General features: G+C 39.7%; 16 protein-coding genes and 1 pseudogene across 20 annotated transcripts in view; 9 read left to right on the top strand and 8 right to left on the bottom strand.

Annotated features, from left to right (window-relative positions):
• The first annotated feature begins 1,482 nt into the window (after positions 1-1,482).
• LOC121783756 (abscisic acid receptor PYL2-like) lies at positions 1,483-2,601 on the top strand. The gene has a single exon (XM_042181933.1). It carries the CDS (start codon positions 1,711-1,713, stop codon positions 2,275-2,277), a length of 567 nt encoding a protein of 188 aa, XP_042037867.1. The 5' UTR covers positions 1,483-1,710; the 3' UTR covers positions 2,278-2,601.
• A 20,510-nt stretch (positions 2,602-23,111) lies between these two features.
• Positions 23,112-26,195, top strand: LOC121783268 (homeobox protein ATH1-like). Its single transcript, XM_042181297.1, has 5 exons — positions 23,112-23,762; positions 24,316-25,107; positions 25,173-25,528; positions 25,607-25,667; positions 25,753-26,195. The coding sequence occupies exons 2-5, from the start codon at positions 24,457-24,459 to the stop codon at positions 25,915-25,917; spliced, it is 1,233 nt and encodes a 410-aa protein (XP_042037231.1). The 5' UTR covers positions 23,112-23,762; positions 24,316-24,456; the 3' UTR covers positions 25,918-26,195.
• Positions 26,196-26,381: 186 nt separating this feature from the next.
• On the bottom strand, positions 26,382-29,894 carry LOC121785347 (protein NDL2-like). Its single transcript, XM_042183729.1, has 11 exons — positions 29,720-29,894; positions 28,772-28,871; positions 28,258-28,355; positions 28,047-28,135; positions 27,898-27,958; positions 27,729-27,815; positions 27,531-27,608; positions 27,378-27,434; positions 27,234-27,289; positions 27,017-27,152; positions 26,382-26,914 (listed from the first exon to the last, which is right to left on the bottom strand). Exons 1-11 carry the CDS (start codon positions 29,777-29,779, stop codon positions 26,693-26,695), a joined length of 1,044 nt encoding a protein of 347 aa, XP_042039663.1. The 5' UTR covers positions 29,780-29,894; the 3' UTR covers positions 26,382-26,692.
• A 9,723-nt stretch (positions 29,895-39,617) lies between these two features.
• On the bottom strand, positions 39,618-42,404 carry LOC121783891. Of its 2 annotated transcripts, XR_006046666.1 has the most exons (5): positions 41,687-42,404; positions 41,127-41,179; positions 40,797-40,960; positions 40,527-40,668; positions 39,618-40,263 (listed from the first exon to the last, which is right to left on the bottom strand). XR_006046666.1 is itself a non-coding variant. In XM_042182074.1 (2 exons), exons 1-2 carry the CDS (start codon positions 40,393-40,395, stop codon positions 39,842-39,844), a joined length of 438 nt encoding a protein of 145 aa, XP_042038008.1. In that variant the 5' UTR covers positions 40,396-40,502; the 3' UTR covers positions 39,618-39,841. The 2 variants fall into 2 exon arrangements, 1 of the variants encoding a protein (XP_042038008.1); XM_042182074.1 differs by lacking the exons at positions 40,527-40,668; positions 40,797-40,960; positions 41,127-41,179; positions 41,687-42,404 and adding an exon at positions 40,380-40,502.
• A 4,550-nt stretch (positions 42,405-46,954) lies between these two features.
• LOC121784686 (far upstream element-binding protein 2-like) lies at positions 46,955-51,037 on the top strand. Its single transcript, XM_042182884.1, has 6 exons — positions 46,955-47,337; positions 47,724-48,010; positions 48,213-48,305; positions 48,380-48,451; positions 48,573-48,689; positions 49,873-51,037. The coding sequence occupies exons 1-6, from the start codon at positions 47,049-47,051 to the stop codon at positions 50,824-50,826; spliced, it is 1,812 nt and encodes a 603-aa protein (XP_042038818.1). The 5' UTR covers positions 46,955-47,048; the 3' UTR covers positions 50,827-51,037.
• Positions 51,038-51,247: 210 nt separating this feature from the next.
• On the bottom strand, positions 51,248-54,672 carry LOC121785367 (ferrochelatase-2, chloroplastic-like). Its single transcript, XM_042183766.1, has 9 exons — positions 54,363-54,672; positions 53,644-53,953; positions 53,423-53,566; positions 53,215-53,316; positions 52,998-53,101; positions 52,778-52,904; positions 52,521-52,673; positions 52,269-52,369; positions 51,248-51,956 (listed from the first exon to the last, which is right to left on the bottom strand). The coding sequence occupies exons 1-9, from the start codon at positions 54,425-54,427 to the stop codon at positions 51,638-51,640; spliced, it is 1,425 nt and encodes a 474-aa protein (XP_042039700.1). The 5' UTR covers positions 54,428-54,672; the 3' UTR covers positions 51,248-51,637.
• A 791-nt stretch (positions 54,673-55,463) lies between these two features.
• LOC121784025 (cation/H(+) antiporter 28-like) lies at positions 55,464-58,241 on the top strand. The gene is made up of 4 exons (XM_042182207.1): positions 55,464-55,589; positions 55,701-56,696; positions 56,861-57,451; positions 57,612-58,241. The coding sequence occupies exons 1-4, from the start codon at positions 55,464-55,466 to the stop codon at positions 58,221-58,223; spliced, it is 2,325 nt and encodes a 774-aa protein (XP_042038141.1). The 3' UTR covers positions 58,224-58,241.
• A 418-nt stretch (positions 58,242-58,659) lies between these two features.
• LOC121784750 (serine hydroxymethyltransferase 3, chloroplastic-like) lies at positions 58,660-62,355 on the bottom strand. The gene is made up of 11 exons (XM_042182972.1): positions 62,189-62,355; positions 61,316-61,574; positions 60,925-61,120; positions 60,658-60,832; positions 60,335-60,565; positions 60,110-60,232; positions 59,857-59,961; positions 59,661-59,747; positions 59,462-59,569; positions 59,214-59,286; positions 58,660-59,109 (listed from the first exon to the last, which is right to left on the bottom strand). The coding sequence occupies exons 2-11, from the start codon at positions 61,530-61,532 to the stop codon at positions 58,835-58,837; spliced, it is 1,590 nt and encodes a 529-aa protein (XP_042038906.1). The 5' UTR covers positions 61,533-61,574; positions 62,189-62,355; the 3' UTR covers positions 58,660-58,834.
• Positions 62,356-63,085: 730 nt separating this feature from the next.
• On the bottom strand, positions 63,086-65,781 carry LOC121784751 (PITH domain-containing protein 1-like). Of its 2 annotated transcripts, XM_042182974.1 has the most exons (9): positions 65,622-65,781; positions 65,277-65,358; positions 64,881-64,931; positions 64,499-64,576; positions 64,261-64,318; positions 64,137-64,186; positions 63,888-64,002; positions 63,755-63,816; positions 63,086-63,464 (listed from the first exon to the last, which is right to left on the bottom strand). In XM_042182974.1, exons 4-9 carry the CDS (start codon positions 64,504-64,506, stop codon positions 63,422-63,424), a joined length of 336 nt encoding a protein of 111 aa, XP_042038908.1. In that variant the 5' UTR covers positions 64,507-64,576; positions 64,881-64,931; positions 65,277-65,358; positions 65,622-65,781; the 3' UTR covers positions 63,086-63,421. The 2 variants fall into 2 exon arrangements, with proteins under 2 accessions (XP_042038908.1, XP_042038907.1); XM_042182973.1 differs by having other exon boundaries at positions 64,881-65,358.
• A 13,125-nt stretch (positions 65,782-78,906) lies between these two features.
• On the top strand, positions 78,907-79,830 carry LOC121784752. Its single transcript, XM_042182975.1, has 2 exons — positions 78,907-79,208; positions 79,406-79,830. Exons 1-2 carry the CDS (start codon positions 78,924-78,926, stop codon positions 79,760-79,762), a joined length of 642 nt encoding a protein of 213 aa, XP_042038909.1. The 5' UTR covers positions 78,907-78,923; the 3' UTR covers positions 79,763-79,830.
• Positions 79,831-82,646: 2,816 nt separating this feature from the next.
• LOC121783628 (probable protein phosphatase 2C 72) lies at positions 82,647-84,885 on the top strand. Its single transcript, XM_042181762.1, has 5 exons — positions 82,647-82,861; positions 83,487-83,750; positions 83,938-84,052; positions 84,170-84,393; positions 84,497-84,885. Exons 1-5 carry the CDS (start codon positions 82,688-82,690, stop codon positions 84,674-84,676), a joined length of 957 nt encoding a protein of 318 aa, XP_042037696.1. The 5' UTR covers positions 82,647-82,687; the 3' UTR covers positions 84,677-84,885.
• A 166-nt stretch (positions 84,886-85,051) lies between these two features.
• Positions 85,052-88,656, bottom strand: LOC121783757. 3 transcript variants are annotated; one of them, XM_042181934.1, is made up of 6 exons: positions 88,519-88,585; positions 87,723-87,783; positions 87,342-87,617; positions 87,079-87,184; positions 85,771-85,914; positions 85,052-85,583 (listed from the first exon to the last, which is right to left on the bottom strand). In XM_042181934.1, the coding sequence occupies exons 2-6, from the start codon at positions 87,758-87,760 to the stop codon at positions 85,308-85,310; spliced, it is 840 nt and encodes a 279-aa protein (XP_042037868.1). In that variant the 5' UTR covers positions 87,761-87,783; positions 88,519-88,585; the 3' UTR covers positions 85,052-85,307. The 3 variants fall into 3 exon arrangements, with proteins under 3 accessions (XP_042037868.1, XP_042037870.1, XP_042037869.1); XM_042181936.1 differs by having other exon boundaries at positions 87,763-87,783; positions 88,519-88,571; XM_042181935.1 differs by lacking the exon at positions 87,723-87,783 and having other exon boundaries at positions 88,519-88,656.
• Positions 88,657-90,775: 2,119 nt separating this feature from the next.
• LOC121785249 lies at positions 90,776-94,883 on the top strand (annotated as a pseudogene).
• A 1,553-nt stretch (positions 94,884-96,436) lies between these two features.
• LOC121785350 lies at positions 96,437-101,143 on the top strand. The gene is made up of 7 exons (XM_042183733.1): positions 96,437-96,590; positions 96,877-97,086; positions 97,170-97,266; positions 97,916-98,275; positions 99,227-99,602; positions 100,767-100,844; positions 100,924-101,143. Exons 4-7 carry the CDS (start codon positions 97,935-97,937, stop codon positions 100,972-100,974), a joined length of 846 nt encoding a protein of 281 aa, XP_042039667.1. The 5' UTR covers positions 96,437-96,590; positions 96,877-97,086; positions 97,170-97,266; positions 97,916-97,934; the 3' UTR covers positions 100,975-101,143.
• A 4,411-nt stretch (positions 101,144-105,554) lies between these two features.
• LOC121784761 (glycosyltransferase BC10-like) lies at positions 105,555-108,548 on the bottom strand. Its single transcript, XM_042182987.1, has 2 exons — positions 107,164-108,548; positions 105,555-106,297 (listed from the first exon to the last, which is right to left on the bottom strand). Exons 1-2 carry the CDS (start codon positions 107,665-107,667, stop codon positions 105,656-105,658), a joined length of 1,146 nt encoding a protein of 381 aa, XP_042038921.1. The 5' UTR covers positions 107,668-108,548; the 3' UTR covers positions 105,555-105,655.
• Positions 108,549-110,712: 2,164 nt separating this feature from the next.
• LOC121784762 (CXXC motif containing zinc binding protein-like) lies at positions 110,713-113,006 on the bottom strand. The gene is made up of 4 exons (XM_042182988.1): positions 112,760-113,006; positions 112,132-112,239; positions 111,637-111,804; positions 110,713-111,011 (listed from the first exon to the last, which is right to left on the bottom strand). The coding sequence occupies exons 1-4, from the start codon at positions 112,859-112,861 to the stop codon at positions 110,889-110,891; spliced, it is 501 nt and encodes a 166-aa protein (XP_042038922.1). The 5' UTR covers positions 112,862-113,006; the 3' UTR covers positions 110,713-110,888.
• A 4,963-nt stretch (positions 113,007-117,969) lies between these two features.
• Positions 117,970-119,052, top strand: part of LOC121784427 (protein EARLY FLOWERING 3-like) — a 4,489-nt gene continuing 3,406 nt past the window's right edge. The window contains exons 1-2 of the mRNA XM_042182565.1: positions 117,970-118,161; positions 118,406-118,736. Coding sequence (XP_042038499.1) covers positions 118,524-118,736 — 213 coding nt within the window. The 5' untranslated portion in view covers positions 117,970-118,161; positions 118,406-118,523. The remainder of the gene's footprint in view (positions 118,162-118,405; positions 118,737-119,052) is intronic.

The raw sequence follows: 119,052 nt of genomic DNA, 5'->3' as shown, positions 1-119,052 counted from the left end.
TTAGATGTCGTTTTTTATAGTGTGTTAGCATCTTCTTATCTGCTGTGAAATAATTTGAAATTCGCATAGCAATTGCAAAACAGAATCGCAAATTTACATAATGCTTGCAAAGTTATAGTAGTAACTCAGAATTGGAACTATGTTTTTTGCATTTTTAGCGTCATCATTGTTTGCTAGAATTGCATCAACTACTTTAGTCACGGTTGCAGTTGCAGTTGGCAACGGAGGAGCAGATCTTGCTGCAATGAGCTTGAGTTCAAATCTCACTGCTGTCGTGTAGATGCTTCCATCTCTCAGGCACAAGTATGAGGCCTTGGGAGATGGGCTTCTGGCAGTCAGTGGGTTAAGGTCTCCCCTTAACGGGCAACTGCGTACCCTGATTGAACCCCTCACATGATGTCGAGCCAGAGTGTGGGGGCTGCCAAGGCGACGAAACCGCCTTTTGCTGCAATAAATGTCTATAATACTCCACTCCTTTATTATAGGAGTACTAATCTATCTAACTTATTTGCTCAAATTCTTTTGTTTTATGGAAGAGATTGCCCTTAAGTGAAGTCTAGACAAGTTGCTTGTCTTTTTGAAGTAAAAATTTATCTGAGCATGTATATCAAATTAGTCGTTGTAATTATGAAAAATATTCTCTTTCTTTGTTTTTTTTTCTATTTATATAGTTATAATTTATATTATATTAATATGTCCGGACTACTAAATTTTTACACATTCTGTTTTGCAAAAATTAAGATAGCCACATACACACGCCTGAAGACAATAATTGATATAATCTCTTGGATTGGTGATATTATAATTGATGAATATAGGTAACATACTCTAAGTTGTGCTGACAGTACATACAATAGGATTGTGTATATGGAGTATAAAATAATAGTATGAATTGTAGAGTTGACATAGATCATGTATGTGTGTATCTAAATAAGTGTAAACATATATCAATGCTTTCCAGTTATAGTCAAGAAATACAAGATGCACCCACTGTATTTTCTACATTTAATATATAGATATTCCTTTCTTGGAAAATTGATAACTGACAAAATATTTTTTTTTCACAAACCCCAAGGGCAAATCTGTCTTTACATTTTATGTTTCCCCTCTTCAACAATCAAAACCCTAAACACACTCCAAATCCCAATTTCCCTTTCCTAAATTGCCGGAAGTTTTTTTGTTAATCCTACAACTTTAAAATCAGTCGAAAACATTAAAATTTTAATTTATTCACATTTATCCCATGACAAAAATTTTTGAAGAAATTATACCCTGAAAACATCAAGACTAGCCAGTGAATTAAACGATGTCATCTATTCATATCAAAATATTTTAGTTATAAAAAATAAACAATATACTATTACACATAGCTGAACACATTTCATCGTCGCAAAATAATTGAGAATAAATCTGGCCAATATGCGAAGGTTACTTAATGTTTATCCAAAGTCAAACCAGAATTTCAAGATTTTCTAATGCCTATTTTCATCATTTTTCTTTCAATAAAAACATCCCAAATTGGATGGAAATCCCTAATTTCAATAAATTTAAATCAATATCCCCGCATTTTCCACCTCATCACACTTCCTTTCTCTTTTTTTATCACTCTCAAATCAAGATTTCGTCAACCCCAATTCTCTCTCTCTCAATTTCAATTTCAATTTCCATTTCAATCTCAATCCCTCTCACTTTCTCTTTCTAGCTCCATCCATGGACGACAATGGCGCGATTCCGAAGGGTATGACCACGGACGAATACGCGCAGCTGGAAAACGTGATCCGCACCTACCACACGTTCGACGCATTGCCTAACACATGCACGTCGCTGATCACGCAGCGGATCGACGCGCCGGCGGAGGCGGTGTGGCCGCTCGTCCGCCAATTCGACAATCCCCAGCGTTACAAGCACTTCATCAAGAGCTGCCGCCTCACCGGCGACGGCGGCGTCGGCAGCATCCGCGAGGTCACCGTCGTCTCCGGCCTCCCCGCCTCCACCTCCACCGAGCGCCTCGAGATCCTCGACGACGACCGCCACATCATCAGCTTCCGCGTCGTCGGAGGTGAGCACCGCCTCAACAACTACCGATCCGTCACCTCCGTCAACGAATTCAATCGCGACGGCAAAACCTACACGATCGTAATCGAATCGTACATCGTCGACATACCGGAGGGGAATACCGGCGAGGACACGAAGATGTTCACCGATACGGTGGTGAAACTCAATCTGCAGAAGCTAGGCGTGGTGGCGATCGCGTCGATGCACGGCGGCGGCGACTGAATCCGATTCAATTTGTGGTAAGGAATAATGGTGGTGGTTGGATTGGATGCGCATTTGTTTTTTTTAAAAAATATTTAAGGTGTTATATTTAATTAAATGTAATATTTGAATATTTAATTTGGGGGTATTTGATTAATTAGTGGCTAGAATTGAAAAACGAAATGGTTTTTCTTGGTTTGTCTCATGCAAGTTGGAAGGAATTATTTTAAAATTTTCTATAGTTGCTTGAATAGTTGGAGTGGATTTGTTTGTTGCGTTAGTTTTTTTTCCCCTTTCCAATTGTTGACATTTTAAATTCAATAAATGATTGGCTCATCATCTAAATTGGACATACTTGGATTTTACTATTTATATGCTCTCTTAGTTAGAGAGATAGAAATATTAATTGGCAATTAGATAATGCTCAATGCCATCTTCAATTAATAGTTTACACACATTCTATTCTTAGTGTGTGTGCGCACACACGTTTCCACATTTTATGTGTTCAAACTTTGCAACGTTATGTTATGCTTCAAAGTCGAGCTTTTCTTGTTTCAATTTTCATTTGGGTATTTTTCTTTATTTATTTTTAACTTGTATTTTGTGAATCTTGAAATGATCAATTAGGGAAGGGGGAGATTTGGTGGCTCCATTTTTGGGCATTAATTAGATGAACATATTATACACTATATCTAACTAAATAATGCTGTCTGCGTTGGCTTTATTTTTCATATCTATAGCAATCGTACGAGAAACCCATGAATTAAAGAAAAAGATTCATAAATTATCTTGACACATATATAAATGTCACGTAGATATATATGTCCAAATTCTTAAATCCCCTTATCATTATAAGTGGTGTTTGTATTCCTTTATTCATGAATTCATTACCTTCCAAAGATAAGTGTGACCAAGAACCACATTTTGTGTGTGTGTGTGTGTGAGAGAGAGAGAGAGGGTTTTGTAAATTGTAATGGCAAGTAGGTGAGCAAGTTGCATAAAAGCAATTATGGTTGTGGATGCAAAAAATATGTCAACCCAATAATTCAATGGAATGGACAACTTTTGTATCTTGAGAAACTTGTGAAATTTTTTCTACCTTTGGAGACATGTGATATAACACCTGTAATATATGTACCATTATCTTGGATGGTATTGAATATAACATCTTTAGGGCATCAGCAGTGGGGCGCCCTAAGGGTTGCCGTAAAGCCCGCCCTATGCACCGTCATGTCAGCATATGCTCCTACCCTTCCACCTGCAGTGGGGCGCCCTAAGGCGCGCCCTATAGATTTTGCTATTGTTTTGTTAATTAATTTAAATGTTTTCAAATATATAAATGCAAACTAATTAAAAAACACAATGATTAAATGAAAAACAACAAATACTACATTGATTAAAAAAAAGTTACACGGGTTAGAAATAAAAAAAAGTTCTACTCTACAAAATTCCCAACTTCCGTCGTAGCTCATCGATCAACCCCTGGAGGTATTCGGCTCTGACCGGATCTGTACACTTCATGAGGGCGTTGTGCTTGTCCAACAACGTCCGCGCCATCGAGGCCGTTGCCAACTCCGAGTAGGCAAGTGCCGCTGGGGTAGGGGTCGGGGTCGGGGTCAGGGTCGGGATCGGCGATGGGGAGGCGGCTTGCGAGGAGGATGTCGCCTTCGCCTTCCCCTTGTTCTTCGCAGCCTTGACGCCTATGGGACGCCGGGAGGACATCGGTGTGCCGAAACTCTCTTCCTCCGTGTACGTCCGGTTGAGGTCCACCGGACGAGTTCCGCTTTCGCTGCTCATGTAACCACTAGTGTCGGTGGTCTTCGTCCTCTTCGTCGCACCGGTGTGCAGAATCCCGCCTTTGAACTTCTGCTTGTCCCTCAAGAGCGCCCAGATGCTGAAATGCTTGAAGTCGTCGTACAGGGACTGGTACGACTGTACGACAACAACGCTCTATCACGCACATCGCTCAAGCTCTCGCCGCTTCCCTGCTACCTCGAGCACTTCTCGTACTCCGCTGAGAACAAGTTGACTTGCTTCTTCACCTGATCTCAGTGCTTGCGGAGCTGCTCCCTATGGCGCTTATACGCGGTCGGCAGCTTCACCTCATTGTAGCACTCGGCGATGCGCTCCTAGTACGCGAGCTGCTTTTGGTTGTTCGCGAATATCGGATCCTCCGATATATCCACCCAACACCTCGCCAAGACGAGGGTTTTATCCTATTGGTAGTTCGTACGTCCAGGGGCGTACTCTTCATTCGTTGTCGGAGGTGGCAACTTGTACGCCCTGTACTTGGTCCGCTTCTTTCTGGCAGGGGCGGCGACCGAGGCGGCGGCGGCGCGACGGGAAGGGCCAGCAGGGCGAGTTGGAGACGACACCATGTCGGAGAGGCCGTATGAATCTGTACTGAAGTCGGGATCGTACTGGGTGTTGGCGTCGAACGATCGATATTCGCCAGGTTGTGTACCCGGCCACCGTGCGCATCTCCAAACATCGGGCTACTGGGACTTGAGTATCTACCGGAATCCATTTTATAGCGTAAGTTGAGAGTGAAAAACTGAATCGAAAGGTTACAAATGAAATGTGGGGTAGGGGTATTTATATAAATACAATTTTTGAATTTAAAAAATAAAAAATGCGTTGCATCGTCCGCGCCATCGTCCGCGTCGCCCACAGTGGGCGGCCGATGGCGCGGATAATGCCCTATCGTCCGCGGACTAAGCTTAGGGCGAGGACGAAGCATCGTCCATCGTCCGCGCACCCACAGTGGAGGACAATAGCGCGCCCGTGGCATCGGGCGGCCTATCGTTCGCCCCATTGTGGATGCCCTTAGGGTGTGTTTTTTAGGGTGGAATGTTTGGGAAAAGAAAATTAAACTAGGCTATTCTCATGTTTTGTAAGTTGGACAACTGGAGAGCCAGACCCGAAAAAAAAAAGGCTGCCCGTACAGCCCGGGTGAACAATGCAGTTTTTTTACTGTTGGACGTAGTTAAGAAGTCGACGAAAATTTATGGGTTAATTTACTGTTGGGCAAGGGTTTCCCCCTAGTTTCATTCTCTCCTCCTCCTCCAATTCATTTCTCCCCCTCGCCTCTGTAATCTCCTGCTCTCTACGCCATGGCAGCCGTCGTTCACACCATGACTGCCGCCATCCGCGACCCTGTGGTAGTAAGCCCCTCTCGAGTTCTCGTCTCCCTCGTCGTCGTCAACACTATGGCCGCCCTCGTTTGCGACATGGCGGTAGTGGCGGCGACCCGCTAATTTGTTGTCGTGATGATTCTCGGAGTGAGATCCGAGCCGGCGTGCTCCGTGGCCGCTGTTGTTTTCCTTTTTTTGTGTGATTATGGATGGAGAATCATTTTAGATGTTCAATTATTCCATCTGGATTCTCGTTTGCGTAAAATTTGAGCCTGCAAATCGATTCTAGGTTCCTTGGTTTTGATCTTAAAACTCGATTTTCTCTCATTTATGAATGAATCTATTGATTATGGAATTTTTGACGAATTTTGGATCTGGATTTTGCCAAACTCGTCTACTGCAATTTCTTCAACTAAAAAAAGATGCATAGAAGAGAAGGGTAATAATGTCACTTTAGCTCCTACTTAAACAATAATCCAAAAAGCTATATTTTTTACAAAACAAAATGCTAAAATTCTTATTCATACACAATCCTACTTCCAGCCCGAAAATTTTATCCCAAATGACTTTTCATGTTATATCCCATCCACGCTACAAAACTGGCCCCTAATGGAGTATAGTAATATAAATATATATAGTGATGTTAAGAGGATATAATTAATATTGAAATTGAGAGTAGATAAATCTGCCGGATTCAATGATTCCTAATAAATGAGGTGAATTATGTATCACCGGCCACTGATGATGGTCAAAATTATTTGATGAAAGATTAATGAAAATATGTGGTCAAAGATGATTTAGGGCAAATACCAATTGAATCATATAAGATCCACTATCTTAAAGTTGTATTCTATTTTCCCTTATAATATTTGCTTTGCTGTTCATTCTTAGGAACTTCTTACTGATTTATTTAATTACTATTATTATAGTTACATTAATAATAATGAGTTTTTTGTTAAAATTTTCAAAGGACATACAACCAATTCTGTGTTATAATTAAAGCTGATATATATATTCATAGTACTGATAAGCCCATTAAATCAAGTCCGGCCCATTGAAAGTCTTTGTAATGAGATCATACAATAAGGTGTATATATGTCACTTGTAGTTGGAAGAGGGATATTTTTAATAAAAGGAAATTTTCAATTTGTTAATGTGTTTGTGTAATTTGGTATCTGAGGACCTGATGATTTGCATATACTCCTACAGAGGCCAGAACCATATAAAAAAATGTTTCAATTAATTTATTTGGAAAATAATTTTCAAAGATGTTTGGTGAATTGGGCATTAATAATTGGAACATGGCATTTATATTTTCCTGTGTGATGGGGTACGGACTAAACAAGCCCAACAGCAGTGACGGCCCATCAGCCCAAAGCCCAAGGAAGAGTATGAGTTCGGCATTACCAAAGAGTTCGGCCTCAGCCTACAGCTCGGTAAAAGCCAACCAATCAAGCTCTGCTCTCAAGTCGGCACCAAGCTCTCAGATCGGCAACCAAAGCAGTTCGGTCTCAGTAAGAGTTCGGCCTCAGCCTACAGCTCGGCAAAAGCCAACCAATCAAGCTCTGCTCTTAGGTCGGCATCAAGCTCTACTCTCAGATCGGCAACCAAAGCAGTTCGGTCTCAGTTTTCGACCGAACAAGGAGTTAGTGGACCCATGCAGGATTTCCACAACTTCCAACACACCCACTACCACGTGGCGTCAACTCAGGCCACGATCTTAGGCCATGACCTACACGACCTCCACGACCTAGAGTGATGATGTAAGCCACGATCTTAGTTCAATGTATAAATAGAACTTAGATCTGGTAGAAAGGGGTTGGAAGTTCTCTAGAGAAAAATACCATATAGCAAGTCTGTGTTGTAAGCTGTAATTCCAGATCAAGCAATACAAACCTGCCCCCATTTCTCCCCGTGGACGTAGATTTACCTCAGTAAATCGAACCACGTAAAATTCTCTGTGTCGTGATCTGTATTTTCCTGCATTTACTAACATCAACAATTCGCGGAATCATCACTGGCGCCGTCTGTGGGAAATCGAAGAACAAAATTTGTGATAAAGCGAATTTTTGATCCATTTTTTCCACCCAAAAAATGCATACCAGATCGCAGAGTACCCGTATTCCTGCCCGTGAGAACCAGGAGGAAGCCAATCCATCCCATAGGTCCGGAAAACAGCCTAGGGATAAATCCACCACCAGTTCTCATGGCGAAGGAACAGGCCGCCCCAAAAATCGTCCCACTGAGTCTTCCCAGCAGCCTGATTTGAATGAGGCTGTCAAGCTGTTCTTGGCTGAGAAGCAGGATGAGTTCTTAGCCTTCCTGCAAAAGAGCCAAGAGCCGAAGACGAAAACAGTAGATTCTCCTTCCCCATCCAGACATGAAAGTCACTACCGCAGTAGTGCCGTGTCTTCCAGGAAGAAGAATCCTCAACCCCGACACATTCCTGTTCCTCCTCGGTACCGGAATCACAGGAGATCTCCATCTCCTCCATACCGAAGAGATGTCGGGTTCGCCATGTACGGAGCATTGAAGACTCCGTTCTCGGACGATATCACCCGAACTCCCCTTCCACAGAACTACCGAACTCCGTCGATAACCTATGACGGACTCGTGGATCCTCATGACTTCCTGGGACGCTATCAGTATAATATGGCGAACCAAGGTCTCAATGAGGTCCATATGTGCAAGCTGTTCCCCGAGCTGCTCATCGGGAACGCCAGAAGGTGGTTCGACAACCTTCCTCAAGGCAGCATTAGATCCTACCGAGATCTGATGGATGCTTTCCACAGGAGATTCTTTCAGAAAGCGGAAGCCCGGAATACTTCGGCTCAGCTGCTTTCTATACGTCAAGGTCGCGACGAAAAGATCAGCGACTTCCTGACGAGATTCCATAAGGAATGCCTACAAGTAGATAATCTCAATGATCTACTTGTCATTTCGGCATTCCAAAATGGAATCCTGCCCGGAGCTCTCTACAGAAAGCTCGTGGAATGCAGTCCGCAAACAGCTCAAGAGATGTGGGACATTGCGGACCAGTTCTCCCGAGCCGATGAGGCAGACCGTCGAAAACGGTCTTTAGACAGCTCATCTAGAGGAGACGAAAAGAAGCCCGATCATAGCGATCAGAGGCTTCCTCGCCGAACACCTTCCCCACCAAAGGAGGGATAGCGGTCATACGAGGTGATCGAAAAAGAGCAAGTGTGTTCGCAGATTGCGCTTAAAAGTGCCGAGCAATCAGTTCGGCACCATCAAGCATAGCAATCACAGCAGCCGGAGTCAGAAGCAGGCGAAATGACCGAAGTCACACCGGAGCCGAACTCAATGGTGTACGGCATTGAAGCCGTGATTCCGGTTTAGATCGGCATACCCAGTCCCCGAACTCAATTTCTCCTCAGAAATGAATGGTGACGGACTGAGAGCCGAACTAGATCTTGCCGAAGAAAGAAGAGAATTGGCCTGCATAAAAGCAGCCAAGTACAAGGAGCAAGTAGCCCGGTATTACAACCAAAGGGTGAAGAAGCTGCAATTTCAAGTGGGAGATCTCGTCTTGAGAAACAACGAAGTAAGCCGAGCAGTAAAGCTGGGTGAGCTCGAACCCACAGGGGAAGGTCCATATCGGGTGTCAGAAGTCCTCGGCAAAGGGTCTTACAAATTGACTCACGTGTCAGGAGCACAAGTACCCCGAACATGGTACGTTTCCAACCTCAAAAAGTTTCATTTGTAAGAGACAGTCCGGTCAGTCAGTCTTATGTGTTTTCTTTGTTTTTTACTTGTTCTTGTCTCTACGTGCGTTGTGTCTGTCTATGTGAGTGTCGTCTCTTACAAATATAACTGAGGTATCTCGTTCTTCAAAGGCTGATCCCCTTTTTAGAACATACAAGCCAACGATTGTGCGTCAAAGCTTCTAAAGAGGATACAAGACCACAATTCAGCTTAAACAAGCAGTTCGTCTGAAACGAGCTGCAACAAGCCCACGATTGTGTGTCAAAGCTTCTAAAGAGGATACAAGACCACAATTCTGCTTAAGAATCAAGCACTTCGTCTGAAACGAACTGCAACAAAAGTCCGATTCTCGCGATAAAACTTGCCTGAATTAGGACAAGGGAAAGTCCAATCCACGCGATAAAACTCGCCGAATTAGGACGACCAAGTTCGGTCAAAGCAGTTTACCTCATAAGACCGAGGACGACCATGTCTAGTCAAAGAGGTTTACTGCATAAGACCACTTCGGTTAACTGGGAAAGTCCGATCCACGCGATAAAACTCGCCGAATTAGGACAAGGGAAAGTTCGATCCCGGCAACAAAAATCGCCAAATTAGAACACAGACCAAAGACGAGTCCGGTCAAAAGATGTTTATTTCATCAGACCAAAGACGAGTCCGGTCAAAAGATGTTTATTTCATCAGACCAAAGACGAGTCCGGTCAAAGATGTTTGTTTCATCAGACCAAAGACGAGTCCGGTCAAAGATGTTCATTTCATCAGACCAAAGACGAGTCCGGTCAAAGATGTTTATTTCATCAGACCAAAGACGAGTCCGGTCAAAGATGTTTGTTTCATCAGACCAAAGACGAGTCCGGTCAAAGATGTTCATTTCATCAGACCAAAGACGAGTCCGGTCAAAGATGTTTATTTCATCAGACCAAAGACGAGTCCGGTCAAAGATGTTTATTTCATCAGACCAAAGACAAGTCCGGTCAAAGAAGTTCACTTCATAAGACCGAGGACAAGTATGATGAAATTTTTTCGCGAAGCTGTAAATACAGTGTTAAAAGCGAAAACAAAATTTCATTTTTCAAATCTTGTTCGGCACACAACTCCGCTACCCTACGAGATGGCGTTACGCTATTACAAAGGACTATTCTACTGTCCAGGGTTGCTAAAGTTGAGCCATCTATTCACAAAATCCTCGTGAAGCTGAGTTCGGGCGTTCCAGGCAGCCGCAGAATAAGCAGGTCGACGAGATGCTCTAATCGGCCTGCCACCTCTTCTCTGAGCCCGGGAAGCCCTAGCACCTCGGCGGCGAAGAGTCTCTTCACGAAGCATTTGCCGATCTTGCTCACTCATAACCACAGCTCCTCTGCGAACTTCAGTCCGTCCTCGACTTGACGTCTCCGGTTGTCCCTGAGTTCGTTGCTGACTTGGAGTAGGGTTTTGAGCAAGTGAATCAGAGGTTTGAGCTGGAGTACTAGCATCTGTTGGCGGGAAATGCCGGAGGAATCTCTCAATTGAGGGACGCCGGGCAAGAACAATGTCGTACCGAGAAGCCCAGCGCCGCAATGATTTCACGACTTGTTGGCAAGCCGAGCTCTCCAGCGCATTGTTCCTCCGGAGTACATTATACTCCTCCCACAGTTCGTCAACTCGTTCCTGAACTGATATGGTCATTCCCCCGCGCACACGGATGTAATCCTCGTACGCAGTCCTCTCAGCAATGGTCGTATTCAGCTCGGCCTCCAGATCATTCTTATCGGACTCTAAGTCCTTATTATCGGCCTCCAGCTTCACTAAACGAGCCAGAAGCTCGTCATTCTTCGACTGATCGGCTATAGCTCTTTTCTCAGCTTCGTCTAAAGCCGAAGAGTACAGCCGTTTCCAGTGAAGTATCTCCAGCTCCTTGAGAGTTAAGAATACAAAGCAGCTACGTCAGTTCGGCATTTCAGCTTACCGAGCAGGTAGTAAACCACAACAGGAGTAAGAGAGTACAAAAGGCTAAACGAAGACACAAGAGCAGAAAGAAGAATTTTTTCATTCATAAGAAAAAAATTTTTCTATACAAGGAGGGCTTCAAGGCCATTTTACATAAAGGAAGAAACTAAACTAAGAGAAGGGAGACGAAATCATACTTCGCTAGCTTCGTCTCCGCCTTCTCGGTGAGGTTCAGCTTCCTTCTCCTTATCTGCTTCAGCTTCAGCCTCTGCCTCCTTGCTCTCCCCAGCCTGCTCGGCGCCACCGTAGCCGATCTGCTGCGCCTCCTGATCGGCTTCCTTCTCCGGATGCCCGGCCCGCTCGTCTTCGGCCTCCCGCTCCAGCGGCTCGGCCTCACCCTCTCCGTTGTAAGTCGAAGCGGGTGAAACGGGTCCCACGGAGGCAAAGATAGCCTCCAGGTTCTCGTCCCGATCAGCTCGACAACTCCGGACTCGGTCTGCAGAAAGCAGGACCGAGGATGAAGCGAGCTCCTCAAGGAGCGGCAGATTCTGAAGCCGAGCTGCTATCTCTCGGCTGTACAGAGGCAGCACGACGTCGGCCCCCTGCTCGCCCTTATCGGCAATTAGCCTTACCAGACTACCGACAAAGGCCGAGAACTGGCTGCTCAAAAAGAGTTTCCCCGTGTAAACACGGAGACCCTCTCCTTGGGCAACCACGGCGGCAGCATCACTCCGTTTCGTCTGCTCTCGCTGGATGACGAGCTGGTTTTTGGCAAACTGAGCTTCATCCTGGGCCGAAATCCTAGCAGCTCTGGCTTTCTCAAAGTTTGCCTCAGCCTGCTCGGCCCGGTGACAAGCAGCCGCCAATTTCCTCTGCATCTCAGCATAGTCGTTGGACGCTTTGGAGAGTTCGACTGCGACGAGCTTGGAGAGCATATCGTTCCTCTGAAAATGGATAAGGAAAAAAGTCAACAGAGGGCACCAAAAATACAGGACAGAAGCCAAGCCAAAGAATCAAGAAGACAATTCACCTCGGCGAAGTCCGTGGGCCATAAAAATGGCTCACAGATATGCTCCGAAGGAGGCGCCAAGACCACGTCTTTCTCTGGCGCTCTCGGGGGCTTCTGGGCCTTCCCCTTCCTACTTGCCGAAGTCGACTCCGGCTTCTTTGGACCCGAAGAGGTCTTTTGCCTCTTCGGATTCTTCTCGGCATCAGGCGCCGAGCTGGTAGCCTTCTCTCTCTCCGGCTCCTGGGACTCCGAAGATTTTCGGGTAGCCTTGTTCAGCATGAACACTGCCAAAAAGCAAGAAAACAAGGTTAGTTTTCTTCGTTAAAGCAGTAGAGCATAAGGATAAAGAGAATTCCTCACCCTCGGCCTCTTCGTCCGAAGACGAGATATTGAACACGAGGTCGCCCTTGACGAGCTCAGTTTCCGAATACTGTTTCCTAATCATAGGAATCTTATTGAGCTCGCCCTCGAGCTCGGCCAACGGTTCTAACCGAGGATGGGGAATCACGGACTTCGGCCTTCTCCAAGGAAAGCCCGGAGCCGAAGTCCTATTATAAAAAAAGAAACGGTTTTGCCATTTCGGCCACTTGGTTTTGCAGAAGGCCCTAAAAGGCTGTAAAGGGATCAAGTAAAACCAAGATCCTTTCCTTTTAAACTGGAAAAAATTAAGGATTGCCCTCAGAGACAGATCCTTATCTAGCCTACGCAGTTCGGCAGCAAAAGCCGATAAGTGCCTCCAAGAGTTCGGAGTCACCTGACCTAAAGGGAGTTGAAAAAAATCAAGAAGCTCTACAAAAGGTGGGGGAAGAGGGAAACGAAGCCCGCATTCTAAGCAGGCTTCGTAAACGGTGGCATAACCCTCCGGCGGGTCGTTAGCCCTATGATCATCGTCGGGAACCACCGCTTTCCCCCCAGGAAAAGAGTATTTTTCGTGAAGGGATATCACAGTATCCTTACTCAAGATACTGTGAAAATACTCTACGGTCTTCTCCCCGGATTCTTTCCGGCTAGAAGACCCCTTACCCCCTTCACCACCGCTACCAGACTCAGACGAAGAAGAAGCAGACATGGTCCTTACTCTTTGCAAAATCTGAGGAAATTTTTGAAAGCGGAAGAAAATCTTTCACGCAAAAGATAGAGAGTGCAGAAGAAGCCAATAGCAAAGGTGTTCAAATGATGAAGAAGGGCGGTATTTATCAGATTCGGCGAAGATTTCAAAATCGTCACACCGTTTCGAATCCCACCTTTTCAGGATTCAACGGCCGGATTTTACTGTCGCATTTAATGCAGTCACGTGCACGGCACGTCCCCTGACGTCAGCCTCCCCCGTACCTTTATCCAGAATGCCGAAGTGACTCGCTTCGCCGAAGTGATTCACTTCGTCTTTCGGGGGGGGTAGTGATGGGGTACGGACTAAACAAGCCCAACAGCAGTGACGGCCCATCAGCCCAAAGCCCAAGGAAGAGTATGAGTTCGGCATTACCAAAGAGTTCGGCCTCAGCCTACAGCTCGGTAAAAGCCAACCAATCAAGCTCTGCTCTCAAGTCGGCACCAAGCTCTCAGATCGGCAACCAAAGCAGTTCGGTCTCAGTAAGAGTTCGGCCTCAGCCTACAGCTCGGCAAAAGCCAACCAATCAAGCTCTGCTCTTAGGTCGGCATCAAGCTCTACTCTCAGATCGGCAACCAAAGCAGTTCGGTCTCAGTTTTCGACCGAACAAGGAGTTAGTGGACCCATGCAGGATTTCCACAACTTCCAACACACCCACTACCACGTGGCGTCAACTCAGGCCACGATCTTAGGCCATGACCTACACGACCTCCACGACCTAGAGTGATGATGTAAGCCACGATCTTAGTTCAATGTATAAATAGAACTTAGATCTGGTAGAAAGGGGTTGGAAGTTCTCTAGAGAAAAATACCATATAGCAAGTCTGTGTTGTAAGCTGTAATTCCAGATCAAGCAATACAAACCTGCCCCCATTTCTCCCCGTGGACGTAGATTTACCTCAGTAAATCGAACCACGTAAAATTCTCTGTGTCGTGATCTGTATTTTCCTGCATTTACTAACATCAACAATTCGCGGCAGTGATGATTCCGCGAATTGTTGATGTTAGTAAATGCAGGAAAATACAGATCACGACACAGAGAATTTTACGTGGTTCGATTTACTGAGGTAAATCTACGTCCACGGGGAGAAATGGGGGCAGGTTTGTATTGCTTGATCTGGAATTACAGCTTACAACACAGACTTGCTATATGGTATTTTTCTCTAGAGAACTTCCAACCCCTTTCTACCAGATCTAAGTTCTATTTATACATTGAACTAAGATCGTGGCTTACATCATCACTCTAGGTCGTGGAGGTCGTGTAGGTCATGGCCTAAGATCGTGGCCTGAGTTGACGCCACGTGGTAGTGGGTGTGTTGGAAGTTGTGGAAATCCTGCATGGGTCCACTAACTCCTTGTTCGGTCGAAAACTGAGACCGAACTGCTTTGGTTGCCGATCTGAGAGTAGAGCTTGATGCCGACCTAAGAGCAGAGCTTGATTGGTTGGCTTTTGCCGAGCTGTAGGCTGAGGCCGAACTCTTACTGAGACCGAACTGCTTTGGTTGCCGATCTGAGAGCTTGGTGCCGACTTGAGAGCAGAGCTTGATTGGTTGGCTTTTACCGAGCTGTAGGCTGAGGCCGAACTCTTTGGTAATGCCGAACTCATACTCTTCCTTGGGCTTTGGGCTGATGGGCCGTCACTGCTGTTGGGCTTGTTTAGTCCGTACCCCATCACTGTGTGTGATCTTTGACGAATTTAATGTGGGCCAATATTGTAGCATATGTTACTAGTACTATTTGGTAATGTCGTGTGCGCAATTGGAAAATTTTATTCCATAAACTTTCGAAATTTTGGTCTAATCCACTACTACTATTTCCTTTTGTGGGATTTGAGGGTATGAAACAAAAAATTAAATAAAAATCTTGATTAATACTTAACCTTTTCAATTATGGTATGTCTAAGGACGTAAATTATTATTGGAACAAACAATTAACACTGAACATTGCAGTTTTCGGTGTTTTATGACTCCGAAATAATGGATTCATTAATTCAATGAGGAACAATTACTACTGCTAGTATTTTTCCTTCAATTTATCGTTAATGTCATGCTCCAACAATGAATACTTAACTTTAGACTACTACTCTTTCGGATATAAATTAAAAATAGTTGGAAAATATCTAAATTATGGAGCTAGAAAAAGTTGAATAATTTTATCATTAAACTCATCTTCACAAATATACTCAATGCATATATCTTGTCATTCAAGTACAACTCTCTCTCCTCAATTCTGCAGTCTGAAACTCGTAGCCCAAAAACCGTACAAAAAACGAACACAAGCAGCTGCAGCAGCAAAAATATATACTCCCTCCATCCTGGACTACTCGCACATTTCATTTTTGGCACAGAGATTAAGGAATGAGTGTATAACAAAGTCAACAATTGCGGCGGTAGGTGATAATTTTTACTGAAAATGGAAAGAGTGCAAATAACGTGGGACGCCCAGAAAGGAAATAAGTGCAAGTAGTCCGAGACGGAGGGAGTACTATAGTAGTAATAATTGCATATAGGCATGCACGCATATAATAAATCCTCCAAAGATTTTCCCTAATATTGCTTGCATCATCATTGCACTTGCACATATCCAAACACTCCCCATTTCTCTCTCTTCTCTTCTACACTCATTGCTACATCAATAATAATCATGGTTGCTCTTTTATTTCATGAAAATTTTAGTTCCTCGGATCTTTTAGACGAAGATAATCGTTTTTTAGACAAAGTTAATCGTTTTATTTTTACCAATTGAACTGCAATTCATTAGTCAGTAGTATCATTAGTCTTCCTCCCTATTTGCTTTACCAAACTACTTGTTCCATTCGGCCACCAAAGAGATGTCTTTTTTTCCATTTTTTCACTTTCAATTTAGTTTACAAAATTCCTTATCTCTTCTCCACAAGAGAGTGTGTGTTTGTGAGAGAGGGGAGTGTGTGTTGATGTTGCCATTTGCTATTGCTGACAGAGATACAAAATAACGTCGTTTAATCATCAATGTCAATATATTGATACACTGATACGGTCCCATGCAAGAACCGCATCAGCCAAGCGAGGAGTCGGCAAGCGAGGCCGAAGAGAGGGAAGAGTCGCCGGTGCTGATCGAGAAGACCGTACATCCGTCCATTGCGACGACGAAAGGAAGAAGAAACCGAAGGCCACCCGACTTTTTCAGCGATTACGTTTCCAAGTAGTGATAGGAGTATTTATTTCCTTTTATTTATTTCTTATTTTTGGATAATAGTTTATTTTAGTTATTTATTTATTTCGGGTTTTCTTTGTTGGTTTTTTCCCGAGATGCGTTAGGATTAGGAGTCGAACCAACCCTAGGGTCCTTAGTCTATAAATAGGGCTATGCTCATTAATTCAAACATCAATAAAAACTTACGTATTTTGCCCGCCAAGAAGGCGTTATTACTACAATCCCTAGTTTGCCGCTGCCCGACGGAGAACCTCCGCGCACAGCCGCCACTAGAAATCCCCGCCGATCCTGTGCAGGACGCCGGGAGGACTTTGATCGCCGAGCCATCGAGCCGACGATTACCGTTGAGGAATTGAATCCTTAACATCTGGTGCTTTCATCCAGTACTCATGAAGCGTTTCGACAACAACGGCAAGGCCGTTTGGGCCGCCGGACGCCACGACACCTACCCGCCGTACAGGTTCGGGGGTCGCCCGCCGAGGGGGGACCGCCGCGACGGGGGAGGTTTCCACAGACACCATTTAACCGATGGCGAGGGAGAGACACGCCAACCGGAGGAGCCCCGCCGGGAGGACACCGGTCCCACGACTCTGGATCGCGTGTTGGAGAGGTTAGACAGATTGGAGAAATTAGGGACAGGGAGAGACGACGACGACCGCCGCTTTGAATATCGTGACCATTCTTGGTCGCGGGAACAAGAGCCTCCTACGGGTTTAGATGACAGCGACGAATGGGAGTACGAGGAGGCCCGTCGGCTGAGGTCCGGAGAGCGACCATGGCGCGGGAGAAACCCTAATGGGGGTTTTCGCAGGCCGCAACAGGAGCCGAGGCCCCGACGAGAGGGCTGGGGTCGTAACGGACCCGGCTGGACCACGCAAGGTCTCGGGAACCAAGGGCATCCATATGGGGGGTACGATCAGCCTTTTGATCGTCCGACGACGTGTTGGGACCCACCTCAGAAATATCAGGGTTCCGCAACGGGTTTCGACAGACATCCGGGGGTGAAGATGGACCCACCGCGATTCAACGGGTCAGACGCGGCAAATTGGATTTCTAGAATCCAATTTTATTTCAATCATCTTATGATGCCCGAGGCCCAACGACTACATTATGCAGTGATGCTATTTGATCAACCTGCGGCGGAAATGGGTCTTTAATTACTGCGCAAATAACGAGTTCGTTACTTGGAACGAGTTCCTGGGGGATGTCCGCCATCGTTTCGATAGGAAGAGCTTTCAGAACTATTTTGGCCTGTTGGCCAAGCTCACGCAAACAGGGCCGCTATTGGAGTACTACAATACGTTTGAAAAATATTTGAATCGGGTCCAAGGGGTCCCGGAATCGGAGTTGTTCACGTTATTTGTAGCGGGTCTCAAGCCGGACATTCAGGAGCGCGTCAAGTTGCACAGACCTGAGTCATTGGCAGCCGCGATGGCCTTGATTTTGGAATGGACGGAAGATACGCATGATCGAGGACCGCAACCCGCCTTTTCAGCCGTATCGCGCCGCCCTTGGCAGAACCGCGACGCCAGAGGGCAGCCGAATACTCCTATAGCACCGACATAGGCCACGGTCACAACTCCCGCGGGACAGACCGCGAGTTTAGGGGGTCGCGGTGGGGACCGGCCGCGGGCCGGCACGATTCGGGTATCCCAAGCTGAGAAAGCGGAACGAGCCCACCTGGGTTTGTGTTATTATTGCCCCGAAAAGTGGATTGTAGGGCACGTGTGCAAACAGAGGCTTCTATGCTACGCAGAAGAGGACGAGGGGAATGATGATGAGTCAGAAGAATCCCCGGCGGATGAGGCTTTGACGACAGATGTGTCGCATATTCACGCAATGGATGGGGGCCGTCGTTCTCGGCCATTGAAGGTTGTGGGGAGTATCCAAAATCACGAAGTGTGTCTCCTCATTGACACAGGTAGCGACAGAGATTTTCTCCACCCGAAGATCGCGGAATCATTGCACTTACCGCTCTGGCCCATTCGACCATTCAAGGTGATTGTAGGTAACGGGGCAGCTCTCCTGTGCACACATGTTTCCAGACAGACAAAATTGGAGGTGCAAGGATCAGTATTCACGGTAGATCTCCATATTCTGCCTATTCACGGCCCGGATGTAATTCTGGGGATGGACTGGCTCGAATCATTGGGCAAGGTGACCGCAGATTTCGCCGGGAAAACTTTGGAATTTTTTCACGCAGACCAACGTATCACTTTGAAGGGGGTGGTGCCACCGACCCGTCTGATAGACGGTCCCTCGCTGGCAGCTTTAATGTCACCTTCCGGAGGTTTAGAGGTTTTTATGAACATGCTCTTGGAACCTGAAACAACCATTACCACAACCGATGGACGGGAAGAATTTCCAGCAGATCTAATGCCGGCCATAACGAAGGTTTTGGAGGCTTTCAGACCGGTTTTCAGCATACCGTCCGGGATGCCACCATCACGCCCTTATGATCACCGCATACATCTATTGCCGGGCACGAAACCGATCAACGTCAGACCGTACCGCTACCCCTATTTTCAAAAGAACGAGATCGAGCGGCTGGTCAAAGACATGATGGACCAGGGAATTATTCAGAGAAGCAACAGCCCATTCTCGTCACCAGTACTACTGATTCGTAAGAAAGATGGATCGTTTCGTTTCTGCATTGATTATCGTGCGCTGAATTCCGCCACGGTACCGGACCACTTTCCTATACCCACGGCGGACGAGCTTTTTGACGAATTGGGGAAGGCTAGGGTGTTCACGAAGCTTGATTTATGGTCGGGTTACCATCAGCTCAGGATGCATGAGGAAGATGTATTTAAAACTGCTTTTCGAACCCATGACGGGCATTTCGAATTATTGGTGATGCCTTTTGGGTTGACGAATGCACCGTCGACATTCCAAGCGACAATGAACGAAATTTTTCAGCCTATGTTAAGGAGGTTCGTCATTGTGTTCTTCGACGACATACTAGTTTACAGCCCGACTCTTGAGGAGCATGGTGCGCACTTGTCCGCGGTATTGCAGGTTTTACAACGACATAGTTTCTTCGTCAAGTTATCAAAATGTTCATTCTGCAGTTCCACCGTAGAATATCTGGGGCACTTGATCAGCAATGGCTCCCTTATGGCCGACCCCAACAAAATTAGCGCTATGACAGCTTGGCCAAAGCCGAAGAATGTTAGGCAGCTCCGCGGGTTTTTGGGACTAACCGGCTATTATCGTCGTTTCATAGCTGGCTACGCCCTTAGCGCGTCCCCCTTGACAGATTTATTGAAAAAGGATGCGTTTCTGTGGACCCCGGAGGCAGACTCTAGCTTCTTGGATCTTAAAGGAGCCATGACAACGGCCCCAGTGCTTCGTCTACCAGACTTTGAGAAGACTTTCTGCATCGAGACGGACGCTTCTGATACGGGCATTGGCGCAGTGTTACTTCAAGACACTCATCCGATCGCATTCTTTAGCAAGAAGCTTGGCCCTCGTTGCCGAGTCGCATCCACTTATCACAAGGAGTTATACGCGATCGTTGAGGCTGTGCAGAAATGGCGTCAATACTTACTTGGAAGGGAGTTCATCATTAGGAGTGATCAGAAAAGCTTGAAGGAATTGCTCCAACAGATAGTGCAGACGCCGGAGCAGCAGCTCTATGTCCGTAAACTCTTGGGGTATAAGTTTGTTATCGAGTATAAGAAGGGGATCACGAACAAGGCAGCCGACGCGCTGTCAAGGAGCGACGATGACGATCCGACCGAAGCGCGTGGGGTAGCGCCACCAGAAATCGAGGAGGGCCCCGATGCCGAGCACAGCGGCGCGCTGCTGGCAGCAGCGGCACATCCTATCCCCCAGCTGCTGGAATTGCTTCGCCGAGAAACCGCGTCATCCCCGGAGATGCGGGAAATCACGGCCAAAATAAAGGAAGGACGGGCCCCGCCTCACTTATCCTGGGTGAACGGCCTAGTATATTACAACCGCCGTTTATTTGTAAGCTCACGTTCTTCGGCACGGGCGCCTATATTGACAGAATATCACAGCTCGCAATCGGCGGGTCATCCCAGGGTCGAACGCACGTTGCGCCGCGTAGCTGCGGATTTTTACTGGCCAAACATGAAGAAAGACGTAAAGAGGTTTGTAGAAGCTTGCATCGTGTGCCAGACAACAAAATACTCTACCCAGAAACCGGCCGGGTTATTACAGCCACTTCCAATTCCATCCCAAGTTTGGGAGGACGTTTCCATGGACTTTATTACCGGCTTGCCACAATCCCGTGGCTACACGGTGATCATGGTGGTCGTAGACCGTTTGTCGAAGTATGCGCATTTTGCCCCATTACCAACGAGGTTTGATGCGTTAAGAGTGGCCCATTTGTTCATTAATACGGTTGTTCGCCACCACGGTTTTCCGAAGACATTGGTCTCCGACAGGGACTCAGTATTCTTAAACCAGTGTTGGGAGGATTTGATGCGCCTTAGTGGCACGAAGCTGAATTTTTCGACGGCTTACCACCCACAATCAGACGGTCAAACGGAGGTCCGGAATAGAGGCTTGGAACAGTATATGCGGGCGTTCACAGCCGATCGACCAGCCAAATGGGCGAATTTCCTTCCATGGGCGGAGCTAGCATTAAATTGCTTCCATCATGCAGGGTTGGGCATGTCTCCATTTAAAGCCCTTTATGGACGTGAGCCACCAAGTTTGATTTTTGCGGCACCATCTAGGTCCACGCCCCCGTCGGCGGCGGAAGTGATAAGGCAACGAGGGGAGTTATTGGTGAAGTTACGAAGAAATTTGGAGCGCGCCCAGCAGCAAATGCGCGAGTCGGCTAACAAACACCGTCGCGATTTGGAGTTTGAGGTGGGCGACTTAGTCTTACTGAAGCTCCAGCCATATCGGCAACATTCGGTAGCCCGTCCTCTGGCTGCCAAGCTGGCGCGTCGATACTATGGTCCGTTTGAGGTATTGGAGCGTATCGGGCCAGTCGCGTATCGATTACGTTTACCGGAGGGGAGCAGAATTCACAACGTCTTCCATGTTAGCCTCCTACGCAAGTTCACGACAGGCGGCGATGAGGATACGAGCATGGAGCTGCCATCGGAGTTCTTGGGAGACAGACCGGTGGTTTATCCAGTGCGGGTGTTGGACAGGCGGGTATTGTGGCACGAGGATCGACCCTTGGAGCATGTTCTGGTTCGATGGTCCGATGGTACGGAGTCACCATCATGGGAACCTCTTGAATTGGTTCAGCGCAAGTTCCCTAATGTGCTCCTTGAGGACAAGGAGGTTGCTATGGAGGGGGGGGTTGATACGTTCCCCATGCAAGAACCGCATCAGCCAAGCGAGGAGTCGGCAAGCGAGGCCGAAGAGAGGGAGGAGTCGCCGGTGCTGATCGAGAAGACCGTACATTCGTCCATTGCGACGACGAAAGGAAGAAGAAACCGAAGGCCACCCGACTTGTTCGGCGATTACGTTTCCAAGTAGTGATAGGAGTATTTATTTCCTTTTATTTATTTCTTATTTTTGGATAATAGTTTATTTTAGTTATTTATTTATTTCGGGTTTTCTTTGTTGGTTCTTTCCCGAGATGCGTTAGGATTAGGAGTCGAACCAACCCTAGGGTCCTTAGTCTATAAATAGGGCTATGTTCATTAATTCAAACATCAATAAAAACTTACGTATTTTGCCCGCCAAGAAGGCGTTATTACTACAATCCCTAGTTTGCCGCTGCCCGACGGAGAACCTCCGGGCACAGCCGCCACTAGAAACCCCCGCCGATCCTGTGCAGGACGCCGGGAGGACTTTGATCGCCGAGCCATCGAGCCGACGATTACCGTTGAGGAATTGAATCCTTAACATACACGCCTCCATTTTTATTCATTAATAAAAGGAATTCAAGGCCCATATTCTTCTCCAATTTGGGTTTTACTCACATCTTGAATGAATTCCAGAACATATTCAAAGAAATTCTGACATATGTCGCTAAAATTGTGATGTGTACACCAACTTAACAAAGCATTGGTTCAAGGAATCAATGATTCCAAAATTTTAAAATATCATGATACTATTATTAAAATTTTAAATCACACTGTACCAAAACTTGACAAAAATGTACAATTAATCCCATAATAGTGAAGTATAAAACTAATAAATAGGTCCATTTATTGTCATGTAAACCACCCTACTACTAACCTCTCCCTCTCTATCTCACAGAGGCCATTATTTAGCTTGCTTTTGATGAAGCCTTTATATTGCCTTGCACTTTTAATAACTCCCCTCCCTCTCTCTCAATCTAAGAGCATCTCCAATGCCGGCGTCAAAATCGCGACGCCGATTTTTCGCCGACGCCGGTTCTGACGCCGAACCATTGGAACGGCGAAATCGGCGTCAAAATCGGCGTGGCCATGCCGATTCGCGCGATGACGCCGGTTCCGACGCCGATCCTCACGGTGCCATTGTGGGTCCCGGATCGGCGTCAAACCGGCGTCAGATTTTATTTTTTATTTTTTTTCTTTTGAAAACACTATATATACGCGCTTTGAACGTCATTTTTATTCGCACCACTTGTTTTAACGAGTACTCTCTCTACCTTACTTTCTGTTCAAGATCAATAACGAGCAATGGAGAACAACTACGAAGGTACTCCAGTGACTCCCGGGGGATGGTCTCAGACTCCCCCGCCTCCCGGTGTAGGGTCTCAGACGCCCCCGACTCCCGGGGGATGTGAGGGCTATTTGATGTCCAGTTGATGTGGCAAGCTGATGTGGCAGGAGAATTGTAATGCTGATGATGTGGCAGTATGAAGGCTATGTGAGAGCTATTTGACTTCCAGTCTTACTGGAGATGCTCTAACTACGAATCTATCTATTTTGTGTTAAAAGAAGAGTTCTTTTAAGAAAGAGAGGAGATCTGTTGTGAACGATTCTTGATTTCTTTCTGAGCCAATCTCTGCAATCCCTCAGTTTCTTGGGCTTTGCAATTTTTCTTGGATGAAAAGAAATCCCACTTTTCTTTTTTTCTCAGAATAAATAAATAAAAACAGCTCACTTTTGCAGTTGGTTTTTGGCCTTTTATTCATTGTTGTCTTGTTTTTACAGAATGGTGGTGGGGTTTTAGTAAGTATTCTTGCAAGAATTAGTAGTAGAATTTTTAGAGAGAGAGAAATAGTCTTTTGTTGGTTTTTCTGATTATTATAAACTGTTTAGGAAGAAAGGGTAACCAATGATTTCCTACATATGGTTGTTGTGATCAGTAAAGATCAAACCTCACTTTCTTTTAGGCTGTTTATCATTTGCTTCCCTCTAAGTAATTTTTATTTTCTTGCATTATTGTTTTTTGCTTGCAATCAATCAATCCACTGAAGGGGAAACTGCATTTCACCTGAGATCTTTTCTTCATTGCAAAACACTACTTGTTTGAGGATAATAAGGTTTGTTTGTTTATTACTCCATTTTCCTATTTTTATTAAATCTGTCTTTGCTTTTTAGTTAAATAGTTCTACTTTTATGACGCTCATTTTAAGACTATGAGGATCTCTTTCACTTCACAATAAAGTTCAAGTTTTTTCCTTCATTGTGTTATACTGATAATGTTTTGTAAGAATTTTTTTAATATGATTGAGCAAAACAAATGAAAAACTTGCTCTTTTTTTTGTGTTTTGTTTTAGTGTAGCTCTGGTTTTATGATACTCAATTACTCAAATAAAGATTTTTCCAACTCTATGATCCCATCTCTTTCACAAGAAATTTTAAGTTTTTATTGTGTTTAGATGATGATGTTTTGTAAAAAAAAATTTATGTATACATAAATATAATTGAGCAACACAATGAAAAACTTGGTCTATTTTGTGTAGTGTTTGCATATTTACATACTTGAGTGACATATATCTAACTCTTGCAAGTGAGAATGAAATGAAATATGAGACTGAAACACCACTTGAATTTGGAATCCTCATTGATGTATGGTGTGTTTGCATCTTTCAGGGTTAAGGGTTGGGTTTCAATACGCAGTCTAACGCTGCAACGGGGCAACATGGTCCCGTTGCAGAAGGGAGCTCGTTGGCCTCGGGCTTGATCTCCCTGAGTTACACTGATTTAGTGGACCGGCATATTCAAAGCCATATCATGGCAGGAATTCCCCTGCCCCCGGCCTTTGGGGAGGACCCGATCACATTAGGCCGTGGCCAAATGGTGGCGAGTGGTCACGTTGGAGACGAGTTTTGGACTCCCGGGAAGTACATTGAGGGGATTAGTAGCAATCCTAGTGCTTGTGTGAACCCGATGTTTGAGGCTGGATTTGGAGGCCTTCCGTATGATGCTAGCACGAGATGGGGCTTCAACGGAGGCGTGGATAGCCCCGAGCTTCAAGAAAGCTCTGTCATGATGAACGAGTGGATGCTGAAGGAGCACGAGAGGCTGAGCTCGATGGACCCTAACAAGGAGCTGTCGTTGAGCATTGCAACGTCTCTTCCTTGTCGTGTAGGAGGGGGTTCTGAGCTAAGATCATCGGGCGTGAGCAGGTACACATCGTTGGACAGGAGGCGCGTTGGATCAGACAACGCGTTGTGCAGCAGCAGCAGCAGCAGCCTCACGTTGAACGGATCCAGTTTCTTCCTGGCATTGCAGGAGATACTCGCTGAGTTCGCCTGCTACGGCCTCGAGAGCAACCAGGGAGCGACGTTCCCTGGCTGCTCGGGCGGGCTTGAGACGGAGCAAAGCAATACCAACAGCAACAATGAATCCAAGAAAAAGCATCTCATATCTTTACTACAACTGGTAAAAAAAAAACTAAATTCCTTAATCAATCCATTAATTCTTGATTCTTACCATTTTACACATAGGTGGACAATCAATACAGCCAATGTCTAGACGAAATCCACACCGTCGTCTCTGCATTTCGTGCTGTGATCGAGCTGGATCCGAACCTACACGCCCGGTTCGCCCTCCCCACGGTCTCTGCCATGTACAGAGACCTCCGGGGGAGGATCTGCAGCCACATTTTGTCAATGGGAGCAGCACGGCACGATGAGGGAGAGACGAGAGAGAACAGGTCATTCGAGACATCCTTCATAGAGAAGCAGTGGGCAATCCAGCAGCTCAAGGAGAGGGATCACCAGCTTTGGAGGCCTCAGAGAGGCCTCCCCGAGAGATCTGTCTCGGTGCTCAGGGCGTGGATGTTCCAGAACTTTCTACACCCGTAAGGCGCCCGAGCCCTTCTTCGTCTCCCCCGCTACATAATCAGATATCCTTCTAAAAATGCTACGAAAATTTCCAGGTATCCGAAAGATGCAGAGAAGCACTTGCTAGCATTGAACAGTGGGCTTACAAGGAGCCAGGTACATAGAAATGATAATTTTTTTGCAATGTTGCTTTGATTGAATCTTGATTATGGTTTATTGATGATATATATGTATGTAACAGGTCTCGAATTGGTTTATAAATGCACGCGTTCGACTCTGGAAGCCGATGATAGAGGAAATGTATGCAGAGATGAACAAAAGGAAATCTCCAAGAAACCAAGAAGATACCAATGGGATCCATAGGAATCTTCTGCGATTCGAGAGCAGAAGATTCACAGTGGATTGATGATGTCTATGACGATGATGAAGATGAAGACGAAGAAGATAGGTTTGCCAATACTACAAATGCCATCAAGATTTTAAGCCATTTTACATCCAAATTGTACATGTTCAAGCTTTGAGCATTGGGATCCATTTTCTTGGTATGTAGTAAGAACTATGTTGAGGAATCTTGAATACTACTTAGTATTCATTTCTTGACAAGATGGTGTAATCAATATGATATCAGAACCGGACCAATTTTCGATTTGTAGACGAGATGGTAGTTCAATATGGTATCGGAGTCGGACCCTCAACATAAAATCATGTGAATATGAATGCATGAATTTTCTTTGATGGTTATTCCAACTTGGCAAAGTTTTTTTCTTTTTTTTAGGGGGGGGTATGATCCAATTGGGAAGAAAGAATATGCCAAGAATAAATAATCTCAATTTAATAAATATGCCAAGAATAAATATAAAGGTTACAAAATGAAATACAACGCCCTCCTTTTATTTTATATTCCCTGCATAAATATAATTTATTATTGGAAATAGAAATAGCTCTCACTAAATTCTTCTCTAGACTTACAAGTGGGAAAAAAAACCAAAAAATTAAAAGAAAATAATTTACCCCTTTCTCTCGTGTATATATATATTCTTTCCCTTTATCTATTTCTCTGCTGACATTCTTTCTATCTACAAAGCCTCCTATGGCTTCCTCCCCTGCTATGGTTCTTCTTTCGAGCATGCTCTAGCTCCATAGTACACAAAAAAATTGACCATTCTGCACGTTCATCCTCTTCACACTTGTCCCAGGATTCTTGTCTTTATTGGCTTCAATTTCAGCCCCATGCTCTCGGGCGAGAAAAGCTCGGGTGAAATGCTGGTCGGGCTCAACGGACTTCTTGGGCTTACGCTCAAGTGGGAGGGTCTAAAGAGGCCATAGCCCATGAGAAAGTATTCCAGTGGGATCAGCATGGCATCGGGCTGCTCTTCTGTGACCATCGAGCCACATGCTTGAACCTGCAACAAATCAGAGTGTGAGGTGAACGTGAGGGTATGCTTTGTATGAGAGCAGCTACGTGGATAGTTTAGTTTAGTTTAGTTTAGGTTAGGTTAGCTTACCTCAACCAAGGCACTGAATCTTCTGTCTAGCTTTGAAGTCATGTGAAGAGCTTCGTCGTGGAAAGGAGAGTTTTCGCCAACAAAAATTAAGGATCGACACTTCAATTTCCTCAAGCTATTGCTGAGGTCTGGCCTCCTGCAAGGCAGCAGATGATAAAAGTTAAAACTCTATTTGGGGTATCGAAGTCTTGACCTTCTATAGTGTCAAGGAGATTACTCGTTCATAGCTTCAAGGAAGCGCAGCACGTTAGGACTCTGTCTCTCGCCCAACAACTGCAATAGTTTAAAAATGTAATTACTTATATGAGACTTGGAAATGGTAAAATCGTGATGTGTTGAGAAAAAAAAGCAAGGAACTAACTCTTCTGCAAGACTGGACAATATCCGACTCAGGTACATCAACACCACCACGAACTTCCTGTTGCACCATTGAAAAAAAAATCCAATTTTAGCATATTTTTCAAACGAAATGATTCCTTTTAACATTTTTAAACAAAATGAATACCAGACAGACCTTGCTGAAGTATCGCATGAGCAACAGCTCCTTTACTATGCCACACATGCCACAGATGTAAAGCAAATTGGCCATCACCTGCAAACAGTTCACCATACTCGTGAAACTTGTAATCTCTGTCACGTTTTCCAAACCAGATACCGAATTTCTGCAGAGTTAGAACGTGAGGAAACAAGGAGAAACAGAAAAGTAGCGAACCTTATTACATAACCACTCTGTCCAAGATGGTGATTTGCACAGAGGGGAAACAAGAATAAGACCCATGACACGTCGTGAGTGTTTCAGCTGCAATAAAGTGGCATGTGATTTTTCTGGTGAAGACACACAACAGATATATGGATGCAACAGGTGAGTGAAAACAACTTACAGCAAAAAGGGTAAGAATGTAAGCTCCAGTTGTTACACCCAGGCACATAACCGAACCAAGCCTGGAGATAGATTGAGTGTGAGTTAGCTCGAAACCATGTGTATTGACGAACTTATTATCAACAGTTAAAACTAAACCACTTGAATTACCCAAAATAGTCGAGGATTTCAGCAATCTGATCAGCCAATTCATCAACAGTCAGTAAAGGTTCATCAGGGCCAGCTACAGCAGCTCCTAACTGCAATAACTCTTGACAGAAGTGCCAGGTAAGAGACAGCAAAACTGAATGCATACAGTGTCAATGAAGGTGAACTACTTTGTAAATAACTATATAAATTATCAAGGAGTTACGAGACCGACCTCATGACCTGGAGGACTGATGTGGTAAATACAGAAGTTATGGAGAAGGAGAGAAAATGCTTCTGGACAAAAGAACAACCCTTGGAAACAGGACATATCTGTTTGGTGTCATGCAAACAAACAAGTCACATATCAACTGCAAATTTAGAAGTACAATGTGCTGTAGACTTTAAAATCACACTTCCAGCATCTTAGAGAAAATGTTTTACTTTGTAATTTAAAAACCAAGATATATAAGGCTAAAAATGATCCAAACGCATCTTGTAATATTTCAATCCAACTATAATAACATTCCAAAGAAGAAATATCATGTCAAAATTTGAAGCATAAGTGGCAGCTCAAAAGCAGGTAGTTTAGTGAATAGATATCACACCACAATTTTTTTGTTTGGTATTACTGTTAATGAGAAATACATTAGCAAGATTCAATCATCGATAAGAGTATTCACAATACATCAAAAAATTGGTCGAAATCAACAAATACAGTTGGTAAGAATTCAGTTCAGTTTCCTTACAGTTTAAAGCCAGATCGGGATAAGTAATAAGAGCTGGCTTGTCCTGGTCTCCAAATACAGCAACAGAGACAGAACCATGACCCGTCTTGATAATATGCTCCTGTAAACCAACATGAAAGAACCGAGTTTGTCAAGGTCGGCACCTAATCTCCAAAATACGTCAAGTAGAGCAAAATATTCCACCAGCTAATTCAATCTAAGAAATTCTGATTCCACTTGCTTTACAGGAAGCTTTTCTTGCTTATTTAGAGACTGTAACTTGCTTTAAATAATCCAGCTAGCTTGAGCTAATGACTTTCCGTGAGTAGATACGAAAGTTATGCCATAATATTTACATTTGAAACTTACTACAGTATTAAGTAAAGATTGAGAATCTGAACCACAAATTGTTGCATGTAAGTATAGTTGGAATCAAAGGAGCTTAATTTTTTTTTTCCTTTCCTCATATCTTATTCCACTCGCACACATACGATCATGATTGATATACAAATAGAGTTAAAAGCAATGAAAAACAGATCGATGGAAATGCATCAAATGTGAAATTCACTTGTCAAAACAGGTAAAACCTGCTTCACAAAATCATGCTACAAAAATGAACTTCTGTTTCCCAAAATGTGATCCTTACTCAATCAACATATCGATGCTACGGTAAATTTACCGAAACAAGCTCTTTCTTCACTCAAAAAGTCATCGGTAAATGAGAAATTGAAGCACTTTATCTAGAAGAAAATAAAATGCATAAACATAGACTTCCTTCCAAAATCCTCCAAATTCAGGAAAATCGCATTGCTATTCAAAAATGCAGCTCTACGAACTACTTCAGCTAATAATTCGCATAACTTCCTCACAAAAACCAATACGCACACAAACAACTTCAGCTGTATATGCACAAAACATGTATATATGTGCGTGTATAAGCATAATGCGAGCGGTGGTTTTGAGTTTGACCTTTCCGGCGAATGGTATGGACTCCATATCAATGGAGACGGATTCGCTGGAGTCCGCCATTGCACTTCCTCTCCTTCAAATTCTCTCTCTAATTATTTTAATCTCCCTCTCTCCAGCTCCAAACGCGTTCGATTTGGTATCATCCACAGCTTAAATATACCAACCCACGTCTCTCTCTCTCTCTCTCTCTCTACACGTTTATAATAATATTATAATGTGCAAGTGTGAATATGTATGTATAGGTGTATGTAGAGGTGAGTTGAGTCCAACGTTAACTGAGTCACCGACGATTCTGTGTTTGGGCTTTGAATTGGAACAGAGTGGGGCCCGAGCATGACACACTGGATTTTGACTAGAGTTAGAGGCCGACACATTTCGCTTGTGAAATGACACAATTGTCCTCGTCGCTCCTCACTGGATTTCTCTCTCTCTTTTCTTTTTTCTTTTTTTTTCTTTGCATTTTCTCTTTTTCCTTTTCTTTTTCTATTTTATGGTGATTAGCCTTTGCTGATTGTGTAGTTTCGTGAGGAAAGAAAATAAGAAATATCCATCCGTTCCATTTAAATGAGATAAATTTCATTTTAAGGAAATGTATCAGTTTGAAGAAGATTCTCAAAAAAACAAACAAATCAGAATAAATAAAGAATTACATATTCAAACAGAAACGAAAATATTCCAGGAAATAGTGCAATATGTGTGTGATGTGATGAGAAATAATATAGAGTTACTTTACAACTTTTTAGGATTCTAGGTGCTTTTTCTGTGTAATCAATTAAAGATGAATAGTACTCTCTTTAGTTGTAAAAAATTGAAGTACTACATTTTGTCATTTTATTTTAGTCTTATTATTTATAAATAGATCTCATAATTTATTAACTAATTCTATTTATATTTTATTACTAAAATAAATATGAAAAATGAGATGCATATTCCACTAATTTTTTTTCCACAGTTCTTTATAGATTTCTTAAAAACTGGATTGATTTTGAATGAGACGGTTAATAATAAACACGTAGAGGTAAATGCAGGCTATGTTCAATTTTAATATGTAGATAAATAATTGTTCAATATCAACCAGATACAATTAAAATAATCGAAACTGTACTAAATTCTTAGATAATAGCTATAGATTGCAATAATAAAAGTATATAGATCGAAATATTATAAATAACGTTTGCCCATAGTTTAAAATAGAAAATGAATAAAATTATGTATTCATGTGTATTATGGTGGAGATCCACTAACAATTAATACATGCATGCACAAAATCCAGAGCCTAGCTAGATATCAATAATTATTATTGGTAAGGTAATGAGTTTTTTTTTAAAAAAAACATACTAAATTATGAACATGAAATTTGAAAATTAGATGTCATATTTTATGCATTAAAAAAGTCACATTATTTGGGCTATTTATTTTATAAACTGTAGCCTAGAATCTATTCGAAACTAGGAGAATATAATTAAATTGTAAGTATGGAACACTTCTAATAAATGGAGAAGATGAACTAATGAACACCAGTTAGTTTAATGGGAGTAATCATTACATGTATACAAAATGGTTTTATGCTTCAACTTTTGTGTTTTTCAACTATCCTCTCGATTAGTTTTATTTTTTACGTAGGTAAATTGTAAGAGCACAAAGGAGTCAATGATATACGTATCATATTGAATGATAAAATAATGAGAGCATGAAATCAGAGTCACTATTTGGAACATTCAAGTGAGGTGAAACAACAATTCTTATTGTTGTTATATATATATATATATATATATATATATATATATATATATATATATATAGGTTTTGATCTATGTAAAACTAGATTTAAATACAGAAACGCAGAACAATATCATAATTAGGTCACTTTTAGGTCATAATTAGGTAATTTTTAGGTCATGCTAACAAAGCATGACCTAAAACGATCTTAGCATGACATTAAACCCAAATATTATAATATGACCTAAAATTGTTTAATTATGACCTTCCGTGTTTTTGGTTAATTATTGACCATTAGATCATCTAATCCTAGGGCCAAGATTTGGTCTGCATTTCTGGATTTAAACACATACTTATTTTGATCATCTCCCTATATATATATATATATATATATATAGGGTTTTGATCCGTGCAAAATCATTCTTAATACAAAAATGCAGAACCAAGCATACAAAAGTCATTTTTAGGTCATTGTAAGCCTATTTTTACGTCATTATAGTAAGGATGACATGAAATGACCTTAACATGACTTCAAACCCAAAGTTTATAATATGACCTAAAACTGCTTTACAATGACCCTCCGTGTTTTTGTTTAATTATTGACCATTGGATTGTCAAATATCATGGTCAGGATTTGGTCTGGATTTTGTATTGAGATCAAGTTTTGTATTGATCATTTTCCTATATATATATATATATATATATATATATATATATATATATATTAGTTTTATAGTTGTCCCTACGTTAATTAAATTCAGTATTTGGAGCGACTGTCAATCGCATATGCACAACGTCAGCCCAACCTTTTGATGTTCGGGTGACGTCTATTGTCCATCGCCAATGACTATCATCGCATCATTTATATCTTTCTATGACCTTCATTATATTTGAACCCATGAGATCCGCTTGTAGGATTTGTCATTGGTTAATCAGAGCATGTGTATAATATTCTTAGCAAAATATACATACAGTTATATTAAAACATGGCTGAATTGCATGAACAAAAACATCCATTTCAAATTGAGTTGAGTACGTCATTTTCTTACATTAACCTCAATTTGGGTAATTTCCACAATCCATTTTCATTTAACTATTCTTGGTTAAAATCAAATGGTTGGTGGTCTGTAAATTAAAAGAATCCAAACAAAAAAATCCATCATTTTTATTTCCCACTTTCCCTAATTACAAGGTTAGGAGTGCATAAAACCACCTAGTATATCGTTAAACAACAAAATTTATATTTATATGGAGCTTATTCACTACATACCAACTTTGAAAACTAATTTATCTGTCTCTAAAAATATGAACTATTTTCTTAATCCGTCCTTAAAAAGTATGAAAAATCTAATTTTAGAATAGATAAACAACATATTACCTCTATACATTATTTAATTACAACTTATACCATCACTGCACTATTAATAATGTGGAGTCCACTCTCCATTAGAGCATCCACATCTGTGCTCTTGCCAACGAGCACGGATGTGGGCTCGGCCCCACTTTTTCTGTCTGCTTTTAGGCAAGAGCACAACACCCACATCCGTGCTCTTCAGCAATGACGAGCACAAGGGTCCCACCATTCCATTATTCAATTTAAATAAAAATATTTCCACAAAAATAAAATACATTAAAAATATCCGGAATAATATTACAAATTATAAAAAAATTAAAAATTACATAATTAAATTCCTATAAAATAAAAATTGCATAATTAAAATACTAAAAAATAAAAATTACATACTTTAAATCCTAAAAAATAAAAATTACATAATTAAACTCCTAAAAAATAAAAATTACGTAATTTAAGCGTAAAAATGCCCCCGTGGAAGACTAGTCATCATCCGGCAAAACCCTCAACGTTCTTTGGAGACCCCGTATCATCGCCACATGCGATCGAAGTTGCTCGGTGGTCATATTTGACCTATCGGCCAAATTGAGTTGGGCCAAAACCCCCTCACAACGAGTTGGTGGGGGGTTGAGTTGGCACATAGGGAGCGGGAGCAGGGGCGGATGGAGTCGCGGCGCGACGGCGGTTGGTCGCCGCCTTCTTCCTTCCTTGCGGTCGGCGTTGGGAACCGCTCAGACCGGCGTCGGGGCTACCCAAGTTAGCTCCGGCAAGTTGGCTAGCCACGTCTTCGGAGCCGGCGTCGGATAGGGATACCGACCTTGACCGTTTGGAGGAGCCGAATATTCCGTTTCCAGACTAGGAAACGGTTATGAACCGAACCAATCGGGGTTCCAACCGTGGGAGCCGGGGGGTGACCGCCGTGGCCGGACATTGTTTTGTTGTAAGAGTAAGAGTGAAAGAAAGATTGAGAATTGAGAATGGAAATGAGAGAATTTAGATGAGAATTGTGTAGTGTGGTGTGAATTTTTGGTGTGGAAGTGAGGGTATTTATAAGTGAAAATGTGTATTTTTGGGGGAAAATTGAAAAATAAATTAAAAGTGGGTAGAAAAAGGATATAATTTTTTGGGAAGTGGGAATTTTTTTTAATTTTTAATCAGATTTTTAATTAAATCCTATTTTTTTAAAAAAAATAATAATAATTTAAATTGCCAACGGCTATGCCGTTGGCCAATAGGAAGCTGTCACGTCGCCTGCTCGCTGGCACGGACGGACGGACGAGCTTGTGCTCGCCGATGTGGATGCTCTTAACACTATTTACACTACCATTTATCCCTCTCCTACTTTAATAATTAGTATTATATTATTATACGTGCATTAAAACTCGTGTCAAACCAAATATTCATACTTTTCAGGTACATAGAGGCGTAATATATATTGTCACAAACTAAAATAGGACAAGACAACTTCTTATTAATTTATATAACAAAACAACTTCTTATTAATTTATATATTTTGCTTAAGTCTGCCCCCTTTGCTTTTGATATATATGTTGTAGTTTCTCATGGATTATTGTCTTTGTAGTTATCTTACATTAATTTTCTATTTTCATTATCAAAAATAATTTAAGTTTGTTGATATGCATATGCTTCTAGAGATTAGAATCTTTGACTATAGTTTAGTTGTTATAGTGTACATCATAAGTTCCAATGTCCTCTCAATAACCTACCAACCTAATGCATTGATTTACTATTACTACCTTCAAAAGCATTTTAGCCTTTTAATATATCATTCCAAAATAATATTTCAAGTATTTACTAACGTTGTGACTATTGGAAAATACAAAAAGTCAATTTGCTTAATAGTTTTATGTGATTTAGTTATTGGTATAGATGCACTTGCAAATTTTTAATCTATGTTTTAAGACCCCAATATGTTATTGAATCCCAATGACTTGGGCTGACTTACAAATATATTTTATTACTATAGTTTATAAATTAAATTTGATTATAAATAGTACTAATATCTGAGCACATTAAATATTGACTTTCGAGGTATACGCGTATCCATTTTACGTGGGAGATTGTCATTTTTGGATCCAGCTGAAATTATATTTTTAAAATTCGAAAAATATTCAGCATTGTATTGATTTTATTTTTTATTTTCTATTTTCAATCTCAAGTTTCAAGAACCCCTATATGCGTGAGGTCAATCATTTATTTTCTTGAAGGTGTGTGGGTCAAATTTGGAGAATTAATTAAATAAAGATATAATTAAGGTTAAAATATACATCGCCTCAAGTTTAATTAATTAAATTGAAATTTTAATACGCTATAAATAGATTGTAATCTTTATGAATTCAGGAACCACATATAATGATTAATGAGTATCAAAAAATTATTAAATATTTCAAATAAAGAAATCCTATTAATTAAATGTTACTATTATAGTTCTATATCCGTAAGGATTCAGGCCATTTAATTCAAAGAAATATATGTATTTTCCAATAAAAATGAATTTATGTCTTCCCCCTACCAAAATAAAATAGCAATAAATATTTATTATACAATGGCGTGCAAGGGAATAGCATAAATCATTTTCATTAAACTTTTTAGCCTATTTTATATCTGAAACAACCACCTTTACCAACCAAAGACTTTTTGGTTGAGCACTAATATTAATTAGGACTAAATAATTCTAATAATTTCGTATTATAAAATACTTACGAGATCATTCCTCAGTCACGACTAATTAGTATGTATTTTCCGTTATCTGATGACTATATAATACTCCAAATAATTATAATAAGTAAATAGTAATATTAATAATTACTACCTCCGTCCTAATAAGGGTCACATTTTGTCATTTCGGTCCGTCCTACAATAAGAGTCACATTTCACTTTTATCATAAATGGTAAGTGGACCACACATTTCACCAACTAATTCTATTCACATTTTATTATAAAACTAATATATATATAAATGAGACTCATAATCCACTAACTTATTTGTCACGCCCGCCCACCCCAGGGGTGTTACAAACGAGGCGATCGTGACCAAGGGACAAACATTAACAATAGCATTTAAGGATAACAGTTCATAAGAAAGGCTCAATTAGCTTAAAAGAATAATATATATCAGAGTGTATGATACACAGAGTGCAAACTCGACTTTAGCTCCAAACAAATGGGAAAAGCTCGAATAAAATAAGAGTGTCTTTTCAACAATCAGCAACTCGAGATAAAATTTTCGAGCACAATACTTGGCGAAAGAAACCATATTCAGCGGAAGCATTTCGAGAGTAGAATAATGTCATGTATGAAGACACAACATATTCTGAAACTTTCATAGACATCTTCTTCACTTTTATGCTCAACATCGTCCGCCGTCATCACTGCTCAACCTGCACATTTTTAAAACAAATGCAGGGCTGAGTACTTGGTGTACTCAGTGGACACGTGCCGAAAATATATTTATAAAAACAGATTTTGTCAAGCCACTCTTTGAGTGAACTCGAGATTTTAGGAAAAGTCCGAGAACACTAAACATTTTTCTTTTCCTTTTTCAAAAGCGATCTTTCGATCTATTTTCCTTGAACATATGCCGTATCTGACAAACCCGATTTCACTATCTCTTGTTCATTCATCAGTCCATTCATCATTCATCGTTCCTTTCATCATTCATCATTCCTTTCATCATTCATCATATCTTAACATTCAAGTGCCGGGGAAGTGGTTACCTCCCACGGTCTCCCATCAATCCATTCCATTCATCGTTTCAGTCAGATAGGCATAGTTCCAAAACAAAATATGGCTTGACATAACCTTTTCAACTTTATTTTTTCCTCATAACACATTTTTGAAACATAAACACTCTGTCACGACCGCGCCTTGCTAAGGATAGCAATGCTCGGGGAAACGTGACTAGGGGAGGGGAATAAGAAGAGGGGATAGAAAGGGGATAAGGATAATGGAGCATCAAACACTTCTTGATAAGACAGAAAAGGTTCATAAGACAATATGAAGGATTATACAATCCAAAAGAGAGTTTGCGGAGCGTCATCTCAAACAAAGTATTGTCCTTGTGACCTATTTAGTACAAATTAATACAACGAGGCACAACGGAAGAAGTTGCAAAACACGGCGATATGTGTGAAGACATATGCCACAGAAAATCCTACAAAAGATGTGAGACAACCACCAACTCCACTCAGCCACCATTTCATCATCAGCTCAACCTGCACATTTATAAATACATACAGGGCTGAGTACGGGGTACTCAGTGAACACATTGCCGAAAGTTACACATATAATAAAAAGTCATTGTCATCATGCCATAGCAGTAACACACGGGGTTTTTTTTTCCTAAAGGCCCGAGCTTACTAAGTTCATTTTCATAAAGTTTGTCTGATCAGACTAAGTTCATTCTTGTAATCCGCCATATCTGATAATTCATAGTGTGTCGGGAAGGTGGCCACCTTCCACGATCACATTGACCGGCCAACCCTTACGATGACACACGGTCCATTCCTTTGTGCACACTAACTCGAATAGGATCTTGGTCCTATTGGAGTCCGAATTCGATTTGTTCATTCTTTTGGCATAGCCAAACAGATAGGCATCATAAAACAAATCATTTATGGCATGATAACATTTGAAAAGAAAGTAAGTGCGATTTTATCAAACAAAAATTATTTCATATATTTGATAATTTATCCACACTTAATGTGTTGGATATAAAGCCCACCTCGATGCTTCCAAAAATACCCTTCTCAAGCTCGGTTTCGAAAATCAAGCCCTGCATTTCTTTTAAAAATGTGCAGGTGGAGCAGTGATGACGGCGGACGATGTTGAGCATAAAAGTGAAGAAGATGTCTATGAAAGTTTCAGAATATGTTGTGTCTTCATACATGACATTATTCTACTCTCGAAATGCTTCCGCTGAATATGGTTTCTTTCGCCAAGTATTGTGCTCGAAAATTTTATCTCGAGTTGCTGATTGTTGAAAAGACACTCTTATTTTATTCGAGCTTTTCCCATTTGTTTGGAGCTAAAGTCGAGTTTGCACTCTGTGTATCATACACTCTGATATATATTATTCTTTTAAGCTAATTGAGCCTTTCTTATGAACTGTTATCCTTAAATGCTATTGTTAATGTTTGTCCCTTGGTCACGATCGCCTCGTTTGTAACACCCCTGGGGTGGGCGGGCGTGACATTATTGAATCCACTTTTTTTTTACATTTCTTAAAACTCGTGCTCACGTTAAATGTGACACTTAATGTGGAACGGAGGTAGTAGCTTATTTGATAAACTTAGTTGATATGAAGTGACAAATTCTTAATGGAAATGGATATAAATTCCACGAAATAATTTAAGACTCGTGAACGAAACTATTATTTCTACTAAGTATTTTATTTATTTATTTTACCTGATATTCAACTTCTACAAAATAATGAATTCTTATAATTTTTTCCTTCATCACTTTTATCAAGTGATGGGACAAATAATGTAGTATAACTAGATTTCAGATTTGACTATTTAAATATATGATGATAATCTATAAATGCAGATTTTGGGTGGGTGTCGGTAGATCTATTCTCAGTACTATTATTACATTATTTTTTCTTAAACTATTGAATTATTCAAATCTGGAATAATGACGTAATTAAACTTATTCTTGGTCTACCAAAGGCCACAACTTTCAAAGTTAATGAAATATTTGAAATACTAAAAAAATATTGAAATGATTTCATACTACAAGCTTTAGTTCTAGTGTTAATGATTACATCATACAAATTTTGTATTTCGTCCTAATCTCGTTGAAGTATTTGATTTCATGTCTCATTATTAATTTATTTATCAATGTAGTTTATTTTAACTGATTTCACATAACTCGCCATTAATTTTGACAGATAGGAGTACTGCATATATCAATAACTGATGCTGCCTAATTAATATACTCCAGTATTTATCTCGCTATATTATATTTGTAAATTGTATATGATGCAGGTACCATTTTTCATAATAAATGCTTTAATTTTTTTTTATTTTAGAGGTGAAAAATGAATCACAGTGGTAACTAAAAATCAACTTCACACAAACAAAAATCCACATACAACTAACTCAATTTAGCTTATTCAAATCTAGTTAATCTAAAACATCATTGTATTAAAACTTCATCATGTTTCTAGGAATCAAACTTCAAAACCAAATCCTTAAATTTCTCAAGCTTTGAGTTAAAGTATATGATGTAAAGGGCTAGAATGTTGTAGTAATATAAAAAAGGTAATCTGTACCTAAATTTATAAACTTTTACAAAACCAAATTTTCCATACCAATTTAAAAATCTATCTATAAATTACTAAGCTATCGATTTGTCCTGATTTTGCAACCAATCAAGATTTCGCTCCGATATAACTTATTTGCGTGACATCAATCAAATGATTTAATATAAACCTAAATCTGGAATGGTAGCAAAATGAAAACATATAAATAGTTTTAAATGCTGAGTTTTAAAGATTGAATGGAATATAATTAAGATTGAATGAGTGCACACAAAAACAGAGGTGGGTGTGATTTCACGATCCAAGGCCACATCTCTCTCTCTCTCACTCTCAAGCTTTTAATAACACACACATACACAAATGTGTGTGCTTTTTTCAAAAGGCACCATTCATTCACCAGTAAGTAAGAGTAGAGTTTACCCACAAACAATAAAACATTGAAAATGAGAAAGAAGTAGCACAGAAATTGATCATCAAACAGAAACCTAAGCAACTCTCTCACACATAATCACAATAATAAAGCAAAACAAAGTAGAAAATAAAGATGATAAAACTCAATATAGATAGAGCAAAACATGAAATCCCACAAATGCAAGAGAAAATTTAAGCAGGTTTCATATGGCATAGCATCATGTCAAGTCTCATGTTTTTTTTGAAGTACACAAAGTAACATAGTTATGGTCCTTGTATTTTCACATCACCTGTGAAAGAAGAGGCCGACACTTGGGTTGCAACGAACAAGGCCAAATCCACCATCCTGCACGGAAACTCATCCTGCGAGGTCCATGTCATCATCGGAGGCAATGTTCTCAACCAAGACGGCGCCGCTATCTGGTCCACCGCCACTGGATAAAGATAAGAAATTGTTCCTAACAGCACTTCCAAGATGATCGAGCTTGACCTGCTTCACCTGTTGTTTGCGTGAACCACTCAGAGCCTCTTTGCGCTTTCTGCCACTGCCATTTTTCGCGCTTGCCGGGCAAAGCCCCCCTAGAGCACCGTTGTCAGGCTCATTGCCCATTTTTCTGTCCTCGCTTTCACCACTCGTGTTGAGATCAGTGATACACACATTGAGATTACCTGTACGTAGTGTGAGTTCAGGTGGCCCACTCTCCACTGCCTTTGCATAGAGCATTTTCAAGCTATGATCGAATATATCAATCCCCTGACCATTAAGGACAAATAGCCACTCTGCATATAGTAACTTTCTGTTATACATCAAATATAATAGTTGAAATATTGCAACAACTGCCTAGAACTAAAAAGATTATGCTGGTAGCTTCAATTTGTTTTTCAGTTTAACTGACCAAAGAGATTCCCCATCAGTGATTATTCTAAGTGAGACTGAAAATTTCACTTTGTACTTGTTAGTGAGCTCCAAATGTTAAAATTACCAACGATAAACCTCGGAAAGCTGAAGTACAACAAGGAGTATAAGAGATGAGATGACTCACGGATTAGAGCTCTGGGATTGGTGATGTCGGGTATGGTATTAAAGTAAAAAAATTATAGCTTGGTTACAGACCCACTTTATTAACTCAGCCACCAATTGACATTCTCTGAAAGCAATAAGGTAAGAAACGGCCCGAGGTTGATCTGTTGCAGCCATGTCCTCAGCAAAATTTGCATATTCATTTTTAGATATCATTTATCAGCAATAAGATACCATTACTGTACGTGGTTAGATACAATGTTGAGTATTGGACAAAAGCACTAGTCAGTACCTAGCAAACTCAATGGCGTGGTCAACAGCCAACACCCATGCTAGAGCCAACTTCTTCAATTGACTGACAGATGACTGGACCCACCTCCCGGAATGAAATGGATAGTCGACCAAAATAACAGCATCATATAACACTTTATGTAGAAGAACTCCATCTACATGGCTCTGCAGCAATTATAGAATTAGTTTCACCGAATAGAGAGATTTTATGCTAATTCTTTACTGCCTAGCTATTTATCCTGAAACAAAACTAAAGAGGCTATTCCTCTTGAATGGTTGTACATGTACAGTTGATACAAGTTCTTATAATTGAAATAATGCATAGAAGTACCATTGAGGCTACAATAGGCAAGGTGGGTCCTGACAGAATCTTGAGGAGCATATCTGGTGAGGAGCAACACTCTTGTCAGATAGCAAATCAGAGTAAATTTGTCCAAACATGACAAGGACTGCTGTTATGACAGGAATATTGACAGATTTATATGAATGTGTAATTTGACATTTTGCAAGCATGTTTAGAAACCCGATCCTTCAAAATAATCAAGAGAATTAGCATCGTGTTTGGGTTGCCTGCTGATGCAGAAGAGAATTAACAGAACTGGAAGCTACCACACTGAAGCATTCATTTTTTGTTTTGTCCAGAAGCATAAAGTAATGTACAAATAATATGCTAGTAAATGAATCATGTCTATATGACTCCGGACACTATCTTCAAGCATCATTAAGATTGATTTTCTAAATCAAGCTATCACTGTTGTCAGATACCAACAGTACACCTTAAAGAAATAAATATATATACTACAAGAAGAGCAATATTCATGTTATGATCTAATACTTAGCTTGAGAAGTTTATCTGCTGCTCATATAGTGGTAAATAAGAGGAATTATCACCTAAAAAGTAGATGTTCCGGTTGAACCGCTTGGTCTCGTGTATCCTTCAGGATATCCTCTGTACTCATCCCGGAACTAAAACTCATGTAAAGCCTGAGAAAGAACACTTCCAACAGAACAATCCCCACGAGCTCCCGCATCCCACAACCAGCATTCATCCTCTTCCAAGTTCCGTCACTCAAAAGAGGGAAGAACGTCCTCAAAGCTTCGCCAAAGTTGCAACTCCCCCCCACCTCGGTCAGTAGTCCAAATGTGGACCAAATCCTCGAAACACACCACAGCGTTATCACACTCGACATCCTCGCTCCCGTAATTGTAAACCCCAGCCGATACCATCACGTGGGAAACCATATTCTCCACCAATTTCCCAACCTCAATCCTCTCGTGCGGCTCAATCGCCCGAGTATCACACACAATACTGTACAAATCATATACAACAGGGGCCAGCAGCGCGATCTTCTTCGGTGCGCTGCTCAAATTAGAGCACCGAATGAATAATCTCAATAAATCCTTAGATATCAGCACCCTAGAGGAAGGGCTGTTCCGCTTTGCGGTGTGAAATGTGATTGCGGCGTAGAACCAAGTGATTTCGAGTGGGGGGTCGAGCATTGTCTGGATCAAACAGAAGAAAATGGACTCGAAAGAGGAGAAATCCGAGCTGCCGGTGTGGTATGAAGTGAAGAAGTGCTTGATCGATTCTCTCAACATGGAATCCTGATTTTGTTTCTGAGAGTTCATAGTGGCGGGAATCTGCAGGGCAATGTACACATTAAACGTAAAATTCCGGGAGAGAATTCAAATTTGGGAATTGGAACTGATGATTTTGGAGGGGTTTATGCTTGAAAGGAATGTTAAACTTAAAGGGAAAAGCTATGTAGCCACATTATGGCTGGCCATAAATTAAGTTAATAGAGAAAAACCGGTTTATTTCCACTATCCGGTTCACTGCCAATTTCAGTTTACTTTTATACCCTTAGCTATTATTTTGAGCAAATTGCCGCCTCTAACTTTTCTTCCCTCTAATTTTAATATACTTTCATCTTTTTCCTCTCATTCATTTTCTTGTTATAGAGTTCGCGCCTCTTGTAAGAATTGAGTTGCACATCAAATATAGCAATTAAATGTTGAGCAGGATACATTTTAATATTTTTAAACTTTATTGGGATAGAAATGACGTATATATTATATTCAAGAGTTCATGGATTTCATATTTGTTCAAAAAATCGTGTATGACATAATACCTAGTAATTTTAAATTCTAAGCTATTAAATGTATATATTCTGAACTATATTATGATAAAATATAAATGAATCTAAGTTTTTTCAAAATTGATATAATATTATATTAATTTAACTTTTAGAGCAGTTAGAGCTTCTAAATTAAAATATATTACTCCTTTCGTTCCAATATAGTTCAGTCGTTTCTTTTTTGCTCTCGATTTGAAAAAAATACTACTACTAAATAAATAGTCAAAGTGAAGAAATGGTAAAGTAAGAAAGAAAATAACGTAGATAATATTCATCTACGTATTATTCTCTAACCTACTTTACTGTATCTTCACTTTAACATCATTTTAAACAAATGCAAAAAAAAACGACTCAATTATCTTTAGACGGAGGAAGTATTAAATTATAAACTCGAATGTTATATTTTACTTTATAGTATTAAATTTGTTGAGTCAAAACTGAAAATAAGATTAGAGATAGTTAATCGAATAATATCTTAAATTCTTATTGGTATGCAAATTAAGAGGGGTTCGTTCCTAATAAGTAATAACAAATCCTAATGATGTTTGTTTGAATAACTTTTTAATGTGCTTAAGTCTAATATCATAAATTAGATAGATTATTTAGTAAATTATTCTCATCAATGGTTTTATTTGTAAAAGTAATTTTAATTACATTAGTGTCTGGTTTATGAAAGAATCCTAATGGTTAAGATCTGATATACAAAACAGATAGATCAACTAGTGAATTAATCTCATTCAACTACTTAATTTGTAAAAGAAATCCTAATGACATCAGTATTTTATTAAATTAACTAGATGTAATGCGTGTAAGATTTAACATAGAAATAGATAGATCAAGCAATGAATTATTTTCATCTATCTATTTGGTTTGTAAAAAAAATTATGATGACATTAATATTTGATTCATTAAATTTTCAATATTGTCAAGATTTAATAGTACATACAGAAATATATACATCAATTAGTAAATTTTTTTCATTCGATTATTTATTACCAAAATAAATCTTAATGATATTAAGTGTTTGATTAATTATTTTTTAATGTTATTAAGATGTAATTGTTATTACTGGTAACTTGCACGTGGTTAAGTTGAATTGTTTAATTGACATGACATTGTATTTCTTAGATAACATTTGAACAGTGTTAAATTGATCATAATTTCCAACTTAGATTTTGAATGTTAATTATAGTACTAAATTTAAAAGTAAACTCAAGGCTCAAATGAATATTATATCCATTTGAATGTATACGAGTTAAATCATAACCAATATATCTCAATATTTTAAGTGGATTTCAGATTAATTGAACTAAGAATAATCTAAACTAAATTGAATTGTTAAATTGAATCTAAATTCAACTTAATTGTTCAATTAAATTTTAGTTATATTGAATTTAATTACACTCGTTGTTTAATTGAGCCCAATATTCAATAAATAGTTCAATTCAAATTAAATATCAGAATCCTTCGGTTGGATCTATGATAATTTGAATATAAAATGAATATAGATATAACTGAATTATTTAATAGATATAAAATTCAACTTAATTGTCAAACCGAATCTAGTAACTAATCAACTTATTTATTTAATTAAATTTAAAATTAAATTAAATTAAATTATTACTGTTGAAACCTATATTCATTTGAGTAGTTAAACTGAATCAACTATCAAAATATTCCCAATCATTCGATTGGATCTAAAATCAATTGAATTTAAAATGAATACAAGTTTGACTGGATTGTTAAATCAAATTAAATTGTTCAAATGAATATAAGATTAACTGAAAGCATAAATACTCGTTTGGATCTAATTAAAATTCAATTAAACTGTTCAATTATGATTCAGTTTAATATAAGAACCATTGAAATCTCGGATGATTCAATTGAATATAAGTATCAATCAAACTGTTAAATTTAATCATTTTTTAAAAATTCTTGATAATAATTAAGATCCTAAATTTAGTACCTAAATTAAATTGTAAGACTCAATTTCCTTTATGCGAATCAAGATAAAGGCGTTGTCTATTTTGATTCAATTTTCAATGTTTTGCAATTAAATTGGGTAGTAATTAATGTTGGTTTGAGTTCAAAAGTTAAATACGCGTTCTCTCTCTTTGACAAACTAAAATGGAGGGAGTTCTATAATAGAAAATAAAGAAAAGGCTATATAAGTAATTTCAACTTATCCACTAACTATAATTAATATTTTATCTATTAATTGCCATACAAAATTTACTAATTTATCCCTGTGTGGTTGCCGGCGGTTTAGCATCACTCAAACTTAAAACCCATAGACAAAGGGAGGGAAGGAATTTGGGGTTTCCGTATCAACGGAACAATTTTTTGAATTTGTCTGGGCAGTACTACAATTTTGAACGGATTTCTATGTAATAAGCTAAAAACTCATTTCCAAAGGTTGAAAATATAAATAAATTATAGTCGTGCCAATATAAAATTGATAGTAGTAAGGTAGACAGTCGCCTACAACGCAGTCGTGTTTATGGGCGGGTGGAGCACTAGAATCATGGTTGCATTGAGTTATGTGTTAAGTTTGTGATGTCCCATCGTCATTAGCACATGAATGGTTTGAGTTGCACTTGAAATTTAGCACACCGGTGATTTCCTCGTGTGATTCATATACGACGGTGGTCCGAGCATGACAATGGGTTGTGTGTTGTAGGGATTCCTTTGGAGCTTTTGGTCATTGAATGATCATGTTTCGGGGGTAATTACATTAAAAAAAAATTGTTGTGATTTTTGTTAGGACGGTTGACTAACACATTAGTTTGATATTGTCCATTTTTGGTAAAGCCAATTCGCACGGATTTATTTTTGGGTTATTCCCATAAGACCTCGTATTGATTGAAGTTGAACATCACATATATAATGCTTCCAACTTTCAAGTCGACACATCAGGAGCACAGTTGAAACATCAAGTCATTCCGGGCCGACTCGAACATGTGTCGTTCTGATCCTGGCCCCTGAGTCATCCTGGGTTCGACTCTAACCCGAGTTTTTCAAGGCCCGACCCCGCCGGGGCTAATCCAGGCCTGACCCAAAGCTACTTGAGTTCTGTTACCATTTGATAGGACCGTCGAATGCACATTAATTTGATATGTCTGTTTTGGGTCAAGCACACCCGCGTGAAATTGTTTTTGGGTTACAACTACCCTCACTCATTCGATGTGGGATGAGTTTGTAACCCAGCACACCTCTCCTCAAACCGAGACCATATCGGAAACGCAGTCAACATATCGAAACGTTATGGGCGCGACTTGAACTTAAGTCATCCTGGGCTCATTTACTAAATAATTGTCTCATTTATTTTTTCTACTGCTTTTAGTAATAGATCCATATTCTACTTAAATTTTTTCACCTATTTTTCACTATAATATTTTTTAGGAGAGCCTCCAGCGGGTCCCCGGAGGTCCAATCTGCAGCTCCCAGTGCCGCTCTCACCGTTCTCGAGCGTATGCAAGCGCACATGAACATGTTCGAGGTCATACAGGAGTGGAACGCGGCAACAGACCACAAACACAAGGACTTTCTGGAGAGCCTCATCCATGATATGAGGCGCGCTATGGGGATGCCACCCCTCGCCGAGGATGTCGCTGGGGGAGCTGCTGGGGATGGCCAAGGGGACTTCGAAGAGTGAGAAGGGGGCCGCCTGTGTGAAGCTTGGAGATGTTTTTTTTGTTGCACTATGTATTTTTTTAATGAAATAAAATGATTGCACTTTTTTCCGTATTCATGGTCGATTTTTTAATTTCGTATTTGTGAATTTGTTTTATTGGCTAGAGCGTCGGCTAGTCTTAGTGCTAAGCTATTATTGGGTTGTGGGAAGTCATGATGATTTGGCAGGATGTGGGAAGTCCTAGAGACGTGGCCGAAGGTGTTTTTGGTGAGTTCTAGGGCTATTAGAACAATTTTTTTGGGGGAACAAATAAATTTTCACCGCATTTTTCTGAATTTAATTTATCATACTCTATAAATAAATTATATACCACGTCATTCATAATTCTCTCTCACCCACCCAATCTAGGGTTTTTACATCCCTCCATTTTCCCCCTCTTCTCTCTAACCCGCGCCCCAATCTCCAGAATTTCCCGGCAGAAATGGCAGATGAGGCGGTGTACGCTGCAGGAGGCGAAACGAACAAGCGCAAGTATGAGGATTCGCCGCCACCTGTGGGGCGCAGGTCGACGGGGTTCTCGTCGCCGCCCGATTCCGCCGCTCCTCCGCCTTCGTACAACAACGTTCCGCCGCCACTGAACGAGATCGAGCTGGCTAAACAGAAGGTGCAGGAGATTGCTGCGAGGCTTTTGAACAACGCCGATCCTTCGAAGAGAGCGAGAGTTGAGAACGGAGCTGGCGCCGGTGGTGGATATGACGCTGTTGATACAGGTTTGGATTTCTCTTGGATTAAGCTTACACATCATGTTTTGTGTTTATGTCTCTCACATTCTGTTCAATTCGCTCTATTTGCTCTCGTAAAGTGTGTGTGTGTATTTGGTGGTGGTAGTGTACGAAATGCTGATGATCACTCAGTTTGATCGATCTTACGGTGCCAGAAAATTATAGTTATGTATGTTAATTACCGAGTTCCGAAATATTTGTTGGCATTTTTGCAACATTTGTTGAGTTTATAGCAGTGATATTAGTCGTCCTCTTTTACTTTTATATGTTTGTGGTAATTCATGGGCGTTACTCGTGATTTTATATCATTACTTGATTGAGATTTTCTGAATGGATGGATGATGGACCAAATTAGTTATATTCTTTGGTTTTAGGCGTTTGCCACAAACACCCAGGTTTAGGTCTTGGTGGTCCAGCACAAAGTGCTTATGGTCACCCAGGTCTGAGCAAGAAAATTGATATTCCAAATGGAAAGGTTGGTGTGATAATTGGCAAAGGTGGCGAGACTATCAAGTACCTCCAACAACAGTCAGGAGCTAAGATTCAGATCACCAGAGACATGGATGCAGACCCTAACTCTACCTCAAGAGCAGTTGAGCTCATGGGAACTCCGGATCAGATAGCCAAAGCAGAGCAATTGATCAATGATGTTCTTTCTGAGGTATACTGCATGTTAGAAAGCCTTGCAATGTGTTTTTCCCCTTCTGTACCTAAGGATGAATATTTGGACTCCCACATGTTGATTTTAAATTTGTTCCAATAGTCAGCTCTGTGGTTGTGAAAGTTTGAGAAAGTTAAGTGCCCTTCATCAATGATTTCTTTGTCAATTCTTTGTATTAACAGTTTGCTTTTCTCTGGAACAGGCGGATGCAGGTGGTTCTGGCATAGTTTCCCGGCGGTTGACTGGGCCGCAATCTGGGGCTGAGCGATTTGTTATGATGATCGCTAATAATAAAGTATGCTAGATGCTACCTATTGGGTTATATGGTTATTTACCTCATAGTTTCCTTAACAATGGATATATTTTCAGGTGGGACTTGTTATCGGTAAAGGAGGTGAAACCATAAAAAGTATGCAAGCAACGACTGGGGCTCGTATCCAGGTAGGATAGCCTGAACTATTTTACAAATGCATTATGTTGATAATTTATCTTGGTTTTCATGAAAACTGCGGCTAGCTGTTAAATTCATTATAATTGAAAGATACTTACTCATATGCTACAGGTTATACCTTTGCATCTGCCCCCCGGTGATATGTCTAAGGAGAGGACTGTGCAGATTGATGGAACTAGTGAACAAATTGAAGCTGCAAAACAGATGGTTGAAGAAGTCACCAGTGAGGTTTGTTCAATGGTTGCCATTTATATGTGCTTTAATGTATGGAAAAGATCTTTTTATATGTCCATATTCCACAGATCTTTGGTTTATGCTTATGCATTAACATCTCACGATTCTCTCCCACACTCGTCATGTTTAATATCATACCATGTTGATATTTGTGTGTGATTGTTTTCTTCTTGTGTTTGTTGAGATTTAATTTTCTTGGTTATATCGTTGAGTTAAACCATGTTGTCTATTCTCAATTTGAACTCTTATATTTATTTCTGTCATTGTGTTCCTAATGAAGGTACTGTTACCCTACTATTAATTTCATTATCGATAAATTTTTTTTGAAATGTATCCGACTATCCGACTTGTAAGCAGCAGTGACTAGTCCTGTAATTCTCTCCAGCCTCCGCTTATATTTTTGGTCATATCTCTAGCTGAATATATTTGAGATAAATTGCAATATCTTCTGTCTGCCTTCCCTATTTTGCCAATTTTGGATATAGAGACTTGCAGATCCTTTTGGCCATGTCAAAATGAATCTTGGATAGCAGAATTCAGCTTTTGCTGCTCTTCATTCTGCAAGGAAGAACTCCGTGGTACATGTTCCATGTTTTTGTTATAGTGTGGGACGTAGTTAATGAGGTAATGTTGAAATAGTGTTACCACATATCTTGCTAGTTCTCCTATCTTGGTTCTATATAAGTTTTTAATTAAAACCTTCGAGTCGAGGCATTTATATTGAATAAAACAATATTCTTGGCTTTATGAATGTCTGTATTTCTGTACTGAATATTGAATAACATGGATTATCCCATGTTATTTAGATAGAGTTTTCCTTGTATATACTGGATTTTCCTATGCACCTGTAGTCCTCTTCTGCTATAGATGCATAGTATTTGCTATTTTTGTTGTACCCATTCACTTCGAATAGGGAGAGGATGGGCTTCTGCAGGAGTTTTCCAATAACACGACTCAACAAGTACGGTATGCAGGTGTCTAATCTTTGTCTTCGTGCAATTCTCTATGAGTGTAGGAGTTATATATGTTACTTGTTGGATCGTATATAAAGTTGATACATTACTTGGTGCCTCTGCTTAGCTTTTTGTGTTATACGTTATTTCTTATCCTATATATTCTTGCTAGTCTCGATGCAACAATCTGTTCTAGGTTCATTTGGCATAACAAATTTGTGCAGAACCGCATGAGAGGTCAGTCGATGTCTGGAGGATATTCTCAGCAAGGTTATCAAGCTAGGCCACCTACTAACTGGGCACAGCCGGGCCCACCTACTCAACAACCCGGTTATGGCTATGTCCAACCCGGTGCATACCCTGGTCCACCACAATACGGCATGACTCAACCAGCCTACTCCGGTTATCCTCCTCAACCTGCATCTGGTGGGTACAGAGCCGGCTGGGATCAATCATCAACTGCTGCTCAAAATCAAGGTGGCTATGATTATTACAACCAGCAACAACAAGCTCCCCCTGCTGCTCCGACTGATGCTTCGGGCTACAGTTACAGTCAGGCCGCCTACAGTCAAGGGCAAGGCGGCTACGGCCAAGATGGTTATGGTGGTTATCACGCTCAATCCGGTTACGGCCAGCAACAACAGAATCCCAGTGCTGGGTATGATCAACAGCAGCAAGGCTACAACTCTGCCTATCCAGCACCCGATGGTCAAACTCCTGCATATGGATCACAAGGAGACCCCAACCAAGCGCATGCATCTGCGCAGTCGTACAGTCAAGCTCCCAGCCAGCCTGGCTACGAGGCACAGGGCGGGTATGGAACCCAACCACCTTATGGAAATTACGCGACGCCTCAGTCTCAAAAACCAGGAAGTCAGCCTGCTGCTGCCTATGCACAGCCTCAGCAATCACCTAGTGCGCAAGGTGGTGCGTATACTCAGCCTGGCTATCCCCATTCTCAGCCCCCACCTGCCCAGGCTAGCTATGCTCATGCTGATTCCGGTGCTCAGAGACCTCCATCGTCCGGTTACCCAGCAGCAGCAGCAGCAGCAGCAGCAGCCCAGCCTGGCTACAGCCAACAGCAGCCCCCGCAATACAGTGGTGGTGCCTATGGAGCCACCTCACCTCAAGCGGCAGCCCAATCCACCGGGGCTGCCAAAGCATCTCCCCCCAGCTGATGAGTTGAGTAGAAACCGAGGTGCGCGCGTATTGCTGTTGTTTGTCATGCTCGTCTGAATTGTTCTGACTAGGTTTCTAGTGTACAACAACTCGATGGTTTCATGTTTTTGTTACAGACTTAAATGGTTTCTTGTTTTTGTTACTGAATTGCATCAACTGGAAATTGTAATCAGTGGATTCAAATTTCTCGTGGCATTTTATTTTCGATTATTTTTCTGTCTGCAATTAAGTACTTTTTTCGAATGGGATATTACTTTTTGTAATACTCGTATAACTTATTTGTTTTGTCTAATTCCTACTTTTTCTCATCCCTTAATTGTTTATAATTAGGTAATAATTATATGTCCATTTTTTTTACCAATTTAATTTTAAAATTCATATTGCCCATTATCAAGTATTTGGTTGCACTGTGAAATGGCGTCATGCAAAATAATGAGAGACCAATTACATTGACAAATCAACAATTTGTTCTGTATCTTTGTATACTGCAGAAGCACAAATAAAGCTTAAACATGGATGCTCTGATCTAACAAAGACAAGCACAAGAAAGATTCCAACTAAATTGTACTCCTATTGAAATATTCTCTTCAGCCTTCAATAAACAAAAACAACAGTCGATCAGAGCATCTCCTTTATGATTCCCACAAGAAAAAGGGTAACAAAATAAGAACCTTTCAAAGTGATGAGAAGGCACTACTATAACCTATTCTATGCTATCTGGTTAAGAGTATCCATAGGGTCCTTCAAAGGGTAACCTGCTAACGCATCTTAAAACGATCCTTTCTCGCTTGTTTAGTTAATCGAAGTCGTCTACAGAACGCGACTCTTGAACGCAGACATCAGTTTAGGTGATAATAGCAGAAGGAACGCAAAGATTGAACCAAAGATCATTTTGACAGCATATGCCACAAAACCTTTTTCAGCATTGTCTGAGGTGGTGGTAGTGGAGTTGGATATAGCCATAGCAGAAGGGAGTGCTTCGATTACTGCATCAGCCAGATCAGTGATGAACGATGGCGTACAGTTGAGAGCAGGGACACGACCCCAGTTCACAATGCCTGATTCAAGAGCCAATTCTCTGTACTCTATGTCAATTTCTTCGAGAGTTTCTATGTGCTCGCTCACAAAACTGAAAGTAACAGCTTGGCAATTAGATGAGATGAAGCAGTGATGGAGTGAGGAATATCTTTCAGGAGCCTAACTAACAAACATACATGTCCTAGTATTCTTTTGTTTTCATGCCGGTTTTGAAGGTATAATGGTGAAATGACATATAATAATACCCCTATCGTTTTATAAATCTCAACAGACCCAACCCCTCCTGTCCCGTGATGAAGTACATTTAGATTTTTGAGTTAAATGATGCATGTGTTATGTCGCAGAAGTAACTACCAGCAAAACTTTGTTTTATCTTTTTAAACAATGAGAGAGAGATGCATACCTCACAGGAACTGCGAGGAGGGACTTAACACCTCGTTTGCCGAGATCAACAAGAACTTCATCAGTGTATGGCTTTAACCACTGCACAGGTCCCACACGGCTCTGGAACAAAATGCTGAGAAGTTATGCAGACTTCTATTGCACAGATTGCTCAACCAAATTTGGTGTATATTGTATAAAGTAATGTAATCCAATTAAGGAAATTCTCGCCTCAGGCTGCCAAACACAAAAGAATTAGAAATTTGCAACGAACCTGGTAAGCCAAAGTACGATCATTTCCGATTCCTCTCGACTTGAGCTCTTGCATTATTAGGAAGATGCACTCTTCCATCTGGTCTCGGTACGGATCACCAGCATTCTCAACATAGCTGACAGGAACTCCGTGGGCGCTGAAAAATATCATGACCTACAATTTCGACAGAAAATTTTAATATTATCTATATCATGATAGAACCACATTCCTGAAATTTGATGCTCTATCAATATTTACAGCAAAGATATATCATCCACCTCTTCAGGGTTCGAGAAATTCTGTAGCTCCTCCTCGATCAAGTCAGCCATAGACCTGATATAACCTTGCCGCTGATACCATGACTGTATGACAGCAACAGGTAATCTCGACAGATGTGCATCATTCCTGATAGGTTTTGTGGAATATGTCAAAAGAGGAAACGAAATTGGGAATGCATTCATTTTTCAATAATATAAATGAAGTGAACCTGCATATTACCTAAACATTTCTTGAAGAACGCGGACGCTTGAGCCAGTTGTTGAAATAGAGTATTGGGGATACAGTGGCAACACAACAAGCCTTGTAATCCCATCTCTCTTAATCTGTGAGAAAACAAAACGAGCAACCACAACAAAAGTTCAAAATAATAGGCATTTCAAACCCCTTAGGCAAACATATGAAAAGATTTCTATTTGGTTTAACTTGGGTGACTTGCCTGACGAACAGCGTCCTCCGTAAACGGGTGCCAGTATCGCATTGCTACATAGACATCAGCAGAAACCTCCTTAGCTTCAAGAGCAGTTTTCAACGCATTTGCCTAGAGAAGAGGAATGAAAGAATTCATTAGATGCTGCCACCTAAAAAAAACACCAAAATTCAAATCAATGAAGGCAAGAAGAAACTTTGTTTGTGGCACTAGATACCTGCTCGTCTGTTATCTTGCGCAAAGGAGAACCTCCACCAATGGAAGCATAACCTTCTTTGCTCTTAGGAGCTCTCAATACTGAAATCAGTTGTGCCAAAGGGTGTTGAAGGAATCGGAACAACCTGGGAAGACGAATAATATCCTGCAACACAGAGAATTACCAATATGAAAACTGTCAAATCAAATGGTAAAACTACGTAGTTTCGACATGAACCATACTGGGTCAGCAAACAAATTGAACAGGAAAGGCTGAACATCATTTAGGGTGTCGGGGCCTCCAAGATTCAGAAGCAGAACTCCAATCTTTTCTTCATCAGTGTTAGAATGCGACTCGAAAGCTCCCACAGGATACGTGCACACCCCAGTCGAGCAAAGTGTTCTTCCAACAATGATCTTCCTCTGCACCGGAAGTCTCAAAGAAAAACCTCCGGAAACAGAGTTTTTTGTGTTGCTGGAACTAGAACACCGATCCACAGAAAGTTTGGTTGTGTTAACGAAAGATGGATTCGATTTAACATGATGGTGGGACCTGGAAATGAACAAAGTGATTCAAAATTTGTATATATCTCTTTCATAACCAACATTCCATCAATATATCCCAAATCGATATACATGATCTATACATTATTACTTCAGATCATGTTCACCACTATATTCAGTTTAAAATTTTAACATTTCCAATACATATCAACCCTCATTTACACACATATTTTCCCTCAATGAAATAGACAAGACCATTGCTTCAAACAAAAAGCTAAAATTACAACTAAACGAAATCTCCAAAACCTATTCATCGAGCAAGATCACCAGCATTAAGCTCCAACACATAATGAAAGTAATCACGTGATCCAATCGTCAACACAACAAAATCCAGAAAACACGAACAATCAATCACATATAATAAATCAGTAAATCACAATTTTGCAAAAAATGCTCACGATTCAGAATTCTGATTAAGACTGATTTGGGGAAGAATCCGAGAGCCTACAGCAACAGCTTCCATTTTCAACGATTCACAACAACTCCACTCCAAACTCTTAATCCGTTGAGAAACAAGCTGTATATATATATACCTATTTATTAGGTAGCAGATTAAAAGTTGAAAGGGTTTTTGCGAGATTTTTCAATTTGATTGGGTAGAAAAGGTGAAAATTTCTCTAATTCTTGACTTAATAAAGTACTACTCCATAAGTATTACAGAAAAATTGGGTGAAATTAACTACGTGTTCAATTTTCACCTACTAATTCTGGATTATTTTAAACAAACCAAACGCCGCCTTAAGTTCGTTTCCAGCTAACTTAAAACTAAAAAGTCTTCGTATTATTACAAACTTTCCTAATTTCATAAAACAATTAATTTTTTGTAGTAACTTATTATGAAGTTTTAAGAAATTACAATCGTATAACGAAATGATTTAGTTTAGTGAATTCAAATACAAAAATTAAAACTGAACAAATGAATAAATGGAAAAGAACTAAGAGAACGACTACCAAAAAGATAAGGATTGTGCGAATATTTCAATATTTGTTTGTTCAAACTTAACCATATTCTACTGAAATTTGAATCTAGTATGTCAGTAATTTTTTGTGAGAAAATGTCATTATTTTGTTAATTTAAAACTCGACATTAACGTTATTTTAACACAAGAACTCTCCCCCTCTCTCCATAATCCATATATAGCAATTTCTTGATTTATTATTTTTTGTATGTTTTGTTTGAGCAAAATCTGCCTGCATGCATGGTGTGTTTATTCACCACAGGAACACCACATTCCACGAATAGCAAATTATAAAGCTCTCTCTCCTCACAAAACTCAGATTTTTTTCTTCTTTTTTTCAATAAAAATAACAATAATCCCTGAGACTAGATAGAAAGAACTCACAGATTCTTGAATTATACACATTCAACCACAGTTTCCAATAAATAAAAAAAAAATACAAAATCATCACAAATCTTAAAGAAGTAAAAAAAAAAAGAAAAAATGGATATCGGAAATTTGAAGAACATGACAAATGCAGCCCTATGCACAAACGGCAGCATGACTTTCCGGCTCGCCACCGTGGCCGTCTACATGCTCGGATTCTTCTTCATCGTCTTCCTCTGCAACTTCCTCCACATCTTCCTCCGCCGCCTCTCCCAGCCCCGGATCTTCTCCGAATGCATAGTCTCTCTCCTCCCCCTTTTTTTCTTTTTTTTTTTTAAAAAAGAAGATAAATAATGGTTCCTCAGTTTTCCTTTCACTTTTTAAAATTAAATTAACCGCCTCGCGTCTCAGGTGGGGCTATTCCTGAGCAATCTCCCGATGATACGCAAGCACACGAAGGGGGAGGGCATCCGCAACACAATCGAGTACATTGTGGAGGTCGCAATGGTCCTCCACATGTTCGTGGTGGGTCTCGAGGTAGACCCCAACATCTTCCTCGAGATCCACCTCCCTGAGGCCAAGGTGGCCTACTCGGCCATCTTGACCACCTTCGTCATGGCCTCGTTCCTCACCCCCTTCCTCGACATCCCGGAGACCTCCAGCGTCCCCTTCAACCTCTGCCTCTCCGTCATCATCTCTGGCACCGCCAGCCCCCTCCTCACCCGCCTCATCACCGACCTCAAGATCGGCAAGTCCGACATCGGCCGCTTCGTCGTCTCCGCGGGCATCCACACCGACCTCGTCGCAACCCTCCTCATCTGCATCGGCTTCATCGTCTTCGACCCCCTCGACGGGTTCCACTACCGGAGCGTCAGCACCGTCGTCTCCATGGTGTCCCTCGTGGCCGTGGAGGTGGTGGTGGCGGCGAAGGTGACGCCGCTGATCATGAACTGGGTCAACCGCGAGAACCCGGAGGGGAAGCCCATGAAGTGCTCCCACCTGGTTCTCGCGGTGGCCTATGTGGTCATGATCTGCAGCTTCTCGCCGCTGTGCGTCAATTACAACAAGATTCTGAGCTCGTTTCTGGCCGGAGTTTTCATGCCTAGAGATGGAAGGATAGCTAAGATGATGATCATTCAAGTGAACTATTTCTTCAATGCAATTTTTTACCCACTCTTCTTCTTCTGGGTTGGGACAGAGGCCCAATTCAAACAGTTCCAAGCCGGGAAGCTGCACACGTGGGCGAGGATCGCCTTCGTCTTCTTGATCGCCACCCTCGGGAAGGTCATCGGGGCGGGGCTGTCTGGCGTGATGCTCGGCTTGCACTGGCAGGACTCTGTCGCCACGGGTCTGCTGCTCAACATCAAGGGCCACTTCCATGTCTACTTAGCCATCATGGCCACAAATGTGAGTCATTTTGTTAGTCTGATTTAGTGGCGTCCGGTTTTAACTGGACCGGAACCGGCCTATTGGTTCCAACGGCGGTTTGAGCAAAATTTGAACCGGAACCAGCGGTTTTCGAACTGTGGGCATCACTAGTTCTTTTTTTCATATTTCTGATGATGGTGCAGATGAACTACACAAGCATCTCGACGAGCCTCGCCCTCGTGTTCACGACGCTGCTGACGGTGGTCTACACCCCACTGGTCGTGTCGAGCATCATCAAGCGGGCGAGGCGGCACGCCCCAACGCAGAGGATGGCGCTCCAGTGGCTGAACCCCTCTAGCGAGCTGCGAGTGCTGATGTGCGTCCGGGGCACACAGCACGTGGGCGGGGCGGCGAACCTCATGGCGATCTCGCGGGGACCGTTGGACCCGGGGATCCTGGTTCATCTGACGGACATGGTGGAGCTGACCGACAGGATTGCGGCGACGCTAGCGCACAATCAGAGCATGGATGCGGTGACGGTGACGGATCCGACGGTGGTGGAGATGAGGGAGCAGATCACCACAGGCGTGAATGCGTACCTGGACGAGGACGGACAAGGGATCACGACGCACCGGATGCTGGCACTCTCCACACTCAGCAACATGCACCAAGATGTCTGCATCTTAGCAGAGGATCTATCAATTTCACTCATAGTTTTGCCGTTTCACAAGCAACAAGAACCAAGTGGAAGGCTTGATCTTGGCCATGCCGGCTTTAGGCATGTCAATCGCAAGGTATGTAACGTGTTAAACCAAAGTTCGAATGTGTTAACGACAAAGTACAGTTCAGTTGGTAAGACGCCAGTGTGTGTGAGTTTGTAACTCTAAAGAAAAAATAATCAACTAGACTTACCTTGTTCTAGAGCTAACAAGGACAGCTCCTTTGATATGACAGATCCTTCGCCATGCGCCGTGCTCGGTCGGGATTCTAGTCGACCGGGGCCTTGGGGTGACGGCGCTGTCAAGAGCCGCCATATCGCTCTATGCAGCAGTGATTTTCATCGGAGGCAAGGACGACCGGGAGGCACTAGCCTTTGCCGGTAGGGTGGCCTGCCACCCGGGCGTGAAGTTGACGGTCATACGGTTCCTGCTAGAGGCTGCCGGGGACAGCGTGTCTTCGATCGTGACCATGGCGAGGGCCAACACCGCGGAGCATCAGGAGGAGATGAAAGTTGATGATGAGTGCTTTGCAGACTTCTACGACAGGCATGTAGCCGGAGGGCATGTGGCCTACATGGAGAAGTACCTGAGTAACTCAGGGCAGGCCTTCTCGACGTTGAGGTCGCTCGAGGCACAGTATGGTCTGTTCATCGTGGGGCGGGGTGGGAGGGTGAACTCGCTCCTCACGGTGGGGATGAATGACTGGGAGGAGTGCCCAGAGCTCGGCCCCATCGGGGACATCCTCTCCGCTTCAGATTTCTCCACAACGGCCTCTGTTTTGGTAATACAACAGCACAGCCTCAAGGGGGAACTAGATGGTCTCCAAGAGGAATTCTCAATCATGTAGAGTGATTTTGTACAGATATACAGCATTTGATTTCAATTTTCAAATGCTGTCAGTTGTAAGTATTACTCCATCCGTCCGCAATTAGGAGTCTCATTTATGGGCGGCACGGGTTTTAAGAAATGTTAAAAAAAGTGCGTGAAAAAAAGTTAGTGGAATAGAGATCCCACTTGTATATACTAGTTTTAAATGAAATGTGAGTGGAATGAGTTAGTGGAAGGTAAAACTCTATTACCATTTATGATAAAAGTGAACCAGGACTCCTATTCGCGGACGGACTAAAATGAAAAAACAGGACTCCTATTCGCGGACGGAGGGAGTATGTCTCAATGTTTTTTAATCAACCCCAATTGTATTGCACCGAACCAGTCTGTGTGTGTGTGTGTGTGTGTGTGTGTGTGTGTGTGTGTGTGTGTGTGTGTGTGTGAGAAAGAGGGCATGCTATTACAAAATTTTGGATAAAGATCAAGAACACAATGTATCAAGTATTACAACATTCCAAACAACAAAAACGTGGAGTGGTTTTATTGTCTGATCAAATGAAAATCCAAAAAAAGGACTTAATTTAGCAATGGCAAAGTGAGGATTGTTACTCGAGTGCTTGCTATTTTTACTCACAAGCCAGGAATGGGGAATTGAGTTGTCAGCGCCTCAACTCTTCTTTGCAGATCCAACACCCGGTCGGCCAATGGGAAGCTCGGGGATGTCACAAATTTCATGAAATCTTGGAGCTTGGTTCCTGAAGCAGATTTCTTTGCTTCCTGGGTGATTTGCACGCCTTCGTGGATGAAGTCTGCAACCGCAACAAACTCTTTTTCACTGAAGCCTCGGGTAGTCATGGCAGGCGAACCTATACGTATGCCACCGGGCACTAGTGCACTTTTGTCACCTATATGGTGAAACGAGGGAGTAAGTAAGAGCCTAAAAAAGGAAAAGAAGCAAAGGAACAGATACAGTATCTTGACGCAAGAAGTTGAAACTCTATACACTCACCAGGTACAGAGTTTTTGTTGAGGGTTATAGATGCCATGTCGAGAATTTTCTCCACTCTCGCGCCATCAATGCTCTATTCAAACATCATATGCATTAATAATTCAATATCAATGCCTTATTGATTGAACTAAAGTGAAAATTTTAAAAACTTGGTCAAGTGCTTCTCATGTGATTGATTGGAGTAAAACTCAAGTTGCAGGTAAAAGGGAATAAATAGCTAAGGGGAAATATGAAAGTTTCATGTTTACCAAGGGACGGAGATCCACAAGAACCAGATGGTTATCACTCCCACCAGAGACGAGTTTGAATCCCAACTCCATCAATCGTGAAGCTAGAGCTCTACAATTCGAGACCACCTGTGCGGAGGAATTTATTGTCAAAAAGGGCAAGCATTTCACTGACAATGGTTATTGATTAATTATTATGAGAGTTAACTCTCGATACTACCTTGCTTTGATACGCCTTGAATTCTGGAGATTTTGCATGCTTCAGAGAAACAGCAAGCCCTCCAATGGTGTGATTATGGGGGCCGCCCTGTTCAAATTTACAAGTGGATTGAGAGACCAAAAAACAAATACATCTATCAAGAAAAGATTGATATTCGGCACCGCATTGGTGAGCAAAACAGACTATATTCCCAGACCTGCAATCCTGGAAAAACGGCATTGTTAATTGCAGTTTCCAGATCAACTCCCAAAACAGGTTCCTTCTTGAAAAAGATCATGCCGCCTCGAGGACCCCTGAGAGACTACAGAAACATAAAATATACGTTTAAACGGAAGCCTACTTGAGTAAAAGCAGCAACTCATAAAGCTCGGTGAAAGTGGTTAAGACAACATGCACATTGCCCAGGTGTCGAGCTTGTAAGATTAAAAAAAATAAGAATCAGCATTAACCTTGTGTGTTGTTGTGGTTACAATGTCACAGAACTCAAAAGGATTAGCAACAACAGATGCAGAAATAAGCCCACTAATATGAGCCATATCCATCATAAGAAAAGCACCCGCAGCATCTGCAATCTACAATGAGCATCAAGAAAAATAGTTAGATGTGAATGAAATTGAGCAGGCACGAAGAGGTACAAAAATAAATATATGAATCAGTTACATGTGAAATTGTACCTTTCTCATGCGAGGATAGTCAAAATCTCGAGGATAAGCACTAGCACCTGCAATGATAAGTTTGGGACGGAAGAGGGCAGCTGTTTTCTCAAGCATATCATAGTCAACAAGGCCTGTAGTCTCATCCAATCGGTAAGGCATCGATTCAAAATATATAGAGGTTCCCGAAACCCGTCGCTTAGCAGTCATGAAACCATGCGACAAGTGCCCACCGTGTGGTAAATCCAGTCCCTAATGTCAATTCAAAATCACCCGAGTAATTATTAGCTGTAAATGCATCAAAACAGTGATGCAAAGAGCTTAAAAGAAAGAATCTCATATACCATTATACGGTCATGTGGGTTAAGAACCGCTGTGTAGACCTCGAAATTAGCAGGTGAACCAGACAACGGCTGGACATTCACACCCCATTTACTTCCTTCCAAATTAAAAGCTGCAAGAGCCCTCTCTTGACAAAGAATCTCAAGTTCATCAATGAACTCATTGCCACCATAATATCTGAGGCAAAAAACGATCTCATGAGTTGAATACAGGTTAAACAAAATAATGCCAAAATGTATCATTAACTCCCCTTCTAAATTCTAACATACCTTTTGCCAGGTAATCCCTCGGAGTACTTGTTAGTGAGGCAAGAGCCAACTGCTTCCATCACAGCTCGAGAAGTGAAATTCTCTGAAGCAATAAGTTCCAAGCTTCTGAATTGACGATTTTTCTCCTTGTCAATAATGCTGCGAACCTCTGGATCAACTTCTTTCAATCCAAAATCCGCAAAGCTACTCCCAGTTCCTAGTCATATTGATTAACAACAACAAAACAGCTTGTAACTCCAACCAATTTAAAAAGGGATAGAATTTTGTCTGTTCAGTTACTTTAAGAGCAGAGCAATTGATATGCACACCATCACAACAACATATGCAAATACGAAAAGGGAAATATTCCACAGTATCATGTCTTGCAGAAGCAGCCAGTTATGAACAATACCTCCAACTTCAGGTACGGGAATAGACGTTGAAGAAGGCGGCTTCCCAGTGACTAAGCTCCCTTCAAGTTGAGATGATCTACAATGCTTGAACGAACTCATTTTAACATGACTCGGGCTTCCAATGGCACCCATCCAGTTTGAAGGAAATACTGATGTCTTGATCCCAACAGGTTGCTGAATGGAATTCATGATTGCAGATCCACCACAAGCCTGCATGCTGGCTCGCTCCAGAAGCAGAGATGCTTTTTTCTAATTAAACTGAAATACACCATTAAGAACACAATTACTTCAAATACCGAAGTAAAAGTCTCAGCTACCTAACGTTTACGTGTACAGTTACTTTAGATTAACACAACGGTATGCATCGCAGATAATTTTTCTGAATAAAATAAAACACTGCAACAAAAATCTGATTCTAGAAATTAAAAAGCAGTGTATTCTGATAACGATTCATCTAAAACCATATTGCCACACGAAGCAGATTAAATCAAAAACAATTATGAGTCTCTCAAGATTAAAAAAAAGGAAAAGAAAAAACAGTTCAATATAAACTAGGAGTACTTCACCTATCTCAGTAAAAAAATTGTTCCTTGCTCAATAACAATAGAGTTTGCTCAAAGAAGTTAGAGAGGCACAACTACTTCTAACGAGAGAAAAAAAAATCACTGTAAGAGGATAAAAACTACTCTTTTTTCTCGAAAATAAGCTATCAACGAGCTCGAAATCAGCAGAAAACTTTGCACAACAACTCAACGTTCAATTTTCGAATCCAACAGTGTCAAAAAAACAGCAACGGTAACCCGATGAAAACAAATAAACACGCAAACAGAGCAAAAATCACTGGATTCTTCAGCTACGCAACAATACAATACCTCAAGACCTCCTCCTCCTCGTAAAGAAAGAGAAGCAATTTGCCAGAGATTTTCGTCAATTGTAAAAAAATTGGGTGTTGATTATGCAAAAGTGGGAGTGAGCATTGAAGAAAATAAAACCTAGGTGGCTCAAGGAAAAGCGCGCGCCGCTCAATCTTATTATACTCGCTCCATTTGTATGCGACCACGAACAAATACCATTATCAATTAGTGGTAACATATTTTTATTTCACATTTTAATTAAATAATTCGTTTCATTAAAGTATGAGATTTAAAAAAAATAGTTGATCGACTTATGTGATTTTATTTCATTTTGTAGTAATAATTGTCACGACTACGTACATTATAGAATTGATATTATATATAATATAGAATTTTTTAAAAAAATAGTAATAATAATTGGGGTTGGGGTTTAATATGATAGCAAAGCAAGTCAGATATTAGAATATTTTTTAAATATGATCCGATTTACAATGAAACAAAAATTACAAGTGATGCTTTTTTTCAATTTTATTTACACTAAATATAAGATAATCGGAAAAGTTAGTGTCTATAATAATATTTCAATAAAATTAAATATTTTACAATAATGCCTGATAAAAAAATCTGAGACAACTAACCAACGGTATTGGATGTGAACTAGCCACGCTATATTGGACTACGCATCTTTCATTCAATGGGCATTTGCTATTATTTATTGAATCAGCACTCTTAAGCCTTGTTGAGATGAATTTAGTATCCAAATTTCACGAGTTTTTCTAGCTTTTCGTAATTATTTGGGTGCATCATTTAAATGTTGCTTTGCTTGGCAGGCACGGGCACAACCACCCATGCCAACCTGATACGGGATGCAAGCGGGATAGGCACCCGACACTATATGGAGCAAAAACCACGAACAAAGATAATCAACCAGACTCGACTTATAAGACGACGTACTTTGACATTGAAAAAAATCAACACATTCCCATCGCTGCAAAAGAGAAAATGAACCTAAACTGTTTTAGACATTCAGAAAGTTCAGTATCGAGAGAGATGCGTGGGGAGGTTCACAACCTCTCAAAACTTTCAAGGAATGCAGCATTTCTATTGGAGAAAAAGGTGCAACTATTGAACTTCTCGGTGAAACAAACTAGTCACTTTCGAGTTAGATTGATCTTATATCTCATGAAGATTGAGATTCATACACCAAAAGCCATTGATATCAGAAGTTTTAGTCATGCCAACGAGGGGAGCTCACTCCACGTGTGAAAGGCAGCCACCAGTCTCAGCTCGTGTTCTGCACAACATATCAACATTTAAGTAATGGATTCAAGAAATGGTATTTGAAGTCAAAGTTTGTGTATGTCGACCTGTTAGTACATGGGCATACCATAAGATGCTACTCCCTAACTACTACTACTACTCTTAAGAATTTATGTTTTCATATGCAACTTACAAAAAAGTAGTATCAAACTTACTAATCCCTATATATCAAACTCAAGCATCACATCATCTATTTTATATGTGCAAATCACCAATACTCAGGCTTCTTTTTGGTGGGGGTAGAATGAGATTATGAGAACTCACTTGTGGTCTGAAGGATTTGGTGTGATCTCATAGACTATTGTCGCAACGACATCTCTTTTCAGCTGCATGAGGTTGATATTAGATCATGTAAAAGAGCAGCAAAGAACGGATTCAAAGTTTGCTACCACAATACCTGAGTAGCTTCTCCTTTCAACCCAATGTAATGTATTTGAGTTGTACTTGCATCGCCACCAAAATTAACTGGGAAATGCAACGTGAGGTTCCCAACACTCTGAAATCTCGAATACCTGTTGATACATTATTATAAGAGTTGGAAATTCAAGATTGGTGAAGAGATCTACGGAAAAAATTTCGAGAAAAGATTGCAGTCAGATACCGATACAACATGCACACGGTGCTAAAAGTATAATTTAAACCTCACCTTGTCTGGTACTCCAAAACTCCTTGTAAATTTTCCGCCAAATCCCACTCCTAAAATGATTATAAAAAAGTCAATACTAGAATTACGAGTGCAATCTGACCAAATAGCTTACGTAACAGCATACCTGCACGGCTTGCATATTCTGAGCATCTGAATAGTCAATACCCTCTCGGTTGATGAATCTGGGTTAAGCAGCTCATTCAGGCAAAAAAAAAAATAGGTAGCAAGATATGGTGATAAGGATAAATTGACAAAATTCAGCGATGTAATACACTAATACAATTCCAGCAAATTATAGGGGCAAAGAGCACACTTAACTCTATCATATTAAAATGAAAAAGCAAAATGTTATTACAACTCACGCTCTCATCTTCGCAGGACTCGTCCCATCAGCACCACCAACGATTGAAATGCTCTCTAGCTTAACATCTGATGTGAATCTATACATTAAGCAAACATATAAGCAAATTTCAATAAAATTAACTGCCTAAATGAAAATCAATCAGATAGTAGATCATCCAATTGAGAACATCAACAAATTCGATAAAATACAATAAGCGAAGCTTTGAGCTATCACATAGTTAAAAGGATTTTTTGCTCCAGAGTACGCAGTTTGCTATCAGTTGAGGCTTCCACGATGAACATACAAGTCATTCCTTAATTCTTATCAACTATTTCTTTCACGAAAAAAATAACAGGACATTAGCCACTCAATCCATCGAACAGAGAAAGTTTGAAACTCACAGAATAAAGACTATCAACTCAGGATCATCTTCGTTGCTTTTCCAAGTAACCCTGTGGCATTCAAAACAAAATCGCCGAAGTAATTTATAGCTAACAAACACGACACACACAATCAATAAGAGAAAAGAAGACATATAAATGTCCCCTCCACCATACCTCATGCTACCATATACATGACTTAATACTAAAAGGCAACATCTATTGAAGATAAGAAACAAAGCAAATCTAGCAACTAAAAACTTTTTAATCCAATACGACGTACTAATCCAGTGGAGCGGGGAAGGAAAAACATGACAAATATATAGCATTCAGACTTCACCACTGAAACAATAACTCAAAGCATCAATTTATGGAAAACCTATCGGTAACCAAAACTCAACAGATTATAGGGAGTACCTCTCTGAAGAGTTCAGCGCTGCTCCCAATCTTTGAACACCGACTTCACACTTCCAGAAACAGCCTCATTCAGCGCAGAAACCTTCGGAAACACAGATAAAATGCTGATCTATGTACATTCATATTATAAAAAAATTGTAGAAAATCGACTCAACAAATTCGAGATAGTTGATTCTCGCAGATCACTGAAAAAAAATCACAAATAATACACTAAATCGTCTTCTAAACAACGAATTTCTCCGCATAAAGCATAACACTGCGCGCAACAGAGCCTCACATAATCACATGTACAGAAAATTAGAATTTTCAAGTAAACCTAATGCAGAGAGAGGGGGAGGGCGGAACCTTGGATAGATCGATGTGTTTGTAGAGAGACCAATCGGTTGAGCAATCGTGCTCTTCGCAGCTGTGATCGTGCAAACACGACATGTTTTTCAGCTCGGTTGCTATCTGAGTGCGAGTTGTGTGTTTTTTGTGCGTGAAAAGGTAGATATTTGCGCCGATATATGAACACCAGCTACTATTAAATAGAGCTTCTGAGTATAAAAAAATAAAATGGGTTACGCAAAGTATCTTTTGTCTAAAAAAACTACTAACAAAATTCTAAAAAACCCTATAAAGAATAAGGATATTTATTTTTGGAATAAATGGTAAATATAATATACTTTGATTTTCTCTGCGATTTTTGGAATTGATGTCTTCTTTTTAATTTGTTTCGGAATTTCACTGGAATTCAAGTTATTAGTAAAAATAGTTTTGTTTTTAATTTTGAAAGATTTCATCGTTTTGACTAAGGTTATTGACATATAAATACACTAACTTTAGGTGCATTTGCATTTTTTATGAAATTTGAAAGGAAAAATACCTGAATTTAATTGTGCTGCATTAATTCTTCTCAAATTCGAGTTTTACCCATATTTAATCTTACTTTGCAAATCGGAATATCGATGTGGACATGAGACGAATTACTAGAATTTAAGCAAATTTATTAATTTTTGTGACAACTAACTCTTTTTAAAAAACAATCCAAGTTATTTATCAAAATTAGGAATACGTTAAAATTTCCAAATCACCCTCCAAATTCAACATAACAAAACCAGAAATCAACCGGAAAACCCAGTGAGAAAAATGGACTCCGCAGAGGTCAGGAGCTCAAAGGCGGCTCACGGCGGATACACTCTCCCGGCAGTCCGGTTCGCGAACGAGGACATACTATTCTGCATTGATGTCGGCCCGGAAACGTTGGCGGAGATGAAGGTGAACGGGCCCAATGGTCGGCCCTACACCCGATTGGATTGAATAAAGCAGACGATTATGCTATTCGTGCACTCCAAGCTCAGCATCAATCCTGATGGATCCGCGAATTTTTGATGTTAGCAAATGCTGGTAGAGAATGAAAATGCAGACACAAGGAATTTACGTGGTTCGATTTACTGAAGTAAATCTACGTCCACGGGAAGAAGGGAGGGCAAGATTGTATTGCTTGATCTGTTTTCTACAGCTTACAAATACAAACTTGCTATTTGCTATATGGTATTTTATCTCTAGAGAGCTTAACCTTCTCATATCAGATCTAAGTTCTATTTATATCTTGGACTAAGATCGTGGCTTGCATCACCACCCTAAGTCGTGGATGTCGTGTAGGTCATGGCCTAAGATCGTGGATGTAGCGTAGGTCATGGCCTACGATCGTGGCCTGAGTTGACACCACGTGGTAGTGGGTGTGTTGGACATCCTGTATGGGTCCACTAACTCCTTGTTCGGTCGAATACTGAGACCGAACTGCTTTGGTTGCCGATCTGAGAGTAGAGCTTGATGCCGACCTGAGAGCAGAGCTTGATTGGTTGGCTTTTACCGAGCTGTAGGCTGAGGCCGAACTCTTTGGTAATGCCGAACTCATACTCCTGCTTTGGTTGCCGATCTGAGAGTAGAGCTTGATGCCGACCTGAGAGCAGAGCTTGATAGGTTGGCTTTTACCGAGCTGTAGGCTGAGGCCGAACTCTTTGGTAATGCCGAACTCATACTCCTGCTTTGGTTGCCGATCTGAGAGTAGAGCTTGATGCCGACCTGAGAGCAGAGCTTGATAGGTTGGCTTTTACCGAGCTGTAGGCTGAGGCCGAACTCTTTGGTAATGCCGAACTCATACTCTTCCTTGGGCTTTGGGCTGATGGGTCGTCATTGCTGTTGGGCTTGTTTAGTACGCACCCCATCACTACCCCCCCCGAAAAGCGAAGTGAATCACTTCGGCGAAGCGAGTCACTTCGGCATTCTGGAAAAGGGTACGGGGGAGGCTGAAGTCAGGGGACGTGCCCTGCGCGTGACTGCATTAAATGCGGCATTAAATGCGACAGTAAAATCCGGCCGTCGAATCCTGAAAAGGTGGGATATGAAACGGTGCGATGATTTGAAATCTTTTCCAAATCTGATAAATACCGCCTTTCTTCATCATTTGAACACCTTTGCTATTGGCTTCTTCTGCACTCTCTATCTTTTGCGTGAAAAATTTCCTTCCGCTTTCAAAAATTTCCTCAGGATTTCTTCAAACTTTCAAAAGAGTAAGAACCATGTCTGCTTCTTCTTCGTCTGAGTCTGGTAGCGGTAGAAAAGGGGGTAAGGGGTCTTCTAGCCGGAAAGAATCCGGGGAGAAGACCGTAGAGTATTTTCACAGTATCTTGAGCAAGGAAACTGTGATATCCCTTTACGAAAAATACTCTTTTCCTGGGGGGAAGGCGGTGGTTCCCGACGATGATCATAGGGCTAACGACCCGCCGGAGGGTTATGCCACCGTTTACGAAGCCTGCTTAGAATGCGGGCTTCGTTTCCCTCTTCCCCCACCTTTTGTAGAGCTTCTTGATTTTTTTCAACTCCCTTTAGGTCAGGTGACTCCGAATTCTTGGAGGCACTTGTCGGCTTTTGCCGCCGAACTCCGTAGGTTAGATAAGGATCTGTCTCTGCGGGCAATCCTTAATTTTTTCCAATTTAAAAGGAAGGGATCTTGGTTTTACTTGATCCCCTTACAGCCTTTTAGGGCATTCTGCAAAACCAAGTGGCCGAAATGGCAAAACCGCTTCTTTTTTTATAATAGGACAGCGGCTCCGGGCTTCCCCTGGAGAGGTCCGAAGTCCGTGATTCCTCACCCTCGGTTAGAACCATTGGCCGAGCTCGATGACGAGCTCAACAAGATTCCCATAGTTAGGAAACAATACACGGAGTCTGAGCTCGTCAAGGGCGACGTCGTGTTCGACATCTCGTCTTCGGACGAAGAGGCCGAGGGTGAGGATTTCTCTTTACCTTTATGTTCTACTGCTTTAACGAAGAAAACTAACCTTGCTTTCTTGCTTTTTGGCAGTGTTCATGCTGAACAAGGCTACCCGAAAATCTTCGGAGTCCAAGGAGCCGGAGAGGCCGAAAACCACCAGCTCGGCGTCTGATGCCGAGAGGACTCCGAAAAGGCAAAAAACCTCTTCGGATCCGAAGAAGCCGGAGTCAACTTCGGCAAAGGGGAGGGGGAAGGCCCAGAAGCCCCCGAGAGCGCCAGAGAAAGACGTGGTCTTGGCGCCTCCTTCGGAACATATCTGTGAGCCGTTTTTATGGCCCACGGACTTCGCCGAGGTGAATTCTCTTCTTGATTTTCTGGCCTTGCTTTTTTCCTGTATTTTTTGTGGCCTCTTTGTTGACTTTTTTCTTTATTCATTCAGAGGAACGATATGCTCTCCAAGCTCGTAGCCGTCGAACTCTCCAAAGCGTCCAATGACTATGCCGAGATGCAGAGGAAGTTGGCGGCTGCTGGTCATCGGGCCGAACAGGCTGAGGCTAACTTTGAGAAGGCCAGAGCTGCTAGGATTTCGGCCCAGGATGAAGCTCAGTTTGCCAAAAACCAGCTCGTCATCCAGCGGGAGCAGACGAAACGGAGGGATGCTGCTGCCGTGGTTGCCCAAGGGGAGGCTCTCCGTGTTTACACGGAGAAACTCTTTTTGAGCAGCCAGTTCTCGGCCTTTGTCGGTAGCCTGGTAAGGCTAATTGCCGATAAGGGCGAGCAGGGGGCCGACGTCGTGCTGCCTCTGTACAGCCGAGAGATAGCAGCTCGGCTTCAGAATCTGCCGCTCCTTGAGGAGCTCGCTTCATCTTCGGTCCTGCTTTCTGCAGACCGAGTCCGGAGTTGTCGAGCTGATCGGGACGAGAACCTGGAGGCTATCTTTGCCTCCGTGGGACCCGTTTCACCCGCTTCGACTTACCACGGAGAGGGTGAGGCCGAGCCGCTGGAGCGGGAGGCCGAAGTCGATCAGGCCGGGCATCCGGAGAAGGAAGCCGATCAGGAGGCGGAGGCGAGGCCGGCAGGAGGCGAGGCTGAGGCTGAGGTAGCCCAGGAGAAAGAAGCTGTACCAGACCGAGGAGCCGGAGACGAAGCTGGCGGAGTATGATTTCGTCTCCCTTCTCTTAGTCTAGTTTCTTCCTTGTAAAATGGCCTTGAAGCCCTAGTGTAAAAAATTTTCCTTGTGAATGAAAAATTCTCTACACTTGTCTTCGTATAGCTTTTCGTACTCGCCTTTATTCCTGTTGTATTTTACTATCTGCTCGGTACAGCTGCCGAACTAATATAGCTGCTTTGTACCCAAGGAGATGGAGATACTTCACTGGAAACGGCTGTACTCTTCGGCTTTGGACGAAGCTGAGAGAAGAGCTATAGCCGATCAGACGAAGAATGACGAGCTTCTGGCTCGTTTAGTGAAGCTGGATGCCGATATCAAGGACTTAGAGTCCGATAAGAAAGATCTGGAGGCCGAGCTGAATACGGCCATTGCTGAGAGGACTGCGTATGAGGATTACATCCGTGTGCGCGGGGGAATGACCATATCAGATGTTCAGGGTCGAGTTGACGAACTGTGGGAGGAATATCATGTACTCCGTATGAACAATGTGCTGGAGAGCCCGGCTTGCCAACAAGTTGTGACATCACTGCGGCGTTGGGCTTCTCGGTACAACATTGTTCTTTCTCGGCGCCCCTCCATAGAAAGATTCCTTCGGCATATCGCGCCAACAGATGCTCGCACTCCAGATCAAACCTCTGGTTCCCTTGTTCAAAACCCTACTCCCAGCCAACAACGAACTCCGGAACAGCCGGAAACGTCAAGACGAGAACGGGCTCAGGAGCAACCGGAATCGTCAAGACAGGGACGGACTGAAATTCGCCGAGGAGTTGTGACTATGAGCGAGCAAGATCAGCAGATGCTTATTGCAGAGACTCTTCATCGCCGAGGTGTTAGGACTTCTCGGGCTCGGGGAAGAGGCGTTGGGTCGAGGATAGCATCTCGTCGACCTGCTTATTCTTCATCTGCTCGGAACAACCGAACTCGGCTTCCAGAGGATTTTGCAGATAGGTGGCTTAACTTCAGCAACCCTGGACAGTAGAATAGTCCTTTGTAATAGCGTAACGCCATTTTGTAGGGTAGCTGAGTTGTATGCCGAACAAGATTTGAAAAATGAAAATTTGTTTTCGCTTCTAACACTGTATTTACAGCTTAGCGACAAAATTTCATCGTACTCGTCCTCGGTCTTATGAAGTAAACTTCTTTGACCGGACTTGGTCCTTGGTCTTATGAAGTAAACTTCTTTGACCGGACTCGTCTTTGGTCTGATGAAATAAACATCTTTGACCGGACTCGTCTTTGGTCTGATGAAATAAACATCTTTGACCGGACTCGTCTTTGGTCTGATGAAATAAACATCTTTGACCGGACTCGTCTTTGGTCTGATGAAATAAACATCTTTGACCGGACTCGTCTTTGGTCTGATGAAATAAACATCTTTGACCGGACTCGTCTTTGGTCCGATGAAATAAACATCTTTGACCGGACTTGGTTTGTGTTCTAATTTGGCGATTTTTGTCGCCGGGATCGAACTTTCCCTTGTCCTAATTCGGCGAGTTTTATCGCGTGGATCGGACTTTCCCAGTTAACCGAAGTGGTCTTATGCAGTAAACCCCTTTGACTAGACGTGGTCGTCCCCGGTCTTATGAGGTAAACTTCTTTGACCGAACTTGGTCGTCCTAATTCGGCGAGGTTTATCGCGTGGATCGGACTTTCCCTTATTGCAGTTCGTTTCAGACGAAGTGCTTATTAAGCTGAATTGCGGTCTTGTATCCTCCTTGGAAGCTTGGACTCACAATCGTTGGCTTATTGCAGTTCGTTTCAGACGGACTGCTTGTTAAGCTGAATTGTGGTCTTATATCCTCCTTAGAAGCTTGGACTCACAATAGTCTTTAATAATCGATCTAAAAAGGGGATCAGTCTTTAAAGAACGATATACCTTGGTACCATTTGTAAGAGACGACAAGCACATAGAGACAAAACACATAGAGAAAAAATGAAAAAGACGAAGGAAAAAAACTTTAAACCCCTTTTAAAAAACGACAAGTAAAAGGTAAAAAAACAAACAAATAAAAACATGTACCCCTATGACCGAACTAGACACAAGACAGACTGACCGGACCTTGTCTCTTACAAGTGGTACTTCTTGAGGTTGGAGACGTGCCATGTTCGGGGTACTTGTTCTCCTGACATGTGAGTCAATTTATAAGACCCTTTGCCGAGGACTTCTGACACCCGATACGGACCCTCCCATGTGGGTTCGAGTTTGCCCAGCTTTTCTGCTCGGCTTACTTCGTTGTTTCTCAAGACGAGATCTCCCACTTGAAATTGAAGCTTTTTCACCCTTTGGTTATAATACCGGGCTACTTGCTCCTTATACTTGGCTGCTTTTATGCACGCCAATTCTCTTCTTTCTTCGGCGAGATCCAGTTCTGCTCTCAGTCCGTCGTCATTCATTTCTGAGGAGAAATTCAGAGTTCGGGGACTGGGTACGCCGATCTCCACCGGAATTACGGCTTCAGTGCCGTACACCAGACTATACGGAGTTTCACCGTTGGAGGTTTTGGGTGTAGTTCGGTAGGACCACAGGACTTGAGGGAGATTTTCTACCCATTGTCCTTTGGCTTGTTCTAACCGAGCTTTTAACCCTTTCACCAGAATCCGGTTCGTTACTTCCGTTTGTCCGTTTGCTTGGGGATGGGAGACCGAAGTGAACCGCTGTTGAATGTTCAGCTCTTGGCACCAATTCTTGAACGTCTTGTCGGTGAACTGAGTCCCATTATCCGAGATGAGGATGTGGGGTATGCCAAATCGGCACACTATGTTCTTCCAGACGAAGTCCAATGCCTTTGAGCTCGTTATCGTAGCTAATGGTTCCGCCTCCACCCACTTCGTGAAGTAGTCCACGGCAACGATAAGGAATTTCATTTGCCGAGGAGCTTGAGGAAGTGGTCCCACTATGTCTATGCCCCATTGCACGAAAGGCCAAGGGCTTTGCATAGTGTACAGATCGGTCTGCGGCATCCTTGGGACATTTGCATGAATTTGGCACTTCGTACACTTCTTGACGAGCTGCACTGCCTCTTGTACCATGGTTGGCCAATAATATCCCCATCTCAGAACTTTTTTAGCTAAAGCTCTGGCTCCGATGTGGCTACCGCACGATCCTTCATGAACTTCTCTGAGGATGTAGTCCGTCTCTTCTGGTCCTACGCACCGCAATAACGGCTGGAGGTAAGACTTTCTAAAGAGGATCCCTTCATGAAGTTCGTACCGAAGTGCTCGGCACGTGATCTTCCGAGCTTCTCTCTTATCCTCGGACAATTGTCCTTGATCCAGATACTGCAAGATCGGCGTCATCCAGTTCGGCGAGCTGGATACTGAATGTACCTCGGCTTCATCAATGCTTCGATGCATTAATTCTTCCGCCTTTGCGCTCGGATATGAGGCCAACTTACTTAAGGCATCTGCTCGGCTATTTTCCGCTCTGGGGATGCGGATTATCCGAAAATAGGAGAAACTTCGGCTGATGCTTTGCGCTTTGTCCAAATACTTCTTCATTCTCTCGTCACGAGCTTCACTTGTACCCAACATGTGATTTACTATGACTTGTGAATCACAATGGACTTTGAGAGATTTGACGAGCAGACTTTGCGCTAACTGGAGTCCGGCCAGGAGGGCTTCGTACTCGGCTTCATTATTAGTAGTGGGGAATAGGAAACGAAGTGAGTAGGTTACCTCGTGTCCGTCGGGAGCGACAAGTAAAATACCAGCTCCACTTCCCATCTTGTTTGAAGCTCCATCTACGAATCCGCTCCAGCAGTCCGGCGGCTCTACTTCGGATTCCAAGGGCTGTGCTAGTTCGGCATTGGCAGAATTCTTCTGTTCGGCAATAACAGGAATTGCTTGATCGAACTTCGCTTCTGCAAGAAAATCTGCCAAGGCTTGTCCCTTGATGGCTTTCCGAGGTAGATATTCAATTGTGTGCTCTCCCAACTCTATAGCCCACTTGGCGATTCTGCCTGAAGCTTCTGGCTTGGTCAAAACTTGCCGAAGAGGTAGATCGGTTAAGACGCATACCTTGTGAGCATAGAAGTATGGCCGCAGTCTCCTTGCTGCATTTACTAACGCCAGAGCAATTTTTTCCAGAGGTTGATACCTTGTTTCTGGACCTCTTAATGCTCGGCTTGTAAAGTAGATGGGAAACTGCTTTAGGCCTTCTTCTCGTACAAGCACCGCGCTGATGGTTTGATCCGATGCCGCTAAGTATAAGAATAGTACTTCGGCTTCGGCTGGAGCAGAGAGAATAGGAAGCTCGGCTAGATAACTTTTGAGCTCGTCAAAGGCCTTTTTCTGCTCGGCTCCCCACTCGAACTTTGGTGCCTTTTTCAACACCTTGAAGAACGGCAGTTGCTTTTCGGCTGCTTGGGAAAGGAATCGACTCAGTGCGGCTAGACATCCGGTTAGCCTTTGCACGTCATGTATGGACTTCGGCATTGCCATGTTCTGAACGACTTGAACTTTTGAGGGGTTTGCCTTGAGTCCGTCTTTTGAAACCCAACAACCCAGAAACTTTCCCGAATCTACCAAAAAGGTACACTTTTGGGGATTAAGTTTGAGGTTGGCTTTCTTGAGCACGTTGAGAGTGGACTTGAGGTTGTGCTCGTACTCCGAGGTGCTTTTGCTCTTGACGACTATATCGTCAACATACACTTCGACCTCCTTTCCAATCAGGTGCCGAAAAAGCTTGTCTACCATCCTTTGATAAGTGGCTCCGGCATTCTTTAAACCGAATGGCATCTTTTTATAAGCGAAAATGCCGAAATCAGTAATGAAGGCTGTCTTTGAAGCGTCAATCTCATCCATTAAAACCTGATGGTATCCTTTGTATAGATCAAGAAAACAAAAAATTTCAAAGCCTATCAGAGCTTCTACTTTTTTATCTATGTTCGGAAGGGGATAGCAATCTTTGGGACAGTGCTTATTTAGATCGGTGAAATCTATGCACATCCGCCATCCTCCTTCCTTTTTCTTGATCATGACAGGATTGGCCACCCACGAAGGGTACTTCACTTCGAATAACACATCCGCCTTCAATAATTGACGGACTTCGTCATGGATGACTTGACTTCGTTCTGCCGCAAAGAGTCTTTGCTTCTGTTTTATCGGCCGGACCGAAGGATCAATATTTAAACGATGAGTGATTACCTCGGGGGGCACTCCGGTCATGTCCAACGGAGACCATGCAAAGACGTCTTTGTACTCCTTGAGGAGCTGGATGGTTTTTTCCCGAAGTAGAGGCGTTCCCGCGAAGCCGATCTTAACCGTTCTGGATGGATCGTCTTCGTACAGCTGAACTGTCATCGAGTTCGGCTCATGTATGACTTCGGTCATCGCCTCTGACTCCGGCTGCTGTGATTGCTATGCTTGGTGGTGCCGATCTGACTGCTCGGCACTTCTAAGCGCAATTTGCAGACATTCCTTTGCTCTCTTTTGGTCACCTCGGATGACCGCTATCCCTCCTTTAGTAGGGATCTTGATGGTGAGGTGATAAGTGGAGCAAATGGCCCGAACTGTGTTGAGCCAGTCTCTTCCCAGGATGACGTTGTACGGGGACCGAGCTTTCACCACGAAAAACTCAATCATCGTACTGGAGCTAGTAGGCGCTTTCCCCACCGTGATCGGAAGGCTGATAATACCTTCAGGGCGGGTGTCCTCCTGGGCGAAGCTCTTCAGGGGAAGCGGAGCCGGACTGAGCCGAGCTGGGTCCACTGCTAGTTTGTCGAAGCACTCTTTAAAAAGAATGCTGACTGACGCTCCTGTATCCACAAACACCCTGTGGATCAGTTTGTTTGCCACTCCGGCTTGGATGACAATGGCGTCTTGGTGAGGAGAGATGGCCGGGACGGGATCAGCATCCGAGAACGTAATCACTTCGTCCTGCTTCAGCCTTTTATGCGTTGGCTCCTCTCGATTGGAGCCTCTGCGCTCTGACTTCAGGGACGACTTGGTCTTCCCGGCAGGGAGAGCGTCAATAGTCAGGATTACTCCATCATATTGCGGCTCGTCATCGTCTTCGGGATCCGGCTGCTTTTTCGGATCCTGAGGGGCGCAGTTCGCACCTCTCTGCTTCTTATTCTTCTTTGACTGCTTGCTTTGGTATTTTTTCAATGTCCCTGCCCTCACAAGAACATCGATACCTGCAGCCAAGTTTCTGCACTCCTCGGTATCGTGACCGTGGTCTTGATGGTAGGAGCAGTAGTTATCCTGGGGTCGGCGCGCGGCTGATTTCGTCATCCGCTTTGGCTTTTCGAACAGGTCAGAGTGCAGTTCGAAAATTTCCGCTCTTGGCTTGTTCAGCGGTACGAACTGAGCGGGCGGCTTCTCGGGATTGAGACGGGGTCCCAATCTGTCTTGCACCGGAGTCCTTTGAATCCTTTCAAAAGGAGTTCGGCGAGGATGTCCCTGATCGCCAAAAGGAGTTCGGCGAGGATGTCCCTGATCGCTATGATCGGGCTTCCTCCTGTCTCCTCGGGACGATGAGCTGTCTAACGACCGTTTGCGACGGTCTGCCTCATCGGCCCGGGAGTACTGGTCCGCAATGTCCCACATTTCCTGAGCTGTCTGCGGACCGCACTCGACGAGCTTCCTGTAGAGCGCTCCGGGCAGGATTCCATTTTGGAATGCCGAGATGACAAGCAGATCGTTGAGATCGTCTACTTGCAAGCATTCCTTGTGGAATCTTGTCATAAAGTCGCTGATTTTTTCGTCGCGACCTTGACGAATGGAAAGCAGCTGAGCCGAAGTGATTCGGGCTTCCGCTTTCTGAAAGAACCTCCTGTGGAAGGCATCCATTAGATCTCGGTAAGATCTGATGCTGCCCTGGGGGAGGCTATCGAACCACCTTCTCGCGTTCCCGATGAGCAGCTCGGGAAACAGCTTGCACATGTGGACCTCGTTGAGACCCTGGTTCGCCATGTTATATTGATAGCGCCCCAAGAAATCGTGAGGGTCCACGAGCCCGTCGTAAGTCATCGACGGAGTTCGGTAGTTCTGTGGTAGGGGAGTTCGGGTGATGTCGTCCGAGAACGGAGTCTTCAGTGCTCCGTACACGGCGAATCCGATATCTCGTCGGTATGGAGGAGATTGAGTTCTCCTGTGATTCCGGTACCGAGGAGGAACAGGAATATGTCGGGGTTGAGGATTCTTCTTCCTGGAAGACACGGCACTACTGCGGTAGTGACTTTCATGTCTGGATGAAGAAGGAGAATCCTCCGTTTTCGTCTTCGGCTCTTGGCTCTTTTGCAGGAAGGCTAAGAACTCATCCTGCTTCTCAGCCAAGAACAGCTTGACAGCCTCATTCAAATCAGGCTGCTGGGAAGACTCAGTGGGACGATTTTTGGAGCGGCCTGTTCCTTCGCCATGAGAACTGGTGGTGGATTTATCCCTAGGTTGTTTTCCAGACCTATGGGATGGATTGGCTTCCTCCGGGTTCTCACGGGCAGGAATGCGGGTATTCTGCGATCTGGTATGCATTTTTTTGGGTGGAAAAAATGGATCAAAAATTCGCTTTATCACAAATTTTGTTCTTCGCTTCCCACAGACGGCGCCAGTGATGGATCCGCGAATTTTTGATGTTAGCAAATGCTGGTAGAGAATGAAAATGCAGACACAAGGAATTTACGTGGTTCGATTTACTGAAGTAAATCTACGTCCACGGGAAGAAGGGAGGGCAAGATTGTATTGCTTGATCTGTTTTCTACAGCTTACAAATACAAACTTGCTATTTGCTATATGGTATTTTATCTCTAGAGAGCTTAACCTTCTCATATCAGATCTAAGTTCTATTTATATCTTGGACTAAGATCGTGGCTTGCATCACCACCCTAAGTCGTGGATGTCGTGTAGGTCATGGCCTAAGATCGTGGATGTAGCGTAGGTCATGGCCTACGATCGTGGCCTGAGTTGACACCACGTGGTAGTGGGTGTGTTGGACATCCTGTATGGGTCCACTAACTCCTTGTTCGGTCGAATACTGAGACCGAACTGCTTTGGTTGCCGATCTGAGAGTAGAGCTTGATGCCGACCTGAGAGCAGAGCTTGATTGGTTGGCTTTTACCGAGCTGTAGGCTGAGGCCGAACTCTTTGGTAATGCCGAACTCATACTCCTGCTTTGGTTGCCGATCTGAGAGTAGAGCTTGATGCCGACCTGAGAGCAGAGCTTGATAGGTTGGCTTTTACCGAGCTGTAGGCTGAGGCCGAACTCTTTGGTAATGCCGAACTCATACTCCTGCTTTGGTTGCCGATCTGAGAGTAGAGCTTGATGCCGACCTGAGAGCAGAGCTTGATAGGTTGGCTTTTACCGAGCTGTAGGCTGAGGCCGAACTCTTTGGTAATGCCGAACTCATACTCTTCCTTGGGCTTTGGGCTGATGGGTCGTCATTGCTGTTGGGCTTGTTTAGTACGCACCCCATCAAATCCCGATCACCGTTTCGCGTTCTCCGCCCTCTCCAAATCCACCTATTGGGTACCATTTCTGTGCCCTATTCACTTGTAATCAGTCAATTACTGTGTTGTTTGGATTTTAGGGTTGAATTGATTGGTTGAGAGTGAGATGGAATTCCGTGGATAATACTTTTGTTGTGTTAAGAATGAGAGGCATTATTGGGGATTGCAGAAGAGCACTGAAATAATTCAATGTTGAGCTAGGAGGTTTTAAGATTGAAAATGTTTATGTGTTTGCTATCTGGATTTATCTGGTTTTGGCTTGTTAGTTGTTACTGAGTGCATCATGCCTTTATAAGATAACATTATGCATTTGCAATTTAAGCGTGCTGCGGAGCTTTATATGTTGGTACCTCGTGCTCAACATGTTCGTAATGCTTTTGCTTAATCAACATTATGCATTCTAACTCACAGCGTATAGAGCTCTGCATAATTTTGTGATATGGATTATGGTGTTTGTGTTTTTCTGTTTGAGTGGCATGGTTGTCGCGTTGATTAGAATCACGCCCCTTTTTGTGTTGGTTGTGACCCATGTATGTTAGAAATCTACCTGTTATCATATTTAGAAAAGTTGAAAAGATCTGGGCTCATTTTACTCTGCTAGTAACTTCTTTTGTTTTGATGGATGATAAATTTTGCTGCAAGATGCATTTGGATATAAGAATGCTAGTTCGGTTTTAATGTTGGAATTAAGAGGGCAGTATCATGTCTTAGGTTGAAGTAGATATGATAATTTAAATAGACTTCTTCGACGTTGGGTTGCTGAAATATTGGCATGAATGCTATGCTTTTTGCTCTTAGACACAGTTTGTCTCCTGTTTCTCTCAGTCAGTTGTTATTGATGCTACTCTTAGTCTTTGATCTTATTCACCTGATTTTGTCCTATTGCTTCATTGTAAAGCTCCGGAAAGAGTTCAGCAGTGAAGTTGATGCATCACTTTCTGCTCTACGAGGTCTCTCGGTGGATTCATCCGCTAGTCAGGCAGATCTCACTCAGCTTTTCAAAGTGGCAACTCATGAAGCAAAGAAATCCCGTGCTCAAAATCGTATATTCCGCGTGGTCAGTGACCATCATGAACTCACATTATCCTCATATGTTTATTACATTATCAATTATCATCAACAAAAATAGTAAGTATTGAATTTGGTTTCATTTAGGAGCTGTAAAACTCAAAAAATCATCTCCATATTCTTACCTTTCTTTGTTTTATGCCTTCCTATGCCTATGCTTAATCCCTTGGCTTTCTCTTGTTTCAGATCTTGATCTACTGTAGGTCATCCATGCCGCCACAATCCCAGTTGCCTTCAACTCTGAAGCTCTTCACCTTGGATGTGATGTACCTCCACGACAAACCCGGACCTGATAACTGTCCACAAGTGGTGTATGATACACTGGTTGACGCCCTCGAACGAATCAGTGAGTTCGAGGGCTATATATTCGAGAGCGGTCAAGGACTGACGCGTGCCCTTTTCCGAAACATGTGCCAGCTGTTGTGCCATCCTCAGCAGCGTTGCATTCAGGACGAGCTGGACCTACCCAAGTCTCTGGTGAAGAAGTCTCCCGCAGCTGAAGGGTTGCAAGGTGATGAAAACGTCGTCGTCTCCAGCCAGTGACTGAAATGTAATTATCAAGAATCTAAGGTAACTCTCCAGCCACCAAAATGCTGATTTATCTGTCTGAATTTTTTGTCAAGTATTATGACGCAGCTCTAATTACAGTAAATTTGATGTAGTGTTTATTAGATTCAGATTCTTGATCCTTTAAGATGCTAGAATCCTCTACTGCATAATCGTGTTGATTATGATAAGTAACCTCGATTATGGAAATGTGTATTAAGATAAGCATGAGCGTAATACACCTCCCATGTATCGAGGTTATGTAATAGTCCTAGTCTTTTTTATCCACTTTCGGCCGTCCACAAAAATAGTCGCCTTCTATTTTTCCTAAGTTTCCCTCTCTAATAAGGCGAAATTCTCCACTTCCTCTCGATGTTTTACTACTAATTTTGCATTAAACTCGTTCACTGCGAAGACTATTAGAGTAGAATTGTTAATACTATATAATTTAGAACAGAATCTTCCTTGTTCTTAGCTGTTTAGCATTTCAAAAATTCTCAATAATGGAGATTTAAAATATTTAAAAAACTTTTTGGTATGTGTTGATGAATAGATGATCTGATCCACAAAATGATATGAAATTATTATGATAATTATTACTAGTATAATCGAAGTTTGAAAATACAACATGTACGTACCAGATTGTCATGACCACTTATCTTATCATACTTGTAGTTGTGGTTGTGAAGATAACTCCAATTATCAAATGCTAGTATAATTTAGGTCAATGGTTTTGGTTGTGTAATTTTATTAGTAATTTCGTTAGTCATTTTATTAAAATGTCTATAGTCAACTATTCATACGATTTAGGAGTGTCACCTGATGTAGGTAAAATTTATTGGCCATGAAAATGTAGACTAGTGAATTTGACTTACTTAATCCAACTTGAACTTCAAAGTTTAAAAGCCTATTTGTAGAAGAAATGGTAGTATGTATGAATTTCTAAATAGATAACTAACTAACTAACTAACTAAATACGCATACCAAAGCTATTAAAACTTATTGGTGTCTTCATAAGAAAATAAAATAAATATTGATGTCAGCATGATTGGCCTTTCATAATAATGTAAAGTCTGCAACTTAAAATAAATAAATAAAGTATAGTCGTTATAAATATTTTGTTATTATTGTTATTGGCTAATAACTACCCGACTAAAAGGTTACTTAATTTCCACAGAGGCTGTCATTTTCTATTGTCGTGTATTGCTTTTTTTCTTGATGGCCTTATTAGGGTACCGAAATTTAATTACCACCAATAGATACATGTCAAGATTCAAAGCCCCACAAAAAAAAGTTTAAATATATAATAGATAATATAAATTGATTAATCATGCTATAGGGAGTAGTATAAAAGTCCAGAGAGAGAGAGAGAGAGTTCAGGTTGTACGGCAAATTTGATTATTTGAATATAGCTGTATACAATCTTAAATAATTACAATCATTTACATAAGAAAATTAAATCATCTCTCTTAGTCATCAACTTATAAAATTTGAAAATAATGATCTGTTTCTTCCAAAGGTTGAGGTGCCCTGAATCGTGTAGAATATTTAATAAATAATGGTATCATTCTTATTGGTAACCGCGTGGATTATCCCCCAAGTAAAGTCATACACATAAACCAATAATTATCAAATTATCGAATTTATTTAGTTTTAATTTGGACTTTATATCACACGAACCAAGTATGTTGTTCAACATCATTCCAAATAGAATACTAGGAGTAGTAATTATTTTTCTAACAAATATTTCATAAATCATTACACATTATAGAACTATCTCTCTAAAAATGAATAGCCATTATAAAGCACGCGCTTATTACATCGAAACAGGATAAGTCCAATTTCATTTTCTAATAAGCTGGAATACACAATTAATCAAAAACAAACAAATAAAATACACAATAAATTTATACAAATTGAATTGGGCGGTTTTAAAGACTTGTGAATTGCAACAAGTTACCAATAACATGAAAATTACTAGTAGTAATGTTTGTAGGCTCTTTTCACCACAATCACATCTATTTTCCGAAAGACGGTAAGGTCTTCACGTTTTTTGTTTCATTCTCAAGCCCCTAGATTATCTTATCGAACTTATCATATTTGTTTCGATAAATAGCTTTTTAGACACTTGAATCTGTTTGGATCACATAAAGAGTATTCATCTTCACCATTAAGATAAGGGGACTTGCTTCACAAAAACGACTTCTCACTTTTCTCTGACAAGTAACGAATTATATTTAACAAATCGCTATTTCCGGCTGAAAATATTATATACTCCTATATTTAACAAATAGCTATTTCCGGCTGAAAATATTATATGCAATATTACCATGTGCAATACATATTTCAAAAATATTTCAATATTTCAAAATATTTCAAAAATACATATTTCAAAAATATACCATGCAATATATATTTCAAAAATATTATATACCATGCAATACAATTATTCAAAAATGTACTACTGATGAGAATATTACCATGCAATACATATTTAACCACTAGTATATACTCTAGTGACATCAATACCAACAAGTAACCAAACCAAAACCGCCCGAATTTCAAACCCAATTCTTTAAAAAAACACAAATACTAAATGTGTAAAACATTGATAAGTCAACACCCAAATAGCTGCAAACTGATTTCTGCATACCAATTCAATCCTACACAAACACACATAAGATGCCCTTTGAATTGAATCTTGGGGTAGCCTATAATAATAGTCCAACAAATAAAAAACAACTCAATTATTGAATCTAGTTGTTTCTTCAACTCTCCATCTCTTTCAAGAAAATATAAAATTTGCATATTCCATGGTCCCCAACTCCCTATATATGGGGACTATATTTCTCCCTTTTGGATTCCAAGTATATACAACAAGACACACTCTAGAGAGAGAGAGAGAGAAGCAAGGGAGAGAAGATGGGAATTTGTGCTTCCATTTCATCTCCAGTGATACATGATGATTCCTATGGCCAAGAGAGTGCTGTGTATTATACAGGAATCAGTAGCAATGAATCATCACAGAAAATTGGCTCAGTTTATTCTCATGCAGGAAGCAAAGGATTGAACCAAGATTGTGCTCTTCTTTTTCAGGTGTGTCTACTTTTTTTGTGTGTTATATAATGGTCTTTGTATAAAAAAAGGATGAGAAGGGAAAATAGTGAGGTTTGAATCCTCAATGTATGTCCCATCCGAAAAAGTTATGATCATCAACAAAATTTCTCCTAAATTCATCCATCAAACTACACATGTTCTCATTGTTAGGTATTGTATTTGCATTGAAGGATTATGAAAATGAAGTGTGTATTCTTACATAATTTGATACTCCATTATGTAACATCTCACATGTTTTGATTTTGAAATTATAAGAATAATCTAGTGATTTATTACGTATCGATATTATTTTGATTTCGGTTTAGGACAAAATTTATCTATTTACGTGCACAGTGACAGATAGAAATGAGAGGCACGAGGGGCTTAAGCCCGTGAAATTATTGAATACTTGATATATTGTGCGAATTATTGTGTAAAAGTCCGGGTCATCAACACAAATCATAGTAAAAATTCAGTTTTCAACATTTCGAATACGAAATATAGAAAATACAGAACTCATCCAAAAAAACCATGTGTCCGCCTCTGCACATGTGTCGCATGTACCATCCAAAAACACCGTCTAAACCACGAGCGACCATGTAACGTTGTCGGGCTTTTCTCGCAGGGCTACGGAGTCGAGGAAGGGGCCATTTGTGCGGTGTTTGATGGGCATGGCAAGAATGGGCACACAGTGAGCAAGATTGTGAGGAACAGGCTGCCTTCTCTCCTTCTCAACCACAGAAAAATGGGGAGTGATCAAAGCAAGAATTTCCAAAGATGGAAAGAAGCTTGCATCACTTCATTCAAAGCTGTAGACAGAGAGATTCAATTTCTTGAAACCTTGGATTGCTCTTGTAGTGGAACAACTGCTACTGTCGTAATCAGACAGGTAAATGATTAATCATACTGTACTAGTTTATAACTCGAACTTTGTCGAAATTGCAATTTTGCCCCTAAAGTCGAGAATCCCGACTTCATAGATTGTTTATAAAGTAATCGTAAGTTGAGGACATTTTCTAGAGTAAAAGAAAGTGTGTTTGATTTTTATTTACGAAGTGTGGTGACGATGATGATAGGCTGAAGATCTGACGGTTGCAAATCTCGGAGATTCGAGAGCAGTTCTAGGGACTAGGAGCGAGAATGGGATCGTGGCCGTTCAGTTGACTAATGATCTCAAGCCTGGGGTGCCATGTAAGAAGAGAAGAAACCACACTTTGTAAAAAAAAATGTTTACACGCACTACACACACTATATGCATGAAATTGCTGGTGATGATGTTTGGAAAATGTGTTTTTTATACTTTTGCAGGTGAAGCAGAGAGAATAACAAAGTGTAAAGGGAGAGTGTTTGCACTAAAAGATGAGCCACATATACAGAGAGTCTGGCTGCCTTATGATGACTCGCCCGGACTCGCTATGTCTCGAGCTTTTGGGGATTTCGTGCTAAAAAACAATGGCATTATTTGCATCCCGGAGGTCTCCCACCACCGGATCACTCCCCAAGACGAGTTTCTTGTCGTGGCGACAGATGGGGTGAGCAAACTTTTGAAGAAAAAGAAATCATATCAGAAATAATTATGAATTTTAGAAATGATTGATTCGATTTTTCAAAATATCTAATTGTTTTTTATTGAAGGTGTGGGATGTGCTGAGCAACGAGGAAGTAGTGTCGATGGTAGCGGCTGCAGATAATGAAGAGGTAGCAGCAAAGGCGGTGGTTGATGCAGCAATTGCAATGTGGAAACACAAGTTTCCCAACTCAAAAAGGGATGATTGCACTGTTAATTGTCTATTTTTGCAATCTAAATCACTCTAGATTTATATCTTGATATATATACATATAGAGTCTTGAAGTCTACTGGGGTTTTAGACCACTTCAATATCATAGCCAAATACTACATGATATGATGTATAAACCATGATATTTGAATATTGAGTGAAAGTAGGAAATGTTTAGTGTAAATATGGGTTTGAACCTAGCTGTACTCAATGTTTTTTCAGAAAAATATCTCCTAACTTATGGTCTCTTAAAAACCCTACAGCTTCAAGAACCCAAGGAGCTGACTCAAAATTCTGTTACCAAATTATATCAATTAAGACATAAATTTAAAAAAACATATAAGTTGGAGACATTTTTATCTCAGAATATAAAAGTTGGAAACACAAAAAAGAATTAAATCAACCCTCTAAATATTTGCAGACATAAGCAATTTTATAAATGGTAACCGAATGATTGATAATAAGGATGGAAATCCATCCTCTCAGATAAAGAGTGTTCATATTATGTTTTAAGTAACAAGGTTTTGTACACGGTGAAAAGGGGAAAGAGACGCGGCCTCAAAGTTTATCGACAAAAATTACCCACCGAAGATACGGAAGAACATGTGTAGCAAAAGAAGGCAACGGATCAAAAGCATCTAAATTGAAGGCAAAAAATAACGGTTCTCTTACATTGCCGGAACAGCAGCAGCTTCCTCGTCAGCTAATTTATCCTTGGAATTCTCTCCACCGACCAGAAAATCATCGTATATGACTGGCATTCGTATCCGTTCATGAGCAGATGTACGTTTTGGTCCGGCTTCGTGCTGACTTTGATCGTGAGGTGCGAGATCCATATTATCCGATGGATTACCCTCGATCTGATTGCCAGCAAGAGGTGCGTTTTTGGATGGAGCATCACGGTGTTGCACGGGTGGTTCTTGCTTCTGCTGCTTGAATTGTTTCTGCAATGTTGTGAACGAGAATATTTAATAGTTTGATTCTAGCAAAACACGGACAGCTACACCAAAACGACGTACGGAGGTGCAACTGCTTACACACGATGGCTAGTGACGTGACTACGAAACTAAAGCAAATTTAGAAAAGTTATTATCTAAGTAAACATGCATACACAACTACAGCCAAACATACCTCAAACTCTCTTCCTTGTCTCATTATCTCTTTGTAGGCATTTGGATCGCGTACTTTGATAATATTCCATAATACACCACCACCTCTACGGAATCGGCTGCCATCTGAGGTCATCTGACCTCCAGAAGCTTGGATTGCATCAACCTACACGTTCGTTTTTCATGTTAAACTGTCATAAGAGCGAATCTGTACAAAAACGAAACTCACAAGTTTTGCTATACATCATTTCCAAAAGAGTTTTTAAAATTCTAGCTGAAGCACAAACTAACTACAGGATCTCATACATCTTTTCACCCACACATCAATCAATATTTACTCCCGGCCTGGGCTTTCTCGTTATAGCAGGCCGAATTTACATAAGTTCTATTGATCATTAGCCATGGTGCATGGGTTAAAAGTCTAACATATAGGAAGAGACTATCTGAACCTGCCGAATAAGTGATGACAACAACGAGGATCAGATAAGGCTGTCCTCATGAACGTAGAGTAGGACAGTCAACCAGAGTCTCACCTTCAATTACCACATCAATATTTCCAGGTTTACCTAACCGCATGGATTGATGGTTTACAAAACTCTTATTATCTAGTAATACATGAGTTTTCATAGATGCCTCAAGGCATGAGGTCCGCCAGGATAATGATAGGATTATCCAACAATTTAAACAAACAATCCTGGTGTAGTGAGAAGGATATTAGGAGTGTGATGTCAGAACAAAAGAATGATTCTGTAGAAAATGTAGCAGGCGTTTATTCCCAACTACATCAAACACATACCAACATACATCATCCAAATAGTGAGGACAGTTGAAGAAATCATTTATGACCATCAACTCGCTCTGGAAATTTTGAAGTACTTCACTGGATTGAGGATTCATATATCAGAATGATTAAATATGAAGAAAATCGTATTGCAACATGAAAAATTCACAAGCGACAAATCATTGAGGGGTCACAAGCCTACCTATTTCTTCCGACTTGTATGCTGAAAGCCTTGGATGAGGGACTGGAGGTGTGAATACCTCATGTTACAATCTCAAAAATCCAAAACTACCCCAACATCAATAACTTACCTATTGTACTACTTCAAATTGACCTAACAAAACTTGAAGAAATTTTTAAAAGTTTAAACATACACACACTGCACATATGCAATACCATAGTAAAAGTGTAAAACTCAGAACTACCCTTTAATAAGACAAAAATTGAATCCAAATAAGTAATACTATAAAATAGATGCCGCTTCAACAGTATTGAACACCTATCTCTAGCAATGATTGTATGTATATAGAAACTATAACAGTGGTTTACCTCTTTAATAAGATCACTCAAAGCTGCCACTCCAAGACAACCAACAGCAGTGTACATAAGATAAGATTTTGGCTCTCTCAAACGCTTGCATGCATCAATAACAAACCTAAGGAAGGTGTCATAAAAAAAGTAAAGGAAAAATTAGTCTTACTGTAAAACCAACAGCAAAAAGTATGAAAACCGTAGTAGGTAATTAGAACATCCCAGATAACAGAGTATATATTTTTGGAATGAACAAGAACAAGACTTGAAAATATACAGACCTGTTAACATCAGTTACATTTGGACCTACACTGCCACCTCTTCTCCTCTTGTTTTTCTTTTTCTTCTTCTTCTTATTCTTCTGTTTTGAACTTGGCCTGTTAGATTCTTGATCTTCTTGAATATCATGAACATTAGAACTTTCTCCTGCTCTAGTCCTTTGAATTGGTTCAACAAACTCACCCTCTTCTACATCAAGCATCTCAACATCTTGCCCAGCCTCAAAGTTTTCCTCGTCAAAAAGTGTGTCAAGCAAGCTTTCTTGTCCTTCCATGTAACTACAGCAGTTCGCGTCCAGGTCAAATGTTCTTGTTCAAACAAACATAAGCAAGACTTAACCTAAACAAGTATAATATCTTATAGGACCAACTGGCTGGGAATACATTAAGCTTGTTGTTGATATGCAATAAAGTTTCATCATACCGCAGCTCCACCAAATGAAATCTACAAGATTATAATATCCAAAAATATGGAAATTAAATTAGGCATTAGCATTTTGATAGCATACATGGCCTAGGCTAATAGAGCAAACACAATTTAACAAGTACTCCGGATAATTCTTTTCTGCACACGCCTAAAACGTGCATTCTGAAGTATTTAAAAATCATTTTTTACTTAAGGAAACTCACAGATCATACCTATTCGGGAGCTACTAGCTCTCTTATGGACTATTTTAACAAAATATTAAGAATACCTTCTCTAATCAACAGGATCTTTAAGAGATGTCTTAAAATTCCGCAAACTCTCCTCACACATATGTTTCCATAGCATATTCCAATACAAAAATGCCACCAGATAGGCAGATAAACAATACAATCAAAGCAGGGATAAACAAAGAGACATTCAAAGGCTCCTACACGGTATCATACACTAAATGATCCAGCTTCCAACACACAAACACAGCTGAAAAATAACAAAACCATTTCAAACATAGACAACCAAGAATCAACCAGCTGCTCTAATTTTCAAAACGACTTTTACAAAATAAGTGAAGCTCATAGACCCCTCCTACACCATGAAATCACCATAAACCCTAACGAATATTCATAATTAACAATAACAAAAACAAAAACAAATATCCTAAATATCACATAAAAATTGGCGGAAACATTGGCATTACAATCAAATTTAAACGGATTATCAAGCAAATCAAAGTTAGAAATTAAGAAGAATAAGAACCTGGCTTCGATTACTGAAACTGTTGCAGCGCTCGACTTCAGAATAACAGAGAGCTTAAACAAAAAACTGCCGAAATGCGGAAAATCAAATATATTTATTTATTTATATTTTGGTTTGTAACGCAATATGAATCTAAACTATTGGGGCCTAATGTCTAAAGGGCCTTCTATTATTGGGCTCATATATCTAATGGGCCTTACCTCTTACATGTATATAAAAGAAGGATTATTCAAACTAAATTATAGCTTAAGTTTTGATTTAAAAATAAATTTTTCATAAAATATGTAATATTATGAATATTCGTTTTCAAGCAACAAACATTAAAACCAATGATATGCATATAAAAAATCTATTTTCTTTAATGCTGAAAAACCAATGAAAACTCTCTCAAACCGCCCGAAAATTATAACCCAAGCTGATAAGGAACAACAAAGGCATGTAAACTAACAATATATTTTAAATCATAAGTATAAGTGAATAAACTAATTATTACCAATAATCACAAATATATTATAGAAATATACGTATTTGTATTTATTATATGTATATTTTATTAATAAATAAATATTAAAGGGCATATCATGACAAATTCGAATGATTTAATTTCAAATATTAACTATTGTACCATTAAGTTAACGTATGCATGATATGTTAATTATGCATAAGCTAGGTTTAGTTGTAACTTATCCATAAAATACGATGCTATTGTGGCAAAATGAAATGCCTAAGAAAAATAGGAGTATTCTCTTTTTTTTTCAAAGAATATGACATAGTAGTATACTTTTTAATCTATGAACATATATGACACATTTTTCAAAAATAAAAAAACCACTGTTATCTCTGCTTTATTGTCTATTTATTTAACACATATTATGACATAACATAAAATTTTATGGAACTAGTCACATATCCATATGACCATATATGTAGATAAACATTGCATGCTAGAGCATAAATTCACAATTGTTTCCTCCTGAAAAAATACACACACAAATATTGTCACACTAAAATAAAATGAATCACAAGACTCAACAAGATTTAATAACAAAAAAAATATCCAAACCATGACAATTTTATCAACCAAGTGGATGCTTGCATCTAGCAATTTGTTGTGTATAAATAGTTATAGAAAGTGACGTGATCATGTGATTGATTCAATCTTATTTAATCATATTATATCAATTATACAATCCATTTGTCCTTGAGTTAGAGTGGGCAGGAGTGCATAAGATTCTATCTATATTTAAAGATTCATTTTCTATTGATGAATCTACCCTTGATTTCACATCTTGTCACTCAACCACATACTTAAATATCAAAATTTATGATGTTCTTATAAAGTAGTTGTATATGTTGACTTTTTGCAGGGTTAAAATTTCAAATATGGTTTAGAATATGTCATTTATAAAGTACTAATACGCAAGATTTGTAATTTCGACGATACAAACTTTTAAAATATGAAAATCTCAATATCTTACACTATAAAGAAAGACACAAATTATTAATGGATAAACTATTTGACCCTTTAATCGTAATAATTACTATAAAACTTAAAGTGTAGCTATAAAGTAAAAAATAGTTTGCATAAGTACTTATCAATTTAATACGGCGTTGTCACATAGAATACATTTTGCGACAATTTCAACTTTTATTATTGGGACCACTAGAAGGCTAATACGAGTGGTTATTCTTTTATGGTGGTACCCACTGAATATTCTAATCTTATCTTTTCAATTAAAAGTATTTTTTGATAGAAAATACATCAAAATGACATAATGATTAATTAGAAGTAGAAAAAGAAATAATTAACGACATACAAAAACAAACTACTCCACTTTAGTGTAAAATAAGTAATACCAACCCATTTAATGGAATTGGATAAAAATAGTAGTAGTTGTTAACCCTTTCGAATAAATTATGTTACTCTACAAAATAAAATAAAATAAAATCATACTAACAAACAAGTCTTGACCTTTGAGCATTCATAATTTCAATTTTGTGATTTTAATAACACTTCAAATAATTCATTTCCTAGTACACGTAGATTTACGAATTTTTTTTATTCTAGTCAAGTAAGTGATTTAATCGAATACAGTATAATTTTGAATTTCTGATTTTGATCACACATAATTTCAACTATTCATATACTTTTAAAATAAAATGTTACTAATTTAATAATTAGGGAGTAATTCATTATACTACAATAAGTAATTTGTGCTCAAGTCACACGTAAGTCGCAACCAAAAAAATTATTTGGCTATATAATCGAACAGTTTAGATTCTTCAACCACTCCTCACTTCTCCCGAATTCCATATCTACATTCCTTCAGCACCGGGAAAAATGATACGCTACGCCGCCGGTGCACTCTTCGTCCTTGCACTCTCGATCCTGACCGTTGCTCACGGCCGCCACGATCTCCTCAGGCTGCCGACCGAAGCTCGCCGCTTCTTCGGCGGCGCGGCCGCGGACAGTGACGCCGGAGCAGATGACGACTCTGTGGGGACTAGATGGGCCGTCCTCTTCGCAGGATCCAACGGCTACTGGAATTACAGGCACCAGGTGATCGCGATCAAATTTCTCTTAATTTTTTTGTAGGATATTTTATTTCTGTGCTGATTTATTGTTTATATATGGCCGTTGATGCTTACTGAAAATCCGTAGGTAGTCAAGCGCAGGGGCGGAGTCAGGACCGGATTCCGGATTTCAATTCGACGGGGGCAAAAATATATCTAAGAAGAAATTTTAAAATTTTGAGGTAGAGCATTCATAAAAGAAATCAAAAATTTTTAAAAATTACTCCATGAAATACTACATTAAATATGTTGAGATTAAATATATTGAGTCCCAGTAGATCCGCCCCTGGTCAGGCGACAAAATAGATTTGTTTTTTTTATTGATTTTGGAAGCTAATTTTGGAGAGGGGCGGAGTTCTGTGTTTTTTTTTGGTGTTGCTTCTTTTTACTGTTTTTCCTTTTTCTTTACATTTTTTTTCCGATTTAGATCTTAATTTTACTGCTGTGTGTGAGTTTATCAGCTCATGGTTACTGAATCATCATAGACTTAGTTTAAACTCTTCTGTCATTTTCGTTTATGACGGTAATTTTGGAATTTTTTCACGATTTACCAAGTTTTATGTAGTCAATTGCGATTACAGTACTCATCTATTCCGAGATTTTATATCTAATTTGAGCTTTCACAAAATCAAAATATCCTTTATCTGCCTGCGTTTCATTTCTTAAAAGTGGTTGCAAATTCATCAAAACGAAATATGGCATAGATAAGAATCTCAGCTCCAAACCTTTACTTTGGCTTAAGAGAAATTATTGGAAGCAAGTTATGAAAGATAATAAATTATTAATATATTTTAGCCAGTAGTTGTCTATTGCGTGCTCTAGTAATGAACAAGGCAGAGTCATAGTTGGGACCACAGAGATTATAAATCATAAACATAATACAGGAGTGTCTTTTTTGTAGTGAGAGTCAAATTACTAAAGTTGCTGATGCTTGTCTAGTTGAAAATTCACATATTCTTCTTTTCTTGATATCCATCTTTATCCATATGCCCTTGATTTTCCTTGAAATGAATTGAAGTTGAGATTAATGAGTGAGTATCAGGAAACATTCAGAATATTGATCTTCCACCCTCTCTTTATGTGGGTAGCTAACTATGATGATTTACTTGTTAACTAGTGACTAATATAAGACACTGATATTGGAACCAATAATTTTTACACTAGTATACTTGGCATGAACATCAGGGCAAGTAATTATAAGGGAAAATATCGAGTTATGATTGAATAACGAAAGTGAAGTTGCAAAAGGGAACACGTAAGCAAGCAAGATATATGTTGTTTTCTTCTATTGGTGCAGTTTGCTATTCATGGTTTGTTTTATGTGTAAATGATGAGATCTCCATGATTCTTCTCTGTGTCGGATCAGTGGAGCTGATGCATGTTCTTGTGCTAGGCTGACGTGTGCCATGCTTATCAAATCTTAAAGAAAGGTGGTCTGAAGGATGAAAACATTGTAGTTTTCATGTATGATGATATTGCCAATAACAGAGAAAACCCTCGGCCTGGTGTCATCATCAACAACCCGCATGGTGCGGACGTGTACAAGGGAGTTCCAAAGGTTCGTGTTTGTTTCAAGTATCCTAGTTTCTTGTCAGCTGTAGAAGAAGCTCAATTTTTCCTAATAGAGTTAATTTCGGCAGGATTATGTTGGAAGCGCGGTAAATGCTGAAAACTTTTACGCTGCTATTCTTGGAAACAAATCTGCAGTGAAAGGAGGTAGTGGAAAGGTCGTGGACAGTGGTCCGAATGATCACATCTTCATATATTACACAGATCACGGTGGTCCTGGAATTCTCGGTTAGTAAACTCTTTTATTGTAAAATTTCTTCATTCATTATTTCAGTATGCTGATGATAGATTATGCCATCCTACACATTCTCTTCACCAGTGTTTTTGTTGTGCGTTGGACTGATTATTCTTGATGAGTTATGTATGCTTAGGGACGCCTGCCGGACCATACATATACGCGGATGACCTAAATGCTGTCTTGAAACAGAAGCATGCTGCTGGGACATATAAGAGCCTGGTAATTTGAGTACATACTTCATTCTTGAGTAACATATCTGTAGCAATAAAAACACTAATACCTACATACTATGTCATAGGTTTTTTATTTGGAAGCATGTGAATCCGGAAGCATATTTGAAGGTCTTCTTCCTGAAGGCTTGAACATATATGCAACAACTGCATCAAACGCTATAGAGAGTAGTTGGGGAACCTACTGCCCAGGAGAGTACCCGGCTCCTCCCCCTGAATATGACACCTGCTTGGGCGACCTCTATAGTATTGCCTGGATGGAAGATAGGTAATATCATGTATTCTTCAACTCTTTCTACTTCATTTGGTCCTCGTGTATGCAAATAAGAAAGTTTCCTCGAACGTGGATGATTCCTCTTGTAAGAGTCATCGGAAGGTCATCTAGCTAGTTCTGAAACTACTATATTTTCCTGATCAATATTGACTTTGTGGTGTTTATCAATAGTGACAGGCATAATCTCCGGACTGAAACTTTGAAGCAGCAGTACGAGCTGGTAAGATCTTGCGAAACTAAATATTTCCTCTGCTTAAAGGGGTATTATTGAACAGATATGACCTTTCTTCCTTGCATTTTCAGGTCAAGAAGCGAACAGCAAATGACAATGGTTACTATGGCTCCCACGTCATGCAATTTGGCGACGTGAAGCTGAGTGTGGAGGCTCTTTATCTGTATATGGGCACAGATCCTGCTAATGATAACTCCACTTTCGCGGAGGACAATTCTCTGTCGCCATCTTCACAAGCTGTCAACCAGCGCGACGCTGATCTTCTGCATTTCTGGCATAAGGTATGTGTAACAAACTCGAGTTTGATCAAATTAATCATAGGATAAAAAGATCAAATGAGAATCAATGTCACATTTCCTCGATTTGTGCTTCATATTTTGATTCCCACTTGCAGTTCCGGAAGGCTGCTGAGGGATCTGATCGCAAGGCTGAAGCTCAGAACCAGCTTGCTGAAGCTATGGCACACCGCGCACACATTGACAACACCATCAAATTGATCGGAAAACTCCTCTTCGGGATAGAGAAGAGCCACGAAGTCATGAACTACGTCCAACCTACAGGCAAGCCTCTTGTTGAAGACTGGAGCTGCATGAAAACTATGGTAATAACAAACACTAACACATGCCAAAAACATTCATAGCATCTTCATTCCATTCCCTCATTTCAATCAAGAACACGTTCATTCGTATCTTCAACCACAGGTTAGGACATTTGAGGCGCGCTGTGGGGCACTATCCCAGTACGGGATGAAGCACATGCGGGCTTTTGCCAACATCTGCAATGCGGGTGTGAAGAGTGAGGCGATGGCCGAGGCTTCTGCACAAGCCTGCACCACCTTCCCTTTCAACTCTTGGAGCTCTCTCATTAGGGGCTTCAGCGCTTGATTCGTCGCCACCGTCGTCGTGCAGCCTGGCTATGTGCAGAAGCAGTGGTGCTGGATTTCAGCTTGTATATATGAAGATGGTCTTGATCATATATATTGATGATGATTATATATATGTTGACGCTGTTGGTGGCTTTTTTGTACATAGTGCCATGGAACACTAGGCTCTCTTATTATTCTTGTTCATATAATCAAATTAATCGGAAATTGTGGGCAACAATTTAAGTATTTATGTATAGAAAAAAGCAGGCTTTGATAAGGTGTGTAGTAATTTATGAATTGCCTTACATTTGATGAAACATTAAGGCCATGTTTGGTTGCCAGGATTATGTCTGGGAAAGTAATCTGATTCCTTAAATTTTAAATTCCTGTGTTTGTTTCTGTTTTTAATCAAACTGGGAAAGTAATCAAAATCCTGAAACAATGAAAGTTAGTACAACTTTCCATGATTCTGAATCCTAACTTTTCTTATGTATTCTTTTTCTCAGTTTTAGGATTCTTACATATTTAATGCAATATAGTACAGTTTTTTATTATTATTATTATTATTATTATTATTATTATTATTATTATTATTATTATTATTATTATTATTATTATTATTATTATTATCATCATTATTATTGTTATTATTTATTACAATGTTTTAAAAATAATTTAAAAGTATAAACCTTACTTAATTTCAAGATAATAAATAACTATAATTCAAATTATCATAATTATAACTATATTATTAATATTTATTTTTATTTTTATTATCATAATAATAATAATAATTTATTAAATAATTAAATATAATTATAATTATATAATAATATAATAATTATTAATTTATAAATTAGTAATTAACAATAAAATTGTAGTGAAATTTTAAATTATAAAATTTATTCAATTAAAAATTAAGTAAATATAATGATAATAATAATAATCTTATTTATTATTATATTATTATATATTATGATGTATAATCCATATTTAAACTATCCATCGTAATAATAAATAAAATAATATAATTATTATCATTTGTAATTAATAATTTATTAAATAATATGTATTATTATTTTTTATAAATAAAAAATGATAAGTATATTTTTAGTTTAATGTTTAAATCAAATATATACTTTCAAATCTTGATATTTTCCAAACACGGGAAAGTAAAGTTATTAAAAATTATATTCCCGGGATTCATTTTCCCAGGAATCATTTTGATAATAAAAATAATAACAGAAACAAACACAGGGAATCTTTATTTTGCAATATATGATCATGGATGAGGGATAATTATTTATTAACAACTCAACCCAATATATCTTTAAGACTCCGTACTACCTTATTGTATAAGGAACCAAATGATAACAAATTGAAGAAAAGAAAGGCAAATTACATTATCAATGACACTAGCTTTTTTTGACTTTTAGTTTAGCTTTTCTTTCTCTATTTAGATTGAAATGTAGTATCCATAATCATTGAAATAAATAAATTAATTAAGTTCATATATACTATAGTTAGTTAGTGAGGCACAATTTAAAATTTTCAAATGATCAAAAGCATCTACTTACTAAATGTGGGTGGTCCATTTAAAAATTGCTGATAAATTTCAAATTATAACACGAATTTATTGGCTTCTCCAAACTCCAAATTTGGGATTGTTTTAAAAACCAAAGCAAAATTAGATCAATAAACCTAACCATATTAGTTTAAGTTAACCATGGTAGCAGGTTAGCGAGAAGGCTCCACGATTAACAATTGCGATAAAAAAAATTACTCCAACAAACGACGTTTTAAATATTCCGTTAGATCATTCAACTTCGCGAGTCTTCCTTTCAGCTCGTGCAGGGACATAGTAACGCCGTCATCTAACAGTGCAAACGGCGACAGATCAATACCGATGATGATCATTCAACGGTCAAGATTGAAAATGGAGGACGGGACGGTATAAAACAGGAGGCTATCAAGGAAGGCAGAGTACATTCGTATTTCTGTGTTGTTCTCTCTCTCTGGTTTCTCTCTCATAACTCATAAGTTGGGAGTAATTGATTGGAAATTGTGAGCTCACGGAGCTGTGTAATCTGGTGAGTGGTAATGTAGTGAATGTTTAATGATCAAACAATTTGATAGTGAGAAATTCTCAGTTTCTGAGAGTTTAATCGAATATAATTGAATTTTGGATCTTCGTTGACCGTATATGAACCGCACGCGCATTGTCGGATTATGTTTTTAGAAGATATTCGAGTTCGATTGTGCCGAAAATTTTGATTCAGTCCGATTTGATTTTCGGAAGGATATTTGTTTGGCGTTCTGTTTGTATTCATTCGGTTGTTTGTAATACTAATACTTTGTTGATTTTTGTTCAAACAGGGGAATTTTTGAGAGATTTGAGATCGGTATCGTGGATTTGAAGATCGCAATCGATTTAAGAAACCTCGGAATTCTTCTTGTTTCTCTGCTGAAAGCGCTATTTTAAGCACTGGATTCTGCTTGATTTTTTAGGCGTATGTGACGTCAATTCATTCAATCTAAAGTTTCTCTAGAGTTTCAGTCTGCTAGCATCCAAATTGGGAGACCAAGGTAATTTGTTTGGTTAAGATCAGAATATTGGTGTATAATTTGCATTGTGTGTTACGATGACGAATTTTATTTCGTTGCCGCAGATTTGGAGGACTCCGGCTTCACTGAATTTTTTTCAGATTTTATCGGCAGAGATTTTAGGTTAAAGTTGAGGATAGCAGATTAGCAGATATTTTGCAGGTAATGGTGAATTTCCTTCCTCTGGTTCTCCTCCTCCTCCTCCTCTCTCTCTCTCCCCGAGGAACGTGATTTTCAAACCGTTTCAGCTTTCATCTTTTACCAATCTATCACCAGAGTTCTTGTTGTTTAGTTTAAGCGCTCTGTTTTTGCCCAAATCTCTTCCTCTCGACGATTCCAACTTTGTGAATCTCCAGCATTTTTTTGGAAAATATTCATCTCTATGAAAGTGCTTGAGCTGAAGGGAATTTATAGCATCATTCACCATTCCAGCTGACCTAACAAATCAAGAGCTGGATTTCTCAATTTTCTTTGAGAAAATTGATAAAAATCTCTTCATTCAATTAAATGTAAAACCACGCATTTACCTCTACTTGTTTCCTCCCAAAATAAAAAAAATTTCCTGAATTTTTCACTCCATTATGACTATTTCTCCCCAAAACTCTTGCAACGAAGATTTCGCGATGTTACACTAGATCTCGCGATTGGCCAAAAACTCTCCCAATTTGAAAACTCAGTGATTTTCATTTCATTGTAAATTCGTATCTTCCTTTTCTTTACACCATTAAAAGCACAAAAATCCACAGTAATTTAGTTAACAGAGCCTCAACTTCCGTTAATAACGAGAATCATGTTACTTGACGGCGTACAGACGTGAACTAAAGGGGGCGATGGAGAGGAACATTACCCACTCCATCAATAGAGACGGCTTATTGCTGAGATCCGAATCCAAGTCAGACGCTACGACGTCGTCCGACTTCGTATTGCAGTGGGGCAACAGAAAAAGGCTTCGCTGCATGAAGTTCCAGACCAAGGACCACACCAACAACAACGGTTCGGGCCCGGTTCAGCGGCCCACGACCCGGATCGATCGGCGGGTCGTCAGGTCGGATCTCAGCAAGAGAGAAGATCCGAATTCGAATCAGCTGCTCACTGGCAAGAGTAACGGCGGCGGCAACGGTTATTTGAACCTCCGCCAGCGGGCGGCCTCTCCGGCTCATCGAATTTTGAGGTATTTTGCTTATCATAAATTTTATTTTCCCGAAAAATACGATTCCAATTTGTTGACTTATTACTTTGCTATGGTTTTGGTGGATTATCATTTTATCCTTTGTTTCTTTTATCTTGAATTTGTGGAGAGGAACAAATTATTTTTGAATTCATTATTGGTGTGGGTCTATATAAAGTTAAAATAATCCCTATTCTTCACTCGATTCTTTTCCTTTTTTCATGCAATAATTCGTGTGCAAAAGTAGTTTTTAAATGTGCGTTGATACCTGTATTTTTGGTTTTCCTCAAAGCAAATATGAAAAGTATTTTTGGCTTATACTAATAAAAGATTGAATGAAAATTTTCTCTTCATTTCTTGGAAGCTACTAATTGTTAGGCTTCGGAAAGTGGTCCACTATTTATCCTCATTTCCACTCCTCTTTGGTATTGAACTATTATTTTCCAGATCCATGCCCCATTTGTATAATATTTCAAGATTACGACACGTAAATCATCAACTCAAAGATTAAGGTAGCAATTCAATCCAACGGCCCAGATTCTTCCAAAGACCACCTCACAAGTCATAACATTTTCTGTTTTTTTTTTTCATTTTCTCTCCATTTTTGGTATCTCTCTCTGTATTTGCACACACTGCCCTAAAAAATCACGTCTCTTTGTAGTATTAAATAAAAGGCTGTGACCCATATCAGAAACCATATCCTCTATTAAAACAACTCCCCTCAATTTCTCTGATCCAAAAAGCACTACCCCATAGGGCTATTTCTGTAATTTTCCCCCACCCTTTTATAAAACTGTACATTTTTTTACAGTTTTTATTACTTTCCACTAATATAACAAATTCTTGTTGTCAATTTAATCAATAGTCATAGAAGTAGTTGAAGTTTGTAGTATTTTAGTTTTGCATATGTTCTGAATTGGAATGTGATTTGTTTTCGCCTTATCCAATCTTTAGGAATTCAGAGACTTCGCCTGGTATGAGAGGACATAGCAAAGTAATAAGGGGATTGACATCCCCAGAGATTGGTGGTACCACCGGCAATAATAATAGTACCCACCTCCACAGTTGTACCAAGAACAATAAATCTAGTCATCACAACGACAACCACTACCAACATGGCAGCGGAGGTGGTGGCTCCGGGTCATCCGGGACAGGCCACGATGAGAAAAAGGGCGTCTCATCCGACACCACCATCGTGGCGGTGTGGCCTCCCAAGTTCGTGATCGCCTTGACGAACAAGGAGAAGGAAGAGGATTTCATGGCGATTAAAGGCTCAAAGCTTCCTCAGCGACCCAAGAAACGAGCCAAGCTTATCCAGCGCACACTCAACGTAAGTCCTTTATTCATCAGATCCCTTCTTGTTGAATACTTGAATCTTTGTTTTGTGTTATCAAAGCATGAAAATTGGTATTTTTAGAACTACTATTTGTCTCGTGTTAGGTAAGGAATTATTCCATCCGCTAGTGTTATAATCTGAAGTTAAAAGATTGATCTTGATTTCTTGTCATGGATTATATTTTGTGGCTTACAATGACAGAAAATACCAAGCGAAAAACAGGGGACTTTATCCTTGGCTTAGTTTGATTTCCTTTTTTCCTTTTTTCCTTTTTATATGTAGTTAAGTAATAAAAAGAAAGAAATAGGTTTAAAACATTTTGCTCCCAAGGGCGCAGCGCAGTTGGCAATGGAGTGGCGGGGCAGATCTTGCTTCAAGAAAGAAATAGGTTGTAGCTGTGCATTAAATCTTTTCACCGGTTTTGCACGTGGATAAGTTGGTCAAAATAAATGAAGGGCATTAAATATTAACGTGAGTAAATACATAGCTTGAACAAATATTAATTCAAATCCAATATTTTGTTCAATGTATCATACTAATACATTAGTTTGGAAAATATCTTTTGAAAAAAGTATCATTGAAACGTTGCAGCAAGGTAGGCTAAGTGCAATGGACCCGGCCCTTTTTGCCCATCCATTTTGGTCGTAAATGAACGGAGACTCTTGCTCTCATCTTTTACTTCAAAATTTCACATGAAGGGCATATGTGACTTTTCACAAATTCAACTTTGATGGTCACTTATTATTCAATTATCTGGAATTTGGGAAAGTGCATCACAGAATTATATGAGTAGTGCAACTTGTATTTTATTTAGTCATTACTGTATATGATAGTAGCCACGCACCACCACCACAAATACTAGTAGATATTTTCTTCTGCAACTTTATAATTAAATATTGTGGACAGCTGATGCAATAATTGGTTTTGGTGGGGTCTTTGTTTTCTTGTCATTCTTTTAAATAGTCGACAGCGCATTCGTTTTTGGATTGTTTGTGTCACAGTTCACATGCATGTATGATTTTACATGTATCCCAATAATGCATTAAATAACTATGTCCCCACTTAGAATTTATTCTTCATACAAACATAAAAATCAATAATAATAATAATAAAAAAGTTATGGACTGATTTTCTGAATATATTCTTGTGCATTTGCAGTTGGTTAGTCCAGGTACATGGTTATGTGATCTGACTTTGGAAAGGTATGAGGTCAGAGAGAAGAAGGTTTCTAAGAAGGTAAATGCCCTTTCTCTCTCTAGTTGATTAATTTCTCTTTATATATATAGTTTATTAATTTGTTATTTGGATTATTCAGAGACCTAGAGGGTTGAAGGCGATGGGAAGCGTGGAATCGGATTCAGAGTAGAGTAGAAGGGGAGATATTTGTATGAGGAGATTCTGAGAAGTTGTTGAGAGGTTTGAGAGAGTTCAGATTTGTGAAAATATTTCCCAAAATTGTGGTCTTCAAGATTAAATTCTTGGGGGTTCAATATAATTATAATTATGATATAAGTATATCCTTGCTTTTCAATGAACATCCATCCTTCATGTTGTACATCATGTTTTCTTAAAAAAAAAAATTCCCATTTGTTATCAAATACAGATCGAAGAAAATATATTGATTGGTCTAAAAGAACATGTTCTTGGTAGATTTCAAAACCAACTCTAGAATTGCATCATCTTTCACCATTTTTATAAATTTTCGAAACTTAACTCTGGTTAAATTTGAGAACTACTTACTATAAATTTGTTCATGTTGGAATTTAAAGCTTATGCCTAATTCATTTTTATATCTGTTATTTCTCTTGGTTGAAAAATTAATACTATAAAATTCCTATAATAATTCTGATTTAAAAATAAAATTAATTTACACATTGATTTCAGAAGTATATTATGAAATACTTCTTGGCACTCAGCATATATGTGTGGCTAATAACTGTTGGGTAACAAACCCATTCCACATCGGATGAGGGAGGAAAGTTGAAAGGTGTATATAATTTCTGTCCAACCCCAATTAGTTTGAGGCCTTTTGGAAGTGACCCAAAAACAAATCCGTGCGGGCTTAACACAATATCAAACTAATGTTGCAGTCGATGATCCTAACAATAACAACGGAGAATAAAAATTACAATTAAAACATGGAAGTGTTTTGGTTTGTCTATGCAAATGTGATGAAATGAACCGGCATTCATACATAATTTTTATAACAACCACGGTAATAACTTGATTAATTGGCCTAGAATTTATCGTTGCTTTGAAAAACTAGATTAGCAGATTAAGTGAATTTCATTTTTGGGCATACGAATATAGTCCACGAAAACTAATTCGCAGCACTCTAGTTTTTCACATGAAAAGTAGGAGTAATTCTTTCACACTAATAAATTAATTAAAAAATATTTGCTATAGAAATAATTTGAATGTACCAAAATTCTTACTTTTGGTGTTCATAAGAAATCACACATGAAATGAATTAGATATGAAAAAATTATATTCATAAGAAATCACACATAAAAATGTCGAATGAATATTACAAACCGAAAAAGAATTTCAAAAACCCCAAACACCGCAAATCAACTGATCCAAACCCCCAAACACCGCAAATCAATATACATTACATACACACTCCGCCATAGCCTAGAAAGGAAAATAAAAACTCAGATCCTGAGCGCCGCGCCGACGACGAACGAAGCTACGGCGACGGCGAGCGACGGCAGCGCAACGCCGGCTGAAGACGCCGGCGCCGGTGCGGGTCCTTCCTGCGCGGCTGAGCTACCGATGAGTGCGAAGACTGTTCCGACAATCGCCATTGTCGCCACCAAAACTCTCTTCTGCGACACCGCCATTGTGTGTTTGTGTGTGTGTGAGAGAGAGAGAGAAGAAGAATGTTTTGACGTGAGTGGCGGAGATGAGATTAGAGAGACAGTTATGTGTAGAAGGGATTTATAGTGAGAGAGAGGAAGGTCGGTGTGGGGTTGCGGGCAGAGGCTAGGTGGACGGGCAGCTGCCCGAATTTACAGACTGGCAAATGGAGAGACAGCTATTTGATACGACGGCGTACTTAACATGGCCACTACTAATCATTCATCTAACTACTTATTTTAGTGATTTCGAAAATTTTATATGGAGAATTAATACTCATCCCTCTCCTATTTAAGAAAATTTCTTAAATTTCTTTTTCAAGAGGAGGTGAGACTTAAATTTTATATGGAGAATTTATGTTGTTTCAAAATTCATATTTTTAGCAAACGGGTAGAGTATGTTGAATTATTAGAAGAGTTTGAATTTATATCCAAAGTAATAATTTTCTTGATGAATTAGTAATTCTCAAATCAACTAAATCTTCATATATCTTGATACAACAATATGGGGTACTTTTTAAGTGCCTCTATGATGATAGATATAAATTTACATTTACATTTCAATTTCGAATTTGAATTTGAATGGTGTATCTAATAATGAGACCATGTCATTTTTTTAAAATATCTCATTTATTTTCGTGATAGCTAAGTTAAAATATCTCATTTTTTCTCTTGAAAAAATTAACTCTTATCTCTATATTATTACATTTTCTTCATTATCAGCCAGTACTTTATTTTTCTCTATCATACACTTTATTACGATATCCTTATCTAACCCACTAAACACATTTTTTAAATTATTTTGTCAATTTTGGACCGTATCACTTAAATTGGAATGGAGTTTATCTTGAATTTATTAGCACAAATAATGGAATTCAATTTCAAAACAATTACCCGATCCAAATTGAGTGAATCCAACGAATTAAATTTAATTATGAATGCATATTTCACCATAACACACTCTAGATCTTTTGTTAGTAGTAGTGTACATTATACGGCACCTACCTAATGCACATATTCTGAAGGTGACTTCAATTCCTAATGTATGTAAATACTTGAATATATTTTGAAATTTAAATTATACTCCATCAATAATCAATCATTCAAAAAAAAAGAAAAATAAATTGAGGATGAAGATGGGGCAACCAAAATAACGGCGATACGAAATGGGGCAAGTTTCCGTTAGTTTGGACGGCGAAATGGACATTTATACTGGTAAGAGCATGCGCAGCGGTGGCGTCCGTCGCCACCGCCGTCCGCGCCGCTGGCACGGCGCTGCTCGATGTATCGAGCACGTCCGTGCCAGCGGACGCACACGTGGCGCGCTCCCATTCGTCAACGGCATAGCCGTTGTGTTTAAACATTTTTTATTATTTTTTTAAAAAAATCAGTATTTAATTATAAATAATGCTAAAAAAATAAAAAAAAATATTTTCCAAATCCCAAAAATATGGCCGTTTTTTTCCCGTTTTTCTGATTTTTTTTTATTTTTTTTTATTTTTTTTCCCCAAAATCATCTATAAATACACACATTCATCACTCATTTATCACATCAATTCATCTCTCATTCATCTCTCATTCATAATTCTTATACTCCCTCCGTCCCGGGCTACTCGCTCATTTCCTTTTCGGCTCGGAGATTAAGGAATGAGTGTATAGAAAAGTCAAAAATGACGGCTGTAGGTGAAATTTTTTACTAAAAATGGAAAGAGTGCAAATAACTTGGGACGCTAAAAAAGGAAATAAGTGCGAGTAGTGCGGGACGGAGGGAGTACAAACTATCCACACATTCAACATTCACTCAAAACATCAAATGGATTTCACTCATCTCATGGCGGAAGCGAAGCGCGAAGAACAAGAATACTACGAACAACATGATTATAGACGACGAAAGGCCGAGGGCGGCTAGCTTCTACGACGAGGACGAAGCCGGAAGCTCAACAGCGAGGTCTCCCCCATGCCGAGGTGAGCATACGACGGTTGGCCAGAGGATCGAGACAAGACACACAATGCGCGATACTCGAATCCACAATCAACTACAAGAAGACCTAATCAACCACATGTGGGCGAAATTCGGCAACGAGTAGTGGTTTTTTTAATTTTTAGGATTTTAATTATGTAATTTTTAATTTTTAGGATTTTAATTATGTAATTTTTCATTTTTAGGATTTTAATTATGTAATGTTTAATTTTATTTGTCATTTGTAATATTTATTGTGGTTTTTAAATGAATTTTAATATTATGGAAATGTTATTGTTTAATTGAATTTTAAATTAATTGTGCTCGTCCTTGCGGAAGAGCACAGTTGTGGGTGTTGTGCTCTTGCCAGAGAGCAGACATGAATAGTACCGTCCGGGCCCACAACCTTGCCGCTGGCAAGAGCACGGTTGTGGATGCTCTAACGGCGAAATCACGGCGATGCCATTCCCGATTTTCTAGAACATTCTCCAATCTCCAAATCTTATTATGTCCATCAATTGATGAGTTCAAATCCAAAATAGTTGGGTTTCAGAAAAATCAAGTAGCTCTAAACGACAATGGTATATTTTGTATTAATACAAAAAAAAATCTTGTTATTTTCAAATTTTGTTGACTGATGGAGTACATAGTATTTTGAATTATTATATTTAATTTATTTTTCCTTTGCTGACGGTGTTATATTTGCTTTTATTCATTTATTCATTTTTTTTACAATTTAATACCCTCTTCAAAAAATCCTAAACTATTAGTATAATACTCATACATTTAATATTCGCAATCATTTGTCCGCAAGAGAATATTAATGCATTTAAATAATATAGAATGTAACACAATAAAACATTAAAACAAATCACAAAAAGTCAACTTGGAGACTATCTTGAAATTTAGCATAAATGCATTTATTGACATTAAATAAAGATTAAAATAATATTTTCCATTTTTCTTGTGAAAAATACTACTATCAACATGTTTTTCTGCAAAGGCTAGAAGTAACAAAACCACACACTAATGTTCCATATACATCAATAAATCAAACAATTTTGCTTTGAACACTCAAATTCTATATATATAGTCAATCAAAAATCTTGGATCAAAACTTGTGCTATATATCATCATACTATCAATTTTATTCTAAAAAAAAAGAATTCTCCACCTGCTTTTCTCTATACATATCACAATTTCTTCATTTCCAATAATTTATTTTTCCACTAAAAACCTAAGAATTTAGGAGCTAATAGAAACAAAGCTTGCAAAGCACTTGGAGAGAACTTTCTTGCAAACAGAAAACAAACAGATGAATTCTGCCCATTATACAAGCACCTCTGCCCCTCATATATCCTCCTCATGAAGAACTCATCCGTCACGTCGGCCGCCCCGAACGTGGCCGGGTGGGCCCCGCCCCGAGACCAGTCGACCCACGTCAGGCTGCGGTTGGCCAGGAGCCCGCCCGCCTGTATGGTCAGCATGGTCGGGAAGTAGTGCTCGTCCACGTAGCACGCCGGCCGGCAGAAGTCGAGGAATTTCGGGTAGAATTTTGTGTCTTGGACGACGTAGACTGCGAGCTTCCTGTTCACCTCGAACCACTGGGACCCCTTGCGCCAGTCGGATATGTTGACCTCCGGGAGCATGTTCTCGTTGTAGCGGCCACGCCCGTACGGGCCCGGGTCGTCGAACGCGCCCATGAAGCCATACTTGGAGCCCATCATGTAGTTGTAGATTGTGGTGAAGTTGAAGAGGGGGATGCAGGACTCGGAGAGGAGGACGAAGCGCTCGTTGGAGAAGTCGAGGAGGGCGTTCGCCAAGAGCCTCCTCTCCGCGTCGCACATGCTCATCCTTCCCCATTCGGAAACCTATCAAAATGACTACATATTAGCAACAAACAACACCAAAACAGGTCTATAAGATCACACAAAGCAAACAGGAAATGAGGAAAGGCATAGACAAGAGAATGAGCTCCCAATCATTAAGAAACGACTTCGTTTATGTCGTTTGTTTATGCTCCGGAGCTGCTGATGTTGCAGTCTAACACACTTTTATCGAACAATTCAATCTAAGATGACACCAAGGCAATAAACTGTAGTTAGAATGGCTATCCTTGATTCAAGCTAATAGATCTTCTATTATTGTCTCTTCTTAATGCACTCGATAACTATTTCGAAACACAGAAAGCGGAGGGCCATTATTTATCATTGTGATAAACCTCATTTACTATGTTCAGACAGCAACATAGGTCAACCACACACAAATTAAGTTTTAGGTACGAGTCTTTACAGTGGAACATGTCCCTTAACTCTCCAAATCAGATAGTGAAACGCAACCTTTAACAGTCGAAAAACCACTCAATACGCCCTCCTCAAACTCCCATTTACACACCATGATTTCAAACAGAGCAAACTTTAAAGACTAATAGGTAGAAAAGGCCAAATTATACAGGATCAGCTTTCCTAGACAGCAAACGGAACATGTATATATTTTTCATGTGACATCAAATTCCATCCAACTTTACAGAGAGACATCAAAATAAATTAGCTGCAACGAAGAAGAACAAAGCATATCACAAGGCCAAACAAACATCTTTCTTGACATGAATTTCAGGTATATCATAATAATCATGTAACTCATTATATAACAAGAAGGAAAATCAACGCCAACAAACATACCGCAGAGAACTTAGCACAATTTCAAACTAATCAGGAAAATGTGGCACGATACACACCTGGCTCGGTATCTGTCTCTTGTAAAACACAGATCCTGATGGGAACTCAGCCTCATAACTAGGCAACGAATGAATGTAAATCGAATACTTCCCTTCGTGCCCCTTAAAAAACCTCTCCCAGAGAGGCGCCAAAGGCAACGGCCCCTTAGTCAAGAACATAAACGCGACCTTTGGAACCCTCTCAAACGGATACTTGCTCACACGGGGCACTAATGTGGCCCTCCAAAACAACTCCTCATCACTCATCCCGTGCATCAAATTAGAGGGGGGCTCGATCCATCGATCCAAACCCACCGGCGGCTCGTGATTGCAGGGCACTAATATAGGCTTCATGGATGTCACTACACTACTATTGATTCCAAAGTATCTAATCATGTAGATGCTGACGATAGAGAAAGTTAAGCACAGAACCAGAAAGAGTACAAGCAGCTGAAGCACCCTCTGTGGCAAAACCCTAGGCTGGCCCACCCTGCCCCCTGCAGTGGGATCTTTGCCTTCTTCCATATGTACAACCTTTTAATGCAATCCAACCTCAAATATTATTTTCCCTCCTAAAATCGCACTAAAAATCCGATCTTTTCCCTAAATCAAAATCCAAACCCCAGCTCTCGAATTGATGAATGGAAGAAGAAATACCAAACCCTATCATTAAGTTTGTATTCACAGCTAATTAATGGAGAGAAAAGGGGCTAAAATTAGAGATTTTGAATCAAAATAGCTAAAAATAGAAAGTTCTATCAGATTGGATTGAGCATTGATTTCAGTAGAAACCGTCAAGATTCCCAACTACAAATTAATTCTTGGATGAGAGAGAGGGATCATGGAATTAACTATTTTTTGCAGGAAAGTCAAAAAAGGGAAAAGGCTAATAAGAAGGGTTTCACAGCTAGATCAAAGAACTCGATTTAGGATCTTGGTTGATTCTTGCTTGCATAAAATCACGTCGTGTAAAGTGATGAATTAAGAAGAAGAAAAAGGCAACGGAAAACAAACCCAACCGAAAATACCGGAAATGGAATTCCAGAGATTTAAGAAGCAAATAGCTCCTCAAAAATTATACAGTGAAAATGGATTAATATTTTAAAATGATGAGAGAGAGATAGTCACAAGAATGGTGTGGTGAAATCTAATGGGAACAAAGGGAAAAGTGATGCAATTGAGAGCGTCATGTGGTTAATTTTTCACTCTCTCTTTTAACATTCAAGAATGTCTGTAAATCTAAATCTCAATCACATGCTTAGAAAAAGTGCCAAAAATATTGAATATTTTTTAAATGGGAAAAGGCAAAAATTGGGTTGGAAGTTAAGAGGCTGTTTGGTTTGGTGATTGTATCAATAAATATTGGTGTGCAAATGGACAGGCTATCCTCACACAAGATGGTGGAGAACAAATCAAGAATGTGAGATTTAATTTATTTTGGAATCGACAAATTCACATTGGAAATAACGAGTAATTATGTGTTGGATTTATTTGATGTTGTTATTGACATGATTATTATTGATTTTTGACACATGTATTGTACTTTTCTTGAAATAGAATAGGGTCTGTAGAATTTAATTATCTTGACTAAACAGAATAGTATGCTGGTGTCAATTTAGAAGTCTGCGTTATCATATTCAGTGAAAATGAAGTGCTAACAAGATTTGAATGCCCATTAATGTGGTGAGTTTAATTTGCTGCTACACCAATAATAAATTGACATGGTTATACTCTTTGAAAAAATAAAAATAAATTAAATCCTATGTGGCGTCTCTTCCTCCTCTTACCACGCACTTTGCTGAATTCAACATTCATTTCATCTTCCCCACAACTCTCCACCTTTTGAACATCATATTGCTGTCGGTAAAAAGCCAAAGCACCACCTCTGCCTCTCTCTCACCCCCATTCCAAACTAACGTTTTCCCCTACTTCTCCCCGCCGATAACCTCCTCCAGTCCACCATCACTTCTCGAATCACCTACAATTCGTCTTGCCGATTCAATCTCCACCAAATAGCAGCCGCTCTCCCCACCGCCGCCTGAACTGGTTGCTCAAATTCTTCTTTCAGCACCCTTCATCACACCGGGAATCCCCGTGCAATCCTCCGTCCGTCCGTTGTCCTCGGAGAGGCTCGCCCTCGTCGCCGCCACCAACGACGACTTCCTCCTCGATCTATCATAACCGCTAAGTTTTGGTCTGCTCTCGAGAAGTTGGACGCTTGGACTGCAACTTGCCTCCCTGCCGGCTCAGCTGGAGTTTTAGAGAGATTTGTGGGAAAATGCCAAAATGAAGTTCAATTCGCCAAGAGCTTGTGAGGAAGATGCATAGGGAGCTGTAGATGAAGATGAAATGAATATTGAATTCAGCAGAGTGTGTGACTAAGAGGAGGAAGAAATGCTACATAGGATTTAATTTATTTTTCATTTTTTCAAAGAGTATACACATGTTAATTTATTATTGGTGTAGCAGCAAATGTCTTAAGAAATGTCTTAAGCTGATCCCTTCCGTATATTGTGTGGGTGAAAAAGGAAACGTTTACTGTGCCTATATTTTAATGCCCATTAATGAAAATTTAATTTCATTTTGAAGGGTTTTAAAAGTCTCATAAGTGAACGAAAAAAAGAAGTGCTTATAATAATAATACCTAAATTTTTAAACCAAAGGATTTAGTTGAAATTGTTGTTGTATACCACCAGTATTCGAATTGTTTAACAATAATGTTCGCGTAAAAAATCCTCATTCGAAACGGAATTCATTAACATGAATTTATCATGTTTTTCCACCACGTCACCACACGACTTGAATCTTGCTTGGGAATATATATAAAATTATCATATTTTAAATTATGCTTACGAATTACAGAGCATAGGTGGTATATAAATAATATATTATGAGACACGAGTCCATCACACATGTCTATACAACTCGGTCACGACCAATAATTTATGCTACTAGTAGTACTGTATATATTTATATATATGTCGAAAGAGAGAGAATTTGGAGATTCTAAAGTTCGTGCTCCACTACAACTCCATGAGCTGGCGCAATATCATTCAAGCCAGAGCTTTACTTTTACATATTCGAAATACGAATATATAGACGATTTTCTTCAATAATTTAATCGAGTCGTTATACTTTAGTCTGTTCAAATGAAATTTATATAAATTCCATGCGCGATACATATCTTGCTACACCAAAAACAATGACTCGATTTTAACATGTATGATAGCATAGATCTAATATTGATAAAAATAAAAATAACATGTGTATTCATAATAAATTTTAATGCATACCTACAAATACAATAATCTTTTAGTACTAATTTTAATTTAGAACAACCACCTAGTAATGTAACTCATATATATTTATTTTGAGATGAAGTGAGAATCATTCAGTGTCTAAAATTCTTCAAAATCATAAAAAAAAATACTACTCCGCTAGTAATCTCTTTTAGATTAATAGTAGTTTCTTATACACAGACCTAAATATGCAGAGTCTTTTCTCATCTGTACCACAAGGAAATCAAAAACCTAGATCATCGGGTTTAATTCGCATTGACACGACAAAATATAGACAAAACGTCATCAATTTGAACTAGCGTGAAATGGTTGGATGTTTCAGGTAAGTAAGACCAGAAAAGTGATAACAGCAGTTTTGCAAAAGGTGATTTACATCAAAGTCAGAAGAGAAACACTTATCTGTGGCACCCTCTTCTTCCTTATGTAAGAGAGACTAATATTTGAGGCCTACTTGACCACGTCAAACTTAGCACGGACGTTTGAGATCATGACAGGACATTCTCCCTTCTCGTCATAATCAGCGTAGTCTCCTCCCGACAGATCAATGTCAGTAAATTTAGTTCCTTCAAGCTACAAAAAGATGAATAGAAGTGCATGAGATAGAGTGATTTCTATGCTGTAACTGCAAGATCACAAACAAACAGTATTGGTGCCAAAAGACTGCTCCATATATTGGGGGAACTAGAGAGAAATAACCAAATTAATTCGTCACAGATACATGTATACGTTTTTTATAGAATTGTTCTTAATTTTAAGTCAATTAGTAAGTTGAATCACAACCTGATGACAAGCGTATTGTTGAGATCTAGCGTCTACGAGTCAAGTTGAGATGTGTGTAGGATATGGGTTTACCTTCATCGGTCCTTTTTCCCCTTCATTTAGCCTTTTAGGTTACTAAGGCTAATGATTATTGTTGGGTCTGTATATTTTAGTTGTTACAGAACGAGGCTTAAATCACCGAGGAAAAAGGTAAAATGGTAAGCAGGGTGTAACATATTTTCCAAATTGTATCACTTCTGTACATACAGAAGATTATCAAAGCTCACAGCTAGATTATCAAACACAACTGGTTCACAAATATCAGTGAAAAGCCCCCAGTCCCCAAAAACATCGAATTCTAGTAATTTACCATTTTTGTGGGTAGAAAAACACTATCAATAGTTCAATCCAAATAAAGGAAGGTAATATGACTTACGGATTCAGCTTTCCACCCATCCGCAAATACAAAATCCACAGGCTCATAACCCCGGCAGTCAAACAACATTAGAGGAGCATAAGTCCCAGTCTCAGCGTCTGTCTGAGTAAAAGGTCGGCCTCGGCCAGTAATCATACTTATAGTTCCATCCCTCGAGCAAAACTTGCACTGTAAGTAGAGACGATAATGAGAGCAAAATATCTATCAGCAGGGACTGTATTATAGCATATAGCTTGATAGTAGCTGAGCAACAGCGTGATCGATTGATACCACTTAATTATGCTGACAAGACGCGATGATCTTTTAAGAAAAATACATATTCTTATGGCAAGCTAAACTTTCAGAAATTTATTGATATCTGTTTAGGTTGCAAATTCAGACCAGAATACGATAAAAGCACGGCCATCCTCATTACATCGTCATAAGCTCGAATATAAAATTCAATGAAGGGGCGGTAAATTGATACATAATCAAGATAAAAAGATGAAATCCAACCTTTTGAGAAAGATGAACATCAGTCTTGCCTTTAGCGGAAGGAGTTGTCTCGTTCAAGCTGAGGCATGTCTCTTTCTGAGTCACCTCTCCACAATTGCCGCATTTCAGCTGAACAAGAATACAATCAAACGGATGGGAACAGAAATCCTTAACAACCAAAATTACACACAACAATTAAGCTAGTAACCCTAATTGAACTCAACTCGCCTAATTACATTTTCAAACTCAATACAAATTCTGAGCACCAGTTATTTCCTAAAATAGACTTCACATCCAAAATCAATGCGTAAATGCCACTAGAAAATGCAGATGAACTGAGGTACTTTGCGATTCATCAACAGCTTAAAAAGTAAAAATAACTTGTATTACTATGTAAACAACAAAAATGATAATCTAAACACAATTGGTGCTGAAATGGAGCAATAATTTCAAAAAATGAGTAGTATTCAACCAGGATATGTCGAATATTGAAACACGCACAAATTTAAGCAAATAAAACCAAAATTCGATCACTACCAATATACCAAAAAAAATATCATCCACATATGTATTCAAGCGAAATCCTGCTCCGAAATAACAAAAAAACATCGAGTAAAATGAAATGAAAAATAGGGGGAAATTTCGATACCTTGAAAAGGTATGTGAAGTTAGGATCGTCACAGCCGCCTTGAGGCTGAAGATCGGCGAGATTCTCGAGATCGGCACTGATCATCAACAAGTGATTCACCATTTTTTCTACCTTCGATCAGCCGGAATCTACGGTTTTTCTTACAATCACGGCGTGGTTTGTATACGTTCTTCTTTGCCCGAGTGAGCTGCTACTGTCTAGGCGAGTTGTTGCTTTGCTTTGCTTCGTTTCGTTTCGTTTTGTTTTGTTTTGTTTTGTTCTGTTCTGTTTATGCGGGCAAAGGCGTTGATGCGACTTTACCTTTCCCCGTTTTTCCATGAATTTGGGGTTGGAAAAAAGAAAAAACTATTTTTGATAATTATAGTCCTTTTTTGGGGAAAATTTGACTGAATAAAATACTACTCCCTAGTCCTATAGATATTACTCCCTCTGTCTGCGAATAGAAGTCTCGTTTTTCTATTTTAATCGGTCCGCGAACAGGAGTCCCGGTTCACTTTTACTATAAATGGTAATAGGGTATCACCTTCCACTAACTCATTTTACTCACATTTCATTTAAAACTAATTTATACAAGTGAGACTCATATTCCACTAACTTTTTTTCCACCAACTTTTCTTAACTTTATTATAATTCGTATCGCCCATAAATGAGACTCCTAATGACGGACAGAGGGAATAGTTATTTAGGTTTAATGCGTAATTGATATAGTAACAGAGAACAAAGTTTTAAAATTGGTAAAGTAATTGCATTTCATTGAATCTGAACCGCCCCGTGGTAACCGGCGGAAGAAAACGGTTGTTCGATTCGATTTAGGCATATCTAGATATCGACTATTTCTATGGGACGAACAAAAAAGAAACATGACCTATTTATATGGGACATGGGGAGTACATAAAAGCATAAAATATTGAAATTTATTATAATAATTTATTGATGATTTGAAAATACAACTTATGAACAAGTTAAGTTAACAAGTACATCCACATATTGGCCATTGTTGGTCGTCTCAATCTTCGCGACTTTCTTCTTGTCACCGTGGCGCAACATTTTACTTCTCGAACTCTTTGTACCCAAACACAAAATCTAAAATCTATGAAGGCCTTTTCCACCCATTCCCTCCAACTCACGTCTCTCGATCAAACCACTCTATGAACTCTTAGAAGGAGATGAGATGCGACCCCAACTTAGTGAACTGGTACTTGCAAAGGGCATTTAGTGGACTGGTACTTGCAACAATGTTGTGTAGAAATATACTCCCTCCGATTCCTTATAGTTGAAGTGAAACTTTTCGGCACAAGGGGTTTAAGAGAAATACTAGATGTTGAGTGGGTTAAATAAATAGATAAAAAAATAAGAGAGAATAAAGTAAAAAAGTGAATAAAGTAGATAGAGTAACGTAAGAAACAGAAAAAAAGTTACAATATATAGAAATGACTCAATTATGAGGGAACTTTCCGAAATGGAAAAATGACTCAATTACGAGGGAACAGAGGGAGTATCTCACGTCCCAAGAAATAATGGACACATTGATGTACACCGTTCAAGAGTACTATGCTTCATCATTGTGTTACTTAATGTAGATAATAAATCTATAATAAGGCATGTTTTGTTTATTTGTCATTGTCAATAGATATGTATCAATGAGATAAATATAAATTAATACTCAATTTTTTAAAAATTGTGAAGTATTTCTAATTTTATGTAACGTTTTAAAACGTTAATTAGCGCATTATTTTGTGAGATAGAAGTGAGCTTATATTACATAGCGAAGTAAGATCCATATAAGGGTCTTGAGGTTTATAAATATGCAAGTAATTGTGAAATTCAAAAGGTCTTTCACAAATTATCTCTGCAGTATCATCCAGACAAAAACAAAAATTTAAAGCTCATATATACTCAGTGGCGGATGCAGAAAAAAATTGTGGGAGGGGCTGCACTATTACATACTTCCTCCGTGTGTACATCTTATATCCTTTTCCCTTCGTGCGGAAATAATGATCTCATTTTACTCTTTTATTTTAATAAGTGGACTTTAAGTTCCACTAACCCGTCTCAATCACAATTTATTATTACTATAAAAGTATAATTTATATTCCACTAACTTTTTTCATTCACTTTTTTATCATACATTCTTAAAATCCGGACTGAGTCAAAGTAAGACGATTAATTGCGGATGAAGAATATATTTTTAGTAATATATATGAAAAAATATTACTATTAAACAAAATACTAATCCAATTAAATAACTCAAAATTGTTGTCCTAAGTAGTTAAAAAAGACTAATTTCGATTATAAGTACCTCAAACTCTAATTCTAAGATAAAAACTCTAAACCAACACCTTACACTTAAAACAAATAAAAACCAATTATTTATATTGTATAATTTAAACTACACGTCCAGACATGTTTTTCATATTTCATTCGTAATATTCAGAATAAAGTAAATATTAAAAGTGATAAAAAACAAATATTTGCATAACTGAATTGTAATGAAAAATTAGAAAAGAAAAGGAATTAAAAAGAGTGAACATTTGAATTTATAATATTAAACGCGTAGACACCTTCTATCCACTTATTAAATTAAATAATAAATTCAATTTTAAGATGTAATCACCATTTTATAAAGTCGCGCTTTTTATTCAGTCAGAGTCGCACTAAGAATTAAAATTATCACTACTTATTTTTGGGGATTTTGGCCATCTTCTTCCCCAAAACAGTCATTTGTATCTCAATTAGCATCCGCAGATTTTGAATTCTCAGATCCAGTTTAGTAGCTTCAGCCCCTTGTAATCATCAATATCAAGCGATTTAGTGTTCAACGCACCATTGATTTAGGAAGGGCTGAAGACTGTTATTTGTAAATTTCAGAAGATTACAGTAGTAGGATAAAAGGAAAATACAAGTTTTAGGAGGGCTTAAGCCCCTCCATGGCCCTTACTGTGTCCGCCACTGTATATACTGTTGGGAGTTGGGACAATCATTATTTTGGTTTCGGTCATATATACTGCCGAATCAGTTAATTTTCGCATATACTAAGTGATCACCTTTGATGGCATGATAAAAATCAATGAGTTTCATCATAAGAGCATCCACAACGGTGGTGGCCCAACCCGCGTCCGTCCGCGCCGCTGGCAAGGACGTGTCTCTCCGACGCTGCGCTCGCGCCGCTGGCATGCGATTGGGCAACGGCATAGCCGTTGCCTTTGAATTATTATTTTTAATTAAAAAGCGGTTTTTAATTAAAAAAATCGATTAAAAAAATTACTTCCCAAAAAAATATATCCGTTTATTACCGTTTTTTACCACTTTTTAATTTTTTAAATATTTTTCCCTAAAAAATACACACTTTCATCTATAAATACCCCATTTTCACACCAAAAAATTCACATCAAACTACACAAGGAAGAAAGAAGGCGGCGACCGACCGCCGTCGCGCCGCGACTCCATCTACCCCCCGCTCCCGAACCCGCTCCCTATGCACCACCTCCACCCCCGAACAACTCGTTGTGGATGCTCTTAGGCCAACTCAATATGGCCGATAGGTCAACTGTGACCCCCACGCAACTTCAAACGCACGAGACCATGATATTGGGTCTCCAAAAACAATTGGGGTTAGTGCCGCCGGATGAGTAGTCTTCCTCGGGTAATATTAGCCAATAATTATGTAATTTTTAATTTTTAGGAGTTTAATTATGTAATTTTTAATTTTTAGTATTTTAATTATGTAATTTTTAATTTTTAGGATTTTAATTATGTCTTTTTTATTTTATTTGTAATTTATAATATTTATTGTGGTTTTTAATGAATTTTAATATTATGGAAATGTTTTTGTTTAATTGAATTTTAAATTGAATTGTGCTCGTCCTTGCGGAAGAGCACAATTGTGGGTGTTGTGCTCTTGCCAGAGAGCATACATGAATAGTGGCGCCGGGCTCATACCGTGCTTGCTGGCAAGAGCAGACTTGTGGATGCTCTAAAATCAATTAATAGTAAAGAAGTAATTCATTAAATTTATATAAAAATCTATATAAAACGGTATGACTCGTGTGAGATAGTTGTATTTTCAATTTTTAATTTTAGTCACCATCACAAACAACAATAAAAAATATTCAATTAATATGTTATGAAAGCAAGTGGGATTGAATTCTCAATCATATCGTATCAACATCATATAATCTCATTTTAATTAATCAAAAAGATAAGGTATATATTCATAAAAAAATTCCAAATAGGATTATTTTATACAGCTATATTTATTGTTATACAGATGTTAATGAAAATGGTCGGATTAGGTAAATGTTATTACATGGGCACATTTGCAAGTTGGGTTGGGCTCAGAAAGCTATACACACATACACAATTATATATGCATAAGCATGATGTATGTGGTCATGATACATCAACCCCTTATCTATTGAAGATCTGTCCCACTATTCGAGATTTACCCACATCGCATACAACCAATCAAAAAACAGATGTTTATCATGCTCCACGTCACGCACTCTTTGTGTATTGCCACAAATGTTTTCTTAATTATGTCATTATCATAATAATTGTATTTAAAAATTACTTTGTTTATTTATAGCCACACTTTAATTTTATCAATTCAATTTAGAAAAAAAATGTTTTTATCTGTATATAGTGCAACTACGAGACTACAACCCCAAAAGTTAAACAGCCAAAAGTTAAACTACCCAAAAAATATGATTGCTAATTCCAATAAAGATACTCCATATTCTTTCACAATCAGAAGTAAAACATTTTTTTTCTTTTAGTTGTTTTATTTAAATGATACCATTATTCCTTTCTATGTATTTCATTTTATTTAAATTACTTGTCTTTATATTAAAAATAATAAACTCCATTTTTTTTCTTTTACTCTATATTCTTTCTATACTTAACCATAATTTTAAAATCTTATTATCAAAAGAAATGACTCATATAATATGAAAATTAAATAATACTCCACTATATATTATAAAAAATAGAAACATAACTTTTTATATTTAATTATTATTTTATATCTCTGCATTTATATAGTACTACTACTAAATAAACATTGAGCCGTGGAAAAAAAAGAAATGTTTTGCTGGGAGTAGAGATTATTCGATTCAAAATTATGGTTAATATTCCACCAATCCTAAAGTCTTCCTCTTTAGACAATAATCCTGTAAATGCGATTAATTAGGGATTTAAATAATCACACCTTGTTTGGATGGTTCTAGGTGCTTTTCTGGTCCAATCCGAAATTGGGTCCACAAAAGCTGCACTTTTGCACTTTCTTTCTCCCTCTCCACATTTCTTCCCCCAAATCGTCTTAGATTTGCTATTTTTTCCTATTTTTTCCTTAATTTTTCTGCTCTTCGCCACATCGTAGTTCATTGAGTTCAGCTGCTGGAGAGGTAATCTTCTTTCTCGGGTTTATTTTATGAGTTTTGCATTGACTTTTCCGTTTGTTGTTCTGCTTGATTGTTCGGTGTGGAATAATTTGGTTGATTGTAAAATTTGTGGTTTTAATGATATCTGCACGGTTGTTACTTGATTGGTGGTGCTGTGCTTTGTGTGAAATGGAGTTGAGAAAATTTTAATTTGGATTTTAACATAGAGATTGATAGTATTTCGTTGACTTCGAATTATGGATTTCAGGTGATTTGTGTGGAACTGTATAAATTTTAGAAGTTGGATAGTTAGGCCTTTACTGTTTCGGAATTACAAGGAGAAGAAGCTAGATACATATCTATAATTGTACTGAGAGAGAGAGAGGATGAAGAGAGGGAATGACGGGGAGAAGATTATGAGGCCTATGTTTCCTAGGTTTCATGTAAATGATACTGAGAAGGGAGGGCCAAGAGCACCACCGAGGAATAAGATGGCTTTGTATGAGCAACTTAGCATCCCTTCACAGAGATTCCGCCATAACGTGCTGACCCGTAACCCAAGTGATAACACAGCCAGTTTGGTGTCTCCGCCGAGCCAGGTAACTTTTGAGAATCTAAATGTTCTGCTAACGTGCTTCGTTTGTCGAGTTAGTCTCACCTGGTAAGATCTAATCAAGAGATGTTGTAACTTTTTCAACATTTAGTTGATTTTGAATATGTTGCTAGTTCATTAGTATGGCTTAAGCTCTCATGTGTTTGTTACTTTGGAAAAGGTATGTGTAAGTATTCAAGAGTTGTCAGATCTCATAGGACTGTATTTTGATGTTTGTCGCCTTGGAGGGTGTCAATGAGGCATTTCCATTATGCTTTGCTAAACTATTGTCAAAAGTTTTGGCTCTGATTGCTTCTATCACT

Source organism: Salvia splendens, chromosome 21 (assembly GCF_004379255.2).
Source record: "Salvia splendens isolate huo1 chromosome 21, SspV2, whole genome shotgun sequence".
In the NCBI taxonomy this organism is placed as follows: domain Eukaryota; kingdom Viridiplantae; phylum Streptophyta; class Magnoliopsida; order Lamiales; family Lamiaceae; genus Salvia; species Salvia splendens.
Note: the sequence above shows the minus strand (reverse complement) of the source record. Positions and strands in the feature narration are given on the sequence as shown.

What these genes read in the sequence shown, in the direction of transcription:
- LOC121784025 (XM_042182207.1), top strand. Translation starts at nt 55,464, where the DNA reads ATGACTTTCCGGCTCGCCACCGTGGCCGTCTACATGCTCGGATTCTTC. An exon ending in GGATCTTCTCCGAATGCATA is followed by an intron (nt 55,590 to 55,700) that starts GTCTCTCTCCTC and finishes CTCGCGTCTCAG; the next exon opens with GTGGGGCTATTCCTGAGCAA. An exon ending in TTAGGCATGTCAATCGCAAG is followed by an intron (nt 57,452 to 57,611) that starts GTATGTAACGTG and finishes TTGATATGACAG; the next exon opens with ATCCTTCGCCATGCGCCGTG.
- LOC121784752 (XM_042182975.1), top strand. Translation starts at nt 78,924, where the DNA reads ATGAATGCTATGCTTTTTGCTCTTAGACACAGTTTGTCTCCTGTTTCT. An exon ending in AAAATCGTATATTCCGCGTG is followed by an intron (nt 79,209 to 79,405) that starts GTCAGTGACCAT and finishes CTCTTGTTTCAG; the next exon opens with ATCTTGATCTACTGTAGGTC.
- LOC121784750 (XM_042182972.1), bottom strand. Translation starts at nt 61,532, where the DNA reads ATGCAGGCTTGTGGTGGATCTGCAATCATGAATTCCATTCAGCAACCT. An exon ending in GAGGGATTACCTGGCAAAAG is followed by an intron (nt 60,833 to 60,924) that starts GTATGTTAGAAT and finishes TTTTTGCCTCAG; the next exon opens with ATATTATGGTGGCAATGAGT. An exon ending in ACTATCCTCGCATGAGAAAG is followed by an intron (nt 60,233 to 60,334) that starts GTACAATTTCAC and finishes TGCTCATTGTAG; the next exon opens with ATTGCAGATGCTGCGGGTGC.
- LOC121784686 (XM_042182884.1), top strand. Translation starts at nt 47,049, where the DNA reads ATGGCAGATGAGGCGGTGTACGCTGCAGGAGGCGAAACGAACAAGCGC. An exon ending in ATATGACGCTGTTGATACAG is followed by an intron (nt 47,338 to 47,723) that starts GTTTGGATTTCT and finishes CTTTGGTTTTAG; the next exon opens with GCGTTTGCCACAAACACCCA. An exon ending in CGACTGGGGCTCGTATCCAG is followed by an intron (nt 48,452 to 48,572) that starts GTAGGATAGCCT and finishes CATATGCTACAG; the next exon opens with GTTATACCTTTGCATCTGCC.
- LOC121785347 (XM_042183729.1), bottom strand. Translation starts at nt 29,779, where the DNA reads ATGGCGGACTCCAGCGAATCCGTCTCCATTGATATGGAGTCCATACCA. An exon ending in TCCCGATCTGGCTTTAAACT is followed by an intron (nt 28,356 to 28,771) that starts GTAAGGAAACTG and finishes GACACCAAACAG; the next exon opens with ATATGTCCTGTTTCCAAGGG. An exon ending in CAGAGTGGTTATGTAATAAG is followed by an intron (nt 27,609 to 27,728) that starts GTTCGCTACTTT and finishes AACTGTTTGCAG; the next exon opens with GTGATGGCCAATTTGCTTTA.
- LOC121783628 (XM_042181762.1), top strand. Translation starts at nt 82,688, where the DNA reads ATGGGAATTTGTGCTTCCATTTCATCTCCAGTGATACATGATGATTCC. An exon ending in ATTGTGCTCTTCTTTTTCAG is followed by an intron (nt 82,862 to 83,486) that starts GTGTGTCTACTT and finishes CTTTTCTCGCAG; the next exon opens with GGCTACGGAGTCGAGGAAGG. An exon ending in TCTCAAGCCTGGGGTGCCAT is followed by an intron (nt 84,053 to 84,169) that starts GTAAGAAGAGAA and finishes ATACTTTTGCAG; the next exon opens with GTGAAGCAGAGAGAATAACA.
- LOC121783757 (XM_042181934.1), bottom strand. Translation starts at nt 87,760, where the DNA reads ATGATGAAACTTTATTGCATATCAACAACAAGCTTAAT. An exon ending in AATGTAACTGATGTTAACAG is followed by an intron (nt 87,185 to 87,341) that starts GTCTGTATATTT and finishes CACCTTCCTTAG; the next exon opens with GTTTGTTATTGATGCATGCA. An exon ending in TGAGTGATCTTATTAAAGAG is followed by an intron (nt 85,915 to 87,078) that starts GTAAACCACTGT and finishes ACGAACGTGTAG; the next exon opens with GTTGATGCAATCCAAGCTTC.
- LOC121783756 (XM_042181933.1), top strand. Translation starts at nt 1,711, where the DNA reads ATGGACGACAATGGCGCGATTCCGAAGGGTATGACCACGGACGAATAC.
- LOC121784762 (XM_042182988.1), bottom strand. Translation starts at nt 112,861, where the DNA reads ATGGTGAATCACTTGTTGATGATCAGTGCCGATCTCGAGAATCTCGCC. An exon ending in ACTTCACATACCTTTTCAAG is followed by an intron (nt 112,240 to 112,759) that starts GTATCGAAATTT and finishes ATTCTTGTTCAG; the next exon opens with CTGAAATGCGGCAATTGTGG. An exon ending in ATGTTCATCTTTCTCAAAAG is followed by an intron (nt 111,805 to 112,131) that starts GTTGGATTTCAT and finishes CTCTACTTACAG; the next exon opens with TGCAAGTTTTGCTCGAGGGA.
- LOC121783268 (XM_042181297.1), top strand. Translation starts at nt 24,457, where the DNA reads ATGGCAGGAATTCCCCTGCCCCCGGCCTTTGGGGAGGACCCGATCACA. An exon ending in TCATATCTTTACTACAACTG is followed by an intron (nt 25,108 to 25,172) that starts GTAAAAAAAAAA and finishes TTTTACACATAG; the next exon opens with GTGGACAATCAATACAGCCA. An exon ending in GTGGGCTTACAAGGAGCCAG is followed by an intron (nt 25,668 to 25,752) that starts GTACATAGAAAT and finishes TGTATGTAACAG; the next exon opens with GTCTCGAATTGGTTTATAAA.
- LOC121784751 (XM_042182973.1), bottom strand. Translation starts at nt 65,188, where the DNA reads ATGCTATATATTTGTCATGTTTTTCCTTCCCCGCTCCACTGGATTAGT. An exon ending in GAGTTGATAGTCTTTATTCT is followed by an intron (nt 64,577 to 64,880) that starts GTGAGTTTCAAA and finishes CTTAATGTATAG; the next exon opens with ATTCACATCAGATGTTAAGC. An exon ending in AGAATATGCAAGCCGTGCAG is followed by an intron (nt 64,187 to 64,260) that starts GTATGCTGTTAC and finishes TAATCATTTTAG; the next exon opens with GAGTGGGATTTGGCGGAAAA.
- LOC121784761 (XM_042182987.1), bottom strand. Translation starts at nt 107,667, where the DNA reads ATGGAAGAAGGCAAAGATCCCACTGCAGGGGGCAGGGTGGGCCAGCCT. An exon ending in AGAGACAGATACCGAGCCAG is followed by an intron (nt 106,298 to 107,163) that starts GTGTGTATCGTG and finishes TCATTTTGATAG; the next exon opens with GTTTCCGAATGGGGAAGGAT.
- LOC121785367 (XM_042183766.1), bottom strand. Translation starts at nt 54,427, where the DNA reads ATGGAAGCTGTTGCTGTAGGCTCTCGGATTCTTCCCCAAATCAGTCTT. An exon ending in ATTTCTCGAACCCTGAAGAG is followed by an intron (nt 52,674 to 52,777) that starts GTGGATGATATA and finishes TCGAAATTGTAG; the next exon opens with GTCATGATATTTTTCAGCGC. An exon ending in ATCGTACTTTGGCTTACCAG is followed by an intron (nt 52,370 to 52,520) that starts GTTCGTTGCAAA and finishes ATTTTGTTCCAG; the next exon opens with AGCCGTGTGGGACCTGTGCA.
- LOC121785350 (XM_042183733.1), top strand. Translation starts at nt 97,935, where the DNA reads ATGGAGAGGAACATTACCCACTCCATCAATAGAGACGGCTTATTGCTG. An exon ending in CCGGCTCATCGAATTTTGAG is followed by an intron (nt 98,276 to 99,226) that starts GTATTTTGCTTA and finishes TCCAATCTTTAG; the next exon opens with GAATTCAGAGACTTCGCCTG. An exon ending in TTATCCAGCGCACACTCAAC is followed by an intron (nt 99,603 to 100,766) that starts GTAAGTCCTTTA and finishes GTGCATTTGCAG; the next exon opens with TTGGTTAGTCCAGGTACATG.